Below are 144,179 nucleotides of genomic sequence, written 5' to 3' on the forward strand. Positions count from 1 at the left end.
AATTAAGTAGGTGCCTGCCTTTATGTTTTGTTTTGCAAGATGCTTTAATGATATTCTTGCCTTCAACCATAAAAAAAAAAAATGATACTTTGATGATGGATGTCAGATGAAAAAGAGCAAGGGAGGCACAAAAATAAGTTTATCAAAAGAAGAGGTAAAAAATCAAAACGCGTAAAAATTGGTGCTAGAGAAAATTAAGGATATATTTTCTCTTGAATCATACATCTCAATTAATTGATGAAAATTAAGCACAGTTCGTATCCAATTTTTACGGTACTATTTGACATTGTTTCAGTTTAGAACCCAAATATATCTTACTAGTTCTGGCTTGATCTGGGCTTGGAATAAGGATGATTTTAAATGGACACCAAAGAAAAAGCTATAAAGGAAGATGCCTTTCTTGTTATATTAATAATTAAGAAATATGTTCCTGTCACACCCCCGATCCAGAGGTGCGACGATTCTGCCGCATCTATTTTTCATACAATATACGTAACATATGACATTGATCTTTTTATGCATTGCCAATAGCATCCATTATTTTAGTCACATCCCAATTTATTAAAACGAATTATCTGACCATTTATAGTGGATGATGCTAGAGAAATACTCTCCGCACCATGTCAGATAAAATAACCCCAAATCCCATACCTTTAGGTGGCCCTGCTGTCAATTATAACCTGGAATCGCTCTTTATCTTCGTATAATAAACCTGTAACCCACAAGGGGAAACGAGTGAGAAATAATAAATTATTTCTCAGTGCTGATTGCCACTCAAATTATTGGATTCGAAGGAAATCCATATTCAGAATGAAATCACCGCACGAGAAATTATCAGTTCAGTTCTATAATGACGAATGCAAATGCTCAATAACAGTATCCAATTGAACAGTAGAAATTATATAAATAAATCAGAACTCTAAGAATCTTATCAGAATAAATGGTTTGGGTCAAAATCTTTTAATACTTTAAGTATGGTGACGTTTGGGACCTAATATTTATAACCACCAAGTCTGGTAACGTTTGGTTTCTTAACTTTACAATTTCTAGTCTGATAACACTGATAGATACTATAACATGTATCTTTCGTGTCAGGGCTTATACCGTTCTAACTATCCCAACACATGATTAACGGAAAACAATACGAAATCAATATCACAATACTGTCATTATCGGAAAGAAAATCAATGATAAGACAGTTACCACAGTTCATTAGTCTTACAGTCACAATTCACATTTATTCAATATCCCCTATCCAACCGGTACTGGATTCAGTTGGGGCCATTCACCATATGCGCATAAGAATCCTGTAGTAAAGTCTAGTAGCTAGCTAGACTTTACGATATATTAATCCTTTTTCTCCACTATATGGAGGTTCAAGGATTACAGTATTATTATTCAATCAATTCAATCACTGTGGTCTCAATCAATCATTTGCAACAAGAATCATCTAATCGATAAACAATATCAACATGACAGTCAACAATCTTACCTCTAATTCAGTTTCAATTATATTGGGCTATGCATATGATGCAACAGTTCAATCAATGCAGTCAATCCAATATTCAAAATGCACAGCGGGTTACGATTTAATTCCTAGTTATGAATCTCAGACTAATCCAATAACCTCGCACCTTATATCGTAGGGTAATCAAGTGAGATCACTAGCAATATGTTCTTCTTGAACACTTTGTCTCCTCAGTCTCTCTTTCTTAATTTTACCTATAACAGAATAATATATATGTGCAACGATCAATACTTATCAAGATCAGTATATAAAACAATATGTGTCCTTAAATATTAAATCCCATATGTTATTTAGTAACTTCCTTTTATTTCCTTTTAATTTCATTTTGTTTTAGATTTAAGTAATTTAGCATAATTCTATTTTCTTTATCCTTTCTTTTAATTACATCCAATAATTACCTAATGGTCCAAGTGTGCAAATAAATCAAGGTCCAGATTCAAGTCTTAAGTTAAACCGTCAAACCCAATTTATTTTTACTTAACCTTATTTACTCATCAATGTTGAAGGCCTATAGTTCAATTCAATTTTCATTCTCAAATTGCTTGTGACTTTTATATATGCAACTTAATTGACACCAATACCCCTCTGACAAGGAAATATTACTAACTCATAGAAAGTTTATCCAATTAAACATTTCAATTTGTACTTCTTTAAAATAACCTTTAGTTAAGCCATATTATCTCCATCATAACAGAAATTGGGACTAATTATTTACGTTAACAAAGTAACTCCAATATAACTAGACAAGTGCACCCCATACTGTACTTGTATCCATCTTCAAAGTATTTTGCATACCATCTTAATTAAGCTTAATATCTCCTATGTTTCAATTTACCAGAGTTATAAAAATCATTGTAGCAAAATCAGCTTATACTGATATTAGTGAACTATACATCAAAATTGTTCTTTTAATTGTCAAATCAAAAAGAAAGAAAGCCATGCATGTATACTTGTAGACCATATGTGAGAGTTCTAATAATTCTTACATAGATATAACTATTTGAACAAGATATTGGACTATGCTCATGTATATATAAAACTAGAGTGTTTTCAACTAATAAGCAAACTTGCTAATTCCATTCAACAATAAATACAACACCTAAGCTTGATTAAAGCTCACTTCTTAAGATACTTTGGATAAAAGAACAATAGAGAGAGATATATACCAAGCAGCATATACCAAGCAACTAGCTATATGGGCTGATATTGGAATAGAGAAATCACACATCAAAGAAACCGAAAATCAGTGGTGCAATTTCATCTTATTTTTCTTCACACAAACATAGGAGAGAGAGAGAGAGAGATAAAGAAGAGGGTTTGAGAAACCACAATGAAAGGTGCTAGACAATACAGTAGATGGCAACTCTTTTAGTCAATGGGTAACATGCATGCTGGAACAACAGGGATGTGCCACGTTAGGTGAGAGTAAAAGAAATACAAATATTTCATTATTTTACAATTGAAGGTAAAAACAAATATATCAGTATTTTACATTTGACCTTAAAATTCTCAAATTTGTAAATTAGTCCCATTATTAATTAAGAAAATATAAACGTTAACTTGTATAGATTTTATATATTATATCAATCTCATATAAAATCTTGTCTTTCAAATATATATATTTGTAAATATTTCCAAATTTCTAAATTAACATTAACACCTATTTCAATTGAATAAATTTCCACATAATATGTTTATTGTAGTTTAAATTTAAACTAACTTATTTTCTTGTTCATCTGTTCAGAAAATATTATTTGCTCGTCAAATGTTTCACACTTTATTGAAAACACATTCAAGTGTTTCATATAATGCATTTCATTATAAATTTCATAATTATATTTTTCATAATGTTACAGTTCCTTTCTAACATCTCTAAATCTTTAATCCTCAAGTTCAAACACCATGAACACACTATTAGAGATGTCATGTAATGGCTACGTTACAAGTCAAGTCGAGACATTTTCATATAAATTAAATCAGTCTCATCCATACTCTATCATTACCCGTTAAGTATTAATCATCTTACCCATACTCTTACTTATTAATATAATGTGCAATGAAACTAATTATGAGTAATTTTTGAATGATTATTAGTTTATATATTTCAATCAAAATAATATAACTAATAAATAAATATATTAAACACAAGATGTACATAATATCATAAAATATATATATATATATATATATATATATATATATATATATATATATATATATGAGATGGGCTATTGTGCATTGCAATGCATAGGCCATGGTGTGCATTGGACCATAAATCACCGATTCAAAGTCCAAATGACCGATCCAAACCATTCATCTTGTTCTCCATATTAATATGTGCTTGGAGACCAAATTTTACATTTTTTGGAATTTTTTTACTATTTATTAAGCCACTTTGAAAATCGCTGATCCAACGGTGACTGTTTGGAACAGTAAAATCAGAAGTCACCGTTGGATCAGCGATTTTCAAAGTGGCTTAATAAATAGTAAAAAAATTCCAAAAAATGTAAAATTTGATCTCCAAGCACATATTAATATGGAGAACAAGATGAACGGTTTGGATCGGTCATTTGGACTTTGAATCGGTGATTTATGGTCCAATGCACACCATGGCCTATGCATTGCAATGCACCATAGCCCATCTCATATATATATATATATATATATATATATATATATATATATATATATATATATATATAGAGATAGGCTAATATACAATCGATTGCACCACGCCTCTCGTGCAACCAAGTGGTTTTCCGATTTTTAAAGTCCAAATGATCGATCCGAACCGTTAGATGTGTTCTCCATATTAAAATCTGCTTGGAGACCAAATTTTACATTTTTTGGAATTTTTTTACTATTTATTAAGCCACTTTGAAAATCGCTGATCCAACGGTAGCTTCTGATTTTTACTGTTTGGCAAGCCACCGTTGGATCAGCGATTTTCAAAGTGGCTTAATAAATAGTAAAAAAATTCCAAAAAATTTAAAATTTGGTCTCCAAGCAGATTTTAATATGGAGAACACATCTAACGGTTCGGATCGATCATTTGGACTTTAAAAATCGGAAAACCACTTGGTTGCACGAGAGGCGTGGTGCAATCGATTGTATATTAGCCTATCTCTATATATATATATATATATATATATATATATTATACGCTTTGATTTGATTATTATGAAAATTATAAATTATCAATTAAATAAATGAATAAATGTTATATAATTAAATTTGTCAATAATTACCAATTAAAAAAACCATCTAAAATGTTAAATACATCAATTTTTTTCATAAATTACTAAATAGAATATGAGTCTGGCTATTATAATATTGATGTTATTTCAGCGATGGTGCCACTGACTTCAAAATTCATCAAATAGGCTTCAAATTATAAATCCAAACCATTCCAACAAAACTGTTCCAACCGATTGAACTGAACATATTTTATATATTTTTTAAAATTGTTTACTATTTTTTTGGATAGATACACAATTGAAGATTATGGATCTTCCAAAAAATAAATTATACATATCTATTTGTAAAATAGTAAATAATTTCCAAAAAAAAATATAAATTTTGGTATTCAAATACATTATAATATGAAGATCATGTTGAATGGTACAGATGAATAGAAGTAGTGTGTATAAATTTTAAATGTGAAGATATAAAAATGAAGCATGAATGACATGAGTCATTTTAATCCTGCTAAAAAAGTAGTGTGGGGGCAAACAATGGCGTCACATACTAATTAATTAGGAATTGATGCATATAGTCACTTACTAATTAAACTTTCGAACGTGGTGGGACCAAGCAATGAGCTATCCGATTGCAGCCCTTTACTATTGTATACTTGTTTTGTTTATTTTTAAAAATTATTAACCAAATATATTGAAATTAACCGTAACAAGCTGATTTTTTTTTTTTTTTGCGGGTCCGCAATAACAAATGGAGGATCCAAAAGAATGAGGCCATTTGTTGTTGCGGCTCTGGTAATTCTGGAATTTTCAGAAAACAGTACTGGTCTTTTACTTATATTTTTTTGAGAGTGTTTTTAAATATTTCGGCATCTTCGGTAAAATAAATTTCTCCATTTTTCTAGAAAGTCAAGAAATTAAATTTATAAATTAGGATAACATATATATTGACCATCTGAAATTGACCATATATAGTTTGAAATAAAGTATTAAATATTATTCCTATTTTATTTGCTTATGCTAATTAACGTGGCAAAAAAAATGGAAATAACATTTTGCTCATTGAAAAAGCATGCTCGATCGTCTTTCATTTGATCCTTGTGATGCTAACGTGGCACAAAAAATGAAATGAACATTTTGCTAATGAAAAAGGTGTGAAATGGACCGGAGCTCATCTTCCCTATATATATGCAAAATATTTTAAGTTACCAGTCAGCATGTTAATTACTTCGTTTTATTTTCGGTAGATATATTGGTGATAATTAATAAAAAAAAAAATGTTTTAATGGGCTGTTGTAGAAAACTGACATTTCATGTTAAGTGTGGTTGTAGGATTTTGATTGTATGCAACATAAGTTCTAAAAAATAAATATTCTAATTATAAATACTTAATTGGCTCGATAACAATGACAACTGTAAGTATTTAATAACATGATTCTCTTTGGAAAACAATATTTTGACAATTGTACGTCTTTAATAACAATGACAATAAATGAATATTATAAAACTAAAAAATTAAGTATATATATATTCTCTATAACCCTACTATTATGTTTATGATTTATCTAACATGGAAGAAGTCTTGCTTTAGCCCCACTAAGGCCCATCAATTAATTATTGTTATCTTTGTAGCGATAATGGTGAATAGTGCTTTTAAGTCAAATATGCTTAAGAATTAGTTATTTGGTGTTAAGTGGTTCTGAAAAGTTACTTTTTGGTAGCTATTTCTAGTGCTTATTAAGGATATTATTTTTTTTTAATTATTTTGATAAAGGATGTTTTAGTGGTTTTAAGAAATTTTTTTTTTTTTGGCTAAGGAAGTTATTTTTAGGGATGTTTAAGTTCTTGTTGCGTTCTAAAGAATTATGTTAATTATCTTTAATTTTATTTTAATGCATATTATTTTCAAAGGACTTGATTGCATTGTGTCACAGTATTATCTAATAAGAAAATTTGTATATGGTTTTAGTGATTCTAAGTTGTCATCACTCACTTAACTTATTTATTATTATTATTTTAAAAATAATTGAAGAAATAAAAAATGAAAAATATGACACTTGCAATGTCCAGTTTACAAATTTTACATCTTAAATCTTACATTGTCAGTAAATTGTAGTAAACGAAGTAGGAGACATCCACTACTATTAATATGACTGTTTTAAAATTGGAATTTTTTTTACTATTATGACTGTTTTGAAAAATTCTGAAAAATAGTAAAAAAAATTCAAAAAATTTAAAATTTGGTTTCCAAACACATTAATATAGAGAACATGTTGAGCGCTTAATATCAACTATTTAGACATTGAAAACACAAAAATGACTTATAAGCATATGCCCCATATGTTTATGAAAGTAGAATAGCCAAGCCCTCTCTCTCTCTCTCTCTCTCTCTCTATATATATATATATATAGGGTCCGGCTAATTTGCTGTCGGCAGCATTTCTGTCCAAGGTCCTGCCGCCCCTTTTTGTATTTTGTGATGTCCAAACAATAAATCTAAACTGTTAGATGTTTAATCTATATTATAATCTACCTGGAGACCAAATTTTATATTTTTTGGATTTTTTTACTATTTATTAAGCTAGTTTGAAAACCGTTGTTTTCAGTAAATTTCTACAGCATTTAAATCAGCGGTTTTCAAACTAGCTTAATAAATAGTAAAAAAAATTCAAAAAATGTAAAATTTGGTCTCTAGGTAGAATATAATATATATTAAACATCTAACGGTTTGAATTTGTTTTTTGGACATCACAAAATAAAAAAGGGGCGACAGCACCTTGGGCAGAAATACTGCCGGCAGCAAATTAGCCGGACCCTATATATATATGCATCTACATCATAAAAAATATATACAAGATAAATTGACAAAAAGAATGATTATTATATTTTCTAATTAAATCAACTACATATTGTTGACGATTGATACCGGTACCTAATTATTCTACTTTAAAAGAAATTATTACAATTTCAAACAAATCTCATTCCCCAAATTAATATGTTAGTATAATTAGGTTCACTGATCTTGTATACTTTTTATTATCATTGTTGTTAAACGTTATCAGTGTGTATAATATTTAGATTAATAAATATAAACAGTTAGATATATTTTAAATTATTTCAATTACATATATACATATAAGAAATTCTAGATTTTAAATTATTTCAATTGCTAACATTTTGATTTGTTGATTTTAGTAGCTCTTGACGCATATATTCTGATTCGTCAATAAAATCATCAATAAAATAAGATGATTATTATAACTTCTAAAATTATTAAAAAAAAGACCCACAAATTTTGAAAAGGAAGTCTTGCTAATAAGTATTCATGACAAACTGACGTGTACGGTGCTTAATCGGGGATAGCGCAAGGGGCAATCGTTTGACAAACTTTTAACGCAGGAATATAAATTCTGAAAAAATTTAGGAACATGAAAATCATTCTAGTAAGCAAATAATTTTTAGAAGTCACAAGAAATGGTAACATAAACATACCAAATGATATATGGAAGTGGCCACGGAAGATCAATGCATTTGAATCCAAATAATAATAAAGAGAAGATACTGTGACATTAAAAAATATTCATTTATTAAACTGGGTTTATGAAAGTTTAAATGTATCTTTTTATTTTTGTTTTTATTTAAGAATTTCAGAATAAACAAGATTTTCGTAGATTCTAAAATAAAATATACTAAAAAAAATTAAGAGTATACAATGTCTTTTATTATTGTGTGGAAACTAAAAATTATGATTGTTTAATGTCGATTTAATATTGATGGACTTCTCTATGATATCATTAATTAAATTAAGATATTGGGAATATAGAAAAACGAATTTTAAGAAACCAACTTGATTGAATTATAAAATTAAATCATAAAATTTATTAACTATGTCACATCATCTATGATATCATTAATTAAATTTTATTTCTCTCGTCATTTATTTTGATCCAAACTAATCTTTTTTTCTCCTCAATTGAGATATGTGTATTATGAGACTATGGTACAATAAAACTTATAAAAGTTTAAATAAATACAAATATTTTATATTCATCGACATGAATTATCGTCTGGCTAATTAGTTTGTTTTTAATCAACATATGCGTCTGCAGTATTTAAAAAAAAATTGTATACAATTTTTGCTTATATAAATATTTTGTCTTATTTTAATTATCATTTTTTTTAACTTAATAACTATTTTTTTTCAAATCAAAATCTGGAAAACATTTCTAGTACGTACATACTCTTTGATATTGATCAAACCAGCAGCAAATTTTTAATATTTTATCTAAATATTCAAGACATTTTCAAATCATCAAATGCAATAACACGGTCCTAATTATGTGTATTATTTTCAACTTAAATCGTACTATATATGTCTGATATTATAATACATTTTACCTCTCCAATCAGGATTTTTTTTTTACAAACCATAAATAGAAAAACCAATTTTAGGAAACCAAATTTTTTGGGGTTTTTTTTTTTTGCAAAAATCATATGAACCAAATAGGCTATTTAATTGGTACCTCCCATTTACATCTAAGATGTACCAAATAGCCTATTCAGTACATGGTTTTTCGGTGCAGGAGTTTTTTGAGGTAAAATGTTGGGAATATAGCCCGGTTTGAATTCTTTAAAATTGGAGTAAAATGTTGGGACTAAGTAGCCTCTTCAGTACAGAGGAGAAACAGATTTTTGGTGATGAATTCGGGTTGGAACCGAATAGGCTATTCAGTACCTCTTAAACGTAAATTGGAGGTACCGAATTGTCTATTCGGTACTTGTGATTTTTGTAAAAACAAAATCAATCAAGTTGGTTCTCTAAAATTCATTTTTTTGTGGTTTGTAAAAAAAAAAAAATTACCCTAATCATAAAAAATAAAACTAGAAAAAAATTAATTAATATAAACGAGCAGCACCGGCCCTAGTTTCTATCAAAAAAGTACATGTTCCGTTTCTCCCAAATGATATTCTCACATTTTTTTTAAACGGAAAGCAATAATTTTTTCCTCCAGCAATTAAAAGGTGTCAAACTCTATGAGATGCATGCGCCTATAAAGGCCTTATATATTATACTCAATTTCTCTCTAAATTATGGACTAACTTGGCAATTTTTTGTTTTAGTTTCGTGGAGAGTTCAAAGAAAATTATTTGTTGTGTGCTTCTCATGTTGTCTTGGTCTCTTCTTATGGTAATTCTGCTAGTTTCTCTATATTTACAAGTTTTATTTATTTATTTATTTAAGTTATATTTAGTCCAATCTACTTGGCTGATTTGATGGATTTGATTTTTGTTTCATGCTAAAGAAATAGTTGAGAACAAATTCAAATTTGCTTTTTCGGGTTCATTATTATTGTTTTTCTTTTTATAGCTGTGTTTTTTTTTCCCTCAATCAGGGCAACTTTATGTTTATTTGTAGAAATTAAAAATCAGATTATTGAAAACAAAGATGGATTACTTTATAGCATGAAATGAAAATCAGGGCAATTTATTTATATAGCTTTATTTTTTCCCCTCAATCAGAACAATTTTAAACAAATATGAATTACTTTTTTTTTTTGCAGTAAATGAATGAAACCAAATTAATAATTTGGTTCCAGTGATTTTCACACCAAATCACATAATATGGAAAATTAATAGGACCGAACTAATGGTTGGGTTTCATTGGCATGTCCTCAATGAAACCGAACCATTAGTTCGTTTCCTTTGATTTCTAACTTAAATGTAAATTCATTTGTATACTAAATTCACATTTTCTACTGTGCTTGCGACCAAATCAATGATTTGATTTAGAATTTTCTGGATTTTTGCGGCTAAGGCATGCCGCAATTTTCATACACTACCGAGACAGCTAGTAATAGCATTGATTTGATCCCAGTAGATATCCAATGAAGCCGAAATATTAGTTCAATAGCATCTATGTGATCATAAAAAAATACAAAAAAAACACATACCCGAAGGCGATTAATTTGGTGCAAAATTCACAAATGCAGGAATGCTTGTCTTTCGGAAGGTTATGAATTATGATATGCCCAGATGCTCATGGTTTGTTATAATGTTTTGTGAATGTAAAAAGACTAATTGCCATTAAATTTTGTAACTGCTGATCAATGGTTGACTCAAATAAATAAATGCTAGTATTGTCTTCATTGTTGATTGTTTGAGGTAGACTTTCATGGTACACTCAAATTTTTATGATTTTTGTATAACAAAAACTTTACAATAAAAAGCTGTTAAAATTGGCTTATAAGATTTGTTTGGAAAAGAGATAATCGCTTTATGTAAGCATGTTATTTGTTTCATCCATAGAGAACATTGTCTTTAACAACATTGTTATTTCTTCCATAGTTTTATTATTTGTAATGGGATTTTTCTAATATTATATATGTATTATTTAAATAAGTAATTGATATTTATTTAAATACAAGATCAACAACTGCATACATTTTTGTTTATATAATGGTAGTATTCATATGATAAATTTTATATATCTAAGTATATTATTGATTGCTATTTTTCAATATGTAAAATTTGTCCATTAGTTTGTCTAGCCTTAGCGAAAAGGAAAGAGAAAATATGAATAAGATTAATATTTAATAAAATAATAATAAAACTATTTTTGTTGGATATGTATATAAAAACATTTATTCTCATTGACACACTACAATATTTCCTAATGATGGCATAATTCGGTATGAAACCCACACATTAATTTGTAGTACTTGACACCGAAATTTCTTTTGTTACCTCCCAGTTAATTTCTAATTAAACAAATATCACTTTAATTAACTTATTTTCAGAGTTACTGCTCACGTTTCCTCAATCTGCGTATCAAAAAAAGATACTCTGGATGCGCATGCACCAGCCTATTTTGATGCGCAGACTGAAAAAGCATGGGTGGTAACTCTAAAAATAAGTTGATTAAAGTGGTGTTTAATTAATTTGAATTTAATGAGGTGGTAACTAAAAAAAATTCGTTACTTGGCATTTAAAGGGAGGCGAAAGATTGGAAAGGACTAATATTATAATTACTTTTTTTCATGTATAGACCCAACCCTATTTGTAGCATATGAAGATATTTTTTAATCCGAGCTGAGCTGAGTCCTGACGAGTCATATATAGGTCAAGTAAACCCTAAACCCTACAGTCAAATGACAGTCCGAATGAAGTCTTCGACGAAATGATGAAGGCCTCTTATTTCCATCTGGCCGTGACTATTACGTACCTTATTGGTTATTGAATGTACATGGATTATGATTATATTCATAGACGGCAGGTAGGTAACAGAAGCCTATTCATAAAGTATGTTGCATTGAATTATAATTACCAAGTTCAGTAAATCTGGTTTCTAATTAAGTGGCAGACAAGCACGCCTGTTGACTTTGTTATCCACAGAACCAATAAGTCACGCCACTGAGTTTATAAAGGGCCAGCTCTGATGCATTTTAGCTAAAACAAATCTGGTTTCAAAGTGGCAGTCAAGCAAGCATTTATATATGTTTAGCACAATGAGGGGCATTCTCTTGTTCCTTACACTACTCTTTCTACTCCCTCTTGTACAATCTTCTCTCACATCTCAAGCACAAGCTCTTCTTCATTGGAAATCAACTCTCCAGACTCAACAACCGCTTTCATCCTGGAATCTGCAGGTCCACCCATGCAACTGGACTGGAATCATTTGCCGTGATACTAACAAAAGAAGACAAGTTATCACTAAAATTCATCTTTCTCATATGGGTCTTGTTGGAAAATTAGATGCTCTTAATTTTTCTGCTCTTCCATCAATTCGAATTTTTAATCTCAGTCGTAACAAACTTAGTGGAGTAATTCCTCAATCAATATGTCTCTTCTCAAAACTCACATATCTTGGTCTCCAAGATAACATCCTCAGTGGTTTTATCCCGTCTAGTATTGGAAACTTGAAAAATATAAAAGTTTTGTATCTTTGGGGTAATAATCTCTCTGGATCGATCCCACCTGAAATAGGTAAGCTTACACATTTGAGATATTTGGAATTATCTGAAAACTGTTTGAGTGGAGAAATACCTACTAATTTTGGAAACTTAACCAATCTTGTCCATCTGCGTCTTTGGAGTAATAAGCTCTCTGGATCGATCCCTCCTGAAATTGGTGAACTCGGACATTTGACAGATTTAGAACTATCAACAAACTATTTGAGTGGACAAATACCTACTAATTTTGGAAACTTAACCAATCTTGGCAATCTGACTCTTTTGAGTAATACACTCTCCGGATCAATCCCTCCTGAAATTGGTGAACTCAGACATTTGACAACCTTAGAACTATCATCAAACTATTTGAGTGGACCGATCCCTCTTGAAATTGGTAAACTTGAACAATTGACATATTTAGATCTAGCAGCAAGCTATTTGAGTGGACAAATACCTACTAATTTAGCAAACCTAACCAATCTTGTTACTCTGTATCTTTGGGGTAATAATCTCTCTGGATCGGTCCCACCTGAAATAGGTAAGCTTACACATTTGAGATATTTGGCATTAGAAAAAAACTTTCTGAGTGGAGAAATACCTACTAATTTTGGAAACTTAACCAATCTTGTCAATCTACGTCTTTGGGGTAATAAGCTCTCCGGATCAATCCCTCCTGAAATTGGTAATCTTAGACATTTGACACTTTTAGATATATCAGAAAACCTTCTTAGTGGAGAAATACCTACTAATTTAGCAAACCTAACCAATCTTGTACAGTTGCATCTTGACGGTAATAATCTATTTGGATCAATCCGTCCTGAAATTGGCAGATTTACACATGCCATTGAGTTAATACTATCATCAAACTTTTTTAGTGAAAAAATTCCCACCGCTCTAGGAAACCTAAGTAATATGGGCATTGTTGATATCTCATCAAATTCTCTATCAGGGGTAATACCGGCAGAACTTGGAAGATTAAAAAGATTGTTTGACCTAAATTTAAGTCACAACAATTTCATAGGAAATGTACCAAATGAGTTGGGAATGTTACATGCTTTAATAAATCTTGATATATCGTCAAATAGCCTGACAAGTGTGCCAGAAGAACTAGGAAATTGTGTTAATCTTCAATTATTAAACCTCAATAACAATAGGTTGACTGGAAAAATTCCAACTCATTTTGGAAACTTAGTATACTTACAATACCTATTAGATTTAAGCTCAAATTCTTTAACCGGTGAAATACCAATGACGCTAGCGCACTTAATCATGCTACAAAATCTTAATCTCTCTCATAACAATCTAACTGGACAAATTCCACCTTCTTTGGGCGATATATTAAGTTTGACAACCATAGATTTGTCATACAATAAATTGGAAGGTCCAGTGCCTGATATAAAGATTTTTCATAAAGCCCCAGAACAATGGTTTATACACAATACAAATCTTTGTGGCACTATTCAAGGTTTTCCCTCGTGTGATGAATTGGTTAAAGATAATAATGGCTCAACCAGACAACCAATGGTTAAGTTGATTGCAACTATAACTTGTTGTGTTGTATTACTAATCTCTTTCTTACTCTGGATACTTCACCTACTTTACTCAAAAAAGAAAAAACCAAAACAAGAGCACATTGGCAATAATCCTAGTAGAGGAGAAATTTTTTCCGTCTGGAATTTTGATGGAAGAGATGCATATGAGGAGATTATAAGGGCCACAGAGAATTTTGATGAGAAATATTGCATTGGAAGTGGAGGCCATGCAAGAGTTTACAATGCGATTTTACCGCCAGATAACCTCACAGTAGCCGTAAAGAAAATCCAGTTAGCAGGCGGTGAAACCTCACTAGATGTTGAGGCATTCCACAGAGAAATTAGTACTATAACCCAGATTCGACACCGCAACATTGCTAAATTATTTGGTTATTGTTCCTCGCCACAAAATAAATTTCTTGTATACAAGTATTATGAGAAGATGGATTTACATAATATTCTCAATAGTGAGCAAGCAATGGAACTGGATTGGGCAAAGAGAAAGGTTATATTGAGAGATGTTGCATGTGCTCTGTCACATTTGCATCATGATTGTTATCCACCAATAGTACATCGGGATGTAACTTCCAGAAACATCTTACTTGATTCTGAGTTTACAGCGAGTATCTCGGATTTTGGTACTGCTAAATTTCTCAAGCCGGGGTCTTCTAATTGGAGCATGCTTGCGGGAACCTGCGGTTACATAGCACCAGGTTCTGTATACTTAAACACCCTATCAACGTATTTTAATTTCCATCACTTGTATAAAAAAATAAAGTGGAAATAATCACAATATGATTTTTTTTTCTTTGTGCAGAACTAGCCTATACCATGAGGATGACTGAAAAATGTGACGTATATAGCTTCGGAGTAATCATGTTGGAACTGCTTATGGGAAAGCACCCTGGTGATATGATAAATCTATCGGCTTCTGATGAAAATGAAATCATACTCCAAGATATCCTTGACCAACGCATTGAACCACCAACAGAACAAGTCATCAACGACATTCTCAAAATGATTCAAACTGCATATGAATGCTTAAATAATAACCCGCAACTTCGTCCAACAATGCAAGAGGTGGTGAATAGTATCTAGATGTGAATAGCCCCAACTGCTTCAAAAATTCTGGTATAATTAGCTTCCCTGTTTAACAATTAGTTTGTTATTAGCTGTTAGAATTCAGTTTTAAGCATGATGCTTTATTTTCATATTTTGTATTTTGAAAGTTTTTTTGCTTTATCAATATTCACTTATTTTCTATACGTGTGGTGAGAAATATTCATTGTTCATACAATATATTATTGCAATATCTTTTATGTCCTGTGAGATTACTATTGTTATTCACAATCTCTCTTAGAAATAGCTTTTATTGTAGTACCTTTTAGTGCTTTCTACTTAATAACTGATCGCCTGGTATTAAAAAAAACTGGCAAATGCGTCCAAATTGCTTCATCTAGATTTTTTAATTATGTACCAGATGGTTACCATGCAAATACTACTTTGATTTGTAATGAAATAGGTGAATTTTCCCGAGTTTTACCAAAATAAAGAAAGAAAAAGAAATAGCCAGCATGCAATCTACCTAGCTATAATTTGTTTTAAATGTGATTAATAATTTTAGAGTTTTGAATATAAATAATACCTGAGAATTGTATTGAATAACTCCATTGTGGGCTTGTGGCCAATCCAGGGAGAACAATATATTGCTGCGCGCATTAATTGCTAGTTGCAGCTCTAAGGAGTAAGGATACCCAACATATATACTTTGATTGACATGTCAGTTGCAGCTAGCTCTGCGCATGGTGCACCTAGCGAGGTTAGTTCGTTCCAAATTGCAATCTTTCATTATACTTTAAAACTTTGTCGGCAGATCACACTAGGTGTATAGGTTCCATTCTTTCAATAGAGATGCAATTACGGGAAGGAGCCCAATAAAGCCCTTTCTTCAGTGTCCGGATGTCAGTGGCCCAATAAACCTAGTTACATGGTGAAACTGCGGATCATACTGGGTTCCATTATATGAATAGCGATGTTATTAGGCCCGTGTAATCCGGCCCAATAAAGCCTAATCTTCACCGTCTTATCGTTTCTCGAAGTATCCAGCAATTTATTTCTCTTCTCCATTTCTCGTCATGACAGCAATGGAACCGCTCGAAACCCTAGTTGGCGCAACTCCAGTCTCTCCTTAAGCAGTCGGACGAGGCGCTCCGCTCGCAAACCTGCCGCCGCTCCTGTCTCAGCTCGACCACTCCAAGCACTCCCTCGGATTCCTCTTATCTCTTGTAAGTAATCTAAGTCTCATTAGCGCTTGTAATTCTTTTGTTGATGAGTTTTTGGCTGATGTCAACCCTAGGTCGGTAATGTCCTTATGTGCTGGTAGTACATCCTGAAATCAGGAATCTCTTTGCTGGAAAGAGAGAACTAGAGATTAGGATCTTCTTTTCGTAAAATAAAGGCTCTAATCTAAATGATCCATTTGAGGGAAGCAATTCTATGAGGATATGGATTCTTCAAATTTTGTTATAAAACTTCGTGTTTTTCAGATTGGAGCTTAAGCTGATGTATTAATTTTCTGTACTAGTTATCTTAGTACTCTTACGCTGTTAATTATCCTATTTCTTAAGCATTTGCAGTAATATAGATTTGTTAATATTCTTTTATTGTGTGTGTGTGTGTGTTTTTTTTTAATTTTAGCAATTCTCATGTCTTCATCAATAACAAGAGAACAAGTTGGCGATTTCCTTCTATCTATTGCTGAGCTCCTCAATGCATGCTCTGCCTATCAAATTTGTTTGGCATCAGACAGGTGTATATTTTTGTCTTTTCCACTTTCTGTGTATTTTCGTACCTTTGTACTGTTTTGGTTTCAAGACATTGACAAGTATACATTATTGGTTGCTGAGGTTGTTTTTTTTATAGAAAAACCTTTTTTTCTTTGATCATAATTGCTGATATCGAGTGTAATCTAATTTGTAAATATGCTCATACCAGACATGATACCACACTATTGAGAAGCTGAAATGTGATCTCCAGTGCAACGGTTGCATCGATACCAATACCAGACATGATGCTCTCCAAGGTATTCTATACATCCGCAATGTTGAGGTGGCACCTTGTGGAAGTTTTCTCTGCCACCTGATCAAACACCTTGTATGCATGACCAGGGCTCCACATACCTTAGCAACAGCACATGTAGGGTATTCTATACATCGCTCTTTTGTAAAACCTTCCCTGTCTTTAACTGTGAGCCCTCCTCCCTCTCTTTTTTTTGAAATGCCTCTCTCTCTCTCTCTCTCTCTCTCTCTCTCTCTCTCACTTACTCTCCAAAACCTATACCAGGAGACCAAAGCTGAAACCAGGCAATTCCTTCTCTGTGACCATGTGACCAAACCAGTGAGGCGACTTCTTCTCCACGACCAGGCACGCAGCTCTTTTTCCACGACTAGGTTGACGCACATGACTAGGTGTGCGACTCCTGCTCTGCCTCCTCCTATCCAGGTGACCAGCTCCTCCCCGACTCCTTCTCTCCATTGCAAATTTTAAAAATGGCTGAATGGGGGAATAAAAAAACAAATGCTCGTATCCTTGAGTGACATTTATTTTTTCTAAGCAACCCTTGTCATTGAAGCAACTTATGGAGGGACTCAGAGATACAAAATCTTCGAGAACTATTTACAAATGTTCTCTATCTACATGTCCCGGAGGTATGTATGCATTAGGGATATATATGGTAGAGATAAAGTGTAGAAATAAGAGATAAGTCTTATCAACATTTTTGTTTACCAGCAAGAGGAGCACATGAGAACTTTCAACAACCAGATAAAAGAGGACAAAAAAATAATTGTTCCTAGGGTGATAACTTATTTATTGGAAAAATATTATGTCTTAGATTGAACTATAGACATGCATGTGTCTTTATTTTTATTTTATTTTCTTTCTGTGACTTAGGTCAAGTATGAACTAAGTACAATGGTGTGCTTTTAACAAGGCCAAGTATACACATTAATTTCTCTCAAGAAAATAAGGAAAAGGAAAAAATGTCAAATTTTAGTGAGGATTAGTTGAGATGCTATAAATGCTTAATTAGTTTATATACTAGAGACATTTTTCTTTGGTGTGTGTATTTGCAAGAGAGCTCCTGCCACATATGGTAAACCATTTGGGAGACCTCTGGGTAACTCACAGTTGCTAGCACATTAGCCTCCTTTGCAATTAATTATGTGCAATTGCAATATTATACATTTAAGTGTTGTTTGGTAAAAGGAAAAAAGGTAAAACAACTTTTCACCTTTTTTTACTACTTTGCAAGGTTCGGGATTGCAAAATATATCTTTATATCATCTGTGTCGTTGGATTTTAGTGTTAGACTAAGATGTAAAAATATAATTCTAATGTAGAGTCTTGCCAAAGATGAGTATGAAAGCAATTTTATATCCGCAGTGGTACCACCTGATGAAATTGGAGTGAAGTTTGAACATTACGCCGTATGAGAGATTGATGCAGGAAGAGAAGACAAAATTAGATGGTCACTGGTATGCAACCTCTTTTTTTTTTTTTGTTTAAGAGCATATGCAACAATAATCCGCTCTTAAAATATCTCACAAGTTGAAGTTGCATGAACAGGTTGCAAGTGGCAAAGAAAGATCTTCCAGTTTCTTTTGAGGCATGGATGATGAAGAACTTAAAAATACAGCAATTGAAGAAATATAATGTTTGTTGTTAATTTAAGTTGCAAATTTTGTGTGTGTTATGTAAATTTTGTTATAGTGTGGTATTTTGTGAATGAATATGTTATGTTGTTACTCAATGTTGTCTACATTATTTGTAAGATATTCTATTTAATGTTAATGAATATCTAATAGTAATATACGGCTCGCAAAAATATGGAGGCTAGCTCCGATACTAGTAGAACTATGCCAAAAAATTTATGCCAACACCGATTATTTTAAGGAAATAAATCGATTGTTTTTGAACCATCAGTGTAGAGTACCTACGATCACCGTTTTTGAACTATCAGTGTAGGGTGTAGGGTATCTACACTGACTGTTTAAATAAATCGTCAGTGTTGGATATTTGAATTGATTGTTTTTTACCCGTCAGTGTTAAGTACTTGTATTGCTGACGTCATCACTGACGCCTCAATAACAGTCGGTATAGAATTTTTTCAACAGTAAAGAGTACCTACGATGACTGTTTTTGAACCATCACTGACGCCTCAATAAATCAATTGTTTTTGAACCATCAGTGTAGAGTACCTACGATGACTGTTTTTGAACCGTCAGTGTAGGGTGTAAGGTACCTAAACTGACTGTTTAAATAAACCATCAGTGTTGAGTATCTGAACTGATTGTTTTTTACTCGTCAGTGTTGGATACTTCTACTGCTGACGTCATCACTGACGCCATAACAGTCAGTATAGAATTTTTTCAACAGTAAAGAGGTTTATTTTACTAGTGACAGGTGAAAGCTGGTGATAGGTAGGGCGCACCTGGTCTATTGCTGATGCTGCTGGTGTAAGCAATTTTGAATCGCCATGCATTGACCATTTATTTATTGCTGATAAAATGAAAGGCTGATAAGAACTGGATAACGAAGCAGTGTGTTGTATTGTTAGTTTGTTTAGAAAGCAGTTTTTATTTAAATAACATACTTTGGATGTCTTCATTATATTTTTATTTTTAAAATCTTATTATTTAAAATTTAAAAGTTAAATATCAAATTAAAATCATTCAGATATGATTTATATTATTTTTTTATATACATACAAAATATTATGACATTGCAACTTTATTTTAATTGTGATCACGAGAGCTTGCAAAAATGCACTGTTGTGGATAATTTCTGAATGACATCGATTTTCAACTTATTGCTTCATATAAAAAGAAAACCAAAACGTAATAAATTTTTCATATTCATATAGTGAAAATAATATAGATCATATTTAATGATTTTACTTTGATATATAAGTTTCAAAAATTTCGTAATTGAAAAATAAAAAAATAGAAGCAAGAGAAAAAATAACAATATTTAAACCCTTCTCTTTATAACATAATAGAACACAAAAAATACCGTGAAATATTTTTATTGGAAAAGTTAACCAAATTACCAAAAGCTTATTTCAGCATTTAATTAACCCCACAATACCAAACGGCATACTCAAAAAGAACTATTTACGATCGATGAACAAATTTTGGTTCAATCTTGACATTAATTTTTGCAATTTTCAGTTAACAACAGATTTGGCGGTTCTCACTTTTCAATCAAAACTCTTCCATTTGTATGATAATTTAATGGATCCTTCGGCAACTATTGCTTTAGTTTTACAAGCAAAAGAACATTACGGTTAACATAATTAAATAACTAAAAAGTGATGGATTGGGGCTGACAGTGGTCCCCAGGCGTTAAAAGAGGTAGCAGGCGAGCAGGAGTTCTCTCACCATGACACAGGCCCGACGTAACCAGAAATAGAAAGGAAATGGAGGCGAGACCAGAGATGATGAATAAGCGACCGTTCTCCACAGATTCCGAGTTTGTTAGATTCTGTTACGCCAGCTCATCTATTTGAGCTGACATGGCAGTCGTAGATTAAATTTACTTTTACAGTAACAATTATATTACTTTTTTTTACCATTCACATTGCCTTTACAAGGCAAACTAACCTCGGAAAAAAGAGTATCTGAAACCGGAACAGTATACTACAGTGCGAGGGTCGTTGTAGCCACCTTAGATAAAATATCTTTATTGGATTCTATGAGTTTTTATTCTTCTTCACGGGTCAATCCTCCACCGCCCTATGATGTGGCGGCCGGTGCTCTGTCGCCCAGTCCTCCATTGCCATGTGCGACACCGCCCGGTGATGTGGTGGCCTGTGCTCCACCACGAAGGAGGTGCCACGGGTGCTGCGGCTGAAGCTGGTGGGGGTTGAGATTACTCCGCATTATTTCGGTTCGTTGAGTTCTTCTTCTTTTTTGAGAAAGAAGTTGAGAGGAGATATGAAAGAGGAGGACGAGATTCCTCTGCATTTTTGGTGCTGAAACAAAAAAACAATACAAAAATATATGATAAAAAATAATCAATTTCATCAACATGAAGGATAAAGGTACCATTTATTTCTTAATATTCAAAATTACCTCAAAATTTTACCTACATAATTAGCATATTCCGACAGCATTTTGAACGGAGTGAACATATTCTGTCAGCATTTTGAAGAAATGGACATATTCTGTCAGTATACTAGACACTACAAGTGTCATATTTTCCATTTTTTTTTCTTCAATTAGTTTTAAAGTAATAATAATAAATAAGTTAATTAAGTGATAACAACAACCTGGAATCATTGAAATCCTGCGAAATTTCTTATTAGATAATACTGTCACACAATGCAATCAAGTCCTTTGAAAATAATATGCATTACAATAAAACTAAAGATAATTAACATAATTCTTTAGAACGCGACAAGCACTTAAACATCCCTAGAAATAACTCCCTTAACAAAAAAAAATCAAAAAAAATTCTAAAACCACTAAAACATCATTTATTCTAAAACCAGATGGCAATGGGGGGGTTCTTTTCCCACCACCGTCACACCACCGCTTGACACACCAGAGGACAATGGGGGAGGTTCTGTCACCACCACCGTCACACCACCGCTTGCCACACCAGATGGCGAAGGGGGAGGTTCTGTCACCACCACCGCTTGCCACACTAGATGGCAATGGGGGAGGCTCTGTCACCACCCTCATCACACAACCGCTTGACACACCAGATGGCAATGGGGGAGGTTATGTCACTACCACCGTCACACCATCACTTGCCATACCACAGGGCAGTGAAATACAGTACGCTGGACCCTCCATCACACTATCGCTTGCCAGACCAGATAGCAATGGGCGAGGTTCTGTTAGCACCACTGTCACAACACCGCTTGCCACTCCAAGTCGTAATGGGTGACATGGCAATGGACCTATTCCACCTGAAGAAGAAGAAGAAAAACTCAGGGATTTAAATAGAAAATTAATACCTGGCATTGCTACGATGGCTGTAGCACTGGAGTATGCAGCACCAGTTCCACATTCTATCTGAACTTAGGTGACGCGTGGAATTACTGATCCACTTCATTTTTCTATCTGGTCTGTATTGTTTCTCTTTTCTATAGTGTGCTATTTCTCTCTTGCTTTTATGATCCTTTCAACCTGGAAGAGAAATTGTGACCGTCCCCCCTCAATCGTCCATAAGTTAATTATGATCGTCCTTACAGTGAGCATGGTGAATGGTACCGCGAGGGCTTGTGTGAGGCAGAAGAAGAGGTAGAGGTTGTTCTCGAATTTTAATGAAGAAGTGGAACTTTTGTTTTTAAGTGGTAGTTAATTACTTTATATCAGTTATTTCTAGTGTTTGTTTTTTTTGTTACTATGTTGCTTTTTGTTGTTAGTTATTTTGATGAATGATGTTTAGGTGGTTCTAGGCTTTTTGTTGCTAATTAAAGAAGTTATTTATAAGGATGTTTAAGTGTTTGTTGTGTTTTAAAGAATTATGTGTTACAAGAATTTTTGTTCGTAAATTATTAAATTATTATATATATATTTTTCTGACTGTGTTACATGCTCCCCCGGGTGGGTAAATAAGAAGAGTTATATTCGCAAATTGTATTATTCAACATTTTTTCTCTTTTTGAGAGTAAATAAATTTCATCAACATGAAGGTATGATAATCAATTTCATCAACATGAAGGATAAAGGTACCATTTATTTATTAATATTCAAAATTACCTCTAAATTTTACCTACATAATGAGCATATTCCGACAGCATTTTGAATGGAGTGAACATATTCTGTCAGCATTTTGAAGGGATTGAGCATATTCTGTCAGTATACTGGACATTGCAAGTGTCATATTTTCCATTTTATTTCTTCAATTAGTTTTAAAGTAATAATAATAAATAAGTTAATTAAGTGAGTGATGACAACAACCTAGAATCATTGAAATCCTACGAAATTTCTTATTAGATAATACTGTCACACAATGCAATCAAGTCCTTTGAAAATAATATGCATTAAAATAAAACTAAAGATAATTAACATAATTCTTTAGAACGCGACAAGCACTTAAACATCCCTAGAAATAACTCCCTTAACAAAAAAAACAAAAAAAAAATTCTAAAACCACTAAAAAATCATTTATCAAAATAACTAACAAAAAACAATATCCTTAGCAAGCACTAGACATAGCTAACAAAAATTAACTTTCCAGAACCACTTAACACCAAATACCATTATACAAACTTGGACATTTTTGACCTAAAAGCACCATTCACCATGATCGTTATAAATATTACCATAATTAATTGATGGACCTTAGTGGGGCTAAAGCAAGACTTCTTCCATGTTGCGTAAACCATAAACATAATAATGATGTAACAATACAGAGCTACAACAAACAATAAAAACCAAAGAACAAATTCAAGTCCATTTTCTCCATTGATGATCTCGGAAAAAAGAGTATCTGAAACCGGAACTATATACTTCAGTGCAAGGGTCATTCTAGCCACCTTGGGCAAAATATCTTTATTGGATTCTATGAGTTTTTATTCTTCTTCACGGGTCAATGCTCCACCGCCCTTTGATTTGGCGACCGGTGCTCCGCCGCCCTGTCCTCCATTGCCATGTGATGTGGCATCCTGTGCTCCACCGCCCAGTGATGTGGCGACCTGTGATCCACCGAAAAGGAGGTGCCAGAGGTGCTGCGGCTGAAGCTAGTGGGGGTTGAGATTCCTCGACATTTTTTCAGTTGGTTGAGTTCTTCTTTTATTTTGAGAAAGAAGTTGAGAAGAGATATGAAAGAGGAGGAGGAGATTCCTCCACATTTTTGGTGTTGAAACAACAAAACAATACAAAAAAATATGATAAAAAAATAATCAATTTCATTAACATGAAGGATAAAGGTACCATTTATTTATTAATATTCAAAATTATCTTGAAATTTTGCCTACATAATGAGCATTTTGAACGGAGTGAGCATATTCTGTCAGTATATTGGACATAAAAGTTATAGAGTGACTTAATTGTGACAAATGAGTAATTAAGTGGTGACAGAGGGACAAATCAAACTTGAGTAACCAATTTATAATAAAGAACAAAGTTGAGTGACTTCCAGCGAAATTTAACTTATTTTTTTACTCAAAAAACTAGTAATGCATCCTTAGTTGTACACTTTTTCACAATGGTGCATATAAATAAAGATAGATTCAAGGTCTGATGGGTGCAATTAATGTTTATTATATATTAATTATACTAATACAAACGAAGTCCATTATTTATAATTTATGTGAACTGCCTCCTCATTTTTACTGAGTGCAACCGCCTGGTCCACCATAAAAAAAGTGTTGTTGTGCCTCATGCTTATTATGGTACCATTCAAAGACACTATAATAACCTGGTTTGTCTGCTATGGCAATAGGATTATAATTTTCATCCTCAAAACCATTACCATCTGATCATCGAATCCAAAACAATCACTGAAGGAAGCAACTCTATTATTGAGCTCGTTGGCGAAATGCCCACTGCCCATCTGAGGTCTTCTCACATTGCTGTCGTAGTTGGCAAATCATGTCCATTCAATTGCCTCTGCTTGGTTTGACAGAGAGTTGAAGAGTGTCTTTGGCCACCAACCTAGCAATGTCATTCCACCGATAGGGCCACCTTTATCTTCTTTGTACAATGACCAATCTCATGTTCTTTCATCCTACGCCTCCAATAAAGAAGTTCATATCGATTTGTGTACTTCTGATTCCAATGTTAATTAAATCCGGTATACATCGGAATCCAATGATATTGGTCATGCAAATATGAATCAAGGGAAAACTGCGTATGTAGTTATTAAGATAAACATTTGAAATTAACATCAAGAATTAATCCTCAATCATTGAAATGATATATACGAGTTGAAACAAACCTAGCTAATAGTCCTATTGTACTTCTATATATGTTATCTATACTTAGTATGGCAGATAGTAAAATAGACTATTATGGATCAATAGAATTGCATATGTTTAATTATTTCTTTAGTTTAGGATGTAGCATAACAAACCTTTTTTTATTCTGAGTATAATTTGTATCTCTTCTAGGCCGTAAGTTGAAAATGGAGTATCAATGGATTGTCCCGGATAAAGATTTTTCCATCCATGGTGATTGATTGAATGCTGCTATGTAAGACCCGGAAGTCAAGGGCGGAAGGTAATGGACACAAAAGGAGGCTAAGTCACCTCCATGCATTGAAAATTTGCAATTTTGTCCATTAAGTTTTATAATTTTTATATGTATTAATACTTTTAGCTCTCTCTATAAAATAAAATTACACTACCATTTATTTTCTAGCCCCCCTCATCTCAATATTCTAGTTCCGCCCCTGCCGGAAGTTGAATGATTTTGCACATCTGGTATCTCCCAAATACCAAATCTTGCTTTCATTCCATACCAGTGTAGCCAAACCTGCTTCAATGTTTACGGCATTACAACCTATCAAGAGTTTTACTTGTAATTAAGATATCATATTTTTGTTATGACATTTCAAGATTAAAAACATAACCATTCCACAAGATCAGATCCTTTTAGTAAACCAGAACAGGAATCTAATTAATTTATTAATTTATTGATGTCCTTTTTTAATTTATCGTTTTTCTTTTGTAGTGAGCACTGCAATATATAAATCATAAGATCCAATTATTTACTAAAACAAGAAGAGTAACTTTAGTCTTTCCTTTTTATTTTTCTTTTTTTTTTCGTGAAGAAGAAACATACTTAAATTTCCAGCCTATAAAATTAATAGTGGAGACCTTTGGCCAAATCTTTCACTGGGTATATATTAACTGTACTATACAAAACTGATATATTTCATATTTAATTATGATAAAATAAGCTATGTTAATAAAGAACCAGATTTTCATTTAGAGGACAAAACATGAGTTTCTGTTGGCGGGCCTCAAAATAAAAAATAATATTCATGTTACGTACCTTAAAAAAGACAATAGAGCATGGTGACAAAAACTAACATCCTCATTGAAGCCATGGATCGATAAGTGAGAAAAAGTTGAGGGAATGAAATTGGTGAAATTTTTTAATATCTTGCATTAATTACAACTTTCTCTGTACATATACTGGTATAGCTTAGTCAAACATAGACTTAAATCCTATCATATATTCTATACACAGAAATAAGGAAAGTACAGCAAATAGTTATTCTCGTAATCTAATAATATCTAGCTGGGATATTTTTGCCTAATTACACAAATAGCAGAATCTTCTATGATTAATAATAAGAATAATAATTAATTTCTGATACACAAAAAGATTGTGCTTTTATAAGAAGATTCTAAAATTGAACGAATGAGCCCAAATTAAGCATAAACATAATATATAACAACCCTTTCTTATTTTTATTTTTAGGAAGAAAACAGAGATTGGCCTTACCATAGTGACAAGATACCTGAATTATATCCGAATTATACCCGTTTAATTCTTTTTTGGGGTGATGCCAAACCGAACGCCGAATTATTCGGTTGACCGAACTTTGACCGAATTAAACCCGAATAATTTCTGAATTTTATGAACTTTTCCCGAATTTTACGAATTATTCACGAATTTTTCTTGAATTTTTCCAAGAACAATTATTTTTTTTGTTTTTTTGCTCCCTTGCAGGACTGAGATTTCTGATCTGAATAATTCCGAATTATTCCCGAATTATACCCGAATTATACCCGAATCACGAATTTTTGATCTCGCCGAACTGAACCCAAATAATTCATTTGTCACTATGGGCCTTACTGCACGGCTGGCACGCACCCACAGGCCACAACCAACCATACATGTTTTTTAGTCTATCACATCCTTGGTACAGCTTGATTCTTCTACAAACAGCTGCCTGATGTGTTGCTCGAATTCATCGATGGTGCCTACAATAAGTGTTTGAAAACTATTCTTTAATATTTTATGCTCAAATACAAAACTGATATGGTCCCTTCTCTCAACTTAAACAATATTAGTATCGTGCCTGTGCGTTGCAACGGAGACATATTATAAGATTGAGACTATGAAGATATTTTTTTATTTGAAATTCACATAAAATTAAAGAAAAAATTAAATGAAAATAAAAGACAAATTGAAAAAAACAGAAATTCAAATAATAAATAACAATAAATGTAAAAAAAAGATCAAATATAACATGATGTTTTTTGAAATATCATTGCGATTTAATATCTAATTTTCTCCACAAGCGAGACAGGTCATTAAATGATTTAGAGGATATGATATGTAAAGAAACAAATTTGAAAAATATATAATTAAGTGATTCAAATAAGAATTTTCTCTACATATATATCATTGATGAAAATTATTTTAACAATAAAAATTTCTTTACATATCATTTCTCTACACAAAAGTTCTAGATATTCTTCATTGGCTCTTCAGATTAGAAATATATAATTAAACGATTTGGACCTCTCAATGATGGTTTTCACAATAATTAAATACTTGATCCGTCATTAATATTTCTAAGCATAGAAAAATTGACTCGGGTGATAAAAAAAAAATAGAAAACAAAAATACAGTTTGTCTTTATGAAATCTCCATTCTAATATTATGACCACAAGTAAAATAAATTTATAACAAATTATCACAAGATATTTTTTTTTTTTATGAAAAAAAAGTAAGTTATACAAAAGAGAGTTTCAATACAATAAATTTTATGTGCAATTCGAGTTATAAATTTTTAAATATAAATGAAAATGTAAACTTTGAACATTTATAGCACAAATATAAATGGCTGCTGGCTGTTTGTAATGTGTTCTCTTTCTGCCCCTTTCTCTTCCAGACCTTTCAAAGGGTGCGGATTTTAACAACAAGAATTTTGCTCAAGGCAGCAATGGAATAAGAGAAACTTTTTATTTGAACTATTTTGTCCATGTTTCAAAAATAAAATAATAAAGCAACGTCTAATGGACAATCAGCATTAATAGATTACTTAATTCTTCAAATAAATAGAAAGATTTATTTCCTAAAATCCGATGAAGTCAAATTTCAGAAAAACGATCCATTGCTTTGAGCCAAAAATTTACTTCCAATCAATTGTTAATTCCTAAATAGCAACCAATCTCAGTTGGCTCTTTCTAATAAAGAAAAAAAAAAGTTGCTGCTGAAAAAAAAAAAATTATGCTTTGAGTTTCGTGCACCATTTTTTTTTCCGACAGAGAGTCAAACTCTCAATTTTCAAAATTTCTAAAGAAAGGTAATTTTAAATGTTTAGTCAATTTTTATTTCAAACTTCAAAGGTTAGATGTGTATAAAAGCTGACAACATAAGTTTTAGATAAACAATTAAAAAAATTAAGTTTGGCTCTTTGATAATGGATCACAGTATGACAGTATGACGTGATAACAAACACAAAAATTTTATATTTGAAAATTGTTTATAAAATTTAACTATTCATTATTTTTTGCTTTATTTATTTGTATATTCTTTTGTTTAATAGATAGATGTTGATGAGTTGGTAACTTTATTTGAATAAGGGATCGAAATATTTAAAGGATATGCATTATATTTGTGGTTCAAAACCAGAAAAATATATCATTTTACAATGTGATAGAGATAGTAAATATCATAATGCACGAGATGTGTTTTTAGATGAAAGAAAAAAAATAAGGAATGAAGAGGTGAATAAAATTGAAGATTTTAATATGATTATTAAGAATAATATTATTACCATGCTTAATTTAAATGAATTCTCATTTTTTAAGTTTTTTATTTTATTGTTAATATAATATTTTTTTCATAGGAAACTCTATTCAAATTTTCGTTGTTAAATTAAAGTTTTTAGGAATAACAATTGTTATTTTTTTGATATTGCGTTATAGATTGCAACATCTATAATTTGTGTGATATTGATATTATATTAAAATTTTCTTTTGTCATGCTCTTTTTGCTATTATGGAGACCATTTTACTGTTTTTAATGTTCAATAGCTGGCCTTTTATTTTTTGAAATAAATCTGTAGACATTGTTGCATAAAATAAATATAATGCATAATAAATATACTTTGTTATATAATAAATGGATAATTAACTACCTATTACTAACTAACAATTAAAAAAAACTAAGAAGAAATAATGTAATATTTTCATTAGTTTATCTAATATAATTCACATTATGTCTTTATTTTAGGGTAGGGGGCAACTTGCCATCCTACTTTTTGATTAATAAGAAAGTTTTTTACAGGAGTCCAAGCGGACTTGTAGTACTAGAGTTATATAGATTAATTACAATCACTGTAACCGTCCTATTGTATAGAAGTAAAAAAGAGCAGTTATTAAACCGCAATATGTAATTCAGCAGTGACTCGCCCACCGTTGAATTTCCATAGTCGCCTCATTACAAAGGATGTGAATGGATTTTGATTTTTCATTGAAGATTCTATTGTTTCTTTCCCTCCAGATTGTCCACAACCCCGCTGCCCATGCTATTTCCCATGTTCGTATACCCCGTATCTCAGTTACTATTTGTCTAAACCTCCACAGTTGGATGTGGCTGTTTATCTGCCGTTCAGGCATGGTGCCTTCTAATCTGATTATAAGCGAGGTCCAGAATTGTGCCGTAAATGGACATGACTAGAAAAGGTGCACATCCGTCTCTGTCGTATTTGTATGACAGAGTGCACAACCGTGTGGCACCTGACATCCCCTTCTCCTCAGAACCGCCCTCGTAAGTAACCTATTCTGTAACATTACCCAAATGAAGAATCTCACCTTCGGCGGAACCTTCAATTTCCACAGTTTCCTGTGGTGTCTCCAATTAATTCCGTTTCTGTGAATAATTTTATAGGCTGATGAGGTCGAGAAATGCCCATTTTCCTCCCATCTCCATCTCGGTAATTCACATTATGTCAAAAAAGTAAAAATCGCTTTATGCCCTCATTTCAAAAAGTAAATGCAACCTTCATTATTTTTCTGAAAATTGAATTCATCGGTTTTTAGGAAGTAAATCTTTCTATTATTTGGAGAATTAAGTGCTCTATTAATTCTGATTGTCCATCAAATTCATTTTGAAACATGAACAGAATAAAATGGTCCAAATAAAAAGTTTCTCTTACTCCGTTGCTGCCTTGAGCATAGACCACTCCAATCCAACCACAGCGAAATCGTCAGACAACGAGGTAGAGAGGAGAACTATGGCGACTAATGGACGGAAGAAACGAGGCACCTTCGAGGGGACGACAGTGTACCTGTCGCGCAACTTGGTGGCACCGGAGATATACAGTACTTTGTATGATGCTCTTCGGCTCAATGGCGCTGACATCAGACCCTGTTGTGATCCCTCCAAGAACTCGCCCCTCGACTTCCACGTCATCTCCTCTGCTGATCATGTAGGCCAGCCTTTATACTCCACATTTGGTTGGTCAGGGGTTTAATGAGTTCGGGAAAAAGAAGAAGGGGGAAATGGGTTTGCCTGAGCTTAATTTAGCAATCTCAGTTAGTTTTCAAGCTGAAATTAATGGAATCTAATGCTATGAAATTTTAATTTTAGGAGAGGTTTGCTGATCTTAGAGCAAAGGGTTGCAACCTGCTTGGTAAGTTTTCCACACTGCAACTAAGAGAAAAAAAAATGAGTTAACTTTGATTTTAGGCATATGTATGTTTTATTGCTCTTAAGTTACAGGGAAGTGACTTTGGCTTTAGAGTTGCTTGTAGTTTTTCTTGGTCATAATTTCTAGCCTTTGCTACTATTTCACAGGCCCACAATGTGTTCTCTCTTGTGCTAAAGAACATAGAGTTTTACCCAAACAAGGTTACACATGTTGTCTAGCAATGGACGGTGTCAAAGTAATAGCATTAGGTTTTGGAAATGACGAAAAGGTACATTTTGCTGACTGAAGTACTTATTTTTGACTAATTTTGCAGCTTACATATTAGTAAGCTAGCTTGTCCTTTTTTTCAAACCAATATATTGCTCTTTAACATGATACTACCACATTGTCTCTCTTATCATCTTCAGGCCAGGATTCAGGAACGGGTTAGTGCAATGGGTGGGCTATCACTGGATAAACTTTCTCTGGACATAGATTTTGCAATTGTGAAAAATGTTTTGGCCTCTAAATACAAAGTAAGAACTGTACCAAATATCCAGTAAATCTCATCATAATTGCAAATAACACCTAAACTCCGCAGTGCACAATAATTTATGTGTAGCAGATTACTTTGTCAATCAAGGATCGTTGTTATTTGTGAATAACCCAAAAATTTTGGGTGCTTCTAGTACTTGCTAATAGGTGCTATTTTCAAAATTGAAACTGCTGTACATGGTTTTTGAAATTCTTTAATCATCCCTTAACATAGTTTCTATATTTTTATAATGCAGTGGTGGGCATTGAATAATCTCAAGAAACCTATAATAAGTATAACTTGGCTGGACCAGTGCTGGATGGAGCACCGGATTGTACCCCATGAGCCGTACCGGGTTCTCCCTTTCACTGGACTCACTATTTGTGTAACCAAAATTCATATTGGTAAAAATATTAAATTTCTTCAAGTAAAAGATATCATTATCAGATGATTTGAGGTTAGGATAGGGCAAACTAAAAATTTGTGTGCTTCATGTCAGATGAAAGGAGACAGATGGGGAAGATGATTGTGGAGAACGGTGGCCAATACTCTGCCGATTTAACTAAGAAGTGTACCCATTTGGTTTCAGATATATCCTTTTGAAAGATGCTTTAAAACAGCTTTATTGATAGTTTAGTGATTCCTTTTATTCTATTAGCAAATTTTTTAATTGGAATTTTGTAGAATTGGCAAAGATTTTGTTGCCTACGCATTCTGTTCACATAACTATTTTTTTCGGCCTTAGAACCATTGCAAATCTTCTTGGTTGAATAAATATCTGGAGGATACTTTTGTGGTCTATCATACCTAAAATTATATATACTATTTTAATGGGTTTTACTTTTATCTTCTACTGGTTGTTAGTACTCCGTAATGAATTAAGCTGAGAACATTATTGTTAGGTTGCTGAAAAGTTGATCCACTTCTAATTGAATTGTTTTGATGCTCAATGTTGTAAGCATTAAAGGAACTATTTTATCAATTGTTTCCTTGACATTTTCTACGGTGTTGGAGGGGATAAGTACACAGTTGCAAAGAAATGGGGTAACATACACATTGTCAATCGAAGGTGGATTGACATGTGTATTGCCAGAAGAGGTAGCAATTCTTTTTAAACATTTTAGTTTGCTAAACCTGGCTTCTTTTATCTCTGTTTTAACCTCTCTGGCTTGCAATTTATTTTGGGCTATCAGTGGGCAAATTTGGTTTACTACTAAAATTTGGGAAGACTATCAGATCACATAAGAATTAGTAAATTAAACTAACTTATCTATATTCTTTTGTTTTCTTCTTTAATATAGCTTGTCTGGACGAAGCTGCATACCCTGTTACTAACAACACCCCTTCTCGTACCAGCAGTGCAAATTGTTCCCAAAAGGAAAAACAATGCCAACATCAAGAATACAAGACTGACACAATTGCACAGCATGTCCAGGCAGCTACCAAAACAATTGAACTTTCAGAATCTGGTCTCTCACAGGACGACAGTGCTTCCGTCCCCTGCATGGTTTTTGATGAGCTTGACAAGGAGAAGAAAGCAACCTTGAAGAAGTCTTCATCCAAATTGAGTGTTAAAAGAAAACATGATGACATAAATTCTGAAGAGAAGAAAGGTAAAAATTCAACAAACCCAATTGAGGAGGGCTTGAAGAATGTGAATGAGTCTATGGCTGAAATTGCACGAGCTCTAAATGAAGCAAATAAGAGGCTGGACAGATCAACCATTAGAATTTATTCGAGCACTGAAATTTATGATGAGCTTGAGAAACTTGGGGTTCCTGATGATAAGTTACTTGACGCTGCATATTTTCTCAAAACTAATAATGAAAAGGCTGACACCTTCTTCTGTTGTCCCGAAAGATTGAAGCGACAATGGTTAGAGCGTAATGGATTTTAGAATTAAGAGCAGTTTAAAGTGATCTTTTTTGTAAAAGGGTAGTACTTTGTTAATGCATCAAGGGTAGTAATGTCATCTTTTTGTTAATATATAGATGACAGTATTTTGTTAATGCAATGTATGGGTTAAAACCAATTTACATATTTTGTTATAATTATATGTTTATATTGGTGGTCTAATTTTGTTGGTGTCTAATTTGATTATATTTTCTTTAATGGTTGCTAAGAAATATTTGCTTCTTTGAAATAGTTGAAAAAATGCTCATGTTGGATGAGCACTCAATTCTACAATCTACTGGTTTTCAAAAATCTGTATAATTGAGAGCAAGATATAATTTTAAATAATTGGAGGGCTGACATGAAAATAAACCATGTACCAATAAATAGCACAGGTGCTGTGGAGAAGAGGAGATATGGCTCAGGTGTTGCGGAGTCCAACAGAATAACATGCAATAGCACAGAGTTGTTTGTATAGGAGGTTCAATTGCTGTTATATTTTTGTTGTTGTTCGGATGGTTGTTTGTTTAATGAACCAATAGCACAATGTTAACTGTACTATATTTTAAGGTTAAGTTCTTATGAAGCAATATGCACTATAAAAATCCAGCTAGATGGTGAAGCCGAGGAAGAGGGCCCCAAAAGCACAGTACCGAACCTGATTTCTTATGGTATTTACTGGTACAATGATGACTCGGTACCGAATAAATATCCTTTTGTGTTAATATGAGACAAATCATCATATCATTACTAATCATATGTTTGAGGACACAAGTGTCATTTTAATTTAAATGAAATCATTTTCTTGTATTATGTACACTTTCCAATCAAAAATGTGAAAAGAATTCAATTCTTTTTCATTTTTATTCCGATCACCAAAATTCAATTGGAATTCATCTCTCTTGAACTCCATTGAATTGAAATGAATTGAACTCTATTGAGTTGGGTTTCCGATTAGACCCCGAGTACATTACATTTTCAATGGTCTAGAAGGCTCTGAGTTAGTGGTTTGAATTAAAACTTTTGAACCAAGTTAGTAGTTCAGATTCAAACTTTGAAACCGAATTAGTGGTTCGGACTTAAACTTTGGATCCAGACTACTAACTCAATTCCAAAATTTAAATCTGAGTTATCCACTCAGCGCCTTCTAAGCCATAAAAAAAATTCACGTACTGAATCTATATTCTTATATTATTTAATAATAATTTCTAAAAATAAAAAATTATCTATAATGCTACGATATTTTGTAGCAAAATTTATTTTTTGTTTATATTTGAAAATTTATAATCCAAATTGCACATTTTAAATTTGTTATATTGAAACTCTCCTCTGAATAACTTCGTATAAAGAATACCTTTTGATATTCTTATTATTAATTATTTTATATTTATTTATATTCATATAATGACTATTTTCTAGATAACTTGTGGTATAATTAATTATTTCATAAAATACATTGGATTGTATTTTTCTATCTTTGTTCATTATGTGAGTTAATTTTTCGGTATTTAAAAAACTTTCTATAGAAGTTAGTCTACACATATTAATGACAATTGATTATTGTAAAAACCTTCATTGAGAGTTAACAAAACGTGGCCATGTGCAGATTAATTAGTTTTTATAGATGGTAGGGAAATGAAACAGAGGAAATGGAGAAATAAGAAAATAATTTAATTGCAAAAATAGAATATTGTAAGGAGAAATAAGGAAAGGAATTGCTAAGGATTTATTTAGTTTTAATGTGATAAACCATGTAGCAGTCTGTGTGGCAAGCATGTTTTTAACTAAATTTAAACTTCTAAGCATAAAATAGATTTATTTAATCAAAAGAAGACAGATCATGTGATTGGAGGGTTGATATTCAATTTGAAAATTCATCTTTCAATCTCAGCCGTTGGCGGATCAGGACAACTACGTGCATAATATAAGAATGGAGATACGGGCTTAATGGGTCGATATGGCCTGAATTTGGAAATCTGAAATTGCTTCATCCATGTTTTAGATTTGAGTCATAATGGGTTAACGGGTCATATACCTAACTCTATAGCAGACATGGAGAACTTGGAGGTTTTGAATCTTTCTTTGAATAACCTTAACAGGTCCATACCCGCTTCACTAAGCAAGCTTACATTTTTTTCTAAGTTTAGTGTGGCACATATTATATAGCCACCTAGAGGTCAGAGTTGACTGATGGTCAAGTTATGAAGGAGACCCAAAATTGGGACCCGATATTGAATAGGTTGTTGCTTGGCTTGATGAAGTTGGAGTAGCATGAGTAGATTTGTTAATTTTAATTATTTAGATGTTGTAGTATTGTTAATGAATAATGAATAGTTGAAAAATGCAGTTTTGGATTTTGACCAAATGACAGTCTGTTTTGTAAAACTTTTTTTTTTCTTTTTTTGCTGATATAATTGAGATTGTATGGTGGATTTTGTTCATAATTTGTCTTGTAAACTGTCTTTCTGTGTTTTTCTTTTTGTTTGTATTATTTTTGCCTTTTGTTGTTACTTTCAAGGTTTTTACCTGGGTCGACGAAAGAGATGAAGAAATAAATTAATGAGAAAAAAACAAAAGCCGTCACCAATTTTTGTTTTTCCCTCGTTATATCAAAATTAACAACCTACTTCAAAATAATTAATTTGTGAGAGAATTTCAGATATACCACTCAAAAACTATGTAATTATGTATTTACCATTAAATTTTTAATAACTCATGTATATTTATTCAATTAATAATTGGGTCGATGGCACAACAGCTAGTGGTCAATCTACCTGTTTCGTGCAGTTATTAAAATTGAGTAAATATGTGAATTACTAAAATTTCAGATGGTAAAAACTTAATTATTGAATTTGAGGAGAGAAATATATAATTTTACACTTTTAGGAGAATACATGCAAGTACGTAGGTATTCCAAAAATTAATTATTTTGAAGGTGGTGTTAGTTATTAGAGATTGTTTCACTGATTTTTTTTTTCTGTTTTAGAATGATATATTATATTGGAAGTGATATAATATATTTTTTGCTATTATATTGTTTAGTTTATTAAACTAAACAATAATAAAAAATTCAGCAAAGTGATTATTTTCAAAAATTCTGAAAAAATAGTAAAAAATTTCCAAAAAATATAAAATTTGGTCTCCAAGCACATTTTAATATGAAGAACACGTTGGAAGGTTCGAATCGACTATTTGAACTTTGAAAATGAAGATATAAGAGGAGGGTGCACATTAGGAGCACAAAAAAAGAGTACATTTGAACCCTCCTCATATATATATATAATTCAGTTAAAAAGGAGGCTAATCAACAAGTTGTTAATTAATTATTTGTCGTTCTAAGATTTGTACTCATCTACCAACAACGTAACTTCTATATATGTGATTGGAATAATTAATGCGCGCATGTGCGTGCACGTTATGCATTCCGACCAAATACTTATCAAAGGGGAATTTTAATGAATGAAGATGATAATTTATATATTGTCAGCATTAATTGTAGTGACTAAATTAATTAGTCGTGATTATAATTCTGTCACAACATGTTACGGATACATCATGGCATGGCATATTAATCACGTGACATAAATTGTATGTCATTTAACATGTCCATTTTATGTCGAGTGACTATCTTTTAACATTTTAGTCACGTCACGTTACATGACTAATTTTTTCAATATTTTTTTATTATAACTTGTTTTGTAATAGTTTCTTATTTTTAGTATCATTCATTATTATTATTCTTTATGAACTCATTTAAATCTAAAAAAAAAATATGATCAGCCACGTCATGTTTGACCATGTCACAAGTGGTCACGGCGTAACCACGAGTGGCGTGACCATTAGAGTGACTTGACTATCTTTCATTATTTTAGTTATGTTACACCACATTATATGAAAATAAATTTTATTTAGGTATTGTGATGTGATATATTCAAATCACAATGTATTAGTTATATCATGTCATGTCACATTATATTTTTTTTTCACCGGTAAGCATCAAATGCGAAAGTGTTAAGTTCAAGTTGAGAAAACAACATAAATATATATCATCCAAATGAGAATAACCAAATACCACAAATTAACATCCCTAGTTTGGTTAGGCATGCCTATCACGGGAACTAATTAACGCAGCAATTTTGCTCTTAGGTGCACGTGCCAAGACACAGTGACAATATCAGTGCCCTTTTCGATTACAAATATTTACCAAATGAAGGGACCAAAATGCAAAGTTCTATCAAAGATGTATAAAACATTACAACCACTCCGCCCCTGCCATTCCCTCAAAGAGATAAAATAATGGAAACCATCCCTGAAGTGCACCTAAACACACTCTCCGGCCCCAAGGCCATGCCGCTAATCGGCATGGGCACGACCGTTTACCCCTTAACCTCGTCTGAAACAACTAAAGAAGACATACTGTCTGCAATTAAGGTAGGCTACCGCCATTTTGACACTGCGGCTCTCTATCAGACTGAAAGGCCACTCGGCGAGGCCATTGCTAAGGCTATATATCTCAATGGGTATTGTGACGTCCCGTGGTGAGCTCTTCATCACCTCCAAGCTCTGGTGCAGTGATGCACATCAAGATCGAGTCATCGGTGCACTTCAGACATCACTTCGGTAAAGATCGAGTTTGGTATTTTATGCGATTGTTTTTTCGATTCAAAACATTAAAACTGCATACAATTTTATTTTATTTATTCAGTAATCTCCAAATGGAGTATGTTGATCTATATCTAATACACTGGCCAATGAGCATAAAGCCAGGCCGGTGCGAGTTTCCTTTCCCAAAGGATCGATGAGATCATGGCATTCGACATGCGCTCTGTCTGGGAGGCGATGGAGGAGTGCTACCGCCTCGGCTGTGCCAAGTCAATTGGTGTAAGCAATTTATCATGCAAAAAATTGGAGCTTCTGCTCCCTCCAGCTGCTAATCAGGTTAATTGTCAATACTAAAATGGTTTGTTTCATTTCTTGTTGATGTATTTAATTAATATATATAATTGGAATTTGAATTATATATGTGAAGGTGGAGGTAATTAATTAGTCCCATTTGGCAACAGAAGAAGCTAAGAGAGTTTTGCAAAGATAAGGGAATTCAAATGTGCGCTTACTCTCCTTTGGGTGGTAAAGAAACACAGATCTGGTCATGGCAAGTAAGCTGTTGCAAGAGATTGCTCGAGCAAAGGGCAAATCCTTGGTTCAGGTATATATATATATATAGATTATAGACCTGTATATTAATTCCAGTTGCTATTTTAATTTAGAGTGAGTCTATGGTACTATGCATATTACGATTTGGTCCATAATACGGCTCAATATTTGACTTTTCAAAATCCTAACGGTCGATCCGAACCGTTCATGCATCTTGTTCTCCATATTAATATGTGTTTGAAGACCAAATTTTACATTTTTCGAATTTTTTTTACTATTTTTTTAGATTTATTGAAAATCACTGTTTTTGGATGGTCCAGAATTTTCAGATCAAGTGATTTTCTAAATATCTAAAAAAATAGTAAACAAATTTCAAAAAATATAAAATTTGGTCTCCAAATACATATTAATATGGAGAACAAGATGAACGGTTCGGATCGACCGTTAAGATTTTGAAAACTCGAATATTGAGCCGTAGCACGGGCCAACCCGTGATATGCATAGTACCATAGACTCACTCTTTAATTTATAATGCAATTAATTAATTAATTAATTGTTGCAGATATGTCTGTGATGGGTATTTGAGCAAGAGGATTGCGTGCTAGTAAAAAGCTTCAATGAGGAAAGGATGAAACAGAATTTAGACATATTCAACTGGGAATTGAGTGCTGATGAAAGAGAAAAAATTGATCAAATTAATATCACAACACAGGGGATATCAAGGAGAGAAGTTTGTTTCATGCAATGGGCCTCACAAGACCATTGAAGAACTTTGGGATGGTGAAATTTAGCTCTTTTTTTTATTAAGAATCAAGGATGGAGGTTCAAATGCCTTTATTTATTTTTTTGTCTTCATCATGTCTTTATTTTTTAAACGTCAATAATTTAAATTTTAAATATCAAATATTAAAATAAAACCATTAGATTTGAACTATATCATTTTCTCTAGTACATGTAAAAAAGTTACGACATTTCGACTTTGTTTAGATTGGCATCAAGACCAAATTAGAATTATATCCTCTCGTATTAGTGTCAAATATTTTGTATATGGGGAATTTGTTGCAATTTATTCTAATTTTGGGCTCAATGTCTGAAGAGAGATTGATTGTAACAAATAACAAACTAAGAGATAAAAAGGTTTGATTGGAATCAAGTGTTGGAAGGTTTAGAGGCTTTCGGCTTACTATCCGGTCTAATCAATCAATTTAATTGGTTGGTTTCGTATATTTATGCTTGATAATTTAACAGTATTTAATTATTTATTCAGTCCTTACACCTTTCAATTTAAACCAATACTCATATCTTTAATATTTATTTAAAAAATAATAATTTTTTTTTTGAAAGCCAGTATCTGCCAAGTAATAAAAATAAAAAAAAATTGTTGGCATTATCACACCAAATCACTGTTTGGTATACTCAGAATTTAACTAGTAAGGTGGGACAAAAAAATTATATATTTTTACAAATTTTTACGATAAAACATAGAAATATAAGTATATTATGGAAATAAACTTTTAAGGATAGGAAATTTTTTAAATTTTTTCAAGTTTAAGTATTTATTATTTTTTTAAAATAAAATAAAAATAGAAGCATCTTATTGCTTATTTACAAGTTAACAATATAATTAATCTTGCTGACTGCTAATATTCTTGTTCAGCAATCACTGCGCTAAATCAATATTCCTTCCTTCTCTATAACGTAACACAAGAATAAACAAACTATAGAATCTATTCCGAGGCCACCTCTTCCTACCATCATGCATGCATATACACTTTTCTTTTTATTATTCTTTATATCAACCGAATATATCTCCCTCAAAAGAGCCAACTCTCACCACAAATTGATGAAATTAATCAACAAACACATCAAAGCAAAGCACAACCTATCTATCTAGCTAGCTAGCTAGTTAATTAAACATGGCTTGGCCATTCTACGACAATAGAACACCGGAATGGAAACGCGGATGGAAGGTGCGAACCGTCTCCTCCTCCTCCCTTCCGCCACCTCAGCTTCTCGCCATCTTTGCCATCGTCATATTTTTTCTATCTGTTTCTTCCTACGTGGATTACAAACGAATGGAACAACGTGTCGAGGTCGGCTTCCACATGTTCAAACTTCTTATGGTGGTTGCTCTTTTGTTCGTGGTAAGGTATGTGTTGTGGGATAATTGGTCGACGTTTTGGCCGCATTATTGGCATGACAAGTATGGTAGACGGTATATTCCGACATCCGGAATTAAAATACCTTGGGGGGTGACACTAATGCTGGCGTTGCTGCTCGTCATGATGTCGTACCAGTCTTATTTTCATTCGAAATGGTTCCGGCCATTCTGGTGGTCAGAGTATGATACTTGATGTAAGTTAAGATCAGTGTTGTAAATAACGGTATGTGCTTGTCAGACGAACAGAGTACCACTATGTAATTAATCGAGAATAATAAGGAATAACAGGTGAAACACCATGTATATGTATGGAGAGAAAAGCAGATAGATAAAAGTAAGAATAACAGGGGAAAGACTATTCTCTTTTCTTTTTCTTTTTTCTTTTTTTAATTTGGGTCAATCATTTTTAAGGCTCACAATTCAGGTCCATACCTTTTTGGGCCTTTTTGTAACTAGCACTACTTTGGCCCAATAAGAAATTTCCGAGAAAGGTCTAGTCCCAATTTTTAAAGCTGTATATTTGTTTGAGAAGTTATTTGCCTGTTGATTAATTTACATTTTTCCAATAATTTTGGGGAGATTTTGCTTTGATGTCTCAAAGACTATATAAATTATTCATTAATGGCACCCTAGATTCAAGAAGAGATAAATTGAAAGCAAAACAATAAAAATATAAAACTACACGGACCGGCATAAGCCTCTCTTTTTCCCACGCAATCCATTGTCTCGTTTCATCCTCTCCATTATTCAAGGAAAAGACCCTCCATTTCTATCACGCGACCATTATTCTTTTCTTGGTAACAATTGAAAGTCTAATTACTATGCTAATGAATTTGGGGGTGAATTTAATCTAATTAATATACTAATATATTTAGGTGACAATAGGAATTAATTAATCATCATTTTCTTTTAGAAAAAAGATGCAGGTTGTATTGACTTTTTTTTACCTCTATAAGAAAATTTTATTCTCTGTACTACTACAATTTTATTTTATTTTTATTGGTTCTAATAAATATTTTGTCGGTGTGACGATTATTAGAGAAAAATAGTTATCAGTTTATTACTTTCAATCAGAATAAAGTTTGTCTGTTTTTATATTATTGTCAGAGAAGAATTAATAGAATTTGTTCAAGAGAATTATTTCTTTATATAGTTTTTAAGCACGAATTTCATATTTATGTTGAGTTTAACATGTTGTAAATCACAGCGTATTTTTTTTACTTATAAATAACTATAAGTTTCACAAGTTTTAAATGCTTATTCATAACTATAGTTAATTTTTTTTTTTCTAAAATAAGAGGATTATCAACACTTTGCAAAAAGAACAAATAAATGCACTAACGAATATGATGTCAAATACAAATAAATATTAGGAAATAAAAAATGAATCTGGTGGCAAATTGAAAAATAAATTAAAATGTACTAATAAATGTGGTGTCAAATAAAAATAAATATTTTAGCTATCTGAGATATTAAATGTTTGATTAATTGATATGTAGTCAGTAGTTGTGCACATATGAATTATATTAATATGAACAAAAATAATCCGTCATACACTTGGAAATAAAAAGTCTCACAATTGATTTTAGTCTAATCTCACACTTCTCATTCTAAGAACTCAAACAAACAAACAAAAGCTAATTGTATGATTATTTTTAGTACTATATCTCCTGTCTAAGAAATATTACCTAAAATCTAACAATTCCTGTTCTTTTTTTAAGTTTTGCCAAAGATAGCATTTAGCATCACTATTCTAAGATAGGAAAGGAAACCTCCAGTTCTAACAGGAATGGAGAAAATTTCAACCCAACTTTCGCCTGTCGTCTGTTCTCCAAGCACATATACTCTGAGGTAACATGATATTTATCTTAAGATTCAGATCGTCCGATCAGAATATACGGCATTTAATATTCGTGTCATAGCAGATCTAACGGTATGAAGATAAACTTAAAATTTGTGTTACCTCAGGAAAAAAAATTCTCTCCTCTCTCCTTTGCTGCCCCGAATTCCAATTCTTCGTCGCTTGGGTTACCTTCCGGTATCTTTCCTTTATTTCTTTCTCTTTCTTTCTTGCTTTCTAGTTCTTAATTAACCCATCCAGCTTAAAAAGTTGCCTCTTTCGGATTTCACCGGAGACCCAACAAAATATACCCGATCAAAATCAATCCCTTTGCCATAGAAGCAAGAATCGGCGTAACTCGGACGGTAAGTCTCTCTTCCAATTCAGACATGTTTGGTCATAAATTCAGCTAGAATTGATTCAAATTTAAACTTTATATTTTGAACGAAAAAGGAAATAACCCACAAAGACAAAAGAGTACAGAAATCAGTAGGTTCATAGATACCAGTAGCTTACCAGTATAATTTTCTTCTTATGCAAATTTCAGATGATCAGGTCGTGGCATGGATTGGAGTCATTCAGTTCATGTTACAACATCTCCTATTAAACAATGTCCGGTTCGTTCTTCAAATGGCTGTTTCCAAAACCCAGTGCACCTTTAACATCACAATTACTCAATCAGAACCCTCCGGATATAGAAATCGAACTCTCCTCTTACCAGCCTTTACCCGACTCAGGAAACAACAGCGATTGTGATAGCCCATCACACCTACTTTCTGCTCGGGAAAACCTAGAACCTGATTTGATCCCTGATTTGGATATCTTCTTTGGCCGCTTATACGACTACTATTGCGAAAAGGGTCTCTCGTGCATTGTTACCAAATGGATTCTGGAGATATTAAATGTTATATTCATTGTGTGCTTTATCGGCTTCTTTCTTTTGTTGGTGGATTGGAATGCCCTGACTAGAGTGAAGTGCGGTGTCGAGGCAGTTGAGTTAGGGGAGAAACCATGTGACCTCTGGGAGGAGGTTATCAAAAAGCACCCAATGGTGCTGTTCACCTTTTCAAAGATGGTTGTTGTGGGTTCCATGGTGTTGTTGACATTATATGGATTTTTTAATTTTTTAAAGTTTTTCGTACAATTTAAGGATACGCTCAGAGTTAGAAGATTCTATTACCACAGGTATTATTTTGTATTTTGAGATATCTTTTGGATTTAGAATAAAATATTCTATTATAATTAGACATGTCTACGCTAGTGTATACAATCTATGCAAAGACCCTGTTTCTTTGATCTTATTTCATTCTCCTTTTTCAGTCTACATGTCACTGATCAAGAAATTCAAACAAAACCATGGCCGAGAATTCTAGAGAAACTAGTCAGGCTTCAAAGAACACAACGGTTGTGTGTTGTGAAGGATTTGACAGAGCATGAGGTCGTGATGAGAATCATGCGGAAGGAGAACTTTCTAATCGGGATGCTAAACAAGGGTGTTTTCGGTTGCCCCATTTCATGGTGGGTTCCCGGAAGGGGCCCGGTTGTAAATTCGCGGTCAAGTGGAAGGAAGAACTATTTGATTTTTCCGAAGACCCTGGAATGGACACTGAATTGGTGCATCTTTGAAAGCATGTTTGACAAGTAAGCATCTACTGGTGTTGGATTTTGTTTTGTCAATTGGTTGTACTCTTATATCTCCGAGACCCCATCTAAGCAAACATTTAAATGAAAGAAGTTCAAATATAACAAAGAGTTTCCGGTCAGTATGTGGTTTTTTAACTGATATATAAATGTACTGGTAGGGGTGTTAGTGGTTCTTTAACTAGTATATAATTGTACTGATAGGGGTGTTAGTGGCTCTTTAGCTGGTATATAATTGTATTGGTAGGGGTATTAGTGGTTCTGTAACTGGTATATTATTGTACTGGTAGGAGTGTTAGTGGTTCTTTAAGTCATATATATATAATGAACCCATTCAACAGGATATCAACCACTTAAAACAGCCCCCAAAAATGTTGTTGCTTGTGTGATTACATTAAAATTTAGAAATTCATTTCTGTTTTTTTATCTTATTGAATAAATGCCAGAAATGACTGAAACAATCTGTTCTGTTCTTTCAATAATGCCTTGGATCTCTACTAAAAGGATATCATCATTTCATCTGTTATTGACATTTTTGGTACAGCAAATTCTGTGTTCAGAGGGATTTCACAACAAACCCATTGATACTGAGGCGACGGTTGATAGTAGTTGGAATAGGGATGCTTTTACTATCGCCATGCCTAGTAATTTTCATGCTCGTTTATCTCTTTCTAAAACATGCTGAGCAATTCTATCACCAACCAAGCACTGCGTCGTCCCGTCGGTGGTCTAACCTCTCTAAGTGGATTCTCAGAGAATTCAACGAGGTATTCTCCAAAGTTGCTTGCCTGATTTAGTATTTTTTTTTCTGGTAAGTAGAGATGATTTACTTCAATTTGTTCATAGGTGGAGCATTTGTTCAAGCACCGCATGAACAACAGCGCAGTTCATGCCTCAAACTATCTGAAGCAATTCCCTTCACCTCTAATCTCCATTATTGCCAAGTTTATTTCTTTTGTTTCTGGGGGTTTTGCAGCCATTCTCATCATTATAGCCTTCCTTGACGAATCCCTTCTTGAGGGACAAGTAAGCTTCCTTTTTCCTCTTCTTTTATTATTATTTTTGTTAAAATGAATTGACTTACTGGTTGGATCTAGTATAATTCTGTTCAACTATGCTGTATTGGTTGCACCTTTTTGTTATGGACTCGCAATTAAAATCTAGTTTAATCACAAGATCATCATGCACATGCCCCGATGCCCCCAAAATAGAAAAAAGAAACATCCCAAGAGGAAAAAAATAATGAAAATGAGAAAAAACAAATGAGCAAAAATGCCTACCCAAACGGCCAAACCCAATTTGAAGAGAACTGACAGACAACAGCTTCTGGTACCAATGGTCACTACTGGACTTGTCCAGTAAAGCATGAAATTACTAGCTCCTTATATTTTGAACAATAATTATTGCATACTGATATGCTGACAGGTCTTTGGGAGGAACTTGTTCTGGTACGCGGCGGTATTTGGTACCGTGACAGCAATCAGCCGTGCTATGATTGCTGAAGAGTTACAGGTGCTTGATGCTGAAGGTGCCATGACCCTTGTTGTCAGAGAGACCCATTACATGCCAAAGCGGTGGCGAGGGAAGGAGAATACTGAGCCTGTGCGCAAAGAATTTGAGAGCCTGTTTCTGGTACCAAAATAATTCCTGCTTTCCTTTATCCCTTGTTTGTCTGGCACACACATTTTTTTAATTGGTGCCTGACTTCTATTACAAATATAATGATACAGTACACGGGGATGATGCTACTGGAGGAAATGGCATCGATTCTTATCACGCCTTACCTGCTTATATTTGTCATACCAAAGGTATCAAAAATAATTTGCTTATATGCGGTGCTTCCTCATTGTCGAACTCTCTTTTTTATATTGTTATTCAATAATTGTTTGCTTGCTTTCTGATATTTTCTTAGCGCGTGGATGATATCTTGCGGTTTGTCTCAGACTTCACTGTATATGTCCAAGGTGTCGGGGATGTCTGTAGGTTTGTGAACTTTTGAGTTTGTTCAATGAGAATAACTATAATAAAGCGAGTTGTTTGGAAAGGATGAAGGTCGGTTTTGTAATTTACTTATCTTGCAAAATTGTAGTTTGAGCTTGTTTGACTTTGAGAAGCATGGGAATAAGCACTATGGTTCGCCTTGTGATGCTGTCAAAGACATGCGAAGTTCACAAGGGAAGATGGAGAAATCCTTTTTAAGGTACACAAATAATTCCTGTTTTCATATTTTAATTATGTTTACTTGTTCTATATTTCCGCAATTTTAATGAAGATTACTGTGGGGTTAAAAAGTCAGAAATATATATTAAAATGGAACAGTATTATAATCACCTCTTTATATATTTAACTTTTACTCTTATTTCTTTTGGTGCTTGTGGATACAGCTTTCAGAGCACATACCAATCATGGGAAGCGGGCCCACATGAACAGAAATTCCTCTCTAACCTTCGCAATTTCAAGGAGCATCATTTAAATCAAGGAGGGGCACCCCGTGACAATTTCAATTCCTTGCCCCACAGGCAACAAATGGAAGGTATACTGTCTTCTCGAAACCCTGTGACAGTATCGCGACCTGTCGGGCACAACCTAGGTTCGTTATGGCTACCCGATTCAGACCAAAAATCTCACCCATACCTGCTCGACTTGTACTATACCTCAAGGTGGGACCCACCGTCTGATGAACCTGTTCATCACACCACTCCTAATATGCCTATTAATGATCTGCACATGGTAATTAAGGAACCACTTTATGAGATTGAAGAGGAGATGCCAACATGGCACCTGCCTGACAGGCGCACGAGCCCTCTAGAAGCATCAACTTCAAGTGCATTTCCTCTAGATGCATCAACTTCAAGTCGGTTTCTCAATGACAGTGTTCTCTCTAACCACAACCGACATCTTAACAGACAAGATGCTAACCAATGGTGGGCACGGGCCCACCAGCCTACTGCTGCGCCTGCTGACAGTTTCCTCGAACCACCACGCTTTGGAAATCCCGATTCTCACCCGTATCATGATAGTCTACATAATGCAAGTGATGTAAATGAGATGGATAGAGATGGGCGTGGATCAGGGTTAGGGTTAGGGTTAGGATTTCGAGGTGGCATTGCAAATACTACATACATGGAGCAAGAAGAAGACGAAGAAGATTTAGGTTTGGCCTTCACAGATGATGACACGGGAAGGGCAGAGGGATCAACCTACAGATCTGACGGGGATATATCTAGTGTGCAAAGGGTTAGTTTACCTGTGCGGATCATCCCAAGAAGCAATGATCCAGTATAGTTGTCACAACTTATCTGTGAAAAATTGTGGGTTAGGGATTTAATTTGATATGTTATTTAATCTGTTTTAGATGGAAACTAAAGGTGTTGATGAAGATGGGAAAAGAAAAGAGAAATCAAATTCTTTTGTAAAAAGAAAATGTTTATGTTAGTACAAATTTGTTCTGATCTCAGCAATTGTGAAATTTTTATGCATTGCCCGAGATGAGATCAATTCAAAAACACGGTTCACTTGATTCACAGACTAGCTTTGCTATAGCAATTACAATTTCCTGCATGTTCTCTTCAGCTTGTTCTTTATACCTCTGAGGCTCTGACTATATTGTCATGATTATTTTTGCAATAAAGATGATTATTTGTACAAAAATTTAAATTTTAGAAAATTGTGCTTAAACAAGTTTTAATTTCAAAATGTTAAAGACAATGTATATTGTATGTTTTGGTTATGTTCTTTTTAATTAAGTGATGAACTAGCTTCGTTAGCAAATGTGTTTCTTACGGGCCTCCATTTACAACTTCGGAGGGGGCTAACGGGCCTCCATTCTTTGAAGTGAAGCCCATTAATAATCGAAAGTGGTGGCCTACGTTATCCTCTGCGGAGTTTTTCCGTGCGGAGCTTTTAATCTGGTCCGTTCGTTTCGGATCGGACGGACTGGATTAAGGGTTCACCAAATTTTGAGTTTTTTAAAATTCGGGCAAGATCTGATCTGGTTCGTCCGATTCGAAACGAACGGACCAGATTAAAAGCTCTGCACATCTCAGCACGGAAAAACTCCGCAGGATACTTTCCCACGTTAAAAGGCCACCACTCCGTCTACTGGATCCGTCGAATTCGAATTCGAATGCAACTTGGAAAATGACAATGGATCCGACCACCGTGTACTGGAAGGTGGAGTTCCTCCTCCGCCAGCGAACTATCTCCGATGAACTCGCCCGTGCTCTCTTCCTTGCACTTCCCTTTCCCTCTTCCTCCGCTTCCGCCAGTGCGCCTCCCTCCGTTCGCCGCGCCATCCTCCTTCGCGGCCTCTCTTCCGATCTCTCCAGGCCCCGATTCTCCCCTCGCACACTCCGCCTCATCGAATTACTCCAAAATCAAAACCCTCGCCCTAATCCTCTCGCCTCTGACGCCTACCTGTCAGTGGCCACTTACATCGTCACCTCAGCTCCCGATTTTGCCTCCGCCGTTTCATCTCTCTTCTTACGTCGCATTGGTGAAATTTTGAAATTCCCTGATGCTTCTGGTTTGGCGTCTGACCGCATGAAGACAGTTGCTGAGGAAATGGCGACGGCTCTGACTGATCCTTTTTTGAGAGCACAGATTGTGGGGAGAAACACTCTAAAGGAAGCAATGGAGGCAGTTAGGGCTTTTCTGGAGAAGGAGAGGGAAGAGATGGAGTTTCCATCATGTTTTCTTGAGATCGCAGCTCCGTCTCAAATAAGTGAGTGTTTCATTCAGTTATTTTATGAAATATTTTGTTTTCGTATTCAGCATATTAGCTAAACCCTAAACTTTATTATCTTACAGAAACTATGCTTTAACAGGTTGGCTATTCTGAGATAGGTTGTGCAATATTTTGCATTTCCATTACAAGCGACCAATTCTTGTTTGATACACTAGCATTTTTTTACTTCATTGCACATTGATTCTTAAGCAAACATAGTTGGAAATCTTTAGTTTAAACAACAACTTCATCATTTAGGCATGCACTAGTTCAATTTGTCATGCTCTTATAGTAACAAAAATAATTTACCACCTTGACAAAAGTTTTTTTGAACTTGTTCAGTGGCGCAAATTAAAGCAAAGTCAATATCAACACCAGAATTAACGAAACTGGTGGAAGATCTTCGGTCGAGATGTGCTGAGCTTAAGGAAATGGTTGAAGACCCACTACCTGAGGCAATCAAGTTTGCTAAAGAAGTGGCTGAAAGTTATCAAGCAAAGGCAGGAGGAAACGAGATTGACAAGGGTGTGCCAGAAAATTGTAAGGTTAAAGATGTAATTTCTACTGGAATGCCAAAGCAAAGTCTCATGGATCACCAACCAACAGCATTCCATTATGAGGTAGTTTACTACTTTTATTTTTAACTGTATACTCAAGGGCGCCTTTATTGGCATTTCAATGGGGTAGATGAGAAATTTTGGATCTTTTGGAGGGCAAACATGAAATTGTCACTTCCCTATTTCTCTAAGTTGTTAGTTTCAGGTTATGTTACATGTATTGATATGTGTGTCTATGGTATCTGTAGTGGACCGAGACTGCTGAGGTGATGTCAGATATCTCAGAGGGAAGTCCAAGAAGGTTTCATTTGGCTAGCCCAAAGAGAATTGCAGTTTCTCCTCTTATGCAAGGGACAAAGAGAAAGCTTGGTGTAAGGAGGAAAAACAAAAAATGGAGTGTACTAGAGGAAGATACATTGAGAAATGCTGTCGAAGAGTACATAAATTTCTCTATTAGCTATGTATTCTTTGATTGATAGTTTCTTAACACTTCCTAATTTTTCTTACAATTTTGTTTCTGATCCTGAAGATTTGGAAGAGGGAATTGGAAGCAAATGTTGACTCACTATCGCTATATATTTGAAGAGAGAACGGAGGTAACACTTTGTGATATATTATTTTAGCTGTTAGAAATTATTTTCATTAATAACCCTTGTGCCATAGTGCCACTGGGCCCACTACAATTATATTATATACCCCTGAAAGAACTGAGGGTTCCAATACCTCGTGTTTTTCGTACCTCGTATTTTATATTTTCGTTTTCAAAGTCTAAATTGTCGATCCGAATTGCTCAGCATGATATTCATACTAAAATATGCTTGGAGACCAAATTTTATAATTTTTGGAAAAAAATTACTCTTTTTTTAGATAGGTACAAAATCACTCTCTGGACCGTTCAAAAACAGTGATTTTCTACCTATCTAAAAAAATAGTAAAATATTTCCAAAAATTATAAAATTTGGTATCCAAGCATATTTAGTTTGGATATCATGTTGAGCGGTTCGGATCAACAATTTGGACTTTGAAAACTAAGATATAAAATATGAGATATGATGAGTTATGAAAGATATGAAGTATTAGAATCCTCCTTGAAAGAAATTATGAATGTCAACTTCCCTTTAAAACATGTAGTTGCCTCGTTCACTCATCCCCAAATTCCCTCTTCTTTTTCTTGCCCTAATTTACAAAGATATTTTGCTTGATTTAGAGGGTTTAGCACATGACATTTTGCTTAGATAGGGAAATGAGTGATATATATATATATATTTTTTTTTTCATATTTTGAAACTGTATACATAAAAGTGCTCCTTAATTCAAAGATGTTCACCGTTTATTGAGCAGATTGATCTCAAAGACAAGTGGCGAAACATGACGAGAAGCTAAATTCGATCTCCTCTTTCTTTTGTTCTTTTTTAATGTGTCATATGTTATGTCCAACATCTCTTGATACCTTTTGAAACTATACTTGGAAGTCAAAAGGTAACAATTCTGATTCATGTAGTAAAGCATGGTTTGCAATTTCTCTGCTTGTATTGAACAACTACAATGCCTTTTGTATGATACTAGTAATTTCTCTGCTTGTATTGAACAACTACAATGCCTTTTGTATGATACTAGTAAGTGCCGGCCACGTGTTGCCGTGGAAACTAAAAAATTATTTTGATCACCTTCTTTAAATGGAAATTTGTGCCATCATGGATACTTCATTAAATTTAATTATCTTACTATGAAATTTTTATACCTGAGTGCTTTTTTTTTTCAACAAAGTATAGACAAGAAAGAAAAAAAAATGTAAACTATATAACTTATAGCCCAAAAAAGTACTGAATCTTTCATATATTTCCTACATGAACATTCTCCACAAATGTACTATTTACTTCTTTACAATCTACCACAGTTCTGATTCAGAATATCTAATATGATATCCAACACAACACATTTTTCCCTCAACAATCCTGATTGGAGCTTTCAGCTTTTCTTTTTCTTTCTTTAATTCCAAAAGAACACCATATAAAGATAATTTACAGAGAGATGAAAATTTTCTACACTATTTAAGAATCTAAAAAATTTCCTATAAAGTTCCTACGAAGCAGGGATATCTGCAAATCAAGGAAAAGACCGTTCTTTAAACTTTCACAATAATTTGAGAATTGTTATTATTATGCAATTTCCCCCTTTTTGTACATGACTAATGCATAGTAATTGAAAAGGAAGAAAAAAAAAGACGAAAGGCAATACATCTTAAGGAACTCCATAGGAAAATTAAAACAGTTCTTCCTCTGTGATTGAGGTTATGGTTTATTTGCTACAGAGAAAATAAACAAGCAAAATCAATCAATTAGGTCAAATTAAGTGTATCAAGAAAAACACAGAAATTAGCATGAGCTGCAGGATTAATTCTTTTATCTCCTCTTACGCGTGGCTAGACTCTTGAAAATTATCATAAACCCAAAATTGGAACTGAAGTTACTATCTAATAAAAATGGAAATGAAGTTACTTTCTAATGAAAAAATATCAATCCGGACTCCCAAAAACCCAAAATTGGAAATGAAGTCTTACATGTACCCATTTCATACCTGCCATTTTCATTACAAAATCCTAATTGTATCAGACAATTACCATTGATATAGCAATAGAAAGGTTGACAGAAATCAGCATTTCACATATGAATTAAAAGGTGAGCAAGATATTTCTGCCAGAGAAAAGTAAGAGCAGAGAGGGACGTAAGAATGTCATTTTGAATTACCTCAGTAAATTTACTAGAGAGAATAGTAAGGTGTCGGCTGGAGAAGGTCGTTGACAATAAACCAGAGGTTCTTACAGGGCTCCCCCAAATGCTCACTTCCTCTGTCATTGATTCATACATACATCACACACTTTTGTTTTAAAAAATAAAATAAAAACAAAGATAATAAAATAGAACTAAAGAAAAGGCACTTGCAATGTACTTTTTACAAGCATGGTCTTCTCAATCAACCAAATTCTGATGTTCAGATATTGCAATTGAAGTTAACAAGACTGTTTACAAACCTTACGCTGACAAGATTGATTAAATACGGTGCCAAGTTCTCGAGTCAGTTCAATCACAGTTGCCATTTCAATTTCTTTTTGCACCCAATTAACATTGCATGATTATTTCTATATTAGCAACAATGTATAATTTTCTTTTATCAGCAAGATCAAAAGTACATAATACACAGGAAATGGAAAGAACCACCGTGAAGTTAAAAAAAACTTAACCCTAGCCACACATCAACACTATACACATTCACATTCATGTTAGATGGAACCAATAATGACATTCAACCCTAAAAATTAGGGCTTGACAATATATAGAACCATTCCGAAGCAGAAAAAGCTAAAAAAAGAGAGTACAAACCCTTCTTTCTCTTCTCAGTAGCCGAGATTTTAGCCTCTTCATGCTTTCTCCTTCACTGTGCGATTTCAACCTCTTCGCGTCGCTCAATACAAGAGCTTCGAACTTTGTGAATAGCCGGTGGCGGAGGAGGAGGGAGGTCGAGACAAGAGACGGAGGAGAAAGAACAGGGAGTAGGTCTGATGTGGAGAGGATCGCCAAAATTTTGATCTAGGAGAGGAGAGTCAAAGACGGAGGACGGGAGGAGAAAGAAAACGAGAAGGTTAGGAAAAGGAAAGAAGAAAAGGTGAGTCAGTTAGGGGAAGGAAAGAAGAAAAGAAAAAAGGCGGAGCAGAAAAAACGCATGGAAAAAGATACCATTTCTGTACAGATTTGTATGTGGCGAGTTAGTTTATAACTAATTTTAGACTTGTACACATATAGATACATCAAAAAAATATATAAAATCTCATATTTAGATCAACGGATAAGATTTGATGAATTTTCTAAATGAAAGGCTCAGATTGCCTCTGGAAAGATACACCATTCAGTCCCCTTTATTTCAAGGTACTATTATAGGAGCTCTGATTTTTACTCTTAACCTGATTTTTATTAATTGTGGCCAATAAATAAAGTTTAAAGCCACAATTCTTTACATAATATATAGTCCATTGTGCCCCGTAAGCTGTAATGTATTTATAATATTTTATTATTGCAGGCAATAAATAAACTTTAAACGCACAATTTTTACATAATAGTCTATTTGCAAAACAGAAACCAAATAACTGCTTTCTACCTCTGGCTTTATTGTCATGATTATTTCTACACAAATTTAAATTTTAGAAAATTGTGCTTAAATAAGTTTTAATATCAAAATGTTAAAGACAATGTACATTGATAAACAACATATTGGTCATGCAGTAATTAAACAAACAAAAAAAAATGAGAAAAGGTTTCTGTCCACTGAGTTTTGCCCACCATTTGTCCACAACCTTATCCACTCCCAGTATACTGTCTTTTTACAGTATACAAGATTCAATTGAAAATTTATAGTATTATTTGAAAATTTTACAGTATACGAGATTTAATTTTACAGTATATATTTTACAATATGCAAGATTCAATTGAAAATTCTACTGTATACAAGATTTAATTTTTACAGTATACAAGATTCAATTAAAAATTCTACTGTATAGAAGATTCAATTGAAAATTCTACTGTATACAAGATTCAATTTTACAGTTCTGCTGATTCAATTTTACAGTATTCAAGATTCAATTGTAAATTTTAATGTGTAGAAGATTCAATTTTACAGTATACAAGATTCAATTGAAAATTTTACTGTATACAAGATTCAATTTTACAGTATACAAGATTCAATTTTACAGTATACAAGATTTAACCCAGTGCGGACGCTAATAATTAACTCTAACTACCAATAACCGCTAATAACTAACTCTAACTGCCAATAACTTCCTATAACTGTAATTTTCGAAAGTACAGTTTGAAAGTACATTTATTTTGTCCTGTTGTGCAAGTTGCAATCTTTTTCTAACTATCATGGGACCACTTCAAATAGTTGCTGGATGTTTTGTGATTAACTGATATATTTTATGTGATATATTGTATAATTATACAGCATGTAGAAGTAATTTTATAGTATTTGCGTAAGTCAAAGCTGTGGACAGATGGTGGACAAAAAGTAGTGGAGTGTATTGCTATAAGAGCACTGTAGACGCTTCCAAAAAAAATAGCGTATTGCTATAAGAGCACTGTAGACCAATGAAACACATTCTTTTAGGAGTAGATGAGAAAAGTTAAACATGGCATAAGACTTAACTTGGAATCCTAGCTGCTCATGGGCCGAAGATTATTTATCTGGGCCCAAAAAACATACAACAATAAATCCCAAGAATCCTAGCTGACCATGGGCCTTTGGTAAACCCTAAGAACCAATCCTTCTCATCGGACGGCTCAGATCGCAATATCCGACCCTCTAATTATATATATTGTCTCAGAATAAAACCCTAGCCTTAACCCTGTATTTCCACCTCTCAGCGCCGCACCAGTAAGGGAGAGAGAGAAATGGGTCGTGTGATCAGAGCACAGCGTAAGGGAGCGGGATCGGTGTTCAAGTCTCACACTCACCACCGCAAGGGGGCTGCGCGCTTTCGCAGTCTTGATTTCGGCGAGCGCAACGGCTACTTGAAAGGAGTAGTCACCGACATCATCCATGATCCAGGCCGTGGTGCTCCCCTGGCTAAGGTGACATTCCGTCACCCCTTCAGGTAAGAGATCCGTTCGTGAGGATTGTTATTACTAGGCGCTTTGTGATTTTTAATTGGAAAATTCCTTGTTGTTCGTATGCGGGTCAGAAATTTAACATTGTACCTGGTACCGATTTGGTACCAGTTTTATGGTACAAAAAAATCGGATCACAGGGACCAAACTGTGAATAATTTAATTCGATGGACTTGTGTAAAATTTAGGCCCTTTTATAATATGTCCAGATCAGTACCAGAGGGACTTAAAATGATAAGTAGGATTTTAATTTGTAAAACTCGGTTGGAATTTATGAATTCTGATTGGGCCTTGGTTCAGCTGTGATTTTTTATCTTTGTGACAACCCTTTTTGAACATTGTACCTGGTACCTGTTCAGTACCTGTTTTCTGGTACCAAAAAATCGGATCTGTTGCTTTGTGGTACTGCTTGCACTGACTGGGACCAGACTGAATATTTTAATTTAAGGGACTGTTGTGTAAATTTTAGGCCCTTTTATGATATGCCCTTATGAGAGTGACTTCAATGAAAAGTTGGATTTTAAATGTCAGAATCTGAGAACCTGAGAATCTGATAATTTTTCCAATCTAGGCAGAACCTGAGAATCCCTTTTAGCAATGTTGACAGTATTTTAAGCTTCTCTTATATCAATTTTCAAGTTAACAAAAATTATATTTTCTCTTCAGATACAAGCATCAGAAGGAGCTTTTTGTGGCAGCTGAGGGAATGTACACTGGGCAGTTTCTTTACTGTGGCCGCAAGGCCACCCTTCAAGTAGGAAATGTACTGCCCGTTCGTGCAATCCCGGAAGGAGGTGTCGTGTGCAATGTTGAGCACCACATCGGTGACCGTGGTGTTTTTGCTCGTGCTTCCGGTGATTATGCTATCGTCATCTCCCACAACCCTGACAATGGCACTTCCAGGTTTCTCTCTTTCCCCTTTAATCCTTCTTTTGATGTTATGTCTATGATTGTATTGAGGAAATATCAAACATAATTTGTCTATTGGCACCACATTGCTCATGCCAACATTTGGATCTTAGCCAATGGTTTCATCAATGTCCTTACCTTGTCTGTCTTTCTAAACCACAATTAAGTTTTGTTCCTTTGCTGTTACTGTTATACATGTTCTCTTCCTTGAGCTGATATTTCATTGCTTGATTAGTAAATCTGATATGTGAGTTGAGTGTGATGAATTTGCTCAATAATTTTCTAGACCGGAATTATAATCATTTTCTGGTTGTTTTAATAAAGAAGAGTAGTTGTACAGTTGTACTTGTACACCCTTGTTACTTACTGGTGCTAAGAATTTATTGCCTATTGGGCTCAGTTATGTGATCATTGAATATGCTGTTGTGTTTTTTATACTCCAGGATTAAGCTCCCATCCGGTGCTAAGAAAATCATCCCTAGCAGCTGCCGTGCCATGATTGGTCAAGTTGCTGGTGGAGGACGTACAGAGAAGCCAATGCTCAAGGCCGGAAATGCTTACCACAAGTACCGTGTGAAGCGCAACTGCTGGCCTAAGGTTCGTGGTGTTGCTATGAACCCGGTGGAGCATCCTCATGGTGGTGGTAACCACCAGCACATTGGTCACGCCTCTACCGTTCGCCGTGACGCACCACCTGGACAGAAGGTCGGTCTTATTGCTGCTCGCCGTACTGGTAGGCTTCGTGGACAGGCTGCTGCAAGTGCTGCTAAGGCAGACAAGGCACCATAGGATTTTTAATATTTCTGTTTTGTTTAAGTTTAGGATTGTTGTTTGTTTTGTTGAGAGTTAATCAAAGTTTTGGAGACATTTGTGACCTACTATATGTGGATTTTGTTTGGGATTATCAGGTTCAATTGTTTTGTCAGTTTTGGAGACATTTATGACCCCCTCTCATCTATATTACCAGGTTCAAAATATTAAACATTTCTGAATCAATTTTAAACATTTTTGAATCAATATTAAACATTTTTTAATCAATTTTAAACATTTATGAATCGATATTAAACATTTCTGAATCAATAATAAGACTATCCAAATCAATTATTTGATTTGCTGAATCAATGTTAATACTTGTATGAATCAATATTTGACTTGCTGTATCAGTATTACAATTTTCTGATGTATGACGTGCTGAACCAATATTAAGACTTGCATTCCTAGTTCTTGCTGTAAAAGGTGCCCCAAAAACGAAAGAAAGCAGTATTCATTTGAGCACAAAGCAATTGACATCTTTTCTACCAGAACTAAGGTAACTTTACATGCCATTTGTTCTGTAAAATTTCAATTTTGCATATGAAGCTCACATTCAGTAAGAAGAAAATTGAATTGATAAAAAGATATTCTAACCATGATCAATTTTGACCAAAACAAGATGCAACCCAACACTATCAAGTTCTAACTGCTATTTCTAATTTGTAACATGATCAATTTTGTCATTTCTAATATGTATCAGATATGTACCCTATACGGGGTTACATTACATAGGTATTTATAGAGAAACGAGCGAATTTGTAACAGGGCGCCATACAGAGAATGCGAGCAACTCAAAACAAACTTCGCCTATCATATATATTTTAGCTGTTGCAAGTTAGAATACTCACCACCGGCACAAAAAATGCTAACTAGTAATTCTTCAAACAAAAAACAAACTGGCACTATAAACAAAAAGAAGATTGCCAGCTTTCTATTAATTTGCTATCTCAGCTACTACCATTAAATAACCGGCACGACAAAAAATAGTGCCTCCTCCTAGAGGCAACTGAGGCCAGCCCTCCTACATCTTAACATACTTGATGCACAAATTCTGCAATTTCAAAAGTTCCTTTATCATACACCAGTAGTAGTCAACCCAAAAAACCCAAACCTTCATACAATCATACACCAGCATAGTTTACCTGATTTTTTCTTTCAAAAAAATGATTAAACCAGATATATCAGGCAGAACTGGCAACATAATAAATCTGTACAACATATGAGTACAGAGTGGCCAAGTCTGCAGGAAGTGGGGCGCGTCCGATGGCACATTGGACCCAAATCGGTTCGATGCCCACTCGGAACCGTCCGATTCGCTTCCCAAATCGATTCGATGAAGCTTATAGGACAGTTCCGAGCGGGCATCGGACCTATTTGGGTCCGATGACCATCGTATGCTCCGCTTCCAAGTCTGTATGGTAATTGCTGGCCATTAAGGTTCTGAGATTCTGACATGAATCTGATAACCAAGTGATTGCACGTCCACACACACACAGAAAGAGAAACAGAGATAGAGATAGACCTAAAGCGCATGGTCATTGTCAGAGAAAAATTCTGACAACCAAACCTGCCGGAGCCTTTGACTCTTGACTAAAAAGCCTCTGCCAAGATGTTCGTGCTCATTCAAGTAATCAAATGCCCTGGCAAGTGACAACTCATCATACCCTTCAGACTTCATAACCTCCTGATACAACTCCACACAGATACCCCTGTTGCTACTGCTCCTGACAGCATCAGCCAGGTCACCTATTGAGTCTGCTAAGAAACCTACTCTGGCACTCAGGTCCATGATTAGTTTCCTCGTGGCCCAATGAGTGAATTCTTGTTGGTTTTTTCCGTCACTGTTCCCATTGCATTCTCCTATAGTTCATACTTTCATTTCATCACAAGTGATTCATCAATATATCTCCTAAAATTACCTTCTTTACTAGCAGTGCTAGGCTGCACTCTTAATCCTCCTAAATAATTTAAGGAGGAATTTTATGTATACCCCTCAAAAACAAACTTCAAAATTATGTATATTCTCCCCTCTAAAGTTCATAATATGATATTTACCCTTCTAAATTTCAAAAACTCACAAATTTACCCATTTTATTGTCTTTTCTATCAAAACTCATTTTAAATTTATAAATATATATATATATATATATGTAACCCATTAAGAAAAATGTCATTCTTCTAATTGGTCGGTTTCCAAGGGAAAATTGTTAATTTCTCTACTTACTGACGTACATGGTGACATTTAGAACATAATGCATATACATGAAATTTACCCATATTTTAAAGGAAAAAAAAAAAAAAAACAAATACCAAGGAAAAAAAGTCAATCATGTGTTCTAAAGGAGTATCACACTGATTATGGACATATGGTTTTGGTACCAAAATTTTTACAATTCTTATTCTCACCATCAGATGGGGCACAGTGTACCTTTATGTAAGGGGGTTTTCCTCAGGGATCCGGAAGAAGAGCATGTCAGAGGAGACTGCCTGCCTGAATCCTCATCAGTATCATAACCGGAACCTCGGGCTTGACCTTGACCGTTGATATGATGGGCCGATTTTATGTCATCATGGTCGGCCCACTCAGATGGGAGGTTATCATTGGCTTGGTCATGACCAAAAATAATTGCCATCTCATCGTACATGTCGATCCTCTTATTCAGGTACTGCTCATCCTTTGGCTCGACCTAAGTACAAAGTAGAAGCAAGAATTTTGTTCATATAGGAGTTAACAGCACATTCCGAGTAACAATATTCAATAGTGGTTTGTTTATGTTCATCTAGGAAATAGCACAACAGGGTGTTGTAATAGGTTCACACATACTTTTAAAAATATAGTGCTTAGACATGATTTTACTGTATAGTTTAGAGTAACATGTTATGGGTACTGTAAGATTGACACCCATATTTCCTGCACATACATATCTTTAGTGTTATAATAAGTGTTCACTTCAGCCAACAAGGTACAATTGCAGCTGTTAATTGCTTGTAAGGATAATGTACTTGTTACACCAAATTTGCAAATTTTCCTGTTTGGCGAGGATTAAACTTATAGTTTAAATAATACGACTAAGCCTCCTTAAGCAAAAAGTCAACCAAAGTATAGTTGATACTCTATTGTTCTATTTCCTACAGAACTTTGCCTCAACAAATGTTAACTGTCGAACTAAACCCAACAAAGCGATTAGAAAAGAAAAATAGCAATAAAAAAAAATTAGTAAACAAGTACCTTAATATGCTCATGGTAGGACACGTTATCCATGACAATCATCTTCGTCTCGTCATCCCATTCTATGTTTTCCATAGTCTGGAGCTTCTTGATCCGCATGTACCGGCCACGGACGGTACGCAGATGGTTCTCCACATTGATCATGCTGCAGTTCACGTTGAACTTGTCACCGACAAACTGGGCTGCAGCGGTGAGGATCTGCCGCTTGACCAGCCCAAGCCTGATCTGGTCAACAATATAGGAGAGGAGGAAGCGGCTCATGTATGGGCTCCACCTGAAGTTGGTGCAACCCTTCTTGCTTGATTTCGGTTGCCATACCGGTGAATGTGGTTTTACTGTACCTGCATCATTAATGGAAAACAAATTTTTTATGGGTTGCTGTTCTATTGTCAGAGAGAGGGATAAAGAGGGGTAGCGATTTACCATTTTGCCCCTGGCAATGCCTCCTTTTAGATAAAACGTAAGCAGAGGCATCATAAGGAGGAGATTGGGGAGATTCCTTGATCATATCCTCAGATCCATCCAAGTCATCATTGTCAGAATACCCTTCATCAGACGAGCTACCAGTCAGGTCCTGAGCTGTTTGATTATTGTTGTCACCACAGATTACGCACATCTCCTCATACATTTCAATCTTCTTGTTCAGAAATGGTTCGTCCTTAGGGTTCTCCTAGATTACATATATCCTTTTTAAGTTAAAACAGATGAGCACAAAATAGGATATTGATCTATTCTTGAAAATAAGAAAAAATAACAGTAAATTTAACAAGAGCAAATAAGTAAAAAAGAATATTTGTCTTGGAGATGAGTTTGAACCCCATAACCAATCTATATCCTTCTTATACAGACTAAATGTTTCAATACCAGAAGAACTAGACCTAAAATTTTTATGAGGTTTCCTGAATGGCAAATATCTAACTAACAGAATTGATGCAGTACCAGTACCAAAAGGTCATGTTTTTAGATATTTACTTGTGAGTGATGATTCAATGCCCCTTGTGCCCCCAACACCCTATATAATGCTGAAAAGTGCATATTTTGTGGGCCCGTAGCACAGATTCTCATTTATATAATATGTCCAGTGTTGAGTTCAGCTTGGGTCCCCAAAAATTGGGCAGCCTGTTGAAACTGTTTACATTTTCTTTCAAAAACTGTCTTGTTTGCGCCTCGACATGACATTCATTTGTTATTGAGCTGTTGAGTTTGAGCAATGGATTAACAGAATTCTGCTGTTGAGAAACAAGGGGTTTTACCAAGTTCTGGTTAATGTGGGCCCAAAAAGAGATGCATTACAAACTCACCACATGCATATTGCACAAAAAGGAAAAGTATAGAAAACAGCTGGTCTCAGTGTTCACAGGCATCTATACTTTCTGGAGCAAGTCAAATGAAATATGTTCATTTACTTAACCCAATTTAACCTATTTGCAAATACCAATACATATATACCTTAATGTGGTCATGGTATGACTCCTCATCCATGCCAATAACCTTTCTTGTATCATCCCAGGTGACATTATCTAATTCCTGAAGCCGTCTAATCTGACGAAACCGGCCACGAATCGTCCTGACATGGTTCAACACATTTGTATCAGTGACTGCTATGTTGTATTGCTCAGCCACGGCCTGAGCTGCATTTGTAAACGCATGCCTTTTTAAGTTGTTGTTGCCCATCTTGGCTTGTTCGACAAGGTACCGAACAAGGAAGCGACTCATTGCCGGGCTCCATCTAAAATTTGAGCAACCCTTCCGGCTCCACCGGTGGTTCAGTGGGTAAGTGCTTCTTGCACCTGTTTCATATTTTTTTTTTTCATTTTAAAAAAAAAAATCTAAATTTGTCATTTAAACATAATAGTAATATATTTGTCTAAATTAAGTTGAACCCATTACATCTAATTCACTAGTAATAAATAAAATGTTTAGATCATTTTTGTTCAACAAAAGAAACAAACACAAATTAAGATAAGAGCAAAGCATTGTCTGATTTTTACTGGTATTTCTTGGCTGTACAAGAGCAGTATTTGCATTGTGCAGTTGCTCAGTGCTCTTCTCCTTGACAGCTTTCCTTTTTCTCATTTTAGATTCCTATCACTCACTAAAAAAGGAGAAAGACAAGGTTACCCTTTATCAAATTTAGCAAAAAAATCCTCAAAATCTAGCGATTGGGGTTTTGGGTTTGGTCGAAAGAACCCATGAATTGAATTGGAAGAGAGACTCACCTAATTTCTTCAGATTTGATTTCTTTTACCGATTCGATTCTTCCAAGGCAAAAAGGCGCAAAGGGAAGGAGATATTATTGTTTGGGGATAGCGGGAGCCGGGAGGTGTGTTTCGTCAAAGTCCGTTTCTTTTCCCAAACCTCAATTAAATTTTTCAATTTTTTTTTTGGTTTAATAAAGTTCCTTGATTTTTTTTTTTTTGTACTTTCAAATTCTTAAATATTTTTTTGGGTTAATTTGAATCTATTTCAGTTTGTGAGTTTTTCTTTCTCAAGTTCAATTAATTTTTTGAATTTTTTTTTTCTTTTTGGGTTAATAGAGTTCCTTGATTTATTTTATACGTTCAAATTCTTAAATATTTTGTAGGGTTTATTTGAGTCTATGAAATCTTCTTGGTTTAATCAAATTTGTAAATGTAGATTTTGGTTCAATTAGACTCTTTATTGATTGCATATTGATTTCAATGTTTCGTGAAAGTATGTTTCTTTTCCCAAAAATTATTTCAGTTTGTGAGTTTTTCTTTTTCAAAGTTCAATTAAATTATTGAAGTTGTCTTTTGGGTTTAATAGTGTTCCTTGATTTTTTTTTTTTATATATGTTCAAATTCTTAAATTATTATTTTTGGTAATTTGAGTCTATAAAATCCTTTTGGTTTAGTTTAATTTCTTGTTCAATTAAACTCTTTATTAATTGCATATTGATTTCAATGTTCCGTGAAAGTCTGTTTCTTTTCCCAAAACTATTTTTTAGTTTGAGTTTTTCATTCTCAATTTCAATTAAATTTTAAATTTTTTTTTTTTTTGGTTTAATAGAGTTCCTTGATTTTTTTTTATACGTTTAAATTCTTAAATTATTATTTTTGGTATATTTGAGTCTATAAAGTCTTTTTGGTTTAATTAATTTCTAGTTCAATTAAACTCTTTATTAATTGCATATTGATTTCAATGTATCGTTAAAGTCTGTTTCATTTTTCCCAAAACTATTTTGAGTTTGTGAGTTCTTATTCTCAAGTTCAATTCAATTTTTGAACTATTAATTTTGGTTTAATAGAGTTCCTTGATTTCTTTTAATCAAAGTTTTAAATAGCGTTTATCGCGTTATAGCGGAATAGCTAATAAAAAACAACGCTACACCCATATAATACTGCTATAGCACGGAATAGCACGCTGTAGCGTTCATAGCGCCATAGTTTTTATGATCGCTATTTAGAAACTTACTTTTAGTATGTTCAAATTTTGGTTTAGTCAAATTTCTAAATGTAGATTTTGGTTCAATTTAACTCTTTATGAATTGCATATTGATTTCAATGTTTGGTGAAAGCCTTCTTTTTCTTTTTTCCCCAAAACTATTTGAGTTTGTGAGCTTTTCTCAATTCAATTAAAATTTTGAACTATTATTTTTGGTTTAATAGAGTCCTTAATTCTGTTACTATACCTTGAAATGTATTATTTGAAGCTATTTTTGGTTTGATCAAATTTATAACAATGAATTTTGGTTCAATTAGTTAAACTCTTTAATTAATCTTTATTAATTGCATATTGATCTTAATGTTAATGTTTTGTTGACAAATCATTGAGTCGACAGTGGTGCATTCATTCTCAAAGGAATATACTTAATTAGATTCTCGTACGCATTTCGTCGGGGTTCCTTTAAAATTCGTGACAATATATATAATATGGGAGCAGATCACATGCCCCCGGGGTGCAGGATTTTCCTGCCCCCTCAGTCACTGTGGGGTGGGGTTGGGTTTAGGGTGAGTGGGGCCGGGTTTAGGATTTGGGGTGGGTGGGGCCCACTAACAGTGACTCTGGGGGCAGGAAATTCCTGCCCCGGAGAGGCAGGAGATTCGGTCCCATATAATATATGGTTATGGAACGAACTCATCAAATCTAAACTCATGAAAATGTGCGTTCATTAATTCGCCCAGCATCAGCATGCATGCCATAAATATATTAACCCGGCCCCACCTCCAAATTGGTTTTAAATTCTGTAGTATTGTTTTTTTGTTCCCTAAATTGTCGACAAGAACTATATATTAATCAATGTACTAAATTGTCGTAACAAACCAACCCAAACCCAACGATATGTAGCCAGTGATGACGTACACTTGGAAATCTCAGGAGGGTATATATTGTTGCATTGGTTGGCTAGTACGGAAACCAATGACATTTTAATTTTAACAAGTGGAATTAAAATACATATTTAATTAAGTTTTTCATCCATTAAAAAAATGCTCACTTTCAATATGATAAATTCAAAATTTGTATTTTAAAAAAAAAGACTAAAAAAAAGTAGTAAAATCTATTAATTGAACACTTCAAAGAAGAAAAAAAAAAGACAAAAGAAGCATTGTCATATACTGCACGGGACAACAAATGTGAAAAATACAACTACAGCCAGACTGCCGCCGTCTCCGACCTCTCCTGACCGTGGGGTCGATCGCTTAAATACCAACCGTGGGGTCGATCAAAAGGTCATAGAGACATTCCCGCTCGTTAACTATGCTGTTATCAAACTTATGAGAGCTTCCAACAGTCCACTTGAGTGTGCCATTTGCTTCACTGAATTCTTGAAACGATGAATCAATGATACCCTTCAACTTCTTCCGGGATGTCGACATGTGTGTTTCATGCCAACTGCATTGATACCTGGCTAGCTGAGCACAAAACCTGTCCAGTCTGTCGCTCCAACCTTTCAGACCCAAAAGTTATTGCCGATAAACACCTTCTCTCTCTAAAAATAGAATCTGAGGATGTTCCTTGCAGCAGCTCCTACATGTCAGACCAGGTGGCGACGAAAATGGATGTTCTGAAATCAAAAGGACCCAGACATGTGCAATCGATGCCATTGATACTGTCTGATGATGTTACGAAAGATATCAAAACAACTCACAATTACCGAAAAACAGTCAGTTTTAATTCAAGATTACACTAACAAAGGGAATGCCGGTATGGATCGGGGGATTCCGTCCTCTATGAATTCTCTCTCTTGGAATCAACAACAAAAGGGGAAAAACAAGGTCTCAGCAGCACTGGAGATGTCTGAGGCTTCAAATTCAGCAAATATATCGAGTAGGAAATTGCTTCCATTCTCAGACAAAGGCAAAAATGAGATGCTTGAAATGGATTCCTCATGGACTCAGATAGAGCTTGAAAATTTACCAGTTCATGACCGAGTTTGAAGTCTGATTTTTTTTTTCACAACACATTGGGCTAATATTGTGGCGCATTCACAAGCAAATGTTTGCAACTTTTGGTTTGTATCTTGAATAATGCTTCAAACTTTTGGTTTATACTGTTACCAAATCAATTTAACTTTCAATATAGTTGATAGGGTCATTAATTGTACCGAAGGACTTGTGAACCATTTCGTGGGCCGAATACAGGAACAGCCCAACTAAGCCTAAAATCACTATTGGGCCTGAAACATCACGCAACAGCCCAATTAAAGCCTAAAGGAAAAGGCCTCCCAAAACGAGCTCAGGACGGTTAAAACTTCAGTAAACTAAGAATTGAAGCACATAAACAGCCATTTCAGTAAAGTTAACTGCTGACCCTCCTAATATTATCTCTCTAATCATCAAACCAACTTCTTGAAAATGACTTTCACACAAGGTTCTAAAGTACTAGAGGAAAATAAATAAAGATTAAACAATTAAGCAACTATTCATCAACTTTCTTCCATTCCGTTGGTTGGTTCATGGTTGTGTTGCCTTGAAGTCACTAACAGACTTGTCCAATGTAACTCCGACATACTTGCACCTATCCAATAGGTCACGAAGTGCACCCTTTAACACATCCTTTGCCGAGGCTCCTATCCATCCAAAAAATGTACACATAAGACCCCACATCATTCAATAATTATTCAAAAGCAGTTTCTCATAAGATTTTTGAAATTTATGGAGAAGAGCAAATTGAAGAAATTGCACTTGTAAATAAAGGATAAAAAAGAAACACCTGTAGTTTGAACTCTGATGTTGACATTGTTATCTGACGGATGCGGTATGCTATATCCGCAAAACGACACTCTTGGGCTGTCAAGTGTTACAGAGAAATAAAAGAAATTGAAATACAGTTTGGAGTAAATTGGAAAGAATTGCACACTAGAATAAAGACAAATGAATAAACAACTGAAACATACCAGATTTAATAACCATACCAGCTACTTTTCTGTTCAACCTTTATTTGAGAAACTAACCAAGTAATTCATGATTCTTGTTCAGTGGTTCTATCAAGGAAGATATAATTGTAAGTAATTAATATTTACTCTTGATTAAGCACAAATCTGACAGAATTGGCCAAAGTGTGATCCTCGTCTATTAGAGAAAACGTCGACGAGCTCTCATCTGTCAACGAACCGTGCTCCATTTCTAACCACACCAAAAACAAAATTAGAGATGCGGCTCTTCTATCAATAAGAGGCAACCGTAATTTGAGGAATTTCCAAGAAAACTTACCTTTGATTCAGAGGCGGCGAGAGAGGAGGACTGGCTGTCAGCGATTGAGGCGCGAGGAAGAGAGTCCAACGCGAGGTGAGATGAACGAAAAAGAGAGACTCGGGACTCGGGACAGATAAACGGGAATCCATTTTTACAGCGTAAAATTCTGTACATACAGCGTTTAAAGTTTTCACGGACCAAAATGTCCTTCTACTCTTTTCTCCCCCGCGTTTTTTTTTCTGATTTTTTTTTGCTGTGGGTTCGTCGGTCAGAGGAAGAAGAGGGAAAAGAATAGGGGTCCGGACCCAAAGTAGGGATTTGATTTGGGTTAAATCCAAGCTTTGAGATTTGTGCTATTTTCATTTAAACGGCTACATGCTATTCTCATTTGAATGGTTAATTTATTTTATAATTTCTAATTTGTCATGTAGCGATTCAAGATCAGATTCTTATGAAACATTCTCAGGTATATTAGCATTTGAACTCACCGTAGCCCATCTCATATTTATACCTTGACCCTCAGTCTTTCACTATTTGCAATCAGATCCTTCAAGATAATGAAATTAACCATTTAAAGGGCATAATCTCACTATTTTTTCAGATCTAGCTGCAACTAGGCTCTCTCAAGTGAGCTTAGGGTTGACAAGTTTTCTAAAAAAAAATGAACTAGACCAATCCATTTAATTAGAAAAAATGAACCGTTCAAACCGAAATATCTCAGTTCGGTTTAAAACTGATTGAAACGGACCCGATGAATACCCTTATTTGCATGTATACATGTATAACTTCATTATTCTGAAAATAAATGAACAATTTAAGTTTTTAAAAATATTTTGGGTATAGATGAAAATATTATGAATACTACAAAATTGACATTTATTTCCAACATAAAAGTTGTTTATAATTGACTCTCATAGCCTGAAAGTCTAGCTCCGCCCTGCGTATATTACATGTATAATTTCAGTATTATGAAAGTAGATGAGCAATTTCAAATTTTAAAAAAATATGGGTATAGATGAAAATATTAAAATTCAGAAAGGTGCTAATGCCAACTCCAAAAATATGTTCAACAACCCAAAAATTGCTAATCCGTGTAGAGAATTTTAAAAATAATGAGCACATGGGATCCTTGGAGGTGGCGTACATTTAATATATAATTGAACGGAACCAAATATAGGAAGCAGGACGTGTCCGTTAGGCATCCGACCCAAATCTGTCTGATGCACGTTGAGAACCATCTGATTTGCTTCATGATGCATGCAAGCCGATTCAATATTCATACATATCAAGCACGCATGATGCATAAAGCGAATAAAAAAAAGAAGACTTGAGCATTAATATATGAGACTTAACCTCAACTTCATCAAAAAGAAAAACAAATTAGGACATTATATTATTTTCAAAGCATGCCTCAAAAGTATAACGGAACCAAATATAAAGAAGTAAATATCAAGTAAATTTTAGTTTGTTTGGTTGAATCAAAATAAGACAGGTTAAACCGAACCAAATATAAAAAACCGCAGGATTTCAAAATTCAACAGAACCGAACTATTTAATGTTCGATTTGGGCTGTTTATTTCTGATCCCATCCAGATTTGTGTGGAAATTAAATTATAGATTCAATGTTCGATTCAATGTTCGGTTATTTCAAAAGTTTGTATGAGGATGAAGAAAAGAATATTAAATTTGTATAGGGATATTGGATATTATGGTATTTTGATGGGTAAATTGGCTATTTCAAAAGTTTGTATGGGCACACTGAAAATTTTCCCTTATATTAATTATGATATATTTTTTTTCGTGTGCAAGTCACAAGGTCTATCTGAAACTCGAGTAAAATATTATTTTGTGAATATTTGCAGTTCGGAGGTTTGATCATAGTTTGTTAAAAAGAAAATCAGTCTTTGATCCAGTAACTAGATGATCGATGTCATCTGTATGAGGGTCGTAGATCTGAAACTCGACTAGAATATTTTACGTGGATATTTAAAATTACAAAATTTTACTCTCATTTTTATCTAAGGAAAAAAAAAACTATATTGATAGAACTTGCATAATTAGGCTCAACCCAAGCCACTATCAATAATTAAATTTGTACCAGTAATATATTTAAATATATATAAATACGCCATAACAATTAAATAATTTAAATATTAATAAATGATAATATAAATAACACGAAAGAAAATAAATTTACTTAAAAACAACAATAACAATAATACTAAAATAAATTAGTAAATGATTTATGCTTCAATTCATCCATTACACATTCTGGTAGAACTGAAATACTAACAATCATCTCTCTTGTAATATATTAGACAGGGAAACTTCGGCGATTTTTATTAATATCCCTAAAACAAATCAAAATTTTAAAAATGCCCCTGCTCCCAATTTTTTTTTAAAAATGCCCTGACCGCCTGGGCCCAGGGCGGCCCAAAATACCCTATGAGGCGCCACCCCCTGGGGCGCCCCATAAGGCAAGTGAGGTGCCATCCCTAAGGGCGCCCCATGGTTTTTTTGTTTTTTTTTTTTGTTTTTATATAGATCTTATAATTTTGATTTGAAGAATTTTGTGAAGAAAAACGGATTAAAATTCATAATAAATCCAGGAATTTAAAATTGAAATACATTACTAAATAATACAGTACCGTCGAGTCCATAGAATAAGGTAACATAAAATTCATACAGCAACAACCAGTTCAAATATCAATTATACAAACCGTTATAGTTAAAACATAAAATACTACAACAACATACAATTGAGGTCTAAGCCTTACGAGACGAGGAGCTTGCTCCCTTTTTTTCCTCAGCCCGACGGATGCACGCAGGACACTTCCACGTAGTGAGACGAGCGTCATTCAGCAGATCTGCATGCGGGTCCATGCAATTGGGATGAACAGCTTTGCCACATTTATAACAGAAGAACATATCCACCATATCTCCATTCAGCTCACATAAGCAGCACTGTCCCCATCCAGGTGGAGGGACCCTGTCCACCCAGCCTTCCATCAGCATTTTTCTAATTGATGGATCAAGAGTGCTCAGAAATGCTTCTTTATTTTTGGGTGAAAACAATCTTTCCAAATTCCTCATCGCGTAGGCTTCAGCCGTCCAAAAATTATTAATGAGTGCTCTTTTTGCTTCGTGTTCGGTTTCAGTTCTTCCTCTATTTTTTCCAACTTTGGGTGTCATTATAACTAGGGTTTCAAGTGACAACAATTGATTAGGAAGGCTAATTATGTGCGTAATTAAATACTAACTGTACAGTAATCAACGGCTAATTAGAAAATAATTAGAAAATATATAAAAAATAATTGAAATAAATATTTTAAAAATAATTAAAAGAAATATTTAAAAAATAATTACCAAAAATATTTAAAGAATAATTTAAAAAATATTTAAATTACCTGTAGCTGTAGTCGCCCAGAAAATCGCCCGAAATCGCCCGAAATCGCCTTGAGCGCTTTCTCCCTTCTTTCTGCCTTTGAGGTGGAAGGTAGACTGATGTTGGAGTGAGAAGAGAGAGAAAAAAAACGAATAAATAGGCATCCCTAGTGGACCGCCCGTGGCCCAGGCGGTCAGGACCCTAGCAAACCGCCCCTGTCACAGGCGGTCTGCTTGGAGTGTGGGTCGCAAATAGTGAAGAAATTGTAATTACTTGAATATAATTTCTTAGTTTGAATGTAATTACTTGAAGTATACTGTTAAGCTTTTAATTATATTGTTGAACTTTAATTGTATTGTTGAACTTTAATTGTATTGTTGAAATGTGTTATAATAATGAAATGCAAAGTGCAAACAACATAATACCAACATGAACATAAAATAAAAAAACGTAATGTCAACATAATACAGCAGTCCCATAGTCAAAATACTACAGTCAGAAATATATCACAATAAACAAAAACTCTACAATCATCATCTTCGTCTCCTTCCGGATAGAGACAACCTAGGAGCCGCTACGCCCTTGCCATGCCTGTGCGGCTGCACGCGCCTCTGCGGACTCACATCTCGTAATGCATCCTCTCCCAAATCCTCCTCATCGTCCCCCATATCCTCATCCTCGTCCCCCGTATAAATGTGCTGAGTACCTGTCCTGGCTGCCCATGGATCAAATCCAGCAGCTGACTCTACATTGGCGGGCTGTGTACGCAGCTCCCATGGATCTTGCTCCCAGCTTGCAGAATACGTGGAAGGAGGCGGTGCGCCAAATAATGCAGAGACAAAGCCATCTGCAGTCTGAGATGAACTCCCACCAGCCTCAAAGTCATGCTCCATCTCCACTCCATATCGTGGTCTGTGGGAGCCATACGCCTCTGCATCTGTATCTGCCGGGTCCAGCTCATTTATGCTAAATATGGGATCGGCATTCCAACGAGGTGCTCCATCCTAGATTAAAATAATGTTAGTTTTGCTACATACAAAGAACTCTGCAACAAATAATGGTATAATTGGCGACTGACCGTGCCAAGCTCTACTGCAACTCCGTATTTATTTTTATAAGCATCCCATCCTTGGGCATTCAGCACCCAGTCGTGGAACGCCCAACCTGAGTCACCAGCTGCATAATTGGAAGTTAACTGAGTTAGAACGAACAATTCAACGAAAATACGAATATTGTGTGTGTCGTACTTTTAATATTAACTTGTAATTACCTGCAGGAGCTTGCGGCATCTCATCGCCGTAGACAGGGACTCGTTGATAATCTGGATTTCGCGGTGCAGACTGTATCTCCCGCCAATTGATGTTCTCCCTAGCATCGCGCAGCATGCCAACGAGGCGGCCTTCAAAACCGCCTGTCTCCACGATTGGTGCAGTGTGCTCGAGCATCTGGCATCCTATATATCGCCAAGCATCCTTCGCCATGCACGCCAAGCTGTGTCCAACTCCTCTCATAGCGGTCAACAGCTGCACACAACATGATTATGCCTACAGTAAGTAATCTGGATTTGCAATTTAAAATTAAAGTATGTTTTGGTTTTACTTACCGCGCGAGCATTGATCGGACCCCAGGGCATATAATTGCTGGATGAATCCATCAGCCTACGTCGTAGGGTCTCGCCATAATGGCCTGTCAGGTAGACTGACGGCATGCCCCATCTCTGGTACCATACGGCATATCTCAGATCCCCGGGACCAGCACCCAACGATGTAGTATCTGGCGGGCTCCATAAGTGCTGCTCTGGATGTCGAGCCCAGTTGTACTGCATGACGAAATGCTGGCTCCAGTCGACTTTAGCCTTAGTGTGCGCCGTTCTGCAAGTGCAATTAATTAGAAAGTAGAGAAACAGTGGATATATTAAAGTTAAAAATTAATTAAGTAGATGGTACTTACTTGTGGAACTTGTCGGTAGCATCCTTGCCCATCAACGGGTGCTTCGGGATGAAAGCATCCAAGCCAAACTGTCGGGATACCCGATCGGGGTAATGGTACTCCACTATCCAGAAACAGATGATCGGTCCCCGATAATACCATAGATGTGTCTGCTCTAATGTCAGCGGGCTCAGCCATCTGCGCTGATACCATGCACGATACGGAAACCAATCGATATTCCCATCTCGGAGCATCTGGAGCTGACCCCGGACATAAGAAATCCCCCTGCCCCTCTCTTCATGATCGTGATGACTGCCCCATATGGCGACGTATGCGGGGCATCTGGCTGGCTCAGGGCCTCCCCAATCGGGATGCGGCAATGGTACGACTGGCCGGTTTATGGGCAGATGTGACCACGACCAATGCTGAAGCAGAAGCAGTGGTCCAAAGAGCTGTTTATTCTTGACCTGAAAATTTAACTTACAATTAAATCTGGGTGCTTCTTATCCATCTTTCAATAACAACGTATATTAATACAGACTTACTAGACAAGCATGACAGCTCCACCCCAGTTCCATCTCGATTCTTTCTCCAGGTCCCTCAGCAGGGAGAGGTACATCATCGGAACCGCGTCACCGCTGGAATCCTCGAACATGACAGCACCGCACAAATCCAGCACATATGCTCTAGTATACCTGCAATATAAAATAATCAATGTAAATAATTGAGACTGTTGAGCAACTACTAAGTTAATTTAAAGAGTGTAATAGTACCTCCTGACCGCCTCAATGTCATCAGTACCAACATCTATCTGATTCTGGAAGAAGTGAGACCGGAGTGCCTTTAGAGAAATGCAGTACCCGGAATAACGAAACTCCTCCTTCTCCCCCTTCTTCTTCTTATATTTCTTCTGCAGAGTCTTCGGATCACACCCTAACAACTTCGGTATCATCCTCTGCAGCTCTGGATGGTCTGAGATGCCACCTATGGGGTCGCCATCGATACGTAAACCCCATAAGGCGCTCACATCACCAAGGGTGACTGTCATCTCCTCGACCGGGAGATGAAATGTATGAGTCTCAGGTCGCCATCTCTCCGCTAGACCTTGCATCAGAGACACATCGATCCTACTCTGCGGCATGGTGGCAAGCTGATACAAGCCGAGGTTCAAGATGTATCGCTGCATTTCTTTATGGGGGACGTACGGAATCTCAGACCTGCGGTGCCTCACCGTAAGCATGACATCATCCTGTATTTATTATCAATTTGTCAGACTCAAATCGTGCATTTTTTTAGTAACTCAACAGAATGTCATTTTTTTAAGTATGAAAATCACATACCTCAAGAGATGCCAATGAGATGCGGTGCTTAACATGATGGGTCCATAGAAGAGGACTAAATGTGTCAGGATCATGCACACCATCTGGAAAATCAGCCTGAGACGACGGATCCGCTCCAGTCGGATCCTCAAAACCCCTACCAGTCGTATCATCATACGACGACGGGCCCTCTCCAGTCGGATCCACCGAGGACGTGCCAGCTCCACTCGGATCCACAGGATCTGCACCCTCTGCAGGCTCAGCTCGTACTCCCCACCGTCTAACTCTAGGCATACTACATTTGCCAAAAAATATTAATCAAAACATACAATTTATATAAATTTTTTTTAATAAGAATTGAATGTATATAAATAAACTTTAATAAAAATATTAATAAAAAAAAATAATTTTGTTGAAAATAAATAAACTTTACAAAAAAAAAATGCATATACAACTCTGGGTTTACTTTTTGGGTGTATATGCAATTTTTTTACAAAATTAATTTTGCATGTATATGCATTTTTTTTGTAAAAAAAAAAAATTTACAAAAAACAAAATTAATTTTTAAACAAAAAAAATGCATATACATGCACATGCAATTTATTTACATGCAATTATTTTGGGTTTACTTTTTTTAGATTTATTGAAAATCACTGTTTTTGCATGGTCCACAATTTTGATATACATGCAATTCTTTGAAATTTTAAAACGCACAAAATTTTTGCAGACCTAAATTTTAAAAATAAAAAAATGAGATATACATGGAATTTACTTACAATAAAAAATATATATATGTCATTTTTAAACAAAATTACTTTTACTTCAAATTATTTTGTATTGATATATACATATTTTTCATGAACTATCACAAAAATAATTTTCAAAAAATAAATATGCATATTTTTAAATCATAAACCCAAAAAATAAATTCTTAAACCGTTCAACCATTTGAACCATAAATTTCAACCCTAAATTGACAAACATAAACCCTAAATTTAACTATAAACCCTAAATTTTACCATAAATTCACAATTGACAACTATAAACCCTAAATTGAACCATATGACATTCAAGCAATTTTACCATAAATCATAATCCTCAATTCGAGTAATTGAACCAATTCAAGCAATTGAAGCATCTAATTTAAGCAATCAAGCAATTCAACCATCTAATTCAAGAATCCAATCGAACTAATTCGACCAATTCAATCAATTCAAGTAATTACTCACATTTAACCCTAAACATCGAATCAAACCAAACCGAATCACATTACATCATTTAATCACATTTAACCGAAACCCTAAACCCTAATCGAATCAAAAAGAAGAAAACTCACTTGTTCGATCGAGAGAGAAGCGAATCGAGGCGCGAGGCAGTGACGAGCGTGGTGCGAGGCAGAGAGGGGTCGACTCGGCAGGGCTTCTTTCTTCTTCTTTTTTCTCTTTTTTTCTGTTTTTTTCTGCAGAGAGGAGGGGGAGAAGAGGCAGAGAGGAGGGGGAGGGGCTCACGGGTTTAGGGTTTATTAGATGGGCAGTGGGGCGCCAGATGGGGGGGCGCCTCACGGGCTTTTTTGGGCCGCCCGAAGCCCAGGCAGTCAGGGCAGATTTGATAAAAATTTGGAGACAGGGGCATTTTTAAAATTTTGATTTGTTTTAGGGATATTAATAAAAATCGCCGGGGAAACTTGATGACACTGTAACAAATGGCTGCCCAGGACTTGGATGCAGTGCCTCTCCAAATTGCCTCTCCTGATGCTCACCAAATGAAGCAGTGGATTTCTGATGATTCCACTTGAGCAAATATATACTGTTACTCCAATTAAAATTAATCACACCCTTACTCGTGTTTTCGGATACGATATGAGTTGGGTAAACAGATAAAAGAGTGCCATTGACACTCCTATTTCTAAGGATGTCAATAGATAGTTAAGGTACAAGTTGGATGAAGATATTTTCTTACCCGTATAGATTATTCTAAAATCAATTTTGCACGTATTTATTCTGCTAAATATTTGTTTAATTTATATTCAAACCTTATTTGTTATGATTAACAGATAATGAATATATAATAGTTAATTATTAAATAAATAATGCTTTATATAAATTAACTAAAATAACAAACAAATTAATATATTAAACACATAACATACGTATTAAGTAATATAATAAACTAGTCACGTTGGTCTTTGTAATTGGGGTTGATTTTATTGTAGTGTGTGAAGCTAAGCAAGGAAGGTTATATAAATGAAGATTAATAAGGGGTACTGCAGTAGTTATCTCATATCTGCAGTTTGCTGGTTGGGCGTTGAGAGAGGAGAAATGTGAATAATATTTTATTGATTTTGCTTATAATAGTATGATATATTTTATTGTAATGCATGTGTGAAGCTAGAGGTACTTTAGTAGTTATCTCTAGTGTTTGGTAAATGTCCCCGGGGGTCCAACCCGGACCGGTCCGCCCGTGCCCGTGTCCGGACCGGACCGTGCCCGTGCCACGGGTATGCACGGGTACACGGGCACGGGTATTAAACGGGCCGGACCCGGTTTTTTGGAAAAATACCCGTGAGAACCCGGACCCCCGTACCCGTAACCCGTACCCGTGACGCCCGTGCCCGTGAGCCCGTGGCAGATTTTTTTTTTTTTTTTTTAACTTTTGATCTAAAATTCAAAATTTAAACCCAAATTCCCTCCATTTCTGTTTTTTAAATACTGTTTTTTTAATTTCTGTTTTTTAAATTTTGTTTTTCTTATTTCTGTTTTTTATTTCTGTTTTTTAAATTCTGTTTTTTTATTTCTGTTTTTTATTTCTGTTTTTCTTATTTCTGTTTTTTTATTTCTGTTTTTCATATTTCTGTTTTTTATTTCTGTTTTTCTTATTTCTGAATTTTATTTCTGTTTTTCTTATTTCTGTTTTTTATTTCTGTTTTTCTTATTTTTGTTTTTTTATTTCTGTTTATTTTATTTCTGTTTTTTTAAATTCTGTTTTTTAAATAAGAAAAACAGAAATAAAAAACAGAAATACAAAAAACAGAAATAAAAAAAACAGAAATAAAAAAAACAGAAATAAAAAACAGAAATAAGAAAAACAGAAAAAAAGCAGAAAAGAACAGAAAAAAAAAAAAAAAAAACCGGATCCGGACCCGGACCGGACCGGACCGCCCGGCCCCCCGTACCCGGACCGTCCTGCCCCCGAACCCGTGACGGGCATGGGTATTAAACGGGCAGGGCAAGATTTTTGAAAAAAAAACCCGTGATGCCCGGCCCGTTTTGCCCGTGTGCCCGTGACGCCCATGACCGTGGCTACCCGTGCCCGTGCCCGGGTTTTGTCCGGACCGCCCGGCCCGGCCCGTTTACCAAACACTAGTTATCTCATATCTGCAGTTTGCTGGTTGGGCGTAGAGAGGGGAAATGTAAATAATATTTTATTGATTTTGCTTATAATAATATGATATATTTTATTGTAGTGCATGTGTGAAGCTAGGGGTACTGCAGTAGTTATCTCATATCTGCAGTTTGCTAGTTGGGCGTACGTTGAGAGAGGGGAAATGTGAATAATATTTTATTGATTTTGTTTATAATAGTATGATAGATTTTATTGTAGTGTGTGAAGCCAAGCAAAGAAGGTTATATAGATGAAGATTAATTAAGGGGTATTGCGGTAGTTATCTCATATATGCAGTTTGCTGGTTGGACGTACGTTGAGAGAATATTTTATTGATTTTGCTTATAATAGGTTGATTTTGGTTTTGCCCCCTCCTGAAAATTAGATTGTTCCTCTCTAGAGAAAAACGGGTCAAGTTCTTTCTCTTGATTGCTTGTGAGAATAAGCCACTCTTTCTCTTGAATTTTATAGTTCTAAAAAACATCTTTTTAGGCCAATTTTCATATAATAAAGAAGGGAGAAAAATCTTACAAAGGATCCCACATGTCATTGACCCAATAGAATTCTTCTTGTTATATTTTAATTTTTGGATAGGCTTGGTCTATGGTGAGCCCATGACTTTTTCATGTTTTTCATGTTTTGGTCTATGTGGTGTGAGTGTACCCAAAATGAAGGGCTCACATTAAATGAGGAGTTCAAATTAATTCAAATGGTGACTCTATGACAGTGGGCCCCACTGGTCGGATTGCTATCTAACACACTCAAATTGCACCCAAATGTGCATTAAATCTTGTAAAATCCATATAAAATCAATTGTTTGGAGGTTTTTCGCGTTCTTCATATCAAAATTCTCGGTTTAACACGTAGAACATTATTATGGATTTTATTTTCAATAAATCCAAATCTCATTTTTGTAAATTAAAAAAAAAATTGATTTTAAGACATTGAATCGACCCAATAAGCTAATGGATTTGAACCCGATAAGATATTTAAATTTGATTCCTATCCCTCCCTGACAAAAATTCTGAGTCTGCCCTACATCAGACCCCATCACAAAACTAATATCTTACTATTTTCATGACATGTAAAGTATCTCTGCAATTATCAAAATCCAAACCTTGCATTAGTTTATATATTTAATCTTTGGACCCTAATCCAAAACATTGTTAGATCTATATACAATACTTGATTGTTCACAACATGTGAAATTTCAAGTTAACACGAAATATATTCGAAAAACTCATGTGACTGCATAGCCAAAAAAAACCTAAAAAACGACCAAAGACATTTTAAAAATACTCTGAAAAAAATAACAAATATACTTTCGCGTTTTAAATATTTTGTAAAAGCCCTAACTGCCCCATTGTGGGGTGAGGTGTTCATTGGTTCGGTTCGGTTAACAAACTAAAGTTATAATTCGGTTTAAAAAATAGAACCGAATCGAAACGAACTGATTTAGCATTGCAACTGAACGAACTGAATCAAAGTTTTATTTCGGTATGTTCGGTTCAAATTTCAAACCGAAAAATATATTAATTTTTTATTTAAAGCAATTGATTTATAATAAACCGGGGTATTAAGAAATAAATCAAAATATTAAGAAATAAATTGAAGTATTTTAAGCAATTGATTAAGAAATAAACCGGGACGGTCTGGACCAAATTCATAATATATAAAAGTTTGGTCGGTTCAGTTATTTCGGTTTTGAAAATTTTCAAACCGAACCTAACTGAAATTATAATTCGGTTGTAAAAAGCAAACGGAGAAACCAAACCATTAAATAAAAAAACCGAACCGTTTGATCTAAAATAATTCGGTTTGGTCCAAAACCGACTAGATTGGACCCAATGAACACACTATTGTGAAGCAGTCAAGTTTAAAATCTCTATAAATAATGGTTTTCTCTCGTCTGCCCACACTCACACTCATGCCAACAGCTAAGGAGAAAAAGAACAGGCGATTTTTAAGCGATTTCGACTCGATCCGATTAGCGAAGGAAAAGGGAGAGGATGCGCGGGACATACTGGAGAAGAAGTCTATAATAGTTCTGGACCGGGCTCACAAATATAAAATTGTGATTTTCGCAGACTAAGCGGCACAGTAGAAAAATTATAGACTTTTCAAAAGTTGGCCCGAGATTTTTATATTTACCCAAAAAATAATATTTTTTATTAAAAATAACCACGATTTGACAAAAATTTTAAAAATACTCAACCCGCGGAAAAAATCCGCGGGCCGGGATTTTTTATTCCCCCCATGGAAAAAATCCGCGGCCCGGAAATTTTAATATATTTTTTTTTTTTTGGAGATTATGCATTTGAGCCCAACTTTGCACCTCTGGTTAACATAGCAAACCATCTTCAAAAATCATGAAAATTGACCGACATGCAGTCTTGACATCGTAAAACAAGACTGTGAAGTTTCACACAAAATCTCAAAACAGATCACGAGATATCATCTCTCAAAAATTGCCCGAACTGCTGAAGGAGTGCTTCTGAGCCCAACTTTGCACCTCTGGTTAACATACCAAAGCATCTTCCAAAATCATGAAAATTGACCGACATGTAGTATTGACATCGTAGAACAAGTCTGTGAAGTTTTATTTAAAATCTCTGAACAGATCGTGAGATATCATATCTCAAAAATTGCTCGAACTGCTGAAGGAGTGCTTCTGAGCCCAACTTTGCACATTTGGTTAACATAGCAAAGCATCTTTAAAAATCATGAAAATTGACCGACATGTAGTCTTGACATCGTAGAACAAGTCTGTAAAGTTTTATTTAAAATCTCTGAACAGATCGCGAGATATCATCTCTCAAAAATTTCCCGAACGGCTGAAGAAATGCTTCTGAGCCCAAATTTGCACCTCTGGTTAACATACAAAAGCATATTCAAAAATCATGAAAATTGACCGACATATAGTCTTGATATCGTAGAACATGACTGTGAAGTTTCACACAAAATCTCAAAACAGATCGCGATATATCATCTCTCAAAAATTGCTCGAACTGCTGAAGGAGTGCTTCTAAGCCCAACTTTGCACCTCTTGTTAACATAGCAAAACATCTTCAAAAATGATGAAAATTGACCGACATGCAGTCTTGACACCGTAGAACAAGACTGGATGTCGGTCAATTTTCATGATTTTTGAAGATGCTTTGCTATGTTAACCAGAGGTGCAAAGTTTGGCTCAGAAACATTTTTTCAGCAGTTCGGGCAATTTTTGAGATATGATATCTCACGATCTGTTCAGAGATTTTAAATAAAACTTCACAGACTTGTTCTATGATGTCAATACTACATGTCGGTCAATTTTCATGATTTTGGAAGATGCTTTGGTATGTTAACCAGAGGTGCAAAGTTGGGCTCAGAAGCACTCCTTCAGCAGTTCGGGCAATTTTTGAGAGATGATATCTCGTGATCTGTTTTGAGATTTTGTGTGAAAGTTCACAGTCTTGTTTTACGATGTCAAGACTGCATGTCGGTCAATTTTCATGATTTTTGAAGATGGTTTGCTATGTTAACCAGAGTTGCAAAGTTGGGCTCAAAAGCATAATCTCCAAAAAAAAAAAAATATTAAAATTTCCGGGCCGCGGATTTTTTCCACGGGGGGAATAAAAAATCCCGGCCTGCGAATTTTTTCCGCGGGTTGGGTATTTTTTAAATTTTAGCCAAATCGTGGTTATTTTTAATAAAAAAATATTGTTTTTTGGGTAAATATAAAAATCTCGGTATCCTAGGTGGAGAAATTATATTTTTTTTTCCGAAATTCAATTAGCGAGGTGCTTGTTTTTAAAAAAAAAATCAGTTTATATATTTCAATTTTTTTAAAAATAATTCATCGAAAGAGTAAGAAACTTTTTTCCTTCTTATTAGTTCTTAAGATCCCAGAAAATTATCTGGATTAAATTAAGGTTATATTATACTGAAGATATATGTAATATTAAAATGTATAATTTGCACTTGTAATGAAATATAGGGATAAATTTTCATTGATTTCGTTCTGGTTGCCTTCATCAATAGTTGGACTTATATATATTCATTCGTCGCAATATTGAAAAATTCGTAATTCTGGACATATTTTAATTGATGGCAATATTGAAAAATTTAAGGAATTCAGGTGTGAGAAAAGACAAACTATATCAGATAACAATTAGCAAATATAAGAAAGTGTTATTATATCAAATAGATTAGACATCATGATGGTACTAAAAGAAATTAACATATATAACACAAGAAAAATACTACAAGCACAACAATAAGCAATTTACTAATTTCTTTTGACATCAATTAAGTAGGTTGTTGTTCATCATTTGAATTTTCGATATTGGTATAATAATCGAAAATAATCTCTAGAATTTTATGAAGAAGAATGTCACCCCCATCATATTTGCCACTTAAACCAGCACATATCCTCCTTGCCATATCAAATGCAACCGTGCATTGTTTGTCGGTTTTCGACTTACAATAGACTTCCTTTAAGTCTTCAATCAAAGTGACACTTACGAGCTTGCAGAGCAGGTCGGCAGATACTTTGGGCTCAAGACAATGACATGTTTTAATGGGACATTTTGTGGTGTAACGAGGGCTATTGTATTCCGTCTGTTCAGGCGCGGGCTCTGATTGTGTGTTTGAAAGGGTGAAAGTATGATTGTATGGATAATTTAGAAAGAAAGCTACAATTTGTAATATGAGAAAAAGAACAAATTTCATCCCAGAGTTCATCATTTTTGTGGAGTCTGTGTGTTGAGAACTTGTAGATTTGGGAGGAGGCCAGGCGGCTTAAATAGAAAGGGTGTTTGTTTAGTTTAATTAATTGCTCATCTTGTCTTTGACCTTTTAAAAAAAAAAATGCTCATCGTCTCGGCTCGTGGACTTACATATTCTTTTTTAATTGCTCCAAATTTGGTGTGATTCTTCTAATCAACATTTGCTCGTCTCATTCCTTTTTAAATTCATTTCTAATCAACATCAAGATGGAGACAACTACTCTACCTCGCACCTTAAATAGGCTCTTGAACTTGTTAGATTTGGGACAAGTGATTCTTAATTCCAATGAGGTTTGACCTAGCTTCAATTGTCGTGTAGCAAAAATAATTAAAAAAAGATGTTTGTTTAGGTTTAATTGACAAAGCGGAGGTGGATAGAGTCGTACACATTCTTTTTAATATAACGTACCCATAATCGACCCAGCAGGTTATATACGTAAAACTGTAAAAACATCACATTATTGATTAACTATGTCAACATTTTTTATTTAGTTTTAATAATGTAACCAAAACCTACCATGTTATTCCGTCATGTAATTTAATATCTCAATATTTTTAATTTAATTTTAATTATGTAATCAAACCTACAATGTTATACTGTCATATAATTTTATAGTTTTCTTCACTTGTACTTGCAAACAAATAATTAGTGAAATTTGATACTATGGACATCTGGTTTTGTCTAGTACAACTTTAAAAAAAATATACATTTATGTATTTACTGACCATCTATCTAAAAGATCGGATGATTTTATGATATTATACGTTGCTATTTTAAGATTCTAATATTTCTTATTTAATTTATATATATTATGTTTCATTCTCATTAAAACGGATGACTCTCACTTTTGTTTGAAAAAAAAAATGCAAATTCAATCAATTGCTAATTCCTAGATATATTTTGGTATATCTATTTTCATCTCAAATAAAACTATAAATTTTTTATTCAAAAACTGGTGAAGAGATAATTTGTGCTAATGAGATACATAAAGCGTACGCTTATTAGGGTGCAAAATATGGGGTACGTGCAGGAGAGGTACTCTGTTTTTTATATTATTTTTGGCCGATAGAAACCTCGTAAGGACACAAATGGTAACAAAGTATGGGATGTAATTAAGCGGATCGGATATTATTCGATTTCCTCCGAATCCGAATTTGAAAAATTACTTAAATTATAGTAAATTTTGAGACTATTCGTTCGTATTTGTGTCCGAAAAATTATAACGGATAAGGATACAGTAAATTTTTTAATTACCTGTAATTATCCGTATCCGACCGTTTAATCTCTAAACCATAATAAATGTACTCTATGTTCTTAAATTAATTTATTAAATTGCATATTCATATAAATGATTTATTAAACTGCATATACACATATATTTTGATAAACAATTTAACACTATGACATAATTAATAACTAATGTTTTGATAATATGATATATATATATTCGGGTGTGGAATTTTGGACAAGATACGGTTTAAGTTTTGTAACCAACAAAATTTATTATGAAAAATATTAAATCTAATTAAATAAGTTTGATCTTAGGTTCAATTGTCAATATATCTACATTATTGACTTACTATGTCAATATTTTCAATTTAATTTTAGTAATGTAACCAAAACCTACAATGTTATTCTGCCATGTAATTTTATAGTTTTCTTCACTAGTAATTGCATCATTAATGTAATTAAAACCTACAATATTTGTGTATTTGTTAGTATTTCTCTTGCTAGCAATATATATTTTCTTTCAATATTATACATGTTACCATAGTGATAAATGAGAAATCCAGTAAAAATAATTGAAAAGCAGTAAGATCCGTGATTTGGATACAATACATATAATTTGAAAATAGTTTGTTCTTTTATAGTGCACATAAATATATCAAAATTCTGAAGCTTCAAGGAAGAAAATAATTTATGCGAATAATTCAGTTATAATTTGATAATAATTTTTAAAAGAGGAGGGTTCAAATGCCTCCATTTTTTGTGCTTCCACAATACCTTCATTTTTAAAAACTTTAATAACTCAAAATTTAAAACTTAAAAATAAAAATAAAAGCGTTAGATGTGATCTATGTTATTTTCTCTACATGTCATAAAAAATTATCACATTTCGTTGTTTAAATGTGAATAAATACGTTGAAAAATTAACGTTTAGAAATTATCCACATTAATGTGTTTTTTACAAGTTCTTGATGACAACCAAATTTTTTTTGAAATGTTATAATTTTTTATACATGCATAGATAAAATGATATAGATCATATTTAACGATTTTATTTTGACTTTTAAGTTTTAAATTTTGAGTTATTAATGTTTTTAAAAATGAAGGCATGGTAGAGACATAAAAAATGGAGGCATTTGAACCCTCCTCTAAGTTTGTAAAAATCGTCAACTATTTGAGAACTATTTGGGAATCAATTTGGTTATGCTATTTGTTTGGAAAGATGCTGAAAACAAATAATTAGTAAAATTTGATACTATGTATGTTTCGGCCATTTTTATTAATAACCCAAAAAAATAAGGTATTTACCAAAATAACCACAAAATCTGAGTTTTTTCAAATATAACCAAACCGCCAGGCATGCTGGCGGTCCACTTCTATAGCGGACCGCCAAGGACATGGGCGGTTTGATAGGGACCCGACCGCCAGAGTTCTGGGCGGTCCGCTTTTTTTTTTTTTTTTTTTTAGAGATCTAATTTTTTTTGCTTAGGGTATTTGCCAAAAAATAAAACATTTGATATAGCGTTTATCACGTCATAGCGTGCCGGCTGAAAAAACATCGCTATTCTCAAATAGCGCCGCTATAGCGATTTTGGCGATTTTGGCGATTTTAAAGCGATTTTAGGCGATTTTGAGGCGATTGCTACATGTATTCATTGTTATATTTCATTTTGATTTGATTTGTTAGTTTGATTTGATTTTCCAAAAATAACGGACCATTTCAATTTTGGATAATTTTGGGCAATTTTGAGGCGATTGCTACAGGTATAAGACCGTTTCGATGGAATTGCTTAGTTTTAACACTTGATTAGTTATAATTTGACGAAATAGACACGTTGTAATTTCAGAAGACCGTTTCGATGTAAAGTAGAAAAAACATAAAAACCAACATGAAATATAAAATAAAACTGCAATCATAATAATGCTATAGTCCAAAATACATCATAAAAAAACTGCAATCATTTCAAAATACATCATAAAAAAACTGCAATCATTTCTTATGCTTCTTCCCTGCGGGACTGAACCTAGCAGCTGCTTTGCCTTTGAGCTCCCTGTCCGGCTGCACACGCCTCGGTATCTGCTGGGAGTGAGGACTCACATCTCCTAAGTCCTCCTCTCCACCCTGACTCTCATCACCAGTGAGGCCAACCTCCCCCGGGCCCTGTGTATACATGTGCGGCGTACTTGTAGTGGCTCCCCAAGGATCAAATGGAATGGCTGACTCGGCATCGGCGGTCTGCGTACGCATCTCCCATGGATCCTCGGCCCAGCTAGGTGCATACGTGGCAGGAGGCGGTGCGCCAAATAATGCAGATACAAATCCATCTGTGGTCTGAGATGCACTCCCACCAGCCTCATAGTCGTGCTGCATTGTATCTCTGTATCGTGGTCTACAAGAAGCAGTCACCTCGTCATCTGTATCCACCGGGGGAAGGTCGTTCGTGCTAAAACCGAGAGGGTCTTGCCGAGCAGGTACTCCATCCTAAATTTAAATAAGGTCAGATCTGCTATATACAAAAAACTCTGCTATAAAATATATAAAGCTGACATACCGGGCCAATCTCCACCGGAACTCCATATTTATTGTAGTAAGTGTCCCATCCTTGGGTATTCAGAATCCACTCGTGGAATGCCTAACCTGAGTCATCAGCTGCATAATTGAAAGTTAACTTAATTAGAACCAAGAATTCGAGGAAAATGAAATGATTATGTGTGTCATACTTTTAATATTAAATTGTAATCACCTGCAGGAGGTGGCGGCATCTCGGAGGCGTAGATAGGGACTGGTGGCTGATCCGGATTTCGCGTATGGGTCTTGACCGCCTCCCGCCAATTGATGTTCTCTCCAGCATCGCACATCATGCCAATGAGACGGCCTTCCCAACCGCCCATCTCCACGACTGGTACCGTGTGCTCCAGCATTTGGCATCCTATGGCTCGCCAAGCATCCATCGCCATGCAGACCAAGCTGTGTCCAACTCCTCTCACAGCTGCCAGTATCTGCACACAACATATTATCATGATTATGACAACAATAAGTAATTAAAATTTTGCAATTTTTAATTAAAGTATATTTCAGTTGTACTTACCGCGCGAGCATGGATCGGACCCCAAGGCAAGAAACTCCTAGATGAATCCTCCATCAGTCTATGTCGAAGGGTGTCGCCGTAATGGCCTGTAAGGTAGACTGACGGCATGCCGTGTCTCTGGTACCAGACCTCATATCTCAAACGTCCGGGACCTACAGGCAATGACTCAGGAGATGGCGGACTCCATAAGTGCTGCTCCGGATGTCCAGCCCAGTCGTACTCCAAGCTGAAACGCTGCCTCCAGTCGACTTTGGGCTTGCAGTGAGTCGTTCTGCAAGTACAATTAATTAGAAAGTCAGGCAACGAAATTAAAATGACAATCGTAAAGTGATAACGATATTTTTTTCTGTGTCGACAGTACTTACTTGTGGAACCTGTCCGTCTCATCCTGACCAATCAGCGGGTACTCCGGGATGAAGGCATCCAAGCCGAACTGTCGGGACACCCGATCGGGATAATGGTACTCCACTATCCAGTAACAAACTAACGGTCCCTGATAAAACCAGAGTGGTCTCTGCTCCAATGTCAACCGGCTCAGAAGACCGCTACGATAAAATGCACGATACGGGAACCAATCGATGTTACAATATCGGAGCATCTGGAGCTGACCCCGGACATAAGAAACCCCCTTGCCCGTCTCTTGGTAGTCGTGATCCCTGCCCCATATAGCAGCATATGCGGGGCATCTGTCTGGGTCTGGAACTCTCCAACGGGGAGGTGGATCTGGTATATCTGGCCGACATATGGGCAGATGTGACCACGACCAATGCTGGAGTAGAAGAAGTGGCCCATGAATCTGCTTGTTCTTCACCTGAAATTTTAACTGTAAATAAGAACTCGGTATGAATTTTCAACTTTAAAGTAACAACAAAATTAGTACAGACTTACCAAGCAAGCGTGACACAGTGATCTGTATAAGTGGGCGAGAACGGCTCCACCCCAGTTCCACCTCTTAGGCTTATCAAGGTCCCTCAACAAAGAGAGAAACATAATCGGGACCGCATCACCGCTAGAGTCCACGAACATGACGGCACCACACAGATCTAGCACAAAAGCCCTAATATACCTGCAACATGAAACAATCAATATAAAACATTGAAATTATTGAGATTAACAATATAAACAATCAGCAGAGAGCCCGGAGTGACTTTAGAGATTAACAATATTAACAATATTGAAAAGCGTAATGGTACCTCCTGACCGCCTCATCATCGTCTGTCTCGGGGAATATGCGATTCTGGAAGAAGTGAGTCCGGAGTGACTTTAGAGAAATACAGTAACCAGAAGACCGGGCCTCATCTTCCTCCCCCTTCTTCTTGTTGAACTTCTTCTGCAGCTAATTCGGATGACACCCTAACAACTCCGGTATCATCCTCTGCAGGTCTGGATGGTCTGAGACGCCACCTATGGGCTCACCATCGATAGGCAATCCCCACAAGGCGCTCACATCAATGAGGGTGACTGTCATCTCCCCAGGCGGGAGATGAAATGTATGCGTCTTAGGTCGCCATCTCTCCGCTAGACCGTGCATCAGATACGGATTGATATTACTCTGTGGCATCATGGCAATCTGATACAACCTAAGCTGCAAGAGGCATTGGGTCATCAACGGATGGGGAACAAACGGAATCTCAGACCTGCGGTGCCTCACCGTAAGTAAGCCATCGTCCTGTATTTATTATAAATTTCTGAGACTCAGATCGTGTTATTTTTTTAGTAATATGTACATTACGCATAATAATCACGTACCTCAAGAGATGCCAATGAGACACGGTGCTTAACATGATGGGTCCACAGAAGAGGACTGAAGGTGTCAGGATCGTGGTAGCGATAACTAGGCTCGGCCTTAGACGACTGACCCGCTCCAGTCGGATGCTCAAATCCTCCTCCAGCTCCAGCCATATCCCTATCAGACGACGGGCCCGCTCCAGTCGGATCCGCTCCAGCAGGACCCCCTCCAGGCGCAGGCCGTACTCCCCACCATCTGGGCATACTACATTTACCAAAAAAAATATTAATCAATCACAGATTTAGAAATCTAAATTTATTCGCAATTTTAAACAATTTCTAAATATTTTAAACCAAACTCGCATTAATCAATCACAGATTTAGAAATCTAAATTTATTCGCAATTTTAAACAATTTCTAAATATTTTAAACCAAACTCGCAATTGAAACCTAAACTCACAATTCAGCAATTATTTCAAGCAATTAAAACTCCAAATGTAATTTTGTTCTTAAACCCTAAACTCTAAAAAATTATCAATTTTGTTCTTAAACCCTAATCCTAAACTATCAATTTTAGTTTTTCACCATAAACCCTAAACCTAAATTTTTTAACCGTAAACCCTAACCCTAATTTTTTATTAATAACCCACAATACCAACAATTCGAGAAATTCAACCATCTTAACCCTCAATTTATATCCTTAAACCCTAACCTTAAATTTTTATCAATAAATCACAATTCCGTTTCTGACAGGCGCAGGGCAGGTATGTAGCATTTTAACCGTAAACTCTAACCCTAAATTTTTATTAATAACCCAAAATTGAAGCAATTCGACAAATTCGACCATAATTTTACAATTCCAAAGCCGATATCCAATTAATTTTATTCAAGTATAGCCCAACAACAAAGTCATAGCCCCAATTCCATACAAATTCAACCAACCACAATCTTACGAATTAAACCAATTAATTTACAGATTCAACCGATTAATTTACAAATCCAACCAATTAACACAATTCATTTACAAATTTAACCAATTAACCCTAACCCTAAACCCTAATCGGGAAAATCAACAACCCGGCAAGGTCACAAGCAATTCGGAACAACCAATTCATAACGAGTTTTGATTTAGATAATTACCTGAGAGAGCTTGAATACACAACGAGTCAGCGGGTTGCGGTCGGTTTCGAGATCCTTCGCTTCGCCTCCAAACCTTCCCGAAATCACCAAATCACGGTCAATGCACCACAAAGACACCACAATGAGAGAGAGAGGGGCAAAAATAGTGAAAATGGCTTATAGAGAGAGAGAGGGGGAGAGAGGCAGAAAGAGAGAGAGAGGGGGAGAGAGAGAGGCATAAGAGAGAGAGAGGCACATGGGCGGAGCTGGGCGGCGGGCAACGGCGGCGCTGGGCGGACCTGGCGTGCGTCGGTGGGTTTTTTTTTTTTTGGGTCTGTGGTGCGGGCTAAACAGAGACAGAGGGGGGACGGATCAGGGGGAAGCATTAATCTATACTGGACCGCCAGGGATCCTGGCGGTCTGGTCCCTAGTGGACCGCCCAGGTTCCTGGCGGTCTGGTATGGAACTGGACCGCCAGTATTCCTGACGGTTTGGTTATTTTTCGAAAATTTCTGATTTTGGGATTATTTTGGTAAATACCTTTTTTTTTTTGTTATCAATAAAAATGGCCGTGTATGTTTGGTTTTGTCTACTATAATTTTAAAAAATTGATAATAATTTAGGTATCTACTGTCTGACCATCTATCTAAAAGATCATATGATTTTATGATACTAGCTAGATGTTGCTATTTTAAGATTCTAATATTTCTTATCTAGTTTGTATATGTTATGCTTCATTCTCATTAAAACGGACAACTATGCCACTTTTGTTTTTTATTTTATTTTTGTCTGATAGTATCTTCCTTGGTTTCATGCAAATGAAGTATTCAGATCCGTAACTCAATTGGGGTGGTTTGGATTGGGTCCGTTGGATTCGAATTCACGGCAATCTATACTGAAGTAAAGTGCACAATTTTTCAGCGACGGATTTGAATCAGACGGTCCCCATCCAAAACTCAAAATTTGAGTTACTTTAGATCCGGACCCAATTAAGTCGGTATCGGGCTATCGGCACGCAGATCCGAAACTCCCAAGTCAGAAGAAAATAAGTCTCTCACTCTCTCTAAAGGCGAATACATATGTTCGATCTCTGTCCTGGAAGAACAAAAGAAAAATAAATAGAGGAGTATGTTTTTGCTTTTGAACAGTTCTCTTTGTTTGTGGGTTGTAGTTTTAGAAAGAGTTTTGTAACATGTGATTAAGATAATTTTAAATTTTTATACGAGGCATTATGAATGTTTTAAATTATTTAATTAATATTTTATGTCATTAATTATGATGATATGTTTTGTATTGTTTGAGATCTAGTTACGAGTTCGTCTTAGCAAATGAATCTACACCACAAGTTTACACCAAGATTCATGTTCATTCTTAAAGATTACAAAAATTTATGTGATTTTTTGAGACATTTGATATTAATTTAACAAAAAAAAAATTAATTTTTTTTTAAAGCTTGACGGTGGTTGGTAAGTGTATTTTTTTAATAATCAATTTATAATTTTATGAAGTTGGCTACTCTTAATTATATAATTTTATTAAGTCATCATGAGATTGTAAAAACTTAATAGAAAGGTCATCTAAGTATGCATAACGGATCCAGAATTTAAGTTTGATTTGATTATAATTTTTTGAAATTGCTTACAATTTATTCAACATACCATATTAAATTTGGTACGAATAAGCTACTCGTCTCTTGCTATATGGTGATGATGAGGTGGGGTTGTTTAAATTGTAGATTTATTATTTATCATTTAAGCTAGTTTGTGTTATCAAATTTGGCAATTTGTAGTTAGTTCTCCTCTGGAAATGATTTTATTCTGCTCCAAAAGAAAATAGAAAATAGAGGCCTTGCTTGCCTTCCCAAACAAATAAAAAAAAGATGATAATAATAATAGTCAACGGATTTTTGAACCCACTAGGCATCAGTGAGAAGCTACTAATACTACTGGTCATCAGTGTGGAAACGTGGCACAGCGAGAAGCTACACATAAGTGTATATTTTTTATTCTCAAATTCTAACATTATATTTCTAATATACACACAATCACCCACACAATCTCATACTCTACTTCTATTATTCCAAAGCAAAATGACAACGGCCTATGACCGAATTAGGGAACTCAAAACCTTTGACGAAACCAAATCAGGCGTGAAGGGTTTAGTCGATGCTGGAATCACAAAAATCCCTCCATTTTTCATCCAGCCACATGAACAAGGTGAACTGGTATCGTTACCGATTGAAATTCCAGTGATTGATCTCAGTGGAGCCGACTCTGATGCTGCACTTAGAGAACAATTGGTGGAAAAGGTTAAAAATGCCTCACAGACCTTTGGTTTTTTTCAGGTACAAAATTAGACAATGTTGGTTAGAAATTTTAGAATTGAAATAAATTTGGAAGAAAATTAAAATTACTGTTTCAATTCAGGTTGTAAACCATGGAATCCCATTGGAGGTTCTTGATGAAATGCTTGAAGGGGTTAAGCTGTTCAATGAGGAAGAGGTGGAGGTTAAGAAGAAATACTACACTAGGGATTATTCAAGCAAGAAAGTGATTTACAATAGCAATTTTGATTTGTACCAGTCACCAGCTGCCAACTGGCGTGATACCTTGTTAATCACCATGGCTCCTGAACCACCCATACCAGAAGAGTTGCCTGCTGTGTGCAGAGATATAACTTTTAAGTACACAGAGTACATCAAGAGACTTGGCATCATACTATTTGAGTTACTATCAGAGGCACTTGGCCTGAAACCAAGTTATCTAACAGAGAGAGAATGCAACAAAGGGTTGAATGTGCTTACGCACTACTACCCACCTTGTCCCGAGCCCCACCTGACAGTCGGTACAACCAAGCACTCCGACCCCGATTTCCTCACTGTGCTTCTACAGGATAGCATCGGCGGATTACAAGTCCTGTATCAGAACCACTGGATTGATGTGCCTCCTGTGCACGGAGCCTTAGTAATCAATGTCGGTGATCTTTTGCAGGTATACCCATTTATTTTTTCAATACTAATATCAGGGGCGTATCCAAGTGGAGCTAGGGGGTCAACTGCCCCCTCTGGATATTGAAATTTTGAAATTTTATGGGGATGGATAGGCCCGGACCAACTATGCCCCTGAAATATTTTTACCCCCCTCTGAAATTTCTGAATTTTGTCATCTGTTAAATTTAGATTTAAAATAGAATAAATTCTTTGAATTCAGATTGGTAATTAGGATTAATATGACAGCCTGCCTCTGACGAAAATCCTGACTTCGCCCCCGACTAATATGACAGCCAGCTTGTTTATACAACACTAAATACTAACTTCTTTTTTTTTTTTTTTTCAAATTGCAGTTGATATCAAATGACAAGTTGAAAAGTGTGGAGCATAGAGTGCTTGCTAACAGTATTGGACCCAGAGTCTCTGTGGCATGCTTCTTTACCACTCACTTAAACACAAATTGTAATAGGTTATATGGCCCCATAAAGGAGTTAATAACAGAGGTTAGCCCACCACTGTACAAAGAAACTACAGTCAAAGATTTCATTTTGTACTACCGCAGCAAAGGCCTTGATGGTCGGTCTTCATTGGATTACTTCAGATTGTAAATTCTCCAAAGATTGTTATGTGTGTTATCAAAATATATATAGTAAAGGAAATGGTGTAAGAAATCATATACTTGATAAAAGTATTATTTCAGATTGCAATGAAATGTGTGATATACTGTACATGAGCTCAATTGAAGCAATATGCAAATGAGTCTTTTCTCTTTTGTAGCAGATGTGGCTAATTAATGAGTAGTATTTGCTGGCCGAGTTGTCTTAATTTGTGGTGTCTATTTTAGGTGGTGCTGTGTACTTGTCAATCAATGTTGTTCTTTCACAAAGCTAAGCCCATTAACTAAAGGGACCCAATTTATTCTTATTTTGTGCTCCAAACAAACTTGCTCTGAAAAACTTTTGGATCCGCTCTAAGATCCGTGTGGATCAGATCAGTCATCGGAGTGCTGGGTTGGCAGAAAAACATCGCAGATTACTCTCCAGTACTACAACCAGATGTTAACAGGTACAAGCATAATGCTCAAAACTGCTCGGTGGATCATGATTGCTTGTCTTTTTTTCTCCATTTGAATCCATATAAGTTATATCAAACCTCTCTGGCAGATTAAAATTGACCTGCAATATGACAAATTCAATACAAAGGTAATTTTGACCTTTTTTTTTGCAAAGTGCATTTGGTAATTTTGACTCTTGGTTTGTTTTGCTTGAAGCAATCAATGACACTCATTTTCTGAAAACCAAGGCTGTAACATTTGTACATCGTACCAGTGAGGCCTTGCACCATTACTATCAGTCCACTGACCTGTTTACTTGATCAGGTATTAAAAAGTATCCTTTATACCTGCAGCCATAGCATTATGCTTGTACCTGTTTCTGCTGGATGGTTCGTTGGTAAAATCAAGAATAATTAGGTTATGTATATTTTAGCCATATCCTCAATGTCAAGAAAAGAATTCTTAGAGAAAAGAAACCAGTAGGTAACTTGTGAGGGAATCTGCTGCAAAATAACATTACAAATTCAACCAATTACCTGCACAGTAGAACACTTCCATTTCTTACCAAGTGCATCCTCAATTTTCGAATCAATTTTGGGGTTGTAAAAGGCACCTCCTCCATCATCAATTTTGTAACTCCATCCCTTATCATTCAATGCTTCTCTCAAGGCAACCGTTGCCTTCTCCCATATGTCATCACTGCTGACTGATTTCTCTGGTCAGGTTGAGAGGTTCATCTCATACCTGTCAAATCTGAATGGGCGCAGTGTTTCTTCAGTCAGATAAGGGAAACCCCTGATCTCCCCCTTTATCTGGTCTTCTAAGGAAAATATGTGTGCATCATCCTGAAATATAGGAACTAAGATATATAAATCATGTTGTTCAATTCTAAATGCATTTGCCAAGGACCATGTGCAAACTGAGTTATCAACTTCCCTCTCTCTCTCTCAGACACACAAACACAGATGCATGTGTGCACGCTTGAGCAAGAAAACATACAGTATAAACTGCTGGTTGTGATTATATATGGTAAGAACATTTGTGAATATATGATGACAGAAAATATTGGTACAACTGGTCTAGTACCTGAGTAAATCCTCTGACACGAAAGAGACCATGCAGACTTCCAGACAGCTCATACCGGTAAACAGTTCCAAGCTCAGCAACCCTAATTGGGAAGTCTTTGTAAGAATGCAATTTCCTCTTGAAAAGAAGGATGTTGTATGGGCAATTCATGGGGCGGATCTCGTACAACTCAATTCTCCACATCAATATGGTCATACATGTTCTCTCGGTAGAAGTCAATATGGCCGCTTATTTTCCAGAGCTCAGCCTTCGTGACATTTGGTGTGTAGAGGAGATCATAGCCATGTTGTAGGTGAATTTTTTTTTTCCAGGAGTATTCAATTATGTGTCTTATGATTGCACCCTTTAGGTGCCAGAACACCAACCCACCTCCTGCATCTTCCTGGAAATTATGTTGTAAATGGTGAGAAACTTGTATGCATCAGCAGGTAAAAAGCTGGTACTGATTAATGTGACCACTTCCAAAGCCCCATTTTTTGTAGAAACAACATCAAAAATTTATATAAACCAAATAAAATAATAAAACAATAAAATTTAATTAAATTTATATACACATAATTAAAATTTAAAAATCATAGAGGTGGCTTAACCACCTTTGGCTAAGCCTTAGATCCGCTTCTAAACCCCAAGATTAATACCCAAAATTGATCATCATCTGTATACTCAAGCCCCTTCCAACTATGAAACTGTACGTACCAGAACACAGAGGGTTCATGACAAGGCTTACAAAAAAAAAAACGAATATAATTATTTTAAGTTTTAACTGATACCGGTGATGGAAAGAGAATTAAACCAGAAATTAACTAATGTGCAGTTCTAACAACATGTTTGGATGAGGAATCGATCAATGAACTGTTGACCTAAGTTCAATTTTATACTAATATTCAACTTCTTGCTCTCTGATCTTTTTTTACCATACAGAGGTTTAAATGTTCTGTCATTATTCTGGATATATCCAATTAACATTAACATTACGTGTATGAAAACTCTGATGAGATTGTTAACATTAGATGTTTACCATGCATTAACTCCTTCAGAAGAACAAGAAAATACTCCAATATATAAATATGCAGAATTAATCCAATTTACTCATTACAGTATTCTTATTTAATTGAGTGCATATCAAAAGTCTTTCAATCGAAACACTTGGTCCCACCTAATTTATTAATAGAAAGAAATAATATCATTATTACAAAATATATACTACAACAACATAAATAACCACAACTCCTATCCAAATTTTACACATAATACATATTTAGCGGAGCCCTTCTTATTCTTCTCTTTTGATCCTTTGATCCTTTTTTCTCTGTATCTACGGCCTGATGAGCACCTTTGTTCGTGCTGAGTTCAACTCCTTGGTAACATCTTTCATAGAAATGCGCTCTTTTGGCGACTCTTTGGAGCACAGAAGCCCGCATTTAATCACTGAAACCAAACAACTATAGATATTTTCAGGTGCATACAGATTGTGTTCTCCATCAGTTTCAGAGAATAATTTGGGGTCAACTATGTCCATGACGTGGTCAGGGAAAGCCATCTCAACATGCTTCTGAAGGCTCAAACCATCTCTGATTCTCTCGTCTGTGGGACTTACTCCAGTGAATATTTCAAGCAGAAGAACACCATAGCTATAGATATCTCCTTCTACCGACGGCCGACCACCCATCCCATACTCTAGGCAATGAAAAGTTATATAGTTACAATCCTAAATTTAGTACTAAAGCATAGTTAACCGTGACTCTACTTATTGACATATGTATAGTTCACCTAGTTTTTCAAATTTGGGCTCATATGATCATGCATATATTTGTGTATTATTTTTCAAATTATCTAGCCCAAAGCAGTAAATTAAAGAAGTCTGCATAGATAGTAAAAGTCTCAATCATGAGTATAAATGAGGCAACAAATGCTTTGCCCTTTAGCCTCGCTAGCTATTGGAACAAACTTGGCCAATTGTTTCTTTGGACCTTAACAAATTAAGTCGGTGAATAATTTTGTTGCAGGGACATATTAAAAAAAAGTACTTCTCAAATAAAAAGATCTGCTATACCTGGAGGAATGTAGCCAATAGAACCTTTGATTCCACCTGTGCTCGACATTGATTGAGAAGGCATGGTATCGGGTCGAACCAAAAACCTTGCTAATCCAAAATCACTCACATGTGCCGTCATGTCGTCATCCAAAAGTACATTGCTAGGTTTGAGATCACAATGCACAATTGGTGCAGGTAAATGGTAATGAAGATAATCTACAGCTGCCGCCACATCAAATGCGATGTTCAACCTCTGGAGGAAGCTGAGGTTTCTGAATGTCCGATCTATACATGCATTTGGATGCAACCATGTTTCCAAGCTACCATTTGGCATGAACTCAAAAACCAAAGCCTTGAAATCATTACCTTGGTGGTCTATGCTAGAGCACAAACTCAACACTTTTATAAGGTTTCGGTGTCTCGCATTTTTTAATGCCTCACATTCAGAGAAGAAACTTTTGGAAGCACTGTGTGTCTCAAGGTTTAGCACCTTCACCGCAACGGTTGTTACATTCTCGAAGCTCATAACGGCTTTGTAGACTGCTCCAAATGTACCTCTTCCAATTTGATTCTTTGAAGAGAAATTTTCAGTAGCCCTAAGAAGGTTATTGTATGAAACGGGCTTTAACCCATATTTTAAAGATGTATCAGATTGTGGATTGTTTCGAGGGTTGTTTCTAGTATAATAAATCACTAACAAGCAAATGACTGCGGTTATGCAAATAAAAGAACCTACAACAGAACTTATGAGCACCATGTTTCTTCGAGAGTGATGTTTTTTTGTTGAAGGTTGTGAGATCATGCATGGTGACAAATGCATTTGAGGCACTCCACCACAAAGCTTTGGATTTCCTCTTACATCTACACTAGTGGCGTTCTTGAAAATGCCTATTTTTGGTAATCCCCCCTCGAAATTATTGAAGGAAATATTTAAATATTGCAAATTCATTGTACCCAGGAATTCAGGGACTTGACCAGAGAGCGAGTTGTTAGAGATATCAAGGGTTTGCAGTCCTCTTAGTTTGCTTAACCTGGTTGGAATTGTTCCTTGGAACATATTGCTATCAAGATAAAGGGCTTCAAGTTCCTGGCATCCTTCAATTGTGCTAGGAATCTCTCCATGTAACTTGTTATTTGAGAGACGAATTGATTGTAGGTTTTTCAAGTTACCAATTTCTGGTGGCAACATGCCAGTTAGATAATTGTGCGTCAAGTCCAAACTGACAGAAAGAGAAGAAAGAACCATGATTTCTTTGGGAATTTCACCTACCAACTTATTATTTGAAATATTGAGGAGTTCTAAGAATTTCATGCTACTTAATTCTGGGGGTATACTCCCTTCTAATGCATTATTATCTATAAGTAGCTTGGTCATTTGGGTGAGATTGCCAAAAGTTGATGGGATTTGACCTGAAATCATGTTATTCTCTAGATCTAATATTCCCAATTTGTTAAGATTTCCAATTTCTACCGGAATGGTGCCACTGAGAAACATTCTGCTTAGGTCAAGCAAGATTAAGTTATTGAGTTTTCCGAGAGTTGCTGGTATGCTTCCTGAAATTGGGTTATTATACAGTATGAGTAGAAGAAGACTAGAAAGGTTTGCTATAGAACTAGGTAACACTCCTTGTAGTTGGTTGTCTCCGAGATCTATATGTTCTAACAAAGTACAATTGGTCAAAGCATCCATGAAACTCCAATCATGTGGTCTCTTAACCTCCATTTGATTAGATTGAAGAGAAATTTTTTGAAGATTTTGTAAGGCTCCAAAGCTAGATGGTATTACGCCCCTGAAGTAATTAAAATCTAATGAAACCATAGTAAGAGCAGAACAATTGGATATGGATGGTGGGATCTGTCCTTGGAGTAGATTGGAAAACAGGCTTAGAAAAAGCAAGTTTGGTAAAGCATTGCACATATCGAAAGGTAAAGTTCCATGAAGCTGATTATTAGGAAGTTGCAAAGCATACAATTTTGATAAGTTGTAAAGGGAGTGTGGTATTTCACCCGAAATGTTGTTTTGATAAATTCCAATATACTGGAGGTTTTGAAGCTTCCCTAGTTCATTAGGGATGAATCCACTTAACATATTTTCAGAAAGTTCCATTGCTATTAAACTTTGAAGATTACCCAAGGAATGTGGGATGGAACCATATAATTTATTATAGAAAAGCCGAAGTTCCAGTAAGTTAGTAAGGTTGCCCAAGCCAGGGGGGATGTGACCACTAATGCTATTTTTGTAAAGATGGAGAAATGATAGTTTGGTTAGGTTTCCTAAGGTGGAAGGAATTGATCCTGTGAGATTATTGTCATGCAGTGTTAATCTTTGGAGCTGTGGGATGAGGCCGAATTCCAACGGTATGCCTCCTGTGAGGTAGTTATTCCCAAGATTGATACTTTTAAGTTTTTTGCATTGCGCTAAGTTAGATGGAATGTTACCATCGAGAAAATTCACACTCAAGTTGACAAAACGTAGCCTACCCAAGTATCCCATCTCTACCGGGATGCTTCCTCTCAGCTGGTTATCAGAGAGACTCATCCTTTGAAGGAACGTGAGGTTTGCAAGGGATGGAGAAATATAACCTGACAATTGTTTGGAGTCGAGAACGAGAGCAGTCACTCTATTAGGATGGTGTCGGCCACACAATATCCCTTGCCATTGGCAGTGGTGCAGTGACTCATTCCAAGAGGAGAAGACTCCAAATGGATCATCATATATTTGCGACTTGAAGGAGAGAAGTGCGGATAGATCAGTTTTACCAGTTGCTACTGTGGCAGCGAGAGTCAATGAGGATAAGCTTAAGAGGAGGTGAATAGTGAGCATGGTATAACAACGTTCCATGATTTGTGTGATGAGAACAATTGATTTCTCTCTCACAGAGTGCTGCTCTTCTTATAGTTAAAGGGAGATGTATGGTTAGAAAGAAGCTGACCACAAGAGATTCTCTCATGAGTTGTTCTAGACTTCTAGTGCTAACTGTTATTCTGTCTTGTATGACTGTTAGAATTTTATTTGTCCTTTTACTTTGGAATGGTAAGTAGAAACTGACTGGATTAGACTTGTGGCTCCTGCGAAGTACTTTATTTTCTAACCTTGAAGATTAGGTTGGAGATGACTAGCACCTCAGGTCCTCATCTCTAAGCTGGAAAGAACCTCATCATCTCAATATATATATACTAGGGGGAAAAAAAGGAAAATTATTTTCAAAAAGTAGGAATCAAAATGTCCTCTCCTACGCATTTATAGTTTTTTTTTATTTTTTTAACAGATTTGAGGATGAATGAATGAAGATGAAAATATCTTCTAGTTTACACAAATGAGTAAGTTTTCGAATTAGAGAACAGCATGTTGAACAAAACACATTACTCATATAAAAAGCATAATATGCAATATTCGGATAGATTAGAAATACACAAAAGTTCACAACTAATATCTTTCTTAAGAATACAACATGACTAATAAATTAGACCTAAAAAATACAACAAGAATGAGCCCTCAAACAACTTCAATGAGGACCCAGCATTGAATGTGAATGAAACCGAGAACCTCCTGGTTGAATCCTGCTTGAATTCTGTGCAATTTCAAGCACACTATTAACCAAAGGGTTTTGTTGTGTATTGTGATCGATGTTGTGAACTCTGTATATGGTGGTTGTCTAATTAATTTAGGGTGATGAAGATAGAACTTTTGTTTTTGCACACAAAATCTTTTGATGTGTCATGGCTTGTGAGCCGTTGCTTTAAGCCCCAATGCTGGGTAGTACGAGTTGCTTTAAGCCCACTGCAAATACAAATACTACCGTTGCTTTAAGCTCCAATGCAAATACAAAAAAATGGCTTGTGAGTCGCTCGAACTCAGCTCGGAAACAAACTCGCCAACAACTCGTTTGTTAAAAACTCGAGTTGAGTAGCTTGTTTAACTCACGAGTTGAGTTTGAATTGGACTCAGTTCGCTCATTACAACTTGGAATCGGTTAAGTACCTGCGTCCCATGGGCAGTACGAGTTTGTACTTTTGTATATTTTTTATTTATGTACACAACTATGTTTGTACTTGTGAAATAGTGATTACATGGGCAAACAAAACTTAAATGATAACACAAAAGATAGCATATATCTAACGGTCTTTTAACTCTTAAGTTCCTTAAAATTTCAACATCTAAAAATTCAAAGTGTAGACTTTTCAATTAGAGTCAACTCGACTAGCTCGCTATTTTCTTAATTGAATTCGAGTTACCCTTGACTCAAGCTAACTCAGGTCGGACCGACCACACATTAATCAACCTCTTTGGGTCCCTCGTGAAAATGGTATATGGCGCTCATTCCATATCCAATCTCTTCCACGAAGATGTAATATCTCGTTTTGAGCCACACACACATATATATATATATAGATCATCAACACTGGGACACACTATATATTTGAAAGGAGAGAACCAAAGAATTTTCCAAGTAAATCAAACCACATAATTTTTGTAATAAGCAGCAGTTATAATGCTTAATTTTAATGATATAATAGTCAAAAGTAAAAAGAGATGATCATATTACCATCCGGCAAATTCGCCTTGTACATGCTTTTCTTTGTTTAATGAAATTTTAGTAGGCACGATTGACATGATTGTCTAATAAATTTATTACTAATAAAATCATCTCGATCTGTTGGATGAGCCAAATTTCACGTATGTTTTTGCTAAGAATATACTCAAGATTGTAATATTACTTCCTGCATGCATAGAGTTAAATCTTATCGAAATTAAATGTCTGCATCATTGATCATGTCGACTAGCTAGATCAAGAGATGATAACCTTAGCATCAAAACCGAATTTTTTTTATTAATAGAAAATAAATGATGCAGAACGGGATGGTTGCTGGACATAATAAACCATCCCTCCAGCTAATTTTGTCACTAATCATGCAAAATCTCTTAAAAAAAAAAACCCTAAACAGGATAGTCCATTCCATTCAGTATTGTTCATAATTTTATTTTTTCTTCCTATATTTTGAAATTTCATCAAATTCTACCCCCTATTTCGATATTTTATTTATTTATTTTCTATTAATAAAAAAATCGGTGAAATCCCTGCCTAGCATCAAATTTCTATGATTTTTGCCCATTTTTGTTCTCTAAATATGCAGTGATAACTGTGCAAGCAACAGTGTGGCAAACCAAATATATATACTACAGTAATGGTTGAAAACCTACAAATGCGTACATGTGGCCGCTACATGAGTTTGTGCACCTGGCACCAATGCTGCCTCCGAGATACAGCGTTCCATGCGCGTGCGATCTTGTTTCTTGCTTTTATGCTAACAACACGTACAGAATGTCCAACGCTTAGCAAAAATAATGTGTTTATATTTTTGTACAAATGACACTAATTTTTTCCAATAGAAAAGCTTTATTTATATATGTTAATTTTGATATTTAAACACTTATTTATCCTACATGATCTTTTACCAATCAAAGCTTCAAGAACGTACATAGCTTTCATCTGCAATTAATTGTTATTAATTAGTCAAAGTAGTGCAGTCAATTAATTCATGACTTGAACAAATTTATGCGGCTATCGGACAATCAAGAGGAGGTTTCACTATGGAAAATTCATCAATTCAAGTCTCTGGTCAAAATCATAATACTTTTATCAATTACATTCCAAATTTGTAGAAGAAATTTGATAACAGTGTGTTTGTAATTTTGTATGTATTATGCAGGATTCATTATATTGCCGTGACCAACACATCAAAACTGCGCGATACAAATCTTTCGGATCGGTTTTGACTGTTTTCGGTATATGATTATGGACTATGGTGGCTTGTAGATGATGAACTTTTGAGGTGGGACTTACAAATTAAGGAGGAGATATAACTTTTGTTTTTAAATTAATTACAGGTATAGATGTGGGTATTTTGTTTTACTGTTTTATTAAGTTGGTTTGTTAGACACTTAATTAGACTAAAGTAAACCAATTCTGTTGTGGTTAATTAAATTATAACCAAACTTTATTTATATTTATTTATGTTATTTGCAGAATGTTAATTTTATGATTGTCTATATTTATAATCGATGAGATAAATTTAGTGCGATGCATAAACAAAAGAGAAAAAATTATTGTGATTAAACAATGGAGACTGGTACTGAAACTATATATAATTGAAAATATTATGAATGGAAATCAATTATAAGTATATATATGAGTATATGACATCATTCATGTCAAAAGCTTTATGCATGATAAAAATATAGTATGAATTAAATATGCTTTTGAATGACATCATTAATTCTTGTCAAATACTTATGCATGAGAAAAATGTCATATTAAATTCACATCATAACACTCCTTGCAAATAATAAACCTCGGTAAAAAATTACTATTCCCGTGTGTAATTTTTTTACAATTTAGTTTGACAAATTTCCTGAGCTATTTTGTCATCTTCTTGCTAATCACTCACAGCTATACTCCAACATGGACGTAGGTAGCTAAGACCATCCACTCTCACTGTTAAGCAATTCTCACTTTCACAGTTAAGGAAATTATTCACCCAAAACTCATCATAAATAAAACAAAATTTCAAAAAAGAAACAAGCACAAGGACATATATATTGGAGCTGAAGGAAGAAGTGATCTGGCAGCTACAGTTCATACCAGGAAGAGAAAACTAAAAACAGAAACACAACACAAACACTCACAATAACTTCACCGTTGTGTTATTTCACTTTTCGTTATTTAGAACTTTCATTTTTTTTTAATTTCTATTTTTTTGTTATCTCATTTCTTACTTATGCTCAAAACAGGATTTTTCCATTTTCATTGGCAGTTACACACTTATGTAACAAACACTAATGAATGAAATATGGGCTAGGCCCTTATTTTTCTTTTCTTTTTAAAAAAGAAAAAAGAAAAAAGAAGAGGAAACAAGCGGGGATTAGCGAATAATTAAACTATTGACAATGACCAAGTCTGGTACACGAAAAATGCTCACGATATAATTCCGTATTTGCAAAACCACTCCTTTCTTTGTGGGAGGAAATTTCAATGCATCTTGCAGTACTAATTATCTATCTCTCAATTTGTCACTAAGCGAAGAATATTCTAACTAGGTACGGAAAGAAATGGAGTTCTGTCCAAAAGATTTTAGACTACATATATCTTATCTCTGAATTTGACAATACTCTCCGTACGAGAGAATGCACATAATTAAAATCCGAATGAAAGTTTTCTACCTCCAACCTTTACTCAAAATGACATTTTTATATCCATCTAAATTAAATTATGTCCAAAGCACTTTGAATTCGGGATAATAAACCCACCAATTCGGAAAATCTTATCCTCGTCATTTCAACGGGAGTGCTATGTTCAATTGTTTTCCCTTTTTTGGCAAATCGGAGCAAGTAGCCTTCTATTCCTAAATCCCCACTAGCCCTCGTTTTTCTTGATTTTTCATTTTTCTTTTCTAATTTTGCAGGTGCACTCATCAGACCGAAATTTTTATTCATAAGAAATAAAATAAAATAAATAATAAAAATAAAAAGGTCACCGTGAATTTTAAAAATAAGAAGGCAACCTCATAATTTAAAGTCTCTGTGGGACGTCAAAAAATTACGCAGCTCATGCCAAATATATATATATATATAGAGTTAGGCTGGGGTGCTATGGATAGCATAGAGGCCTCTATGCTACGGCTCAATATTCGAGTTTTCAAAATCCAAACGGTCGATCCGAACCGTTCATCTTATTCTCCATATTAATATCTGCTTGGAGACCAAATTTTACATTTTTCTGAATTTTTTTACTATTTATTAAGTATTTTACAAAATTGTTGATCCAACGGTGGCTGCACAAAACAGTAAAACCGTTGGATTAGCGATTTTCAAAGTGGCTTCATAAATAGTAAAAAAATTCAGAAAATTATAAAATTTGGTCTCCAAGCAGATATTAATATGGAGAATAAGATGAACGGTTCGGATCGACCGTTTGGATTTTGAAAACTCTAATATTGAGCCGTAGCACGGGAGGCCACTATGCTATCCATAGCACCCCAGCCTAACTCTATATAAATAATGAGACAGAAAATTTGCAGGTGCACGCATCAGACAGAAATTTTTATTCATAAGAAATAAAATAAAATGAAATTTTTATCCACAGGACACCATGTTGTACCAACTTCACAATTGTTTATGGGCCTCTCTCGGGTTATACTGGGCCCAAACCTAACCCTCTTAGCCCTTTCAACACATAAACTCCATATATAGGCCTGTACATATCAGTACATGTGATTTAATACATATCTAAGCCCATCTATCTCTCACTCACCACAAACTCCACAAATATCCAAAATCATTGTGCTAAAATTTCATGCACTCAACACAGTTCCAAATACTCCAAACCTTTTACCTGACATAAATTTTTCAACATTTTTAATTTTACCCCAAATTCTATTTTTGGATCAGTCCTGTTGTAATTACGAAGTGTGGAATGACATTAAAATTTTAAGCATTTCCAATTACACCAAATTCTTTTGTCGATCAATCCCGTTAGAAATTATGTGTGGAAACTATTTGAAGTGGTATTTTTAAGCTATTAATTTGGATCATTCTGGAGGAATTAAATCAAATACCTGTTGAATTGATCAAGTTTGAACATCATTGTAGATGTTTTAGGATGCAACATGGAAGATTGTGACTAAATCGCATCCTGAGATGCAACCCGCATTCGGCCAAACAAACCAATTACAGAGAGGGCAGAATGCAGTTAAGCTCCATTCAGTCTTAGAAATGTCATTCTCTGTTCTGTTTTACACTCATTCACCTTCAAACCTGTTATAAGTTGCTGAGAAATAGCCTTAGATCCATTGGTGCATGTTCCGCTAAAAATAACATGGTATTAAAGCAAGTCTCGATAAGCTTCCAAAACCCCATAAAACCAGAAAACTGGAGCATACAAAATAGAATAACTCAAAAACCAAGTGCCACATAGGCCACCAAGTGCTGCTCAAGACAGCTACCCAAAAATCTGTTTTTTCATATCAAAACCAGAAAAAAATATCCAGCAGCAAAAGTTGTTCACAAATACCAGAAAACAATAATACAAAATGTCAAGATAGAAAACCATTCTAAAACACAACAAAGTTTATGAACTCCAACTAAAATCACTAGCTAATACAATCAATTACTTAATGCATGTAGACATATATTGAAGGCTTTCCTCAAAATAATTTGTAAACATATCTGTCTCCCTTTGTGTGAAGTACAATCCAATCTCAAACCCACCTTCTTCTTTACTTGGTGCCACAGCCATAGCACCAGAGTATGAAATAGATGCCATATCAACCTTTGACGGCTTCCCCCACCCGAAATCGACATCATAAACCTTAAACCTGATCGAACCCGAACTTCCAAATGGCTTCTTACTTCCAATTTCCAAACTATTCTTCATCCAATCTTTCGCATTTTGTATCCCGATTCTCTTTGCTTCTTCAAAGGCCTTGCCAATGGCTTGACATGCTTCAAAAAACCAGTTCGGGCCAATGAGATCTTTAACTTTGGCTTGTACAATGCCCGGTCCAATGCAATTTCCGAAGTAGCTCTCCGGAATCGGCGGTTGAAACCATTGGCGATGATCGATTGCAAAGATGCAATATGCAGTCTCATACACAGTTGATTTCGCTTTTACATAACCAACCCATACAAAGGCATAAGTGACGACCACCGTGCAACATCTAACCATCACATTTCTCTTCTCGGCTTCGTGCAGTAATACTTGCCGGAGCAACTGTATATGCTCTCGATTTAGTTTATAGCAAGCGATAAACATTTCAAGGTCAGGTTGCGAAGTATTTATATTGAAATTCGTTGAACTCGACATATCATTCAACATGGTTGTTTATATTGAATCGGGGTCAGGGATAATCGACCGATCAAAACTGATATACATTCTTATTTGTCACTTTATATCCTATTAGTTTTAGATGCTACTAATATGTTAAATATATCATATAATAAATATTATCTTATTGATAATTACACTTTTTAATTTTTTTCGGCCAAAGCCTAAAATACACATTTTAGTTAACTAAATTAAATTCTTTGGTCTAATACATCTCAATTAGTTTGCCCAATCAAATTAAATTTCAAATTCTCATTTGTCTCGGCACAAATTAGAGAACATTCACATTTTCTTTTTATTACTTCTCTTTCGTCCATTCCAAGCCGACACCCTTAAATTATATTCTCCAAAGTTTGCACCTAATTCCCCATAACCAGAAAATATACCAAGAATATACATAATTACAAATATACCCTTCTATTTAAAATATTCCCACTTTGGTTCCTGTCAGTTCTAAAAAATTCAAAACAGAGTAATATTGGTAACAAAGTACTGAGGAGGGATATCCGGGATTTTCAAGAAAGCAATCTCAATTTAACACATAATCCCAACAAATCAAGGTATTCAAACAGTCAATTCACCCCACAAAAATTCATGGGATTCAATGACTTATTTCAACATATCAATTCACAAGCAAAGAACTCAACCACAGTCACAACACACAAGCATATATCAACTAAATTTCATAGCACAAGAACGAATAGGAGAATATGGGGCTCATCCATTATCTAAATAAATCAATCATCAAGCAAATAAGAGGAACCAAAATAAAATAAAATAAAATATAGTCCACTACAAAAGTCTTGTAAGAACCAAAATAAGAAAATAATACAATGCTTCCATTTAACTTATTATTGATTATTATTATTCCATGTTTCCAAAAACTCTACTAATATAAGGTCTTAATAGATAAGAAAACAATAATACAAAATGTCAATATAGAAAAAATATTCTAAAACCCAACAAAGTTTATGAACTCCAACTAAAATCACCTACTTAATGCATGTAGATATATATTAAGGCTTTCCTCAAAATAATTTGTAAACATATCTGTCTCTTGTTGTGTGAAGTACAATCCAATCTCAACCCCACCTTCTTCTTCTCTACTTGGTGCCACAGCCATAGCACCAGAGTATGAAATAGATGCCATATCAAGCTTTGACGGCTTCCCCCACCCGAAATCGACATCATAAACCTTAAACCTGATCGAACCCGAACCGAAGTTCAAATGGCTTCTTACTTCCAATCTCCGAACTAATCGTTATCCAATTAATCTTTTGCATTTTGTATTCCGATTCTCTTCGCTTCTTTGTCAAAGGCCTTGCCAATAGCCTGACATGATTCAAAAAACCCGTTCGGGCCAACAAGATCTTTAATTTCGGCTCATACGATGCCCGGTCCAATGCAATTTCCAAAGTAGCTCTCCGGAATCGGCGGTTGAAACCACAGGCGATGATCGATTGCAAAGATGCAATATGCATCTTCAGTCTCATACACAGTTGATTTCGCTTTTACATACCCAACCCATACAAAGGCATAAGTGACAACCACCGTGGAACATCAAACCGTCACATTTCTCTTCTCTGCTTCATGCAGTAATACTTGCCGGAGCAACTGTATATGCTCTCGATTTAGTTTATAGCAAGCGATAAACATTTCAAGGTCAGGTTGCGAAGTATTTATATTGAAATTCGTTGAACTCGACATATCATTCAACATGGTTGTATATATTGAATCGGGGTCAGGGATAATCGACCGATCAAAACTGATATACATTCTTATTTGTCACTTTATATCCTATTAGTTTTAGATGCTACTAATATGTTAAATATATCATATAATAAATATTATCTTATTAATGATTACACTTTTTAGTTTATTTCGGCCAAAGCCTAAAATACACATTGTAGTTAACTAAATTAAATTCTTTGGTCTAATACATCTCAATTAGTTTGCCCAATCAAATTAAATTTCAAATTCTCATTTGTGTCGGCACAAATTAGAGAACATTCACATTTTCTTTTTATTATTTTTTGTTCGTCCATTCCAAGTCGACCCCCTTAAATTAAATTCTCCAAATTTTGCACCTAAGTCCCCATAACTAGAGAAATATACCAAGAATATACATAATTACAAATATACCCTTCTATTTAAAATATTCCCACTTTGGTTCCTGTCAGTTCTAAAAAATTCAAAACAGAGTAATATTGGTAACAAAGTACTGAGGAGGGGTATCAGAGATTTTCAAGAAAGCAATCTCGATTTAACACATAATCCCAACAAATCAAGGTATTCAAACAGTCAATTCACCCCACAAAAATTCAAGGGATTCAATGACTTATTTCAACACATCAATTCACATGCAAAGAACTCAACCACAGTCACAACACACAAGCATATATCAACTAAATTTCATAGCACAAGAACGAATAGCAGAATATGGGGCTCATCCGTTATCTAAATAAATCAATCATCAAGCAAATGAGAGGAGCTCGGCCCCTATGCCAGTTCGAGAAGAACAAATAGTAGAATATGGGGCCCAGATGCGAGTTCGAGAAGAACGACAAACAATTCAAACACAGAGGAGCTCGGCCCCTATGCCATCACAACTCACAAGACACAAAACATAAATAAAAGGAGTTATGTTGGATTACACGCAAAATGTTTGATTCGTGCTTCGTAATAAAACGGCCAGTACCAATACGCCTTTTGTCGCCTCGCTTCACGGCGCCCACAAAGACACCACCAAGAAAGAGGCACCGACAGAGGCACCAACAGCACAAAAACCCAACCAGTTTGAAGCAAGAACACAAAACCCAAACCTCAAGAGAGAGTGATAGAGAAATTTCTCAACACATGAGAGTAAAATCAACAAAAAGAAACAAAGCGAGAGAGAGAGAGGGCGGGGCTGCTCTATATAGAGCAAAATAACGGTTCGCCGATGGGACAGCGACCAAAGTCGCACGAGCAGGTAACCGAAGGAACGACAGAGTCGTTGAAGATACAAAATCTCTCATAACGTGCGAGGCAACAACGAAAATCAACGCAAGAGGTGCGTGGGAGAGAGAAGCGGAACACAAGTGAGAGAGATGGGCCCACTGTAAGTGATAGAGATGGAGAAATGAGGGGACAGTGGGGTCCGCCTGTCAAGGGTTTAGAAAAAAAGAAGGGGTGCGGATCCGAACAGAAATTAAGATTTGGTTTTGACTTTTGACCAATTCTTCTCCAACAAGTAACAGGGAGAGAGGGACATGGGGCCCCTTGGTAAGAGAGACGAAGAAAGATAGACGGAAGGGAAAGAGGGTGAGGATGATATTGTGGGCCATTCGTGTGGCGGGCTGGATTTTATTTCTTTAACACAACCTAATTTGTTCATGTAAAATTTCAATCCTCTTTCAACTTCTACTTTCAAATGTCTTTTTAAAAATCTAATTTGATCTTCATATATCAGAAATTTTAATTATCTATTTAGATTCAATTTTAATTAGTTTAGAATTTTATTACGAATAATTTGTTTTAATTTACTACTATTAATTCATTTTTTATAATTATTTAGCAATAATTAAAACTATGAATTAGAACATTAGCAAATATAAGAAAGTGTTATTATATCAAATAGATTAGACATCATGATTGTACTAAAAGAAATTAACATAACACAAGAAAAATACTACAAGCACAACAATAAGCAATTTACTAATTTCTTTTGACATCAACTTAAGTAGGGTGTTGTTCATTATTTGAATTTTCGACATTGGTATAATAATCGAAAATAATATCCAGAATTTTATGGAGAAGAATGTCACCCCCATCATATTTGCCACTTAAATGAGCACATATCCTCCTTGTCATATCAAATGCAGTCGCGCATTGTTTGTCGGTTTTCGACTTACAATAGACGTCTTCAATCAAAGTGACACTCACGAGCTTGCAGAGCAGGTCAGCAGATACTTTGTACTCAAAACAATGACTTGTTTTAATGGGACATTTTGTGTGGTAACGAGGGCTATTGCATTTCGTCTGTTGAGGCGGGGGCTCCGATTGTGTGTTTGAAAGGGTGAAAGTATGATTGTATGGATAATTTAGAAAGAAAGCTACAATTTGTAATATGAGAAAAAAAGCAAATTTCACTCCCAAGTTCAGCATTTTTGTGGAGTCTGTGTTGATAACTTGTAGATTTGGAAGGAGGCCAAGCGGCTTAAATAGGCTCTTCTTGGGAGTCACTTGGGGGTTGGGAGAGGATTTAATTGAGTTGGGAAAATCCAAGAATGGACGACGGGGTTTTATTGTGGCGAGGGTGAATTCTCCATCTCAGTCCCTAAACAATCTTATCATTACTACAATGGTCCTTATGTTTTGGGGCTTTCTACAAAGCTCTTTATTAATTTATTTGTAACATTGTTTTAACCGTTTATAGATTTCAAAAATTATATATTTGGAAATAAACTTCAAATAGATAAAATATATATTCGTCAATAAAGTAAATTACTGAAGTACTTGATTTAATCTAAAATTCCAGGGTTTTTGTGGGGTAATTTGTAAGTTGCACTATACAGTTAATGGGTAATGAATAATTTTATGTTCCAAGTAGGGTTGGACAGCGAAGTGGGGTGTGCGAGTTGAAAAAACGTGCCGTGGCGTGTCTAACACGTCGTGACTTTGGTCTCGTGCTATGCCGTGACCAAGTAAACAGTGACTCGTGCCGTGCCGTTATCAAAATGTCAAGGGGTGGACACGGCATGCGAGTAACGCCGTGACTCGCGTGCCGTTATCAAAATGTCAAGGGGTGGACACGGCACGCGAGTAACGCCGTGACTCGCGTGCCGTGCCTATTCATGTGCCATGTCCAAACGTAACTAATCACGTTTCTCACGTTTAATTATTTTTTCATAATTTAAATTAGTTTCTTCAAGATTCACAATTTGATTAAGATATAACGGTTCTAATTACATGTGACTCGCGTGCCGTGCCGTGACTCGTGTAATTACGTGCCGTGTACGGATTTTTTGCATGCCGTGCTGTGACTCGTGTAATTACGTGCCGTGTACAGATTTTTTGCATGCCGTGCCGTGACCAAAATGTCAAAGGACAGACACGGCACGCGACATGCGAGTCACGGCACGGAACAGTAACACGTGCCGTGCCGTTCCGTGACGGAGCCGGCTCTGCCGTGCCATTTTTCCCACACTAGTGCCGGGGTAAGCTTTCTTTCCGAAAGGACCTCTCTTTTCGAGTTTTGACAGAATTGCCCCTCATAAAATTTCGAAATGACGGATCCGGTCCGAATGGGTGCGTAGTTTGACTTGTGTTAATTAAAACAGGATCCGATTGATGTATGTATCATGACACAAATCACCACCTAAACAACCTAAACAAATCTACTAGTAAATAACAGAGATTAAATAACCTTATCTGATTATTTAAGATTGCTCAATTATATCGAAATTAATATTACTTAATCTTCAGATTGCTCAATTATATTGAAATTAATATTACTTAATCTTCACATAACTCTGTACCGAATTGGAATTTTATAATTTTTTTTTATTTGAGATAAGTGAAATCATACTTGCCAATTTTCATTACAAAACATAAATCATACATTGTTTATTGTTACCATTATTACAGCACAAAATGTATATAATAAACTTAGAACATCTATATTCTAACAAATCAAATGAGTTTCTAAATAATTTTCAACTACCTTTTAGAAATTAAGATCTCTAAGTCTAAAGTTTCTAATTTTTACATGTCTGAAATTAATTTTAGAGTTTTTTTTATTAAGCCACATCAACAACAAATTAAAAAGAAAATTAAAAAAAAGAAAATAATTCGAGCTAATCATTTGATCAGATAAAATTTATAGACAATTTCTTAATATTTTTTTTTTACTGCATAGTAAATAAGAGAATATGGGGCTCATCCATTATCTAAATAAATCAATCATCAAGCAAATAAGAGGAACCCAGATGCGAGTTCGAGAAGAACCACAAACAATTCAAACACAGAGGAGCTCGACCCCTATGCCATCACAAGGCACAAAACATAAATAAAAGGAGTAATGTTGGATTACCCGCAAAATGTTCGATTAGTGCTTCGTAATAAGACGGCCGGTACCAAGACGCCTTTCGTGGCCTCGCTTCACAGCGCCCACAAAGACACCACCAAGAAAGAGGCACAGACAGAGGCACCAACAGCACAAAAACCCAACCGGGTTTGAAGCTATAACACAAAACCCAAACCACAAGAGAGAAATTTCTCAACACATGAGAGTAAAATCAACAAAAAGAAACAAAGCGAGATAGAGGGCGGGGCTGCTCTATATAGAGCAAAACAACGGTTCGCCGATGGGACAGCGACCAAAGTCGCACGAGCAGTTAACCAAAGGGACGACAGAGTCGTTGAAGATACAAAATCTCTGATAACGGACGAGGCAACAACAAAAATCAACGCAAGAGGTGCGTGGGAGAGAGAAGCGGAACACAAGTGAGAGAGATGGGCCCACTGTAAGTGATAGAGAGGGAGAAATGAGGGGACAGTGGGGTCCGCCTGTCAAGGGTTTAGAAAAAAAGAAGGGGTGCGGATCCGAACAGAAATTAAGATTTGGTTTTGACCAATTCTTCTCCAACAAGTAACAGGGAGAGAGGGACATGGGGCCCGTTGGTAAGAGAGAGGAAGAAAGATAGACAGAAGGGAAAGAAGGTGAGCATGATATTGTGGGCCATTCGTGTGGTGGGCTGGATTTTATTTCTTTAACACAACCTAATTTGTTCATGTAAAATTTCAATCCTCTTTCAACTTCTACTTTCAAATGTCTTTTTAAAAATCTAATTTGATCTTCATATATCGGAAATTTTAATTAGTTTAGAATTTTATTATGAATAATTTGTTTTAATTTACTACTAATCATTGTTTATAATTATTTAACAATAATTAAAACTATGGATTATAACATTAGCAAATATAAGAAAGTGTTATTATATCAAATAGATTAGACATCATGATGGTACTGAAAGAAATTAACATAACACAAGAAAAATACTACAAGCACAACAATAAGCAATTTACTAATTTCTTTTGACATCAATTAAGTAAGGTGTTGTTCATCATTTGAATTTTCAACAGTGATATAATAATCAAAAATAATCTCCACAATTTTATGGAGAAGAAGGTCACCCTCATCATATTTGCCACTTAAATGAGCACATATCCTCCTTGTCATATCAAATGCAGTCATGCATTGTTTGTCGGTTTTCGACTTACAATATAACTCCTTTAAGTCTTCAATCAAAGTAACACTTACGAGCTTGCAGAGTAGGTCAGCAGATACTTTGGATTCAAGACAATGACTTGTTTTAATGAAACATTTTGTGTTGTAATGAGGGCAATTGCATTCTGTCTGCTGAGGTGGGGGCTCTGATTGTGTGTTTGAAAGGATGAAAGTATGTTTGCACTACAGCAGGAAAGACTATCAGAGACCGGTTTTCCGGTCTCTGATAGTCACGTCGCCGGTCGCTGAAAGCATTATCGCAGATATTCTCTCGATGACGTCACCGGTCGCTGAATGACGTCATCCGGTCGCTGATAATTTATCTGCGACCAATTTTTTTTATCGCTGTTACTTTTTGCTAACGTCATGAAACGGTGTCTGCGACCACAATTAACGGTCGCTGATAGTTAAATCCGGTCGCTGATACTATTCTGTCAGTTTTTTTTTTTGTTTTTTACTTTTCTGTTAGTTTTTTTTATTTTTTTCATTTTACTTTTCTCAAAACATACACAATAGATCAATTCAATTATAACATCAAATATCATACAAATTTACGGTTTTGATTTGAGATATAATAGTAACAATATCAACACAACAATTCTAATTTTGTCATAGTATCAACTACAATTTCCACAAAAAAAATAAGTGAAAGAATCTCGGATATAGGTAAATTCAGAACTAAGTATAAAATGGTAGTTCTAGCATTGCCTTTGCTGGTACATTAGTATCACTACCATTGCCTTTGCTGGTACATTAATAAATATTTACCTGATTGTCAAGGAAGTTGACTTGAGCTGGATAGCAGTGATCAGTATTGTCACCTACACCTACTTGCCCAAACTACCCACAAAGACAGAATCAAAAACATGTTAATATGAGATACTAGATGAAATAAACTCCACTTTGAACTAGTTACGAATTACTATACCTTATTCCAACCCCAACCATAGAGCTTTCCTTCTGAAGTTAGCGCCATGGTATGTCTCCATCCCCCCGAAATCTGACAATACAAAACAGGATCAAAGTATGCAGCAAATGCTCAAGAAGTAACAAAGAAATCAGTTTATCATTAGACCAGAAAGTTTAGTTTAATTGAACCTTGTGCTCAATTATTTGGTGAAAGAAATCAGTTAAACAGGATCAAAGTACGCACTCGATCTATCAAATCCAATTCTACGAATCATCACGACAAACAAAGAAATCAGCAAGGCACAAAAACAAAGAAATAAGCAAGGAAAAGAGAGAGAAGATACCAGTGGCGCCTCGTCTCCGGTTGTCAGAAAATTCAGCAAGCACACCACAGAAAATATCAAGCCATTTCTTTGTCACCTACACCATTGAGTAATAGGCCCACTAATGAAGAACTTAGTTCTAATTCCAAGTCTAATTACAACCTTATCCTATTTCAAATCCATTAACAATTTGTTCTCACTCAAGAATTTTGACATTGACAGTAGGTCTGTCGCCATTTTCAACTTGAAAATAAGGAAACAACCAAAAACTGTTTCAATTAAAGCATGATACCTTAAGCTTAGACAATTTAATATAACCAAATTGAGGTGTCCAAAACTGTACCAGAGAATAAATCAAACAGAAATTAAAAAGACAGCATCCAAAGAAAAGAAAAAAAACACCTTTCAAGATCCAGCCATGGCGATGACAGCTCGATAGGCCCTGTGACTCTGGTCAAGTCAAAAGTGAACTGTCGCATACGAAAACGGCTCGGGGCTGGTCCAGCGAGAGAGCGAGAGAGAGAGAGAGAGATGCTGAGGGCTGTCGGTCTGAGGCGAGAGAGAAATGTTTGGAGAAGAGAGAGACGATCGATTTTGGAGAAGGGTTTGGGGTTCCGATCAAAATTTGAAGAAGGGTTTGGAGTTCTGGCGCGGAGAAGAAGGGTTCTGGCGCCCATGCGTTTTACCCCAAATTTCAGCGATAAAAAAAAAAAAAAAAAACTTTCAGCTACCGGTGTTGGCGCCGGTCGCTGATACAGTTGGTCGCTAAAATTTGAGTGAAAATCTTTAGTTTTGGAGAGAAATTGAGCATCAGCGACCGGCGTCATCACCGATCACTGATACCGGTCGCTGAAACTCTATTTTGCTGTAGTGTTGTATGGATAATTTAGAAGAAAAGCTACAATTTGTAATATGAGAAAAAAAGTAAATTTTCCCCAGGAGTTTAGCATTTTTGTGGAGTCTGTGTTGAGAACTTGTAGATTTGGGAGGCGGCCATGCATTAATCCAATTTACTCATTACCATGCATTAATCCTTCAGAAGAACAACAAAATACTCCGATATATAAATATGCAGCATTAATCCAATTTACTCATTACAGTATTCTTATTTAATTGAGTGCATATCAAAAGTCTTTCAATCGAAACACCTAGTCCCACCTAATTTGTTAATAGAAAGAAATAATATCCATTATTACAAAATATATACTACAACATAAATAACCACAACTGCTATCCAAATTTTACACATAATATATTTAGCGGAGCCCTTCTTCTTCTTCTCTTTTGATCTTTTTTTTCTGTATCTATGGCCTGAGCACTTTTGTTCGTGCTGAGTTCAACTCCTTGATAACATCTTTGATAGAAATGCGCTCTTTTGGCAACTCTTTGGAGCATAGAAGCCCGCATTGAATCACTGAAACCAAACAACTATAGATATTTTCAGGTGCATACAGATTGTGTTCTCCATCAGTTTCAGAGAATAATAGGGGGTCAACTATGTCCATGACGTGGTCAGGAAAAGCCATCTCAATATGCTTCTGAAGGCTCAAACCATATCTGATTCTCTCGTCTGTGGGACTTACTCCAGTGAATATTTCAAGTAGAAGAATGCCATAGCTATAGATATCTCCTTCTACTGATCGCCGACCACCCATTCCATACTCTAGGCAATGAAAAGTCAAATAGTTACAATCCTAAATTTAGTACTAAGCATAGTTAATTGTGACTCTACTTATTGACATATGTATAATTTACCTAGTTTTTCAAATTTGGGTTCATATGATCATGCATATATTTGTGTATTATTTTTCAAATTATCTAGCCCAAAGCAGTAAATTAAAGAAGTCTGCATAGATGGTAAAAGTCTCAATCATGAGTATAAATGAGGCAACAAATGCTTTGCCCTTTAGCCTCGCTAGCTAGTGGAACAAACTTGAATTGTTTCTTTGGAACTTAACAAAGTCGGTGGATAATTTTGTTGCAGGGACATATTAAAAAAAAAGTACTTCTCAAATAAAAAAGATCTGCTATACCTGGAGGAATGTAGCCAATAGAACCTTTGATTCCACCTGTGCTCGACATTGATTGAGAAGGCATGGTATTGGGTCGAACCAAAAACCTTGCTAATCCAAAATCACTGACATGTGCCGTCATGTCGTCATCCAAAAGTACATTGCTAGGTTTGAGATCACAATGCACAATTGGTGCAGGTAAATGGTAATGAAGATAATCTACAGCTGCCGCCACATCAAATGCGATGTTCAACCTCTGGTGGAAGCTGAGGGTTCTGAATGTTCGATCTATACATGCATTTGGATGCAACCATGTTTCCAAGCTACCATTTGGCATGAACTCAAAAACCAAAGCCTTGAAATCATTACCTTGGTGGTCTATGCTAGAGCACAAACTCAACACTTTTATAAGGTTTCGGTGTCTCACATTTTTTAATGCCTCACATTCAGAGATGAAACTTTTGGAAGCACTGTGTGTCTCAAGGTTTAGCACCTTCACCGCAACAGTTGTTACATTCTCGAAACTCATAATGGCTTTGTAGACTGCTCCAAATGTACCTCTTCCAATTTGATTCTTTGCAGAGAAATTTTCAGTAGCTCTAAGAAGGTCATTGTATGAAACGGGCTTCAACCCATATTTCAAAGCTGTATCAGATTGTGGATTGTTTCGAGGGTTGTTTCTAGTATAATAAATCACTAACAAGCAAATGACTGCGGTTATGCAAATAAAAGAACCTACAACAGAACTTATGAGCACAATGTTTCTTCGAGAGTGATGTTTCTTTGTTGAAGGTTGTGAGATCATGCACTGTGACAAATGCATTTGAGGCACTCCGCCACAAAGCTTTGGATTTCCTCTTACATCTACACTAGTGGCGTTCTTGAAAATGCCTATTTTTGGTAATTCCCCCTCGAAATTATTGAAAGAAATATTAAAATATTGCAAATTCATTGTACCCAGGAATTCAGGGACTCGACCTGAGAGCGAGTTGTTAGAGGCATCAAGGGTTTGCAGTCCTCTTAGTTTGCTCAAGCTGGTTGGAATTGTTCCTTGGAACATATTGCTATCAAGATAAAGGGCTTCAAGTTCCTGGCATCCTTCAATTGTGCTAGGAATCTCTCCATGTAACTTGTTATTTGAGAGACGAATTGATTGTAGGTTTTTCAAGTTACCAATTTCTGGTGGCAACATGCCAGTTAGATAATTGCGTGACAAGTCCAAACTGATAGAAAGAGAAGAAAGACCCATGATTTCTTTGGGAATTTCACCAACCAACTTATTATTTGAAATATTAAGGAGTTCTAAGAATTTCATGCTACTTAATTCTGGTGGTATACTCCCTTCTAATGTATTATTATCTAGAAGTAGCGTGGTCATTTGGGTGAGATTGCCAAAAGTTGATGGGATTTGACCTGAAATCATGTTATTCTCCAGATCTAATATTCCCAATTTGTTAAGATTTCCGATTTCTACCGGAATGGTGCCACTGAGAAACATACTGCCTAGGTCAAGCCAGGTTAAGTTATTGAGTTTTCCGAGAGTTGCTGGTATGCTTCCTGAAATTGGGTTATTAGACAGTGAGAGTTGAAGAAGACTAGAAAGGTTTGCTATAGAACTAGGTAACACTCCTTGTAGTTGGTTCTTTCCGAGAGTTATATATTCTAACAACGTACAATTGGTCAAAGCATCCATGAAACTCCAATCATGTGGTCTCTTAACCTCCAGTTGATTAGATTCAAGAATAATACTTTGAAGATTTTGTAAGGTTCCTAAGCTAGATGGTATTACGCCACTGAAGTAATTATGAGCTAATTGAAAATCAATAAGAGCAGAACAATTGGATATGGATGGTGGGATCTGTCCTTGGAGTTGATTGGAAAACAGGGTTAGATCAATCAAGTTTGGTAAAGCATTGCACATATCGAAAGGTAAAGTTCCATGAAGCTGGTTATTAGAAAGTTCCAAACCATACAATGTTGATAAGTTGTAAAGGGAGTGTGGTATTTCACCCGAAATGTTGTTTTGATAAATTCCAATATACTGGAGGTTTTGAAGCTTCCCTAGTTCATCAGGGATGAATCCACTTAACATATTTTCGGCAAGAACAAGTATCCGTAAGTTAGTAAGGTTGCCCAAGGTGGAAGGAATTGATCCTGTGAGATTATTGTCATACAGTCCTAATCTTTGGAGCTGTGGGATGAGGCCGAATTCCAACGGTATGCCTCCTATGAGGTAGTTATTCTCCAGATTGATATCTTTAAGTTTTTTGCATTGCGCTAAGTTAGATGGGATGGTTCCATGGAGATTATTTTTTCTCAAAGAAATAACTTCTAGATTTGAACAATTACTTAGAGTCGATGGAATGCTACCATCGAGAAAATTCACACTCAAGTTGACAAAACGTAGCCTACCCAAGTATCCCATCTCTACCGGGATGCTTCCTCTCAGGTGGTTATCAGAAAGATTTATCATTTGGAGGAACGTGAGGTTTGCTAGGGATGGAGAAATATAACCTGACAATTGTTTGGAGTCGAGAACGAGAGCAGTCACTCTATCAGGATGGTGCCGGCCACACAAGATCCCTTGCCATTGACAGTGGTGCAGTGACTCATTCCAAGAGGAGAAGACTCCAAATGGATCATCATATATTTGCGACTTGAAGGAGAGAAGTGCGGATAGATCAGTTTTACTAGTGGTTACTATGGCAGCGAGAGAAAAGGAGGATAAGGTAATTAAGAGGAGGTGAATAGTGAGCAGGCTATACCCATGATTTGTGTATTGAGAGGCAATGTATTTCTCTCACAGAATGCTGCTCTTCTTATAGTTAAAGGTAGATCCGTAGATGTAAGGTTAGAAAATTTGACCACAAGAGGTCCCTCATGAGTCGTTCTAGACTTCTAGTGCTGATTGTTAGAAAGAACTTAAATTTTTAAATACTTTATTTTCTAACCGTGAAGATCGGGTTGGAAATCATGATGACTGGCTATGAAAGTTGGGACATGGAAGTGGAATTGTGACTCAGTTTACACTTACAACGCACGGATGGAGTCTTTTGAATATGACTCATATAAGGTCTAAATTCGGAATATGAAAGTGGGATCGGCAATGAAATTAATTAAGTATGAGAATGATATATACTACTCAACTCAGAATATCCTTAGAATCAACATGCAAAACAATATCAGTACGACACAGTAATGAAATTTATCTTAATTATATAAAGTAAGATTTAATTAACTTATGATCAAAGTTTGATAAAGAACAAGTGAACAACAAATCAGAGTTAACCTCAGATCCTCATCTCTAAGCTGGAAAGAACCTCATCATCTCTATAACTAGGGGAAAAAAAAGGAAATTTATTTAAAAAAAAAATAGAAAAGAAAATGTCCTCTCCTGTGCATTTATAGTTTTTTTTTTGTTTTTTTAATATTTTTTTATTTTACAGATTTGAGGATGAATGAATAAATGAAGATGAAAATATCTTCTAGTTTAGACAAATGAGTAAGTTTTCGAATTAGAGAACAGCATGTTGAACAAAACACATTACTCATATAAAAAGCATAATATGCAATATCCGGATAGATTAAAAAATACACAAAACTTCACAACTAATATCTTTCTTAAGAATACAACATGACTAATAAATTAAACCTAAAAAATACAACAAGAATGAGCCCTCAAACAATTTCAATGAGGACCCAGCATTGAATGTGAATGAAACCGAGAACTTATTTGTTGAATCCTACTTCAATTCTGTGCAATTCCAAGCACACTATTAACCAAAGGGTTGTGCTTGTGTACCACAGCCTTTTGTTGTGTATTGTGATTGATATTAATTGTGAACTCTTTGTGTATGTATGGTGGTCTAATTAATTTAGGGTCATGATGAGCTTTTAAGTTGGGGTTCAGAAGGTTGGAGATAGAACTTTTGTTTTTGAAGTAATTGCATGTACAGATCTTTCGGATCTGTTTGACTGTTTTCGGTATGATTATGGTGGCTTGTTGATGATGAACTTTTGAGGTGGGGTTTACAAAGGAGGAGATGGAACTTTTGTATTTAAATTAATTACAGGTACAGATGTGGGTATTTTGTTTGACTGTTTAAATGTGGGTATTTTGTTTGACTGTTTAAGTTGGTATGTTAGACTAAAGCAAACCAATTCTGTTGTGGTTAAATTATAACCAAACTTTATTTATATTTATTTGTGTTATTTGCAGAATGTTTTATGGTTGTCTATTTTGTATACTTGATAAGATAAATTTAGCGCGATGCATAAAGAAAAGAAAAAAAAATCATTGTGATTAAAGTTCCACTAAGGTAGTAAGGTTGCCCAACATCCGTAGATGTAAGGTTAGAAAAGTCCCTCATGAGTCGTTCTAGACTTTTAGTGCTGATTTAGAAAGAACTTGGAATTTTGAATACTTTATTTTCTAACCGTGAAGATCAGGTTGGAAATCATGATGCCTGGCTATGAAAGTTGGGACATGGAAGTGGAATTGTGACTCATTTTACACTCACAACGTATCACTCTAAGACAACCCGTCACGTATTTCTACGTAAGACGTATTCACATTACATACATTATCAATAACAATATAATAAAGCGACATTTTATTCCATAAGCAAAAGAGTTTTCACAAGCGATTATGACGGACATGGCTAGTAACATAGACACTGCCATGTCTGCTCAATGTATAAATATAGAATTATGAAAACAAAAATTAAACAACGTATGACAATTTATCAATAATATGTCTTCCCGCTTAATCTCACTCTTGTCATTTCCCTTATTAAGTTTAGTGATCTAGGAGGATGGTTAATTTCCTTTGTCAGGATAAATAAAATGAAATAAATTCCTTACATGATTGATAGATTAAAATCTAATTTTTTTGTATACCTTAATTACAAAGTCCTTCATTCAAAAGTAATAAAATTCCTTACATGATTTAATTTAGAATTTCTACTAAAATAGTCAAGTCTCTTTGCTTTAATATTAGTTATTCCGATCGCAGATAGTTATTTTGGTTGCTGAAAGCTGATTCCGATCGCTGATATTTTGGTCGCTGAAAGCATTGTCGCAAATACTTAACCGATGACGTCACCGGTCGTTGAAAAACGTTACCCGGTCGTTGATACTTTTTCTGCGACCAATTTTTTTTTGTCGCTGTTGTTTTTTTGTTGACGTCATGAAAAAGTATCTGCGACCAAAAAAACGGTTGCTAATAGTCAAAACCGGTCACTGATACTCTTTTGTCAGGTTTTTAGGATATTTTTTATTATTTAAATTTGCATCATTTAATAATTGGTACCACACATACCAAACATTCACATCAATCAAACAATAATATCAAATAGTAGCTTGATTTGAATATAATATCAAATAATAATAACATACATAATAGCTCGATTCGAATTTAATATCAAATATCATACAACAATTCTATATTGACATACAACATAATATCATATAACATGAATAAAAAGTCATCACATATATATACACACATTGATATTTTTCTACAAAGTTATTACAAGCTTACAAGCTTATAGAAGACATTTCCATATTCAATTGTGTGAACTCAGGCTGTCTGTCAGCTCTCAGATATCCTCATCTCTAAAGCATCTGTTTTACAGAGGTCACTTTGTTTAAATATGAACAGTAATATAAATTAAAATATTAGATTGAGAATTTTAAAAGACAGAAGGGTGCTCCATATAACATTATATATAAGTATAATATTTTTCATCCACAGATAATATATTAAGAATTTTAAAAGACAGAAAGGTTCTCCAAATAATATTATAAATTACAAAATTTGTATAAACAAGAGAAATGATGTATATTACCTTGCAATCTGGTAACATTTCTCGAAACCAGATACCATAAGCATTTGCTTGAAAAGTTGAGGGCTTTGGGGCAATGCATAGTACCATAGCCTAACTCATACAACAAATACATCATCATCAATTATAGAACAAATATATCACATGGAGGTAAAAGGTTAAAATAAAAAACCCATTATACATGTAATGAAACCATCCCAGTACATACCAGTATAAGCAACACTCAGCATGTAAAATTCAAACATAAATACCATGCACTCAACACTCAGCATGTAAATAAAACCTCAATTTAATTACCCCTTTTTTTCTGATAATGGATTAATAATTGGAATTTGAGAAGATAAAAGAAAAAGAGAGAGAGACTTTGAACCTTTAATTCTGGTACCATCATAGGAAATAACCATCCTCCACTTATAACTAGTAATGCTTTTGCCATCAGATTTATCACCCAAATGCTGTACTTGACAAAATATGAAACAACAACAACAGTATAAATATAGATAAATGCATAGAAACAAGTGAAGATTAGAGAGAGAGAGAGAGAGGGAGAGATTACGGATGCATCTGACCTGACCAGACCCAAGTAACTGAGTCCCAATTATAAGCCTGTACTGAAGACCTGACAAAATGACTTGCCGTAACCTGAAAAAGCTCGTAGATTACTCCAAAGTTGACTTCAACAGGATAAATAAAACCAAAAATTTCAAGGATGACATGCCCAAAGCTCAATTACTATTATATATCTACAAATGTCTTAAACCCAATTATCCTTAAACCCAAACAGACCCTGAATTTTACCAAATCCTCAATTTATAGCATTCCAATCAACTCCAGACAGTACATAATAGAAACCAAAGAAATAAATGTTAGGAAGGTAGAGAGAAAAAAAAAGCTCGGACCTGATTGAGCATCCCAAGGAGGGAAGGAGTGGTGCGGTGGACGACGATAGGATGGCAGCGGCGCGGAGGCGCATCGCTTCCAGCGTTTGGCCATGGAGCTGCCGCGTCCTAAGCAGCCCTCTGACTAGTGTCGAGAGAGAGAGAGAGAGAGAGAGAGGGACATGTCGAGGGCCGTTGGTTTGAGGCAAGAGAGAAATGGCGGAGAGGGTTTAGGGCTGAGTGGGATCTAGCGCGGGAGATGGTTTTGGGGAAGGGTTTTGACCGGGGCAGATAGGGTTTGATTTTCGCGGAGGACTATGTGCGGAGATGGTTCTAGCGCCTTATTTTTTTTACCCAAAAAATATTTCAACGATTAAAAAAAAAAAAAACTTTCAACGACTAGTACAGACACCGGTCGCTGATACTATTGGTCGCCTGATTTTGAGTTAAATTCCTTTTCTTTTGAGAAATTGAGTACCAACGACCGGCATCAGTGCCGGTCGCTGATTCTCCTTTTTGCTGTAGTGTTACTTAAAGTAAGATTTAGTTAACTAATTATGATTAAAGTTTGATAAAGAACAAGTGAACAACAAATCAGAGTTAACCTCAAATCCTCATCTCTAAGCTAGAAAGAACCTCATCATCTCTATATATACTAGGGGAAAAAAAGGAAATTTATTTTTAAAAAAATAAGAAAGAAAATGTCCTCTCATGTGCATTTATAATTATTTTTTTATTTTTATTTTTGTACGGATTTGAGGATGAATGAATGAAGATGAAAATATATTATAGTTTACACAAATTAGTAGTTTTCGAATTAGAGAACAGCATGTTGAACAAACACATTACTCATATAAAAAACATAATATGCAATATTCGGATAGATTAGAAAATACATAGAAGTTCACAACTAATATCTTTCTTAAAGAATACAACATGACTAATAAATTAAGTGATTTGCATTGAGATTTGTGCAAACATATTTAAAACTTAATAAATTTAAATGTAAGTACAAATTTTGATGCAGATCAGACAGTTAAGGTCCGGCTTTGGATGAGACTTTGTCCAAAACCGTTTGGACAAAACCCCCATCCATAAATTAAACCTAAAATATACAACAAGAATCATGAGCCCTCAAACAACTTCTATGAGGACCCAGCATCGAATGTGAATGAAACCGAGAACCTCCCTGTTGAATCCTAGCTACTTCAATTCTGTGCAATTCCAAGCACACTATTAACCAAAGGATTGTGTTTGTGTACCACAGCCTTCTGTTGTGTATTGTGATCGATGTTGTGAACTCATTGTGTATGGTGGTTGTCTAATTAATTTAGGGTGATGAACTTTTAAGTTGGGTTTCAGAAGGTAGGAGATAGAACTTTTGTTTTTGAAGTAATTACATGTACATATCTTTCAGATCTAGCTCGCCATATCATAAAATACTGTGGAAAATAAGAATACCTATGAAGATAAAAAATTTCTTATGGTTAATGATTGCAAATAAAATCTTAACACAAGAGACACTGACGGTTAGGGGCAATGGTAACACGGATGTGCCCTGTGCAACAATAATAACATAGAAACAAGATATCATGCCTATGCCTCCTGATTCTGGAGAGGTCTGAGAGCACAACTAAACTTACCGATGATAGTTGGAAATAATCCAACCGAGGTATGGTGGGAGAGTATATATGTTAATAAATGTAGCAGCAATTGATGTTCATAACTGGACTCTATTTGGTTAGAGCAAAAAAGAGTGGAGGCTTGGACATTATAGAGGCCTTTCTAATTAATTTTACTACTGGAGCTCTTTTCAATTTAATTAATATGATGTAAATTATATATAGATAGGTGACCAACATTGCTGAAGTCCAATTGGACTATGCAATGACATTGTAAAATCTTTTTTATCATCAATATATTTCTTAGTGGATCTCCCACCAACAATAAAAAAAAAAAAAAAGATCTTTCGAATCTGTTTGACTGTTTTCGGTATGATTATGGTGGCTTGTTGATGATGAACTTTTGAGGTGGGGTTTACAAAGTAGGAGATAGAACTTTTGTATTTAAATTAATTACCGGTACAAATGTGGGTATTTTGTTTGACTGTTTAATTAAGTTGGTATGTTAGACTAAAGCAAACCAATTCTGTTGTGGTTAAATTATAACCAAACTTTATTTATATTTATTTGTGTTATTTGCAGAATGTTTTATGATTGTCTATTTTTATACTCGATGAGATAAATTTAGTGCGATGCATAAACGAAAGGAAAAAAAATAATATTAAAAATAAGAAGACAACCTCTTAATTTGGAGTCCCTGCAGGACGCCAAATAATCACGCAGCTCACACTAAAAATAAATAAAAAAATATAAGTGGGATTCCAAATGAGAATAAAATCTGGAAAATAAAATTTCTAAATATGGGACGTCAAATAAGACAAGCAATCGGAAAAGATTAAAAAAAAAATTTTCTAAAGTGGGACTCCAAATCCTATCAACAACGTTAATTCTCTTTCTCTATTTTATTTTTTTATTTTTGACGTGAGTTGTGTGATTATTTGACGTCCTGCAGAAACTTCAAATCATGAGATTGCCTTCTTATTTTTAGAATTCCACGATAACTTTTATTTTTCTAATATTTTTTTAATTTTAGTTTTTATGAATAAAAATTTCGGAGCATGAGGACACTGTGTGCAACATTTTAGAAATCGGATGGATGATTACTGGTTTTGTTCAACCTGCTATTCTCTGACTTGAAACCACTAATTTATGTAAAGTAAAATATATTTTCATCTTCATTCATTCAATAATCGGTGAAAACCTCCTCCTGCTCACAGGACACCATGTTGTACTAACTTCACAATTGTTTTTGGGCCTCTCTCGGGTTATACTGGACCCAAACCTAACCCTTTTAGCCCTTTCAACACATAAACTCCATATATAGGCCTGTACATCAGTACATGTGCTTCATGTTTAGAAGGGCCCAATGAGAACTAATTTAATACATATCTAAGCCCATCTATCTCTCACACACCACAAACTCCACAAATATCCAAAATCATTGTGCTAAAATTTCATGCACTCAACACAGTTCCAAATACTCCAAACCTTTTACCTGACATAAATTTTTCAACATTTTTAATTTTACCCCAAATTCTGTTTTTGGATCAGTCCTGTTGTAATTAGAAGTGTGGAATGACATTAAAATTTTAAGCATTTCCAATTACACAATTCTTTTGTGGATCAATCCCGTTAGAAATTATGTGTGGAAACTATTTGAAGTGGTATTTTTAAGCTATTAATTTGGATCATTCTGGAGGAATTAAATCAATAACTGTTGAATTGATCAAGTTTGAACCTCATTGTAGATGTTTTAGGATGCAACATGGAAGATTGTGACTAAATCGCATCCTGAGATGCAACCCGCATTCGGCCAAACAAACCAATTACAGAGAGGGCAGAATGTAGTCAAGCTCCATTCAGTCTTAGAAATGTCATTCTCTGTTCTGTTTGACACTCATTCACCTTCAAACCTGTTATAAGTTGCTGAGAAATAGCCTTAGATCCATTGGTACATGTCCCGCTAAAAATAACATGGTATTAAAGCAAGTCTCGATAAGCTTCCAAAACCCCATAAAACCAGAAAACTGGAGCATACAAAATAGAATAACTCAAAAAACCAAGTGCCACATAGGCCACCAAGTGCTGCTCAAGACAGCTACCCAAAAATCTGTTTTTTCATATCAAAACCAGAAAAAAATATCCAGCAGCAAATGTTGTTCACAAATACCAGAAAACAATAATACAAAATGTCAAGCTAGAAAACCATTCTAAAACACAACAAAGTTTATGAACTCCAACTAAAATCACTAGCTAATACAATCAATTACTTAATGCATGTAAGACATGTATTGAAGGCTTTCCTCAAAATAATTTGTAAACATATCTGTCTCTTGTTGTGTGAAGTACAATCCAATCTCAACCCCACCTTCTTCTCTACTTGGTGCCACAGCCATAGCACCAGAGTATGAAATAGATGCAATATCAACCTTTGACGGCTTCGCCAACCCGAAACCGACATCATAAACCTTAAACCTGATCAAACCCGAACTTCCAAATGGCTTCTTACATCCAATTTCCAAACTATTCTTCATCCAATCTTTCGCATTTTGTATCCCGATTCTCTTCGCTTCGTCAAAGGTCTTGCCAATAACCTGACATGCTTCAAAAAAACCATTCGGGCCAACGAGATCTTTAACTTTGGCTTGTACAATGCCCGGACCAATGCAATTTCCGAAGTAGCTCTCCGGAATTGGCGGTTGAAACCACTGGCGATGATCGATTGCAAAGATGCAATATGCATCTTCAGTCTCATGCATAGTTGATTTGGCTTTTACATATCCAACCCATACAAAGGCATAAGTGACGACCACCGTGGTACATCGAACCGTCACATTTCTCTTCTCCGCTTCATGCAGTAATAGTTGTCGGAGCAACTGTATGTGTTCTCTCTTTAGTTTATAGGAAGCGATAAACATTTCAAGGTCAGGTTTCGAAGTATTCATATTGAAATTCGTTGAACTTGACATATCATTCAACATAGACACATATATAGTTGTATATATTGAATAGGGGTCAGGGATAATCGACCGATCAAAACTGATATACATTCTTATTTGTCACTTTATATCCTATTAGTTTTAGATGCTACTAATTAATATGTTAAATATATCATATAATAAATATTATCTTATTAATAATTACACTTTTAATTAATTTATTTCGGCCAAAGCCTAAAATACACATTTTAGTTAACTAAATTAAATTCTTTGGTCTATACATCTCAATTAGTTTGCCCAATCAAATTAAATTTCAAATTCTTATTTGTCTTGGCACAAATCAGAGAACATTCACATTTTCTTTTTATTACTTTTCTTTCGTCCATTCCAAGTCGACCCCCTTAAATTAAATTCTCCAAATTTTGCACCTAAGTCCCCATAACCAGAGAAATATACCAAATGTATATATCATTACAAATATACCCCTCTATTTAAAATATTCCCACTTTGGTCCCTGTCAGTTCTAAAAAATTCAAAACAGAGTAATATTGGTAACAAAGTACTGAGGAGGGGTATCAGAGATTTTCAAGAAAGCAATCTCGATTTAACACATAATCCCAACAAATCAAGGTATTCAAACAGTCAATTCACCCCACAAAAATTCAAGGGATTCAATGACTTATTTCAACACATCAATTCACATGCAAAGAACTCAACCACAGTCACAACACACAAGCATATATCAACTAAATTTCATAGCACAACAACGAATAGAAGAAGAACAACAAACAATTCAAACACAGAGGAGCTCGGCCCCTATGCCATCACAAGGCACAAAACATAAATAAAAGGAGTTATGTTGGATTACCCGCAAAATGTTAGATTTGTGTTATCGTAATAAAACGGCCGGTACCAAGACGCCTTTCGTTGCCTCGCTTCACGGCTCCCACAAAGACACCACCAAGAAAGAGGCACAGACAGAGGCACCAACAGCACAAAAACCCAACTGGATTTGAAGCTAGAACACAAAACCCAAACCGCACGAGAGAGAAATTTGTCAACACATGAGAGTAAAATCAACAAAAAGAAACAAAGCGAGAGAGAGAGGGGGGCTGCTCTATATAGAGCAAAATAACGGTTCGCCGACGGGACAGTGACCAAAGTCGCACGAGCAGGTAACCGAAGGGACGACAGAGTTGTCGAAGATACAAAATATCTCATAACGGGTGAGGCAACAACAAAAATCAACGCAAGAGGTGCGTGGGAGAGAGAAGCGGAACACAAGTGAGAGAGATGAGCCCACTGTAAGTGATAGAGAGGGAGAAATGAGGGGACAGTGGGGTCCGCCTGTCAAGGGTTTAGAAAAAAGAAGGGGTGCGGATCCAAACAGAAACTAAGATTTGGTTTTGACCAATTCTTCTCCAACAAGTAACAGGGAGAGAGGGACATGGGGCCCGTTGGTAAGAGAGAGGAAGAAAGATAGACGGAAGGGAACGAGGGTGATGATGCATGATATTGTGGGCCATTCGTGTGGCGGGCTGGATTTTATTTCTTTAACACAACCTAATTTGTTCATGTAAAATTTCAATCCTCTTTCAACTTCTACTTTCAAATGTCTTTTTAAAAATCTAATTTGATCTTCATATATCAGAAATTTTAATTATCTATTTAGATTCAATTTTAATTAGTTTAGAATTTTATTATGAATAATATGTTTTAATTTACTACTAATCATTGTTTATAATTATTTAGCAATAATTAAAACTATGGATTATAACATTAGCAAATATAAGAAAGTGTTATTATATCAAATAGATTAGACATCATGATGGTACTAAAACAAATTAACATAACACAAGAAAAATACTACAAGCACAACAATAAGCAATTTACTAATTTCTTTTGACATCAATTAAGTAAGGTGTTGTTCATCATTTGAATTTTCAACAGTGATATAATAATCGAATATAATCTCCACAATTTTATGGAGAAGAAGGTCACCCTCATCATATTTGCCACTTAAATGAGCACATATCCTCCTTGTCATATCAAATGCAGTCATGCATTGTTTGTCGGTTTTCGACTTACAATATAACTCCTTTAAGTCTTCAATCAAAGTCTTGTTTGTACTCCAAAAAAGCTGGGCGGCCTCGGAGTGTTAGATCTTAAAGATTTTAATCAAGCGATGTTAGCCAAATGGATTTGGCAATGGGTTAAAAAGGAAGATAAGCTCTGGAAATCCATGATCAAAGTGCTTTATATGTCACAAAATAATGGGTTGTGTGAGTCATATTTTTTCAAAAACCATTTGAAGAGTGTACTACAATTTTGTCAATGTTTTATGATCCGAAAAATGGGAGATGGCAGCACAATCAGTTTATGGGATGAAGATTGGGGAGAAGGGATCCTTAAATTGCGGTTCAAAGCTTTATATACATTTTCATGGAGCAAGGAAGTGTCTCTCAATAAGGTGCTCCAGACTGCAAACACAAGCAACCTGTTCAGACCGATCACCACTCAAAGGGCTCATTCTGAGTTTGAAGAATTTCATCAGATAATAGACCAGTCAAGGTTAATGATGTCACAAGAAAATATAGACGATGCAATGTGGAAGCACTCAACCGGTTTGTTCACTGTCAAATCTGCTTATTATGTGCTAAAGAATGGACCAAGAATCAAAAGCAAATTGCACCGCCTTTGGAAGTTACCAGCACCACCACGGTTCAGAATTTTTGGATGGTTATTATTGTTGAATAGAATCTTGACTACAGAAAATTTAAATAAAAGGGGATTCAATATGGTCAGCATTTGCTACCTGTGTCGAGGGTCACAAGAAACTTCTATGCATCTATTTAGAGAATGTGTGTTCTCGAAGCTACTATACACTCGGATTTTCAACCTATTGTTTCCTCAACATAGTGCACAATTCACTGGAGATATAAACTATGAAGTAACGTTGCTTGATAACAAGAAGCCTAAGGAATTTAGGGGATTATCACTAATTGCAATATTTATAATATGGCGAGAGCGATGTGCAAGACTGTTCCAAGAACAGTTTCAAACGATTGAAGATCTAGCAGAAGAAGTGATGACTCAGTGGAAATTCTCAAATCCAGAAGTTACGTGAAGCTTGTTTTGATTTTGATTTTGATTTTTTTACAGAAAATTAATCTTTTTTCATTTCCTTAACCATTTGTAAATCCGTCAAAGGGCTATTTCTCAAAGCTCTTGAAACCATGTAACCAATTGCGGTTAATAAAATAGGAGCATGACTCCTATTCTTACTCAAAAAAAAGTCTTCAATCAAAGTAACACTTACGAGCTTGCAGAGTAGGTCAGCAGATACTTTGGATTCAAGACAATGACTTGTTTTAATGAAACATTTTGTGTTGTAATGAGGGCAATTGCATTATGTCTGCTGAGGTGGGGGCTCTGATTGTGTGTTTGAAAGGATGAAAGTATGTTTGTATGGATAATTTAGAAGAAAAGCTACAATTTGTAATATGAGAAAAAAAGTAAATTTTCCCCAGGAGTTTAGCATTTTTGTGGAGTCTGTGTTGAGAACTTGTAGATTTGGGACGCGGCCATGCATTAATCCAATTTACTCATTACCATGCATTAATCCTTCAAAAGAACAAGAAAATACTCCGATATATAAATATGCAGCATTAATCCAATTTACTCATTACAGTATTCTTATTTAATTGAGTGCATATCAAAAGTCTTTCAATCGAAACACCTAGTCCCACCTAATTTGTTAATAGAAAGAAATAATATCCATTATTACAAAATATATACTACAACAACATAAATAACCACAACTGCTATCCAAATTTAGCGGAGCCCTTCTTCTCCTTCTTCTTCTCATTTGATCTTTTTTTTCTGTATCTATGGCTTGAGCACTTTTGTTCGTGCTGAGTTCAACTCCTTGGTAACATCTTTGATAGAAATGCGCTCTTTTGGTGACTCTTTGGAGCATAGAAGCCCGCATTGAATCACTGAAACCAAACAACTATAGATATTTTCAGGTGCATACAGATTGTGTTCTCCATCAGTTTCAGAGAATAATAGGGGGTCAACTATGTCCATGACGTGGTCAGGAAAAGCCATCTCAATATGCTTCTGAAGGCTCAAACCATCTCTGATTCTCTCGTCTGTGGGACTTACTCCAGTGAATATTTCAAGGAGAAGAATGCCATAGCTATAGATATCTCCTTCTACTGATGGCCGACCACCCATCCCATACTCTAGGCAATGAAAAGTTAAATAGTTACAATCCTAAATTTAGTACTAAGCATAATTAATTGTGACTCTTCTTATTGACATATGTATAATTCACCTAGTTTTTCAAATTTGGGTTCATATGATCATGCATGTATTTGTGTATTATTTTTCAAATTATCTAGCCCAAAGCAGTAAATTAAAGAAGTATGCATAGATAGTAAAAGTCTCAATCATGAGTATAAATGAGGCAACAAATGCTTTGCCCTTTAGCCTCGCTAGTTGGCCAATTGTTTCTTTGGACCTTAACAAAGTCGGTGAATAATTTTGTTGCAGGGACATATTATAAAAAAAAAAGTACTTCTCAAATAAAAAGATCTGCTATACCTGGAGGAATGTAGCCAATAGAACCTTTGATGCCACCTGTGCTCAACATTGATTGAGAAGGCATGGTATCGGGTTGAACCAAAAACCTTGCTAATCCAAAATCACTCACATGTGCCGTCATGTCATTATCCAAAAGCACATTGCTAGGTTTGAGATCACAATGCACAATTGGTGCAGGTAAATGGTAATGAAGATAATCTAGAGCTGCTGCCACATCAAATGCGATGTTCAACCTCTGGAGGAAGCTGAGGCTTATGAATGGCCGAGCTATACATGCATTTGGATGCAACCATGTTTCCAAGCTACCATTTGGCATGAATTCAAAAACCAAAGCCTTGAAATCATTACCTTGGTGGTCTATGCTAGAGCACAAACTCAACACTTTTATAAGGTTTCGGTGTCTCACATTTTTTAATGCCTCACATTCAGAGATGAAACTTTTGGAAGCACTGTGTGTCTCAAGGTTTAGCACCTTCACCGCAACGGTTGTTACATTCTCGAAACTCATAACGGCTTTGTAGACTGCTCCAAATGTACCTCTTCCGATTTGATTCTTCGCAGAGAAATTTTCAGTAGCTCTAAGAAGGTCATTGTATGAAACGGACTTTAACCCATATTTCAAAGCTGTATCAGATTGTGGATTGTTTCGAGAGTTGTTTCTAGTATAATAAATCACTAACAAGCAAATGACTGCGGTTATGCAAATAAAAGAACTAACAACAGAACTTATGAGCACCATGTTTCTTCGAGAGTGATGTTTCTTTGTTGAAGGTTGTGAGATCATGCACTGTGACAAATGCATTTCAGGCACTCCACCACAAAGCTTTGGATTTCCTCTTACATCTACACTAATGGCGTTCTTGAAAATGCCTATTTTTGGTAATTCCCCCTCGAAATTATTGAAAGAAATATTCAAATATTTCAAGTTCATTGTACCCAGGAATTCAGGGACTCGACCAGAGAGCGAGTTGTTAGAGACATCAAGGGTTTGTAGTCCTCTTAGTTTGCTCAAGCTGGTTGGAATTGTTCCTTGGAACATATTGCTATCAAGATAAAGGGCTTCAAGTTCCTGGCATCCTTCAATTGTGCTAGGAATCTCTCCATGTAACTTGTTATTTGAGAGACGAATTGATTGTAGGTTTTTCAAGTTACCAATTTCTGGTGGCAACATGCCAGTTAGATAATTGTGTGACAAGTCCAAACTGATAGAAAGAGAAGAAAGACCCATGATTTCTTTGGGAATTTCACCTACCAACTTATTATTTGAAATATTAATGAGTTCTATGAATTTCATGCTATTTAATTCTGGTGGTATACTCCCTTCTAATGCATTATTATCTAGAAGTAGCATGGTCATTTGGGTGAGATTGCCAAAAGTTGATGGGATTTGACCTGAAATCATGTTATTCTCTAGATTTAATATTCCCAATTTTCTAAGATTTCCGATTTCTACCGGAATGGTGCCACTGAGAAACATGCTGCCTAGGTCAAGCTCGGTTAAGTTATTGAGTTTTCTGAGAGTTGTTGGTATGCTTCCCGAAATTGGGTTATTATTCAGTGTGAGTCTAAGAACACTAGAAAGGTTTGTTATAGAACTAGGTAACACTCCTTGTAGTTGGTTGTCTGCGAGACCTATATATTCTAACAAAGTACAATTGGTCAAAGCATCCATGAAACTCCAATCATGTGGTCTCTTAACCTCCAGTTTATTAGATTCAATAGAAAATTTTTGAAGATTTTGTAAGGCTCCAAAGCTAGATGGTATTACACCCCTGAAGTAATTATTATCTAATGAAACAACAATAAGAGCAGAACAATTGGATATGGATGGTGGGATCTGTCCTTGGAGTTGATTGGAAAACAGGGTTAGACCAATCAAGTTTGGTAAAGCATTGCACATATCGAAAGGTAAAGTTCCATGAAGCTGGTTGTTAGGAAGTTGGAAAGCATACAATGTTGATAAGTTGTAAAGGGAGTGTGGTATTTCGCCTGAAATGTTGTTTTGATAAATGCTAAAATACTGGATGTTTTGAAGCTTCCCTAGTTCATTAGGGATGAATCCACTTAACATATTTTTGGAAAGATCAAATGTGATTAAACTTTGAAGATTACCCAAGGAATGTGGGATGGAACCTATGAAGTTATTATTGTCAAGATCAAGTTCCACTAAGTAAGTAAGGTTGCCCAAGTCAAGCGGAATGTGACCACTAATGTTATTGTTGTCAAGATCGAGAAATGATAGTTTGGTAAGGTTACCTAAGGTAGGTGGGATGGAACCTATGAAGTTATTATATTCAAAATAAAGTAGTGATAGGTTTGTAAGCTTGCCTAGTTCATGAGGGATTAATCCACTTAACATATTGTCGGAAAGGTAAAGTTCCACTAAGTTAGTAAGGTTGCCCAAGGTGGAAGGAATTGATCCTGTGAGATTATTGCCATCCAGTCCTAATCTTTGGAGCTGTGGGATGAGGCCGAATTCCAACGGTATGCCTCCTGTGAGGTAGTTATTCGCCAGACTGATTGTTTTCAATTCTTTGCATTGTGCTAAGTTAGATGGGATGGTTCCATGGAGATTATTATTTCTAAAATAAATATATTCTAGATTTGAACAATTACTTAGAGTCAATGGAATGCTACCATCGAGAAAATTCACACTCAAGTTGACAAAACGTAGCCTACCCAAGTATCCCATCTCTACCGGGATGCTTCCTCTCAACTGGTTATCAGAGAGACTCATCCTTTGGAGGAACGTGAGGTTTGCTAGGGATGGAGAAATATAACCTGACAATTGTTTGGAGTCGAGAACGAGAGCAGTCACTCTATCAGGATGGTGCCGGCCACACAAGATCCCTTGCCATTGACAGTGGTGCAGTGACTCATTCCAAGAGGAGAAGACTCCAAATGGATCATCATATATTTGCGACTTGAAGGAGAGAAGTGCGGATAGATCAGTTTTACTAGTTGTTACTGTGGCAGCGAGAGTAAATGAGGATAAGCTTAAGAGGAGGTGAATAGTGAGCATGGTATAACAACGTTCCATGATTTGTTTAATGAGAACAATGGATTTCTCTCTCACAGAGTGCTGCTCTTTCTTATAGTTAAAGGAAGATATATGGATAGAAAGAAGCTTACCACAAGAGATTCCATCATGAGTCGTTCTAGTGCTGACTGTTATTCCGTCTTGTATAGACTATTAGAATTTTATATACTTTTCCTTTTACTTTTGAATGGTAAGTAGAAACTGTTGAAGATATATCAAATCCAATCAAGATCAAACCCAATCCAATTAGGATTCCTAGTAGTTCTCAATCTTACATAAGTGACCCAAAATATTAGGAAATTCCAGCTGATACAAATCAAATTGTAATCAAGCAATATTTAGTATTATTAATGCCTATTTATATATTAGGAAATGATAACGGCTAGTTAGCCTTTATAAGCATCTGTAATTTGTGTAAATGAGACAACTCAATCAATACAAAAAACATACTTTTATTCACTGTTATTTGAATAGAAACTGACTGGATTGGACTTGTGGTGCCTGAGTAGTAATTTATTTTCTAACCTTGAAGATTAGGTTGGAGATGACTGGCACCTTATATCCTCATCTCTAAGCTGGAAAGAACCTCATCATCTCTATATATAAATAGGAATCAAAATGTCCTCTCCTACGCATTTATAGTTTTTTTTTATTTTTTATTACAGATTTGAGGATGAATGAATGAAGATGAAAATATGTTCTAGTTTACACAAATTAGTAAGTTTTCGAATTAGAGAACAGCATGTTGAACAAAACACATTACTCATATAAAAAGCATAATATGCAATATTCGGATAGATTAAAAAGTACACAAAAGTTCACAACTGATATCTTTCTTAATAATACAATATGACTAATAAATTAAACCTAAAGCATACAACAAGAATGAGCCCTCAAACAATTTCAATGAGGACCCAGCATCGAATATGATGAATGAAACTGAGAACCTCCTTGTTGAATCCTACTTGAATTCTGTGCAATTTCAAGCACACTATTAACCAAAGGGTTGTGTTTGTGTATACAACAGCCTTTTGTTGTGTATTGTGATCGATGTTGTGAACTCTGTGCAATTCGAAGCACACTATTAACCAAAGGGTAATTGTGTTTGTGTACCACAGCCTTTTGTTGTGTATTGTGATCGATGTTGTGAACTCATTGTGTATGGTGGTTGTCTAATTAATTTAGGGTGATGAACTTTTAAGTTGGGTTTCAGAAGGTAGGAGATAGAAATTTTGTTTTTGTACACAAAATCTTTTGATGTGTCGTGGCTTGTGAGCCATTGCTTTAAGCCCCAATGCTCAGTAGTACGAGTTGCTTTAAGCCCACTGCAAATACAAAAAGCTCCAATGCAAATACTACCGTTGCTTTAAGCCCCAATTAATGCAAATACAAAAAGTTCGTGGCTTGTGAGCTGCTCAGACTTAGCTCGGAAATGAACTCGCCAACAACTCGTTTGTTAAAAACTCGAGTTGATTAGCTTGTTTAACTCACGAGTTGAGTTTGAATTGGACTCAATTTGCTCATTACAACTTGGACTTGGTTAAGTACCTGCATCCCATGGGCAGTACGAGTTTGTACTTTTGTATATTTTTAATTTATGTACACAACTATGTTTGTACTTGTGAAATAGTGATTACATGGGCAAACAAAACTTAAATGATAACACAAAAGATAGCATCTAACGGTCTTTAACTCTTAAGTGTTGGATTTATTTGTGCAGAATCGTATTGCATATATAAATCCTAAATTGCCATGATCCTCTAGTGAACTCTAATCTGAAATTTAAAGTTACCTTGATCGATAGCCATGGTCTTCCAGAGATGCACAATCACCGTTGATCACCGGAAGCCCTTAGAATTCCAAGTAATCCCTCTCAAGTCCGATGGAGAGATCGAGAGAGGCGGCAGTGGCAACGTTCCGTTCTTCACAAGGAGGGATACCCAAATCACAAGTTCTTTTTACCGAAAATTCCCTTCTCAATCACAAGATATCAATCTCTATTTTCTTATTATTTTTAGTAGAGAGAGATTAGAGAGAGAGAGATAGACAGATCCGTCTGTTTTATCAAAATTAAAGGATACTCATTCATCTTGATTAGGAGCCGTATATATCATAATATATGCCCTTTCATGAATAGGCACCTTTTGTTTTATTAATCAAAATAATAGATGTCGAATTTTTTCTGATTAATAAACCTTTTCATTTAATCAAATGAATAGGTGCCTTTCTTTAATTAATTAATTAATTAATCTTATTTTCCTTATTGGATCCTTGGCGGGTCTGAATTCAGAACTTGTCTTATTGGGTATTTCCTTATTTACGGAATATTGCCATATTTGATTGTGTTCCCCAGAGACCAATAGCATAATTGTATTATTATCAAACTTTATATAATTTAGACCATCACTAAATCATAAAGTCATTAATACGCATTCTACACATTAAAGGCCCCACTTCTCATGACACATATTGAACCGGATAAATAATACTTAATTTGATCACTTCATAACGGGTCTAATTTTGACAGTCTATTATTCAATATATATTTATATTACATATAAGCCCACATATGTTGTAATTAATTGAAATTAATTCCAACATTAAGTTCATTAAAATTCGACAGTTCAACATCTAAAAATTCAAAGTGCTAGACTTTTCAATTAGAGTCAACTCGACTAGCTCGCTATTTTCCTTAATTGAATTCGAGTTACCCTTGACTCAAGCTAACTCAGCTCGGACCGACCACACATTAATCAACCTCTTTGGGCGCCCCTCGTGAAAATGGTATATGGCGCTCATTCCATATCCAATCTCTTCCACGAAGATGTAATCTCGTTTTGAGCCACATATATATATAGATCATCAACACTGGGACACACTATATATTTGAAAGGGGAGAACCAAATAATTTTCCAAGTAAACCAAACCACATAATTTTTGTAATAAGCAGCAGTTATAATGCTTAATTTTAATGATATATATAATAGTCAAAAGTAAAAAGAGATGATCATATTACCATCCGGCAAATTCACCTTGTACATGCTTTTCTTTGTTTAATGAAATTTTAGTAGGCACGATTGACATGATTGTCTAATAAATTTATTACTAATAAAATCATCTCGATCTGTTGGATGAGCCAAATTTCACGTATGTTTTTTGCTAAGAATATACTCAAGATTGTAATATTACTTCCTCAATCATAGAGTAAAATCTTATCGAAATTAAATGTCTGCATCATTGATCATGTCGACTAGCTAGATCAAGATCTAAATAAAAATATATCGAAATAGAAGTAGGTTTCTAAAAAAATTCGAAATAGATGAAGAACGGGATGGTTGCTAGACATAATAAACCATCCCTCCAGCTAATTTCATCACTAATCATGCAAAATCTCTTAAAAAAAAAACCCTAAACAGGATAGTCCATTCCGTTCAGTATTGTTCATAATTTTATTTTTCTTCTTCTTCTTCGTTGTTCTTCTAATCCCCCCCTGCCAAAAAAAAAAAAAAAAAAAAAAAAAAAAATAATAATAATAATAATAATAATAATAAAATGAACAATATTAGACAGGAATATGGATTATCCTGTCCAAGGAATTTTATTTTTAATTAGCGAGTTTGCGTGGTTTGAGACACAATTAGCTAGACATGATAGATGAGATGGATAGGATAAACCATCATATTCTTCCTATATTTTGAAATTTCATCAAATCCTACCCCTATTTCGATATTTTATTTATTTGTTTTCTATTAATAAAAAAATCGGTGAAATCCCTGCATAGCATCAAATTTCTATGATTTTTGCCCATTTTTGTTCTCTAAATATACAGTGATAACTGTGCAAGCAACAGTGTGGCGAACCAAATATATATATATACTGCAGTAATTAATGGTTGAAAACCTACAAATGCGTACATGTGGCCGCTACATGAGTTTGTGCACCTGGCACCAATGCTGCCTCCGAGATACAGCGTTCCATGCGCGTGCGATCTTGTTTCTTGCTTTTATGCTAACAACACGTACAGAATGTCCAACGCTTAGCAAAAATAATGTGTTTATATTTTTGTACAAATGACACTAATTTTTTCCAATAGAAAAGCTTTATTTATATATGTTAATTTTGATATTTAAACACTTATTTATCCTACATGATCTTTTACCAATCAAAGCTTCAAGAACGTACATAGCTTTCATCTGCAATTAATTGTTATTAATTAGTCAAAGTAGTGCAGTCAATTAATTCATGACTTGAACAAATTTATGCGGCTATCGGACAATCAAGAGGAGGTTTCACTATGGAAAATTCATCAATTCAAGTCTCTGGTCAAAATCATAATACTTTTATCAATTACATTCCAAATTTGTAGAAGAAATTTGATAACAGTGTGTTTGTAATTTTGTATGTATTATGCAGGATTCATTATATTGCCGTGACCAACACATCAAAACTGCGCGATACAAATCTTTCGGATCGGTTTTGACTGTTTTCGGTATATGATTATGGACTATGGTGGCTTGTAGATGATGAACTTTTGAGGTGGGACTTACAAATTAAGGAGGAGATATAACTTTTGTTTTTAAATTAATTACAGGTATAGATGTGGGTATTTTGTTTTACTGTTTTATTAAGTTGGTTTGTTAGACACTTAATTAGACTAAAGTAAACCAATTCTGTTGTGGTTAATTAAATTATAACCAAACTTTATTTATATTTATTTATGTTATTTGCAGAATGTTAATTTTATGATTGTCTATATTTATAATCGATGAGATAAATTTAGTGCGATGCATAAACAAAAGAGAAAAAATTATTGTGATTAAACAATGGAGACTGGTACTGAAACTATATATAATTGAAAATATTATGAATGGAAATCAATTATAAGTATATATATGAGTATATGACATCATTCATGTCAAAAGCTTTATGCATGATAAAAATATAGTATGAATTAAATATGCTTTTGAATGACATCATTAATTCTTGTCAAATACTTATGCATGAGAAAAATGTCATATTAAATTCACATCATAACACTCCTTGCAAATAATAAACCTCGGTAAAAAATTACTATTCCCGTGTGTAATTTTTTTACAATTTAGTTTGACAAATTTCCTGAGCTATTTTGTCATCTTCTTGCTAATCACTCACAGCTATACTCCAACATGGACGTAGGTAGCTAGGACCATCCACTCTCACTGTTAAGCAATTCTCACTTTCACAGTTAAGGAAATTATTCACCCAAAACTCATCATAAATAAAACAAAATTTCAAAAAAGAAACAAGCACAAGGACATATATATTGGAGCTGAAGGAAGAAGTGATCTGGCAGCTACAGTTCATACCAGGAAGAGAAAACTAAAAACAGAAACACAACACAAACACTCACAATAACTTCACCGTTGTGTTATTTCACTTTTCGTTATTTAGAACTTTCATTTTTTTTAATTTCTATTTTTTTGTTATCTCATTTCTTACTTATGCTCAAAACAGGATTTTTCCATTTTCATTGGCAGTTACACACTTATGTAACAAACACTAATGAATGAAATATGGGCTAGGCCCTTATTTTTCTTTTCTTTTTAAAAAAGAAAAAAGAAAAAAGAAGAGGAGACAAGCGGGGATTAGCGAATAATTAAACTATTGACAATGACCAAGTCTGGTACACGAAAAATGCTCACGATATAATTCCGTATTTGCAAAACCACTCCTTTCTTTGTGGGAGGAAATTTCAATGCATCTTGCAGTACTAATTATCTATCTCTCAATTTGTCACTAAGCGAAGAATATTCTAACTAGGTACGGAAAGAAATGGAGTTCTGTCCAAAAGATTTTAGACTACATATATCTTATCTCTGAATTTGACAATACTCTCCGTACGAGAGAATGCACATAATTAAAATCCGAATGAAAGTTTTCTACCTCCAACCTTTACTCAAAATGACATTTTTATATCCATCTAAATTAAATTATGTCCAAAGCACTTTGAATTCGGGATAATAAACCCACCAATTCGGAAAATCTTATCCTCGTCATTTCAACGGGAGTGCTATGTTCAATTGTTTTCCCTTTTTTGGCAAATCGGAGCAAGTAGCCTTCTATTCCTAAATCCCCACTAGCCCTCGTTTTTCTTGATTTTTCATTTTTCTTTTCTAATTTTGCAGGTGCACTCATCAGACCGAAATTTTTATTCATAAGAAATAAAATAAAATAAATAATAAAAATAAAAAGGTCACCGTGAATTTTAAAAATAAGAAGGCAACCTCATAATTTAAAGTCTCTGTGGGACGTCAAAAAATTACTCAGCTCATGCCAAATATATATATATATATATGAGTTAGGCTGGGGTGCTATGGATAGCATAGAGGCCTCTATGCTACGGCTCAATATTCGAGTTTTCAAAATCCAAACGGTCGATCCGAACCGTTCATCTTATTCTCCATATTAATATCTGCTTGGAGACCAAATTTTACATTTTTCTGAATTTTTTTACTATTTATTAAGTATTTTACAAAATTGTTGATCCAACGGTGGCTGCACAAAACAGTAAAACCGTTGGATTAGCAATTTTCAAAGTGGCTTCATAAATAGTAAAAAAATTCAGAAAATTATAAAATTTGGTCTCCAAGCAGATATTAATATGGAGAATAAGATGAACGGTTCGGATCGACCGTTTGGATTTTGAAAACTCTAATATTGAGCCGTAGCACGGGAGGCCACTATGCTATCCATAGCACCCCAGCCTAACTCTATATAAATAATGAGACAGAAAATTTGCAGGTGCACGCATCAGACAGAAATTTTTATTCATAAGAAATAAAATAAAATGAAATTTTTATCCACAGGACACCATGTTGTACCAACTTCACAATTGTTTATGGGCCTCTCTCGGGTTATACTGGGCCCAAACCTAACCCTCTTAGCCCTTTCAACACATAAACTCCATATATAGGCCTGTACATATCAGTACATGTGATTTAATACATATCTAAGCCCATCTATCTCTCACTCACCACAAACTCCACAAATATCCAAAATCATTGTGCTAAAATTTCATGCACTCAACACAGTTCCAAATACTCCAAACCTTTTACCTGACATAAATTTTTCAACATTTTTAATTTTACCCCAAATTCTATTTTTGGATCAGTCCTGTTGTAATTACGAAGTGTGGAATGACATTAAAATTTTAAGCATTTCCAATTACACTAAATTCTTTTGTGGATCAATCCCGTTAGAAATTATGTGGGGAAACTATTTGAAGTGGTATTTTTAAGCTATTTGGATCATTCTGGAGGAATTAAATCAATACCTGTTGAATTGATCAAGTTTGAACCTCATTGTAGATGTTTTAGGATGCAACGTGGAAGATTGTGACTAAATCGCATCCTGAGATGCAACCCGCATTCGGCCAAACAAACCAATTACAGAGAGGGCAGAATGCAGTCAAGCTCCATTCAGTCTTACAAATGTCATTCTCTGTTCTGTTTTACACTCATTCACCTTCAAACCTGTTATAAGTTGCTGAGAAATAGCCTTAGATCCATTGGTACATGTCCCGCTAAAAATAACATGGTATTAAAGCAAGTCTCGATAAGCTTCCAAAACCCCATAAAACCAGAAAACTGGAGCATACAAAATAGAATAACTCAAAAACCAAGTGCCACATAGGCCACCAAGTGCTGCTCAAGACAGCTACCCAAAAATCTGTTTTTTCATATCAAAACCAGAAAAAAAATATCCAGCAGCAAAAGTTGTTCACAAATACCAGAAAACAATAATACAAAATGTCAAGATAGAAAACCATTCTAAAACACAACAAAGTTTATGAACTCCAACTAAAATCACTAGCTAATACAATCAATTACTTAATGCATGTAGACATATATTGAAGGCTTTCCTCAAAATAATTTGTAAACATATCTGTCTCTTGTTGTGTGAAGTACAATCCAATCTCAACCCCGCCTTCTTCTTCTCTACTTGGTGCCACAGCCATAGCACCATAGTACGAAATAGATGCAATATCAACCTTTGACGGCTTCCCCAACCCGAAATCGACATCATAAACCTTAAACTTGATCGAACCCGAACTTCCAAATGGCTTCTTACATCCAATTTCCAAACTATTCTTCATCCAATCTTTCGCATTTTGTATCCCGATTCTCTTCGCTTCGTCAAAGGCCTTGCCAATGGCTTGACATGCTTCAAAAAACCCGTTCGGGCCAATGAGATCTTTAACTTTGGCTTGTACAATGCCCGGTCCAATGCAATTTCCGAAGTAGCTCTCCGGAATCGGCGGTTGAAACCATTGGCGATGATCGATTGCAAAGATGCAATATGCAGTCTCATACACAGTTGATTTCGCTTTTACATAACCAACCCATACAAAGGCACAAGTGACGACCACCGTGCAACCTCTAACCATCACATTTCTCTTCTCGGCTTCGTGCAGTAATACTTGCCGGAGCAACTGTATATGTTCTCGATTTAGTTTATAGGAAGCGATAAACATTTCAAGGTCAGGTTGCGAAGTATTTGTTGGGCCGTTGGGTCCAGCCCAATAGGCAAAAAAAAAACAAAAGAAAAAGAAAGAAAAAAAGGAGGAGGGGTGCTGGTTGGTTTTCGCGTGAGACACAGAAAGAAAGAAAGGGGAAAAACATAGAGAGGAGACGGAAAGAAGAAAAGAGAGAGAAGATGAAGGAGGAGAGAGAAAGAGAAGGTGGAGAAGAAGATGAAAACGAAGAGCAAGCTAGTCTCTTCGATTTCACTACCTTGATTAACTTTCTTCTTGTTTGTAAGAAGGGAATTTCTCGTTTTCTCAAATCTAGGGTTTGCTCGGGTTTGAATGAAATTGGAAGTTTGAAAGAGATATTTCTTTCTAATATGTTATCTCTTGATTTTTTTCTCTATTATTGTGTGTATACCTCAGTTTAGGGCTTAAACTTGAGAAAAACAATTGTATCCGTTTCTTGTTGGTATAGTGAAATTTGCCAGTGTGCCCTGTGGTTTTTTACCCTCGAAGTTGAGAGGGTTTTCCACGTAAATTTGATGTTTTTTTTTGTGATTGTGCTTGATCTCATATTATCTAGATTTGGCGTGTGCATTTTGACTTTGAACTTTTCAGTACCGACTGGTACGGTGCTTATATT

The 144,179-nt window shown here is 35.1% G+C and overlaps 12 protein-coding genes, 2 long non-coding RNA genes and 1 pseudogene across 16 annotated transcripts; 7 read left to right on the forward strand and 8 right to left on the reverse strand.

The window, feature by feature from the left end:
- Positions 1 to 481: 481 nt before the first annotated feature.
- Positions 482 to 1,559, reverse strand: LOC144550664 (uncharacterized). The gene is made up of 3 exons (XR_013510531.1): positions 1,493 to 1,559; positions 1,006 to 1,450; positions 482 to 966 (listed from the first exon to the last, which is right to left on the reverse strand). It is a non-coding gene; the product is annotated as an uncharacterized LOC144550664 (long non-coding RNA).
- Positions 1,560 to 12,186: 10,627 nt separating this feature from the next.
- LOC144568166 (uncharacterized) lies at positions 12,187 to 15,540 on the forward strand. The gene is made up of 2 exons (XM_078318415.1): positions 12,187 to 14,919; positions 15,024 to 15,540. Exons 1-2 carry the CDS (start codon positions 12,219 to 12,221, stop codon positions 15,302 to 15,304), a joined length of 2,982 nt encoding a protein of 993 aa, XP_078174541.1. The 5' UTR covers positions 12,187 to 12,218; the 3' UTR covers positions 15,305 to 15,540.
- A 14,830-nt stretch (positions 15,541 to 30,370) lies between these two features.
- Positions 30,371 to 33,425, forward strand: LOC144548652 (uncharacterized). 2 transcript variants are annotated; one of them, XM_078297373.1, is made up of 8 exons: positions 30,371 to 30,616; positions 30,778 to 30,820; positions 30,985 to 31,106; positions 31,246 to 31,353; positions 31,609 to 31,756; positions 31,852 to 31,943; positions 32,357 to 32,450; positions 32,654 to 33,425. In XM_078297373.1, the coding sequence occupies exons 1-8, from the start codon at positions 30,422 to 30,424 to the stop codon at positions 33,247 to 33,249; spliced, it is 1,398 nt and encodes a 465-aa protein (XP_078153499.1). In that variant the 5' UTR covers positions 30,371 to 30,421; the 3' UTR covers positions 33,250 to 33,425. The 2 variants fall into 2 exon arrangements, with proteins under 2 accessions (XP_078153499.1, XP_078153506.1); XM_078297380.1 differs by having other exon boundaries at positions 31,612 to 31,756.
- Positions 33,426 to 40,212: 6,787 nt separating this feature from the next.
- Positions 40,213 to 41,071, forward strand: LOC144548669 (uncharacterized). The gene has a single exon (XM_078297387.1). The coding sequence runs from the start codon at positions 40,316 to 40,318 to the stop codon at positions 40,751 to 40,753; it is 438 nt and encodes a 145-aa protein (XP_078153513.1). The 5' UTR covers positions 40,213 to 40,315; the 3' UTR covers positions 40,754 to 41,071.
- Positions 41,072 to 42,558: 1,487 nt separating this feature from the next.
- APG9 (autophagy 9 (APG9)) lies at positions 42,559 to 47,547 on the forward strand. Its single transcript, XM_078318463.1, has 10 exons — positions 42,559 to 42,765; positions 42,948 to 43,585; positions 43,721 to 44,041; positions 44,586 to 44,808; positions 44,888 to 45,067; positions 45,467 to 45,673; positions 45,772 to 45,849; positions 45,954 to 46,024; positions 46,131 to 46,241; positions 46,426 to 47,547. Exons 2-10 carry the CDS (start codon positions 43,011 to 43,013, stop codon positions 47,324 to 47,326), a joined length of 2,667 nt encoding a protein of 888 aa, XP_078174589.1. The 5' UTR covers positions 42,559 to 42,765; positions 42,948 to 43,010; the 3' UTR covers positions 47,327 to 47,547.
- A 620-nt stretch (positions 47,548 to 48,167) lies between these two features.
- LOC144548678 (uncharacterized) lies at positions 48,168 to 50,935 on the forward strand. Its single transcript, XM_078297396.1, has 5 exons — positions 48,168 to 48,764; positions 49,110 to 49,387; positions 49,573 to 49,760; positions 49,854 to 49,920; positions 50,666 to 50,935. Exons 1-5 carry the CDS (start codon positions 48,182 to 48,184, stop codon positions 50,705 to 50,707), a joined length of 1,158 nt encoding a protein of 385 aa, XP_078153522.1. The 5' UTR covers positions 48,168 to 48,181; the 3' UTR covers positions 50,708 to 50,935.
- A 3,717-nt stretch (positions 50,936 to 54,652) lies between these two features.
- On the forward strand, positions 54,653 to 56,872 carry LOC144568177 (large ribosomal subunit protein uL2). The gene is made up of 3 exons (XM_078318436.1): positions 54,653 to 54,968; positions 55,648 to 55,884; positions 56,334 to 56,872. Exons 1-3 carry the CDS (start codon positions 54,766 to 54,768, stop codon positions 56,677 to 56,679), a joined length of 786 nt encoding a protein of 261 aa, XP_078174562.1. The 5' UTR covers positions 54,653 to 54,765; the 3' UTR covers positions 56,680 to 56,872.
- A 617-nt stretch (positions 56,873 to 57,489) lies between these two features.
- On the reverse strand, positions 57,490 to 62,428 carry LOC144568185 (uncharacterized). Its single transcript, XM_078318448.1, has 8 exons — positions 62,152 to 62,428; positions 61,924 to 62,027; positions 61,382 to 61,722; positions 60,356 to 60,602; positions 59,933 to 60,273; positions 59,132 to 59,390; positions 58,226 to 58,563; positions 57,490 to 57,754 (listed from the first exon to the last, which is right to left on the reverse strand). Exons 2-7 carry the CDS (start codon positions 62,006 to 62,008, stop codon positions 58,226 to 58,228), a joined length of 1,611 nt encoding a protein of 536 aa, XP_078174574.1. The 5' UTR covers positions 62,009 to 62,027; positions 62,152 to 62,428; the 3' UTR covers positions 57,490 to 57,754.
- A 3,233-nt stretch (positions 62,429 to 65,661) lies between these two features.
- Positions 65,662 to 66,750, reverse strand: LOC144549003 (DNA-directed RNA polymerases I and III subunit RPAC2-like). Its single transcript, XM_078297743.1, has 4 exons — positions 66,607 to 66,750; positions 66,417 to 66,519; positions 66,107 to 66,183; positions 65,662 to 65,963 (listed from the first exon to the last, which is right to left on the reverse strand). The coding sequence occupies exons 2-4, from the start codon at positions 66,515 to 66,517 to the stop codon at positions 65,848 to 65,850; spliced, it is 294 nt and encodes a 97-aa protein (XP_078153869.1). The 5' UTR covers positions 66,518 to 66,519; positions 66,607 to 66,750; the 3' UTR covers positions 65,662 to 65,847.
- A 23,803-nt stretch (positions 66,751 to 90,553) lies between these two features.
- LOC144568311 (1-aminocyclopropane-1-carboxylate oxidase homolog 1-like) lies at positions 90,554 to 92,303 on the forward strand. Its single transcript, XM_078318619.1, has 3 exons — positions 90,554 to 90,879; positions 90,962 to 91,525; positions 91,878 to 92,303. Exons 1-3 carry the CDS (start codon positions 90,625 to 90,627, stop codon positions 92,130 to 92,132), a joined length of 1,074 nt encoding a protein of 357 aa, XP_078174745.1. The 5' UTR covers positions 90,554 to 90,624; the 3' UTR covers positions 92,133 to 92,303.
- A 193-nt stretch (positions 92,304 to 92,496) lies between these two features.
- Positions 92,497 to 94,605, reverse strand: LOC144550631 (threonine--tRNA ligase, chloroplastic/mitochondrial 2 pseudogene; annotated as a pseudogene). Its single transcript, XR_013510526.1, has 3 exons — positions 94,579 to 94,605; positions 93,665 to 94,046; positions 92,497 to 93,423 (listed from the first exon to the last, which is right to left on the reverse strand). The product of XR_013510526.1 is annotated as a threonine--tRNA ligase, chloroplastic/mitochondrial 2 pseudogene (transcript).
- Positions 94,606 to 94,803: 198 nt separating this feature from the next.
- Positions 94,804 to 98,638, reverse strand: LOC144568198 (uncharacterized). The gene is made up of 2 exons (XM_078318474.1): positions 95,718 to 98,638; positions 94,804 to 95,341 (listed from the first exon to the last, which is right to left on the reverse strand). The coding sequence occupies exons 1-2, from the start codon at positions 98,539 to 98,541 to the stop codon at positions 94,980 to 94,982; spliced, it is 3,186 nt and encodes a 1,061-aa protein (XP_078174600.1). The 5' UTR covers positions 98,542 to 98,638; the 3' UTR covers positions 94,804 to 94,979.
- Positions 98,639 to 113,572: 14,934 nt separating this feature from the next.
- LOC144550677 (uncharacterized) lies at positions 113,573 to 114,725 on the reverse strand. Its single transcript, XR_013510534.1, has 3 exons — positions 114,488 to 114,725; positions 113,782 to 114,182; positions 113,573 to 113,693 (listed from the first exon to the last, which is right to left on the reverse strand). It is a non-coding gene; the product is annotated as an uncharacterized LOC144550677 (long non-coding RNA).
- A 536-nt stretch (positions 114,726 to 115,261) lies between these two features.
- Positions 115,262 to 119,425, reverse strand: LOC144550633 (uncharacterized). The gene is made up of 3 exons (XM_078298620.1): positions 119,418 to 119,425; positions 116,119 to 118,856; positions 115,262 to 115,748 (listed from the first exon to the last, which is right to left on the reverse strand). Exons 1-3 carry the CDS (start codon positions 119,423 to 119,425, stop codon positions 115,390 to 115,392), a joined length of 3,105 nt encoding a protein of 1,034 aa, XP_078154746.1. The 3' UTR covers positions 115,262 to 115,389.
- An 11,610-nt stretch (positions 119,426 to 131,035) lies between these two features.
- On the reverse strand, positions 131,036 to 137,046 carry LOC144568302 (uncharacterized). Its single transcript, XM_078318606.1, has 2 exons — positions 131,991 to 137,046; positions 131,036 to 131,629 (listed from the first exon to the last, which is right to left on the reverse strand). The coding sequence occupies exons 1-2, from the start codon at positions 135,028 to 135,030 to the stop codon at positions 131,271 to 131,273; spliced, it is 3,399 nt and encodes a 1,132-aa protein (XP_078174732.1). The 5' UTR covers positions 135,031 to 137,046; the 3' UTR covers positions 131,036 to 131,270.
- Between the last annotated feature and the right edge of the window lie 7,133 nt (positions 137,047 to 144,179).

This window comes from Carex rostrata, chromosome 2, assembly GCF_964058835.1.
Source record: "Carex rostrata chromosome 2, lpCarRost1.2, whole genome shotgun sequence".
NCBI classification, from domain to species: Eukaryota; Viridiplantae; Streptophyta; class Magnoliopsida; order Poales; family Cyperaceae; genus Carex; species Carex rostrata.

What these genes read in the sequence shown, in the direction of transcription:
- LOC144568166 (XM_078318415.1), top strand. Translation starts at nt 12,219, where the DNA reads ATGTTTAGCACAATGAGGGGCATTCTCTTGTTCCTTACACTACTCTTT. An exon ending in CTGCGGTTACATAGCACCAG is followed by an intron (nt 14,920 to 15,023) that starts GTTCTGTATACT and finishes TTCTTTGTGCAG; the next exon opens with AACTAGCCTATACCATGAGG.
- LOC144548652 (XM_078297373.1), top strand. Translation starts at nt 30,422, where the DNA reads ATGGCGACTAATGGACGGAAGAAACGAGGCACCTTCGAGGGGACGACA. An exon ending in AAAGGGTTGCAACCTGCTTG is followed by an intron (nt 30,821 to 30,984) that starts GTAAGTTTTCCA and finishes ACTATTTCACAG; the next exon opens with GCCCACAATGTGTTCTCTCT. An exon ending in GTACCCATTTGGTTTCAGAT is followed by an intron (nt 31,944 to 32,356) that starts ATATCCTTTTGA and finishes GACATTTTCTAC; the next exon opens with GGTGTTGGAGGGGATAAGTA.
- LOC144548669 (XM_078297387.1), top strand. Translation starts at nt 40,316, where the DNA reads ATGGCTTGGCCATTCTACGACAATAGAACACCGGAATGGAAACGCGGA.
- APG9 (XM_078318463.1), top strand. Translation starts at nt 43,011, where the DNA reads ATGTCCGGTTCGTTCTTCAAATGGCTGTTTCCAAAACCCAGTGCACCT. An exon ending in AATCCCTTCTTGAGGGACAA is followed by an intron (nt 45,068 to 45,466) that starts GTAAGCTTCCTT and finishes ATATGCTGACAG; the next exon opens with GTCTTTGGGAGGAACTTGTT. An exon ending in TTATATTTGTCATACCAAAG is followed by an intron (nt 45,850 to 45,953) that starts GTATCAAAAATA and finishes ATATTTTCTTAG; the next exon opens with CGCGTGGATGATATCTTGCG.
- LOC144548678 (XM_078297396.1), top strand. Translation starts at nt 48,182, where the DNA reads ATGACAATGGATCCGACCACCGTGTACTGGAAGGTGGAGTTCCTCCTC. An exon ending in TTGAGAAATGCTGTCGAAGA is followed by an intron (nt 49,761 to 49,853) that starts GTACATAAATTT and finishes CTGATCCTGAAG; the next exon opens with ATTTGGAAGAGGGAATTGGA. An exon ending in TATTTGAAGAGAGAACGGAG is followed by an intron (nt 49,921 to 50,665) that starts GTAACACTTTGT and finishes TTTATTGAGCAG; the next exon opens with ATTGATCTCAAAGACAAGTG.
- LOC144568177 (XM_078318436.1), top strand. Translation starts at nt 54,766, where the DNA reads ATGGGTCGTGTGATCAGAGCACAGCGTAAGGGAGCGGGATCGGTGTTC. An exon ending in ACATTCCGTCACCCCTTCAG is followed by an intron (nt 54,969 to 55,647) that starts GTAAGAGATCCG and finishes TTTTCTCTTCAG; the next exon opens with ATACAAGCATCAGAAGGAGC. An exon ending in CCTGACAATGGCACTTCCAG is followed by an intron (nt 55,885 to 56,333) that starts GTTTCTCTCTTT and finishes TTTATACTCCAG; the next exon opens with GATTAAGCTCCCATCCGGTG.
- LOC144568185 (XM_078318448.1), bottom strand. Translation starts at nt 62,008, where the DNA reads ATGAGAAAAAGGAAAGCTGTCAAGGAGAAGAGCACTGAGCAACTGCAC. An exon ending in CATACCATGACCACATTAAG is followed by an intron (nt 60,603 to 61,381) that starts GTATATATGTAT and finishes TATGTAATCTAG; the next exon opens with GAGAACCCTAAGGACGAACC. An exon ending in GAAAACCCCCTTACATAAAG is followed by an intron (nt 58,564 to 59,131) that starts GTACACTGTGCC and finishes TATGAACTATAG; the next exon opens with GAGAATGCAATGGGAACAGT.
- LOC144549003 (XM_078297743.1), bottom strand. Translation starts at nt 66,517, where the DNA reads ATGGAGCACGGTTCGTTGACAGATGAGAGCTCGTCGACGTTTTCTCTA. An exon ending in AGATTTGTGCTTAATCAAGA is followed by an intron (nt 66,184 to 66,416) that starts GTAAATATTAAT and finishes AACACTTGACAG; the next exon opens with CCCAAGAGTGTCGTTTTGCG. An exon ending in CATCAGAGTTCAAACTACAG is followed by an intron (nt 65,964 to 66,106) that starts GTGTTTCTTTTT and finishes TTGGATGGATAG; the next exon opens with GAGCCTCGGCAAAGGATGTG.
- LOC144568311 (XM_078318619.1), top strand. Translation starts at nt 90,625, where the DNA reads ATGACAACGGCCTATGACCGAATTAGGGAACTCAAAACCTTTGACGAA. An exon ending in AGACCTTTGGTTTTTTTCAG is followed by an intron (nt 90,880 to 90,961) that starts GTACAAAATTAG and finishes GTTTCAATTCAG; the next exon opens with GTTGTAAACCATGGAATCCC. An exon ending in ATGTCGGTGATCTTTTGCAG is followed by an intron (nt 91,526 to 91,877) that starts GTATACCCATTT and finishes TTCAAATTGCAG; the next exon opens with TTGATATCAAATGACAAGTT.
- LOC144568198 (XM_078318474.1), bottom strand. Translation starts at nt 98,541, where the DNA reads ATGGAACGTTGTTATACCATGCTCACTATTCACCTCCTCTTAAGCTTA. An exon ending in TATTGGCTACATTCCTCCAG is followed by an intron (nt 95,342 to 95,717) that starts GTATAGCAGATC and finishes TTCATTGCCTAG; the next exon opens with AGTATGGGATGGGTGGTCGG.
- LOC144550633 (XM_078298620.1), bottom strand. An exon ending in TATTGGCTACATTCCTCCAG is followed by an intron (nt 115,749 to 116,118) that starts GTATAGCAGATC and finishes TTCATTGCCTAG; the next exon opens with AGTATGGAATGGGTGGTCGG.
- LOC144568302 (XM_078318606.1), bottom strand. Translation starts at nt 135,030, where the DNA reads ATGGAACGTTGTTATACCATGCTCACTATTCACCTCCTCTTAAGCTTA. An exon ending in TATTGGCTACATTCCTCCAG is followed by an intron (nt 131,630 to 131,990) that starts GTATAGCAGATC and finishes TTCATTGCCTAG; the next exon opens with AGTATGGGATGGGTGGTCGG.